General features: G+C 40.4%; 5 protein-coding genes and 1 long non-coding RNA gene across 6 annotated transcripts; 2 read left to right on the top strand and 4 right to left on the bottom strand.

Moving 5' to 3' along the window:
* Window positions 1-7338: 7338 nt before the first annotated feature.
* Window positions 7339-41480, bottom strand: cdh5 (cadherin 5). Its single transcript, XM_079362226.1, has 15 exons — window positions 40483-41480; window positions 31335-31580; window positions 30282-30561; window positions 29680-29796; window positions 29351-29518; window positions 29003-29184; window positions 27301-27414; window positions 26679-26821; window positions 26465-26598; window positions 25378-25487; window positions 24658-24760; window positions 19017-19147; window positions 18666-18780; window positions 13838-13970; window positions 7339-12501 (listed from the first exon to the last, which is right to left on the bottom strand). The coding sequence occupies exons 2-15, from the start codon at window positions 31578-31580 to the stop codon at window positions 12114-12116; spliced, it is 2364 nt and encodes a 787-aa protein (XP_079218352.1). The 5' UTR covers window positions 40483-41480; the 3' UTR covers window positions 7339-12113.
* A 43667-nt stretch (window positions 41481-85147) lies between these two features.
* On the top strand, window positions 85148-93727 carry LOC306836296 (follistatin-related protein 1-like). The gene is made up of 11 exons (XM_079363294.1): window positions 85148-85178; window positions 85419-85889; window positions 86326-86400; window positions 88970-89059; window positions 90747-90876; window positions 90982-91011; window positions 91654-91784; window positions 91961-92079; window positions 92607-92719; window positions 92827-92937; window positions 93058-93727. Exons 3-11 carry the CDS (start codon window positions 86326-86328, stop codon window positions 93174-93176), a joined length of 918 nt encoding a protein of 305 aa, XP_079219420.1. The 5' UTR covers window positions 85148-85178; window positions 85419-85889; the 3' UTR covers window positions 93177-93727.
* On the bottom strand, window positions 93647-96232 carry runx2a (RUNX family transcription factor 2a; the record flags this gene model as incomplete). Its single annotated transcript, XM_079362330.1, has 7 exons — window positions 93647-93719; window positions 93792-94309; window positions 94490-94558; window positions 94878-94982; window positions 95120-95279; window positions 95460-95650; window positions 96226-96232. 6 exons carry the CDS (start codon window positions 96230-96232, stop codon window positions 93960-93962), a joined length of 882 nt encoding a protein of 293 aa, XP_079218456.1. The 3' UTR covers window positions 93647-93719; window positions 93792-93959.
* Window positions 96233-96490: 258 nt separating this feature from the next.
* On the top strand, window positions 96491-104054 carry supt3h (SPT3 homolog, SAGA and STAGA complex component). Its single transcript, XM_079362166.1, has 12 exons — window positions 96491-96586; window positions 97287-97392; window positions 100405-100489; window positions 101116-101202; window positions 101425-101521; window positions 101621-101766; window positions 101874-101949; window positions 102718-102830; window positions 102939-103043; window positions 103122-103250; window positions 103571-103660; window positions 103953-104054. Exons 2-12 carry the CDS (start codon window positions 97313-97315, stop codon window positions 103992-103994), a joined length of 1050 nt encoding a protein of 349 aa, XP_079218292.1. The 5' UTR covers window positions 96491-96586; window positions 97287-97312; the 3' UTR covers window positions 103995-104054.
* Window positions 104055-104415: 361 nt separating this feature from the next.
* Window positions 104416-112756, bottom strand: cdc5l (CDC5 cell division cycle 5-like (S. pombe)). Its single transcript, XM_079362165.1, has 19 exons — window positions 112521-112756; window positions 112016-112119; window positions 111636-111797; window positions 111350-111477; window positions 110348-110447; window positions 110082-110208; window positions 109893-109984; window positions 109622-109766; window positions 109236-109427; window positions 108332-108480; window positions 108075-108246; window positions 107827-107991; window positions 107641-107721; window positions 107146-107397; window positions 106737-106844; window positions 106546-106635; window positions 106294-106425; window positions 106104-106184; window positions 104416-104777 (listed from the first exon to the last, which is right to left on the bottom strand). The coding sequence occupies exons 1-19, from the start codon at window positions 112563-112565 to the stop codon at window positions 104664-104666; spliced, it is 2439 nt and encodes an 812-aa protein (XP_079218291.1). The 5' UTR covers window positions 112566-112756; the 3' UTR covers window positions 104416-104663.
* A 6290-nt stretch (window positions 112757-119046) lies between these two features.
* On the bottom strand, window positions 119047-120359 carry LOC306836422. The gene is made up of 3 exons (XR_013780780.1): window positions 119929-120359; window positions 119551-119792; window positions 119047-119289 (listed from the first exon to the last, which is right to left on the bottom strand). It is a non-coding gene; the product is annotated as an uncharacterized lncRNA (long non-coding RNA).
* Between the last annotated feature and the right edge of the window lie 19579 nt (window positions 120360-139938).

Below are 139938 nucleotides of genomic sequence, written 5' to 3'. Positions count from 1 at the left end.
ACTTTAAAAAAAATCTAACTATCCCTTTTGCTTCTTTCTGGCAGCCTTAATTGCAGGAATATGCATTCCTGGATTGTAGCAATAGACCAAACAAAGCATCTTTTTGTCCCAATCTTACTTCATTGCACTACAATCCCCCATATCAATTTTCACAAAAAGCAGCAAAGGTCAAAGGTCCTCAGCATGCAACACATAGTAATACTAAACACTAAAGTTAGAATTATTGTTTTATATAAACAGAAGACTCCAAAAATAATTTTAGATCTAGATTACCCCACCATGCAACCATTTAGATGTATTTATTTATGAATGTATTGTGCGTATTTTATGTTGTACTCCTACGCTAGAAAAAAAAAAAAAACAGTAACACAAAAATAAATAAGATTTGAAAAATCCATTGATCAGCAGTATAGATGACAAAGCATATTGAGCAGTGGTGATCTACTGGAGCAATTAAAAAAACGATATGCAGCTATGTTTCTGGCAATTATTTTTATCATACATATTTTAAATAAGAAAATATTCAGTTTGTTTGTAAAAGTAATGAAAATCTTGCATTACTATACACATTTGGAAAGAAAGCAGTGTTAAGGTGGAACAAGTAGAAACTCAGTTGGATTGTTTCTTTGCAGAAGTCCAGGACTGGATGACACAGAAATGTTCAGTGCCACTGTAGCTTGGCCTCCATTTGTCCAATGAGGAGAAACCGTAATTGACAGAGACTTTTTCACAACTCTCTTCAGCTTTTGTAACAATTAAGGCCCGGTCCTTTGCTGTTTTAACATGTCAATAACCCCATGTACTGTACTGCGATAAAAATAAATTGTTCTTTTTTTCTCCACTTGATTGTGGAAAAAACCTGACAGGCTTTGACAGAGCCCTGAATTCACCCTTGGTGACCGACCTCACTCACGCTCTTGAGGCTTAACTGGAGCAAATCCCTGCAGCCAAGTTCCAAAATCTGGTTAAAGCCTAAAACCAGATGATAGAGGATGTTAGAGAAGATTATTAACAATAGTTTTGAAGTCACATGATTGACACTAACAGTAAACCTTTCATTTCAAATGTTTTGATATTCTTTGATTGCTATTTTTGATCCTGAAAAATAGGAAACAGGGTTTTTTACTTGCAACAAAAGCGTTTTTTTTTTTTTACTCCTCATGAAATGAATGAAGATGTGCTTTATGCTTTGTACCACAGTGTGGCGACAGAGTACTACCTTATTCTAGCCAGCTGCTGGCTCCCTGTGTATCTCGCCTGCACATTATGAGTATGAGTTACAATTACAGCTTTAAACTAACACACAGACCTGTTACACAGATTATAGGTGAATGTCGCTGATACTGTATGAGAAAGATTTTACATTTTAGATGAAAACTCTGCGTGGAAATCAAATGTATAACTCCTTAAGCATGGTTGGAAATGCCAATAATTGTGACCATACAATAACATGCTGTTCTTAAACTGCTTTAAAGTGTTGGGTTGTTCATGTACGACTTTGGATTTTCTATAAAACAAATTAAATTCGGGAATATTTTGATTCCCTTAAAAATAACACATAACCTCATTGTAGTTATACTGAAGTATAAAGAAACTTTACTGTACAACGGATATGTGCAACTTTCTACTTTTCTTTGAGCAAATGAAGCAAACAAAGAGGAAGAAAGGATGAGGAAACAGGGATATCCTCCTCCTCACATTGTTGTTAAGTATTTACCGTTCACAGACAGGACGTTGGTTAAACAGCGCTGACAGTCATTGTTGCAATCACCCTTTGAGTACATGTTTCACTTCACATTCACAGCAGCTGATAATTTCAGCTTCAGTGTTGTTGCACAAAACCACAACACGTCTCTCTCTTTCCAAACACGATCCAACAAACACAGCCAGATGTAGAACCTTGTCTCTGTCTGCAACAGCTCGGGCTTTTGTGCTGTTTTTTTTTTTTTTGTTTTTTTTCCATTCAGGTTTGTTTGTCAGTGTGTCAGTGGGATGTTAGATGCAGCTCTGCTTTTGTGATGGTTGACTGCAGTGCTTTTCAAACCAGGATGAGGACCAGGCCTGTTTCCAGTGGACATTCATACGGGAGGGGTAGCGGTATGTTTGAGTAATCCTGCTCTACCGTGACTTACACTCAGGGAGCTGAACCCCCCCACCACCCCAAATTCTGTCAATGCCATGTTCTACCTTCTTAGCTACATGCCACAGCTTTATGTCCGCCTCCGACAAAGACAAAACCACATCTGCTGTACAGACCAACAGAGGACACGAAACAAAAGAAACCCAAATCCTGATACATAGTGTGAAGCCAGAACCTGCCTGTGTGCCATGGTGTTTAGTCTGTGGATGCTTGTGTTACCCTGCAGTGAAATATTTGCACAGACAACCAAACCAAAATATCCTCCTGCAATAACAATAGAGACAGATTTTATTTATGAGATTTAATCAAAAAAGATGTAGGACAGGAGACAGTTGGCAGGTTTTAGAAACAAATTCTTACTCTGTCAAAAGGCGACGCTCCTTGTGTGTAAATAGATGGAAAGTCTGTGCGATTCGACTGGATTTAGTCTTTCCATGTTGCAATCCATTTCAGACATCCTGTTAAATCTCTTGAAATTCATTCTGACTTCTTGTTGGGTGTCAAACCCATCAAAAAAATCCAAGATGTGATGCAATATTAAGGAAATGTGCATGAAAATATGATACATGAAGTGTTGTGCATCGAAGCAGAGACTTCGGTTTTTAACTTTACCTTTTTTTTTAAATTACATCCATGAACAGTCTACAGAAGGTTGTGTTTCCTTGAAAAGGAAGTTTCCTCTAAATATATTTTTTGTATGTATCATAAACTTAAGATCTCCTCGTTTCATTTGCAGCATCAGATGTTAAGGGCGATTTGGGAAGCGTTCCTGTATTTGTATGACAGCAAAAACCACAGGGAGAGTCAATTCTTTCTTGAATATAATATGAAGGATTTCAGGGTTGGAAAATTGCATGGCTGCATATTGTGCATCTATACTTAACAAGACACATTTTGACATATGCAAGATGTTTTTACCTATTCAAATCATACAGAATACAAACTGGAGATACATGATGACGTTTAAAGTGCTTCAACCACCTGGCTGTTTTTAAAACCCATTTCCATCGTTAAATTATATGATCATGATATGAAGCAGCAATCAAAGAGAGCACCTTGAACAGTTCAGCTTTTAAAAAATAATCATGTGATGTGTGTAACATATTCGAAAATCTCTGCTGCAGTGTGCACAGGTATCCACGCTACTCTGTCACATTCATCTGTGCTTTTTTTCCACAGTGACAGAATCAAGACTGTAACTGGATTACATGCTGTAGTCATGTAAACAGCTACCCGTATAAACTCCTTTTGCATGTAAACACAAATGGCAAACCCCATTTCAAAATTCAGACTTTCTTTGATCAGGCTTCAAAGGATTATCCGTTCACAGTCTCCATGTAATCTTGTTCAAGGATAAAGCGCGCCTCACTTTAATAGTCTGGTTTTGTACTCTGACCATAACACAGTGTTTAGCATGTTGCCGCCAGCTGCTCCTGTCCCGTCCTCGCCACAAGTAGACCAAAGTTTAGCTGAGGTTTAGGAGGGAAGTGGAAATGGATGTACGCCTCTCTCTCTCTCTCTCTCTCTCTCTTTCTCTCTCTCTCTCTCTTTCTCTCTCTCTCTCTCCATCACTGTCTTTTTTCTCTCCTTTCAGTCTCATTCCTTCCTGTGCACATCCGTCTCATCTTCCAGCTATCTTCCTCGCCTGAATAAGTGATGACAGGGTAAATTTGGTGTCTGTGCAGTTGAAAAGACTCAGAATGTAAGCTTTTTTAGGGCATCCCTGTTCCTGATGAGGTGGTATTACAGAGTTTGATCAGAGGAAATATCAAAGAGTTAAATGTAGCACCGCAAAGAATCGTTGAGAGTCATGTAAAAGTGCTGCAGTCCGCAGAAACATGACATAGACAGCTGCTTGAAATGGGGTTTCATGGTTTCTGTATTATTTTAAAATGATGGGTGTTTCGAGGGCAGTTTTAGAAGGTCATATAAATCAATGTGATTTTACTCTGATGTTTTACAAAAAGAAAAGGCCATGTTATCGAAAACATTCGAAATTGGATACGTTTGGTGTAAAAGCCAAATAACATCGTCTTCCTGTGTTGTGCACAAGGGAGAAACTTGCCTTCAGGCTTTTCTGCCATGGAGATTTACTTTTCTGTAAGTTTAGTCATCAGAACTACACAGTGTCCTGGCTTAAAGAGAGACAGCTTTGTGGAAGAAAGGCCCGAAGGCAACATAATACACTCATCCAGACATGTCTTACCGTATATTGAGAGTGATATCAAACTGTAAACAGTCTACAAGGGTTTATACTGCACTTTGTAGTCTATTAGTGTAATATTGGACAGAGCAAACTTAAACCAAAATGTTTCTTTTTTCCAAACACTCATGACTCACAGTTCCTCTTGGAGACTTTGCAAATCAGTTTGTTTAAACTTAAACCAAAGACAGAAAGAACTTGAAACACATTAATATAATGCAGCTCTACCTCACTAAGTACATTATGTTCAAAAGCATTTTATTGTACTGTAGTGGAGGCAATACTTTCAGGTGGACTTCATAATCCTTGTGATGCACAAATACATACAACTTACATGCAAAGGAGACAAGTTTTGTTTTGAATGCTCTATTGGGATTTAAGGTTTTTAATATTCACAAGAAGCTTTTGTAATTAAATAAATGTCACATCAGCAGTTTATTTCTGTTGTTTGGATTCAACGTTTTGATAACGCTGAGATTGCTTTGTTAGGGTTGTTCATTCCCCAACCGCTTTCAGTCTCTTCACCAGGAAAAAAAAACAAAAAAAAACATTAATAGTTGTTGATTCAGAAACAGCTGGAGTCCTTTCTCGGAAGTCAAGTCAAGTCAAATCAAGCGGAGTTTATTTGTTCAGCACATTTGAAAACAGCTTTACAAGCAGCTGCAGAAGCAAGTAAGTCAACATGTCTTTTTGAAATAGTCGCATGGTTCTGACAAATTAGCTATAGGCATTTAAATTTGTTGAAAATTGAGCTTCCTGACACATTTAAGAGTTTATAAATATGGCCACATATTAACCGGATAAAAACCAAAGCCTAAAAGTGTATGCACACCTGACTCTGTTTAAGAGTCCCATTTGTCGGCAAGATCAAAATCCATGTTCAACTTCGAACATTCGAGTGTGCGTGTGTGTTGGTATTCCCAGCAGGATGTCAACACAAGACGTACTGGGAGATTGACGTCACTTTGGTATTTCCCTCTCATAGTCTCACTCTCTGGTTTTTTACCCTCGTGATCTCAAACACTCTGTCGTGCCTAGTGTTCCTGTCTCATATGGATTTGATCACATATATAGAGGGCTTACCCCTCGATCCAGGCCCCTCACAATAATAAAACCGCATGAACCTGTGCTGAATTTACACTTGGTTTGTAACAGGGTAAAACACTGCGATATCCCTTGACTCACATCTGATCACATGTCAAAGATGAAGGCCAAGGAGATCAGAGCTTTCCTCACTCCACCTCACAATATGTAACGTTTGCCATATTGGATTGTTTTAAACAGAGAGACAGAGTTGGTCTATAACACATAGACTCTTAAATATGAATACACTGACTATATAAACACCTGCTGGTAACATACACATTTTCTTGTTTTTGAAATGTACGTCAGCACGTTGAACCTTTGGTGTAACTTGATGAACTCTTCAAATCCTGATCTGACCTGACCTGGGTCGTGGTCAGCAAATTCCAGCTTCTCGTTTTATAGGCGTGGGGGGGATTTGTCATAAAAACACATGATTTCATTTCTCCTAATACCAGCCCAAACATCTAAACTCTCAGAACTCTAAAAACCTACTTTTGTAAGTCAAGATCACATCTGTTTTTCCTTTAATTTTTTTGTGTCCATACTTCCCTTTTTTTTAGAAACGTGGTCAGTGACCCTCCTATTAAGATATTACATGAAAGTGGAACAAAATGTGTTACACTAACACATTTTAACCTTTGAAACAATGACACTTAAAGGTCTCTTGGGATTATTGTCTTCTTGTTAACTCAGATCTTATTTTCCTTTTGGAGAAAGAAAAATAGTGACGCAAATACTGAAGTTTTCCCTCAGGACCTGGAGTTTTAAGTTTGACCAACAATCAACACACGTCTAAATTGAACATGAAGGGAAGATCAAGTATTTATTTATTTTTTGGTCCCCATTGGCTTCAACATAGCAAGAAGCTATTCTTGCTGGCGACAGTTTTTCACTGTCACAATATATGCTACACATTAATACTATATATTCTTTTCACACTACGCAAAACATTACACAACATATATCATATATGCGATAACTAAATAATAATAAAGACATTTTGCATAAATGGAAAAAAACAACAACAAACTAACACATCTTTACAGCATCTAAAAGATAAACTTACATGATTACACGAACAAGGCCCACAGTCCTATCAGTACTGGCTAAAGTTTCTCTGAAGATAATGTTATTTAAGTCCTTTTTCTAAAACTATATCCAGAGCTTTATTGTTTAACCTGACTTGGGAGGAAATCTATTCCGGCATTGTTCTCTATGTTTCTGAGTGTTGAGACGATAATGATCTTGATTTAGGAAGCATAAAACAACCTCCCACAGCATGCCTTGTTGGATAATGTTGTGTCAGTACTGAAGGATATCTTCTATACAAATTAAGATAATTTTGAGTTGTAAATACATTCCGTTAGAAAACCATCTGTGAATACAGTAATCTATTTTTAACTTCAAACCAACAGAGGCTTTAATGCATTTTACTGACATTTGATCCCCACATGAGAGAGCAACTCGTGCAGCTCTATTCTCTTATATACTTAAATACTTGACTGGACCAAAGAGCAGTAACCAAGTAAAGAAAAAACTAAGGTTTGAATGACTTGTTTAATTGTTTGTTGTGTCAAGTTTTTGCATAAACAAAGTATTTCCCATTTTTGTTTCAACTTTCTGTACATGCTTGTCTTGTCTTGGAAGTCTGTTGTCAATGATAACTCCTAACAGTTTGTTTTCTTCTACTTGTTTTATTACTGTCTGAGTTATACTGAGATCAAACCGGTCTACCACTGACTCTATTCAAATCACTGATGTTACCATCTGCTAAATAATGGTGGAGTCTGCTTTTGTCATTTTATATTCTATTTTTTATTTCATTTTGGTGGTTTGATGAATAAAAACGTTACAGTTTCCTTTACAAAAATGTGAAAGTGTAGATGAACTCTAAAACACAAAACACAAGTACATAGAACTTCAGTGTTTATTTTTTTATTCTACACTTACAAAAAATTTCAGGTAATAAAAAGTAGATGCTTTACACCATAAAAACAATATAGAAAACATAGTGTTTGCCATCAGAAAACAATTGAATTACAGTAGTTCTTTCTTTTTTTAAAGAATAAAGGCACATTTTTGCTCCAATCCAGAGCTTTCCTGTATTTACACAAGAGAAAAAAGTGTATTTCTACCTTGTTGCTAGTTTTATTGGTTTGACACCCATTTGTTTGTATGTACAAGACATGGGTACAATCACAAGGACACACACTGACACACACATGACTGAAAACAAAAAAAAAAAATCACATATTCACTCGGACAGTCACTCATGCATCAAAGATTAATCTTTGCCACTTGGAGAAAAATGAACTTATTCTTACTCTTTACAGCAATAAAAAAGAGATTGTGTCAACTTTAACATCTTCTAAATACAGAGATTGAGGCAAAACAAAAACAAGGTGAGGCAAGAAAATGTTTTAGGCACATTTTTTTCTATATACATGTCCCTTAAAGTAAACTCCTTAATTAACAGGTCACAGGAATGAACATACAGATGCAATTGGTTAAAAGCCTGAATTATGAAAAAAAAAAAAAAATCATAAAATAAAAAATTGGGATAGATGTTTTTTTCACATCAAGTTTAACACTTAATTTGTGCTTGGATCCCAACCTGAGAGTTATTTTTTCACTGTCTGGATCCAAACTGATTCCCCTTTGATGAAAGGAGATAATGCACTCACACAACCACTGATAACCATAGTGAAAAACAAAAACAAATAAACAAATTTGGCACTTTTAAGGAGTTAAAATAAAACAAAATTAATGTCACTGGTTTACACTGATTTAGCTAATGAACAGTAATGCTAAGATAATGCAGAAATCAAATGTAATGTTTTCATAATGTGCATATTAAAGTCACCATAGAGAAGTGAATAACCATCTCAGACAAGAAACAACTGAATGAACATGGCAGCTAGAAATCAATGTGTTTTGGATGTTGTTTTTCTTTGTGAATAAAATAAGTCTGGATATTCATTTTTTTGTACACCTTTAACATAAAAAAAAATTGGGACAGCTCATGTTAATAGTGAAACATTTTCAAATCCAGTCAGTATAATTTTAATTTTTATGAGCAACTTGTATAATGTGATGATCAAAAAAATGGCATACAATTCTGGCTGCCAGTTTTGTTTGGGTCAAGAATGGACACTCCTGATCATGATTCAAGTTACAAGAAATGACAGTTTTGAAAGAGGTATCTGACCAAAAATCTGTGTATTGTTGAAGCTGGCAGCCTGTAGCAGAAAGATCTGCTCCATCATACACTCTCCAAACAGCAATAAGTGTTCACATAGAGAGAGGAAAATGTGGGATGTTTATAGTGGTAATAGAGTAATTTGCCAACATCTTCAGCTGGCAGGGCTGGCAGTGATTTCCACCTGTTAAAACTCATTAGAGAATCTATTAAAAAAAAAACATGTATCTAAAGAAGCTATGAAAAAAATTAAATTAAACACGGGTCACCACCAGAATCATTTCTGCTTCCTTAAGATGCCAAGCTAACAGGATGTTAACACCACCTGGATGTGTGTCAGCGTTTCATCCCAAACATCTTTTGCTCTGAAGTGTTTCTGCCCAGCTGGAAAACTCATCATTGTCTTATATTGTTCTCTTCTTCTTTCTTTCTTGTTACCCCCAAACTCATTCAGTGTTTCTACTTGCCTAGCTCCCTTTTCCTCTTGAAGGTTGTTTCCCAGGGCGGGCTCACGGGAAGCGAGCACAATGTGTTAGCTCTCTTCAAGATAACACAGACAGGAAGGGGAGGGAACAAACCTCCCAGATGGACAGGAAGTGGATTGCAGTGTTTGGTTTAGCTGATTAGAGGACGGAGAGAGAGAGAGATATGGTCAAGCAAACAAGGAGCTCAGGAGATGCGGAATGAGAGTGAGGTGGAGGAGCTTGTTGCTCTAAGTATATATATGAACCCAACAGGAAGGCATTCATAGGGCTTCCAGCTATTGTATCCAGCGTTTTTCAAATGGCATTCCACAGAGACCGGGTTTTAAAGAAACAAGCTCCAGTCCAAACAAAACAGAATAAAACAGCAGAATAAATAAACTTCATTCTCTAAACTCGAATGATTTACATTTTTAAAAAAACAGTGGGACAGTCTAAAGGACACGTGGCAGTGTCTTCATCAGAATTAAGCCGGGCTCAACAATGTGTTTGAAAAACACAACAGCAACAATGCTCATAAATAGAAAAAGGGCTGCACTTTACAGTGACATAAACTGATTTATGAAGTGTCACTCACAACAATGAGTTGACCTTTATGAGCTTTCATACATTTTTTTCTTTCTGCAAGTCTTAATTGTTCTTAATTTGTGTTACTGAAGTGTTGGTTTAAAACTTTTAATTCAAGAGAGGGCCCAAGTTGAAAAGGTCACGAGAGATGACAAGTAGGTCCAAGGTTGTTTTCAAAACTGCCTACTGTACTAGTACGTACTGATTTGGCCAAAATGCAGTATACAGTAAGAGAACAAATGTGAGATCTGCAGTATGCCAAAAAAATATCCAAATATTGTCCTAATTCGGAAAAAATGTACAGTTTGCAACAGCCCAGTCTTCCTTGTGTACCTATTATTCATTTCAAAAGACAGCAACGGCTATGGTAACAGGGGAAATGATCACAATCAGACCAAACCACACATTGATCTTTTTTGATTATTAAAATCAGGACAATCAAAATGAATCACTTCTCAACTTTTTCAGAAGTCGAGTGATTGTTGTCCGCTTGGCTATTGTTTATTTCCACATTCCACAACAGGAAACCAGTTCAGCCGTGTCTGGTATACTGGAAAGTAACCACTGACATACTGGCACTCTGAAAATAAACAACAAACTGATAGTCATACTACATACAACTCATGAAAGTAGGAAATACGTAGTATGCGTTTCTGAAAACTGTCCAGGTCCATCAAAAGTTTCAAGCCTCCATTCTTCAACACAGTGCACCAGATTTTCTGAAGGCTATCGATATTTTGGATCGTAGAGTTTTTGCCCTGACAGTAGCCAAAAGGGATGAAAGGTTAAAGTTATTGAAGTCACCTCAGACCCATCACAACTGTCCGACGAGCTGCCTTTGCCACTCAGTGTTTCCGCAGCTGTCTGAATGACTTTTGTTCTAGTAGGCCTCTGAGAATTGAGCTTTCATCTGAACAATAACTGTGATGATGGCTCCTGTCAAATAAACCCTGGGAACACGCTGTAATTCAGTCTGAGCATCTGTAATGCCATTTCCTTTCAGTCCTTCCCTCCATCAGTCTGTTGTCTTTTTCCTCTCTCAGCAGAGCACAAGATAGCCAAGAAAATTGACAAATGACTCACTTAGAAAAAGACTCCTTGTTTGTTTTAGGGTTTTTACAAAAATAACAACCTCCCCTTGTGCCAAACAACCGGGACATTTGATGGACCTTATCTGAAGTTTTTTTTTTAATGTGTTCAGAATTGTTGTATCAATACAGCAACACATTTGTTAAGAAACCCAGTGAGAGCTTATCACAAAATAAAGTCCTGATGAGTTTTCCTCGGTTCAACTTTGTATTCCTGAAAGTCAATATGGACAGCATCTTGCTCGGGTCATACCTCGGGTCATGAGTCAAAACTCATTTTCGCATATCAATTTCACATCATCTAGAAATAGATTCTATCTTTCCTTGTTCTTGCTTTGAAATTGCCCTTTTGTTCGAATATTACAAAAAAAGATCAGAGCTCAAATAGATTAAAAGCCTCCGCTACAAAAGACAGAATAAGATGATACAAGTTTAAATTAAAAATGATTTGATTTAAAATGCACTATTTTGCATCCCCAGGAGATAGAAAAGATACATAAAAACAACTTTGTTCATAGGTGCAGATGTATATTGATATTTGTGCACATAAAGACAACTTTAAAAGAGAAACAAACCTTTACTGACAAACCCAGGTTTGTTACAGGGGGATGCAAAATAGGGCCTTATGAAATAAAAGCAATATAACATAAAGCAATGAAATAACTGAGTTACATGTTTGACCAGCATGTGAACGAATAAGCCAATAACATTTCAAAGCAAAATGTGATTAGCTGCGGTTCCAGTAGAGTTTCGTCTGACTAGAATTTTATATTTTGCTCATGTAGAATGAATTTTGCAAACGTTACACAAAGCTTCATGTGAAGGAAGAAAAGGCCTCCCAACAGGTGGATCCCATACTCATTAAAACACTTCCTTCTTTGGTGTGCTGTCCATATGTTTCTCTAAAATGATTCTAAAAAAATCATTGGAAAAGGGAAGGGCCACCAAAAAAAAAGTTCTTTAAGAACAAAAGCAGCTTGTTTCAAATGGAAGCTTCTTCCCGGAGTTTAATGATTCTCTTCTGTTCTGTTGGTGAATATGAGGGGGAGTTGGTCAAAACATAGGACACAGACTTACACATGATAACAAAATGTAGCTGTTTTTTTCACTATTCAAACAGAGCGCCCAGATTCTTTTTTTTAGAAGCGACAGAAGTCTTTGGAGAAAATGGTTGTCTGCTCGACTGAAGCTCCTTTTCCAGAAACAAAATGGAAAGCCTAAACGCCTGGTTTGTGTGTATATTTTCTGCATACGTTGGATTTAAGTGGGTGTATTTCTATGGCTGTTTTTGATCTGTATATGCATGTGTATTTTGGCATCACAGGTGCTCATTAATAGACAGTCTCCATCAGTATTGATGGTAGTACTCAGTTCCATCCACGCCATACAGCTCAGCCAGGGTCCTGAACCTTGGCCCCCATTCACTCAGGAAATCATAATCCACGTTTGAGCCAGTGGAGGAACTTTCCAGAGAGCTGAGGCTCCCGGCGAGAGACTCAGGCCCCTCATAGCCATAGATGTGCAGAGTGTCATATGGGAATCCGTCTCTGTCATGATCCGCTTCGTCTTTCTTGACCTCGATCATCGCGGCCATGTCTCCCTTACACGCCGTGGGTTGTGGGTGGTGGTGGGGGGCTTTCTGCACCATTGCGTAGAGGGAGGGGTGAGGGTGGCGGTCGGGGTGGCGAAGCAAAGAGCCGTCATTGCAAGCAGAAGAGAGGATTGAGACATCATAGCTGAAAAGTAGGAAGGCTGTATATTAGCTTACTAAATGATGGTACATCTTAACTTGATCATGAATGAATATGTTTTATTTTCTGAAGAAATAAATGTGTGTCTCCAGCAGACACATTGATGTTTCATGTGTGATTGAGAGGCTTTTTAAAACTATACAAGGAAAAGACAGTTCAACAATGCTGTCATAGAAAATAAAGAAATTGTATATGGTTTTAATCAGTAGTTTTGAATCCTATACTTACGGTTAAGCTGACGATTTTTGCTTTTTGCTCTGCTGTCTCTCCCTGTCCCCCCACTACCTCCTCTAAAATAAGCACTGGACACTTTACTGTCCCACCCTCCTTAGCAACTAGAAGCATCTGCATCACTTTAAGACAGAGGACTTTAAATAATACACTGGAGCGCCATCATTTCACGAGTTAGTACCTTAGATATATATACATAGTTGAAATCCATGCACATTTGTTGTTTTTGCTTTTGTTTTGAATAAACTTTTGTTGCGCATTACTTAAATATTTGTATATATCTTTTATTTGCTTTCATAATTGTTTATACTATAGTTGTTTGCATAGTGGTAAAGAGAGAAACAATGTTTCTCTATGTCCAGTAAGTATGGTATAACTGACAATAAAAAAGACCTAAATCTGAATCTCTATATTAATTATTATAGTACGGTAACAAAAACACAGTCCAGTTCACTGCTGCCTGTCATTGGTCAGTCTGCAGATGTTCACAGCCATTGTGACTTGTGTGGTGCAGAAAATCTCTAGTGTACAAGAGTATGGATAGATGTAATTCTCCTTAAATATGGATATGATTAGATTCAGATAAAATTTGACATTAATGATTCATTTCGAGTAAAGTGGGTCAGCAAATTGAAAGATGCAGCAAAGAAAACTCAATGCTGAGACTTCCATGTCTGAAATATGAAGCTGTAAATGTGTGAGGAACTTCATTAGTTTTGTTTTCATTATTACTGCTTTATTCACATATTAAAAATGTTCTTTACTTCCATCAGCTTCTGTGAGTCTATGAATTACTGAACTTGTTTATCAAATCAACGATAAGAATGACAATAATAAGAGCGTTCATGGCCTAAATGACAAAGCTGAAAAGATGACAAAACGTTTAAAAAAATATGTTTCAAGTTTAATTTTTTTTTTTTTTGCTCCATGAAAAGAGATAGTTTATAAATAATTGCTTATAGTTCGTTTTCGAAGGTTACTTTTTTATTTTATAAGTCCAAGAGGAAAGAAATCTGAGGATGTGAGCTCAGTCATTTAAAATTTTTTGAATAAAGGTCTTTAAGATTATTTTTTTTATTAATCTTCATACCCATTAGTGTCCATCTCTCCTCCTCCCTCCTCATCGTATGTAACGAGCTGCTCGTGAATCTCCCCACTGTTCTTCATACTGGCCAGAGAATCCTTCTGGTAGCGTTTCCTCATCACGAACAGGATCACTATGACTAAAAGGAGAGAAAAATAAGATTTTGTTGGTTAAATCATATTCATTCTGTTTAGGACTTGTAAGTAATAATCACTTTTAACAGCACGATCATCACCAAATTCATTTGAAGTTAGGACAAAGCAGAAATGATCTTCTTTTACACAGAACAAGTCAAGGGCTTTGACTTTATCTGATGAAGATGAAATCACTGGCTCTCCATTTGCACCATTTTTAGATCTGGTCTTGCAAGAATAATGTCTCTCTCTATATATGTCATATACAAATACTTTAACATTTGAAAAACCCTCAGATACACACATTGTCCTGCTATTTTTCCTGATGGAAAAACAGTGCTCAGACTTAAAAAAAAAAAAAATGAGAGAAGAATTAGGCCACAAAAACCACAACAGAATAAGAATGGGGGCAGGAAACAAGTGAGGAAAGTGGAACACTAATGAGGGAAAGCCACTAGAAAAAAGAACAGGAACGAGAGGAGTAAATGAGGAGTGGATGGTTTAAGGTGTCTGAGATGTTCGCCTAAAGCATTCAAACCTCAAATGAATCTGCTCCACGAGAGACAAACAGATCCAACAAAGAAACAGGAAGAGAGATTCAGTAAATACAGGATGGGAAGTGGAAATGAGCATACAGTAAGAAAACAAGACGAGTAAGAAAGGAAAGGATAGAAAATTTGGAAGACGAGAAACAGAGAAGAAGGGCTGAACATGGGGAAACAGAAGGAGTAAGAAAGCAAAGAAAGGAATGTAAACGTTAAAGACTTTAAGTGTTAAATCATTAAATGAGCAAACTGACATGTTTTTCCCAAGTTCAAGTAACAAAGACCTCGAGTGGCTGTAAACATTTCCACCATTGTTTGTTAGGAGCAAAGATGGAAGTAGCAGAGGAAAACGGTGATTGTAGTCGGATGGGTCAACAGAGACCACAACTGACTTCCCGTTTCCTTAAGACTGAGTCAATGCTGGTTTCTAACATAAAAGATTATCTTTGACCAACAGAAGTTAAGTGTTGAGGGATGTAGCGGTCCTGGGTTCAATATCTAGCATCTCCATATCCTACTTTAAACCGAAGTTGATATATACTGAATGATTTGTGGGCATTACCCACATTTCCCGACTCCAGGTTTATTTTAGTAGTAAACAAATAAATCTGCCTGTCCATCTGACACTGTTTCACTCAAATGCAATGTTTTTGTTTGTTTGTTTGCACATGATATAAAGTTGAGTTTTTGTATTGTCAGTGGGTCATTGTCCTCTGAAATAGCTCTGATTCTGCAGCATTTCCTGCTTCATGGTGTGATGAGTAAGAAAGTTGCCTTTCCTCCCTCCAAATGTGCTGTTACAGTGAAAACTTTTTCCCATCAGCACTCATAGTCCTGGAGCATTGTTGTTGTGATGACATTTGATTTTTTTGTGTAACTTTGCTTTTTTTTTTTTCCTGTTTCCTGTTAAATGCCTTTTTCCTTAATGCAGCAAGTTTTGTCTTTCATTTGTAAGCCATTTCTGCCACTTCATTTATTTTGGACTTGTCAGTGTGCTTTTTAATTGAAATTGTCTCTAAATTTGCAGCACATTTCTCCCTTTTTACATTTTTTAATCTCTCTCTGAGCTCATAAAAATGATTTCATTACATGAATTCTTTGGTGATGAATTTTTAAACAAAGTGATACTTAGGAAGCAACCATAGGACTGCATCATTTCATCTCCTGCTTGACAACATCAGAGTAAAAACTGGAATTTTATTAAAAAAACACAAATTCCACCTAAAACCAGGTCCTGCAATTAAGATGTTTTATCAGAGCTGACCTCTTAACCCTAACTGGGGAAAGTCCCCCATTACAGGTCCTCGAGTATGAAAGACTTTTGGTTGACAGAAGCAAAACGTATTTCCTATTCCAGTAAACCTGCAAATCATTTTCCACTTGTGGTTTTGCTTTTATTTCATTCTGTCCAAATTGGACAGAAAATGGGCCAAAAGAAACATGTTTTTATTTTCTTTTTCATGCAGCACTCAAAGGGATAACCAATAATCACGAAAAAGAAGGCGAATTAGAAGAAGAGAAACAAACAAGAAGAACCAACGACCGAAGAAAGGAGGAAGTGGAGGAATCAGGAGAAGTTAGGGCTGAGGAGACAGATGAGGAGAGGAGGGGATACATTTGACATTAGATTACGCCCCGAGCCTCGGTCCTGATATGAACCTCTTTCTCTCTCAGCGGACGGGCAACATTAGCCATGCCTTTTAGTCGAGGGCGAGCGGGACTAATTTAAGTTTGCCTGGGAAACCAACAGATTAATCTTTTACAACACATGCTCTGCAGTTTAATAAGCTCTGGAGATATCAGACTTAGAGGGACGAGAAAGGAGGGGAAAAAAAGGAAAGAAGCCCTTTCTTTGTACAAAAACGACTGAGAAAATTTTTCTTTTCTGTTTTTTTTTTCCCCTCCGCGTGTCAAACCAGACTACTTGTGAGAAAATGTGTCGGCGAATGGGGAGCGTGGTAAATTGCTTTGGGCCCTGGCAGATAATGACAAGTGCATTAAATAGTTAATCTGGCCTGTGTTGGGGGGGTGGGGGGGGGGGGTGGTGGGGGGGTGATAAAGAGAGAAAGACAGAGAGAAGGAGAGAAAGGGAGGCAGAGAGAGAGAGAGAGACAGAGAGACCCAGAGGGGGAGAGAGGGAGGAAGAGAGAGATGAAGGAAAAAAACAGAGGGGTAAAGACGTGATAGTGAAAGAGTGTATAAATAGTTAATAGGTCGAGTGTTTGGTAGTGTTTGATAAGCAGACGGCACCTTAAGAGCTGATAAACTCTCCTCATTACCACTACTATTCTTCTGCAGCTTTTTCCCACAATTCTCCTCTTCGGGGTCTCTCTTTAACCTCTTTCTGTCTTGCTCTGTCACTCACTCTGTCGCCCTCCACCACAGCTAACTGTCTCACTTGTCTCTTCACTGTGTCTGCTTTACCCCTCTCCACCTCCCATATCTAAGTCTAGATATAAGTTTTTCTCTCTCCCCCCCCCCCCCCCCCCCCCCGTCTGTCACTCCGCCTTCCCCCTCTTTTAATCTTCAAGTTCTTCATCTCTTTGCCTTTTTCTTCCTCAGCACTTCTCACCCCTCTGGTTTGGCCAACTATCTCCGGCATGCCTCTCATCCAACATGACAAGTGTCTCTTTTTCACCAGAAAAAAAAAAAAAAAAAAGAAGCAGGGGGCGAAGGTATCAAAGAGAATATTGAGCTCACAACCGCAGGCATTATTTCCACATCCGCCGCTGCATTATTCATAAAACCAACAACAAAGGGAGGGGAACTGTTCCCCACAAAACACAAACCTTATTTATCGCACAGCGAGGGCAAGTGAGTCTGTGTGCCCCAATCACTCAGTGCTGGCATTTTTCTATCTATCATTGATGTTGTCTTTGTCAAACCCTGCCAGAGAATACAACTCCTCAGGTTTAACACAGGTCTTTGACACCTGTTTGTAAACAGACTGTGATTCAACACTTAAAGGAAGACATTTAAAAATAAATAGTTTTACATTTCTCTTCTGTCTGTCCCTAAATCTAAGCGTGAAGATGTTACTAATGCCCATTCATTATCTTCCTATAAACTTCAAAACAAACAGGCAAGCGGGCCAGGCAGAGATGCATCTTACTTTTCTGCTTGTTAGGAATACACTTGTGTTTGATTATGATTCAGATTTGTTTACTTCCGACAAACTTTCATCTTTCATCTCCAAAAAAATAACTTCAAAGTCGGTTCTCTCAAACCCCGGTTTCAAAATTCAGGTTAATGAACAACACTGTTCACAAAACGAAAAAAGTTTACCACACACTTGATGGAAAACTTGTCACTGATATATTAAAAGTGTTTCCCTTTCCTTTTGACTGTTTATTGACGCTCACGACTTCTCGCCCCCTTTAGTCTCTGTTGCCAAGTCAGACAAGTTTGCAAAGCCACTTCCCTTTAAGCCAATCAATGCGATGTGTATTTGTTTTAAAATAGAAAAAGAGATGCAATAGACTGCAGAAAATATGTGGACTTTGTCCTAATGAAGGATTCTTAAATGAAGACCTCACCCTAAAACAACTATGTGACAGAAGAATTGAAGTGGAATGGAAATCTTTATCTCAATTAATGAATCACCTTAGTCCAAATAATTTGAATGAGTTAATGCTCTCGCCCAATTGCTTCAAGTTCACTTTAACGCAGTATGACTTCATTCTGTAAGATATAGTTTAAGAGTAGAGTCAGCAATAAAGCAGGGTATGCTTCAGGGCCTGGCTACCTGTGAATGACACTACAAGGGCCTGTCAGTCAGGATGGAAAAACTTCTTCCTCTCATTAAAAGTTGGCCTAAAAATTCAGGATGGCTCCATTGCCAAAAACCTATCAGTCCAAAGTTTGCACACACAACATTAACAGTATTATCCAATAACACATTGACATTGACTTCCAATCTTACCTGAGGACATAAATCAGACCCCCCCGCCCCCCCCTTTGACTTTGATGTTCAACATTATTCGAGTTCAGCTTTAAAATGAAAAGCCTGTCTCTAAAAGTGAGGTACTTGTGACACTGTTGTGAAAAACCTGACAAAATTGTTTTTGTAAAGTGCTTTGAAGAATTGCTCCCAATTACAAAAATTATCCATCAAACATGCAGACTTTAAAAGGAGAAAAAAAAACGAACACTTACCAAGTATGGTCAATATGCAGAGCAGAATTGCAATAAGGGCATGCACGCTCACTCCCATCCTCCGGGCACCAGCTTTACATTGAGTGGGAATTCTCCTGGCGTCACACCGACACGACTAAAACAGCACATAACAATAGCATGAACATCAGTGAAACTGGCTGATGTACTGTATAAAGCCACTGTGTGTCCATTCAATCTGTGCATTGTATATGACTGAATATTTAGAAGAAAAAATTATCAAGTGTTCACTTTGAACTTTAGAAATCAATCAATGCGCCTTCTTCAACTTTTCGATGTAGAAAACAAAATCTGAAATCTGGAAACACAAAGGAGCTGCAAAAACACACAGACCTTGATTGCCAGTTTTGTGATGCTAGTCTGAACTGGTCGTCCGCCGTCAGTCAGGCGCACATACACGCTGTAATCTTCGGGGTCATCCAGGCTGAAGGGCCCCTGTTTCACCATGATGTCTGCTGTGCCGTCTAAAAGAGGTAAGCACATGAATACACACATTCAGTGTAAAAAATATCCCAATTACCTACACCTTTTTTCCCATTCCTTTCGATTAAATCTGTGTCTAATCTGTCTGACTCATCATAACTGTTCCCCGTTAAGTGAATGAAATGTTCACCTGCTCGGTATATGGAGACTTTAAAGTCTATTTTTACAGCGAGTGTCTGCATCTCAGATAAAACAAGCAACAAGAATAAGAGGAGAGTCATTACATGAAGACAGACGGATCACTTGTGATTATCTGTCAGTTTGGCGCATCTCAGATTTCAGTCATTTGGGATTACAGACAATGGTAGCGCCTTTTAACATGAAATCATGACATCCTGCACAAGACCATTTTGGAAATGACAAAGATTAATACATCCAAGTACTATTTTTAAATTTTCAGATGAAAATGTCATGACTGGAAATGTCTGGCACAAGACAATGTATACCGTAATCCTTTTATTCAGGCCTGTTTTTAGCCAGACAAATCTAAAAGTCAAGAGTCAAAGTAGATAAAAAGCTGAAGGTCCAAGATCACCAAAAGGGATTGAAACAAATCAAACCAATAATAGACTAAAATAAATAGCTAAAACATGTTGACCAACAAAACAGACATTAGCACAAAACCCTGGTATTCGGTGCTTCCTGCTGAGATGATGGAGAGAGCTTTTCTACACAATCCCACTGCCGAACGACCATCAGAGAACACAATGGCAGGAAAGACCCTCGCAAACACTCAAACATACCTAGACACACTTTGTTAAACTCCCAGACAAAGAGACACGCAGCGAGCTCTGGTTTAAAGTCACGTTTAAATGGAAACAACATGAATGTTGCTGACATTTGCACTCTGAATCGTATTGGCCTTTGAAAAGTAGTGTTTTACGAAATGATATTGGACTCCACCCGACAGTATTATTCTTATGACTGAAGTAACTCATTGTTGGTCTATTTGAAAGTTCTTCCTATAAAAAGAATACCTCAAATATAGGAACAAAATCTGTTCTGAGACCGAATTTACTTCTGAATTAAATTGTTACACTTTGATTATCCATCTTTGTTGCACTGACATAAAATGTAACCTTTGCCACAAGCAATTTAGATATAGTTGTGCCCAGTTAGATCTGCCCCGGTCAACTGTAAGTGACCCTGAAGTGGAAGTGCCTCGAAACCCCAACAGCTCAGCCACACACACACACAAAAAAAGAAGACCATGCAAACATACACAGTGGAAACAACAAGGGCTTATGTAACATGTCACGCATGCCTATCATATCATATCTCTCATATAACATCTCTTTTTCAATGGAGACACAAACTGCCTCTTTTGGCAGCATCAGCAACAGACATTATCAGGAACTTTGTGAAATGGGTTTCAATAGCTCAGCAGCTGAACATGAGTTGAGTGGTGAAAAGTACAATGCTACAGTAATAAATGTGCTTTGGAGTGATGAAGCTCTTGTAGGGTTGGTAAAGGAGTGATATAGGTCTTGGCTGATTTTCAAGATTTCTGTGGTCTAACATTTGAGCAAAGAGTTTTCCAAATAGAGACACATCAACTTTGACATAAACTTCTTCAAATGTAAAAGTAAAGAGTTGTGAAGATAGCCGAGCACAGCTACTTTGCTGTCTTGTCGTAGCTGAGCTTTCCACTTTCCTCCTTCAATGTAGTAAAACTTAATTTTATTTCGAGAAACTATTTAGCGTCACTCAGAAGATGGAGTGGTTTGAGAAGTGGTTTTTAAGATGTCCGACATGCTCAAAGAGATACAAAGATCAGGGCCCCCTGACTTTTTTGCTTCTATGCTGAAGGCTTGCAAACTGCTGATTACAGTATAGTTCACACATTCAATGAAAGACACAGCAGTTTCTATTCACAAACTAATTACATAGAAAGAGACTCCTGAAACAATGTGGATGAAGTTGTATCTTGTGATTTGTGTTCAAAGTGTGTGACAACCAAATTTAGTATACACAACCGCCTCACTCAGATCAGGTTTCTGAAACATGTAGTGACTGAAGGTTTGTGTGTGTGTGTGTGTGTGTGTGTGTAGGTGTGTGTGTGTGGGAGGACATGGATACAGATGAAGTCTTAACTAACTGAATAAAAGATGAAAACAGTTTCTGTCCTTCCTTCATCTCCTGCTCTACCACCGTTTGAATTCATGTCTTTATTGTCTCTCTGGATTTCTGTCTCTTTGTCATTGTCCTCTCTCTGTTTCTTTTGTTCTCTCCATTTCTCTCTTCATGCATCTCATTTATCTTCCTCTCTCTCTCTCTCCCTTTCTCCTTTTGTCTTCCTCCGCCTTCTCTCTTGTCTGTCTGGTATTAATGCAGCGAGTTTCATGTAGCCGCCTGGTCTTGACATCTAGTCCTGTCACTTCTCTGTTCACCTACACTGACTGTTGAGGTGTGTGTGTGTGTGTGTGTTCGTTCATGAATGTGTGCATGCGTGTGTGTTTGTCTCAGGATCCCGTAATGAAAGCATGTTGTGTTTTTTTTTTTTGCAAGTTTTAAAGAGCTGGTAGTTGATGAATATTTTAAAAGCCCCCACTCTGCAGCTCCGGGTGTGTGTGTTAAGTGATGGGGATGTGAGGTGCTGTTGAAGGGGGGATTTTTTGGAGGGGGGAGGGGGGGCACAGTCCTGATCCACAGGGAAGAGCAGAGGTTTACATGGGCAAACAGCACTTATCACAAAACTCCTCATCTCTTTACTTTCGTCCCTGGTTCTCCTTCCCTCCTCTCGTCTGTTGATACAATCTGTCTTTTCGTCTCTTACCCCGTACTTCTGAATATTTCATTTAAGCATTTTTGTTTCTGATGACATCTTTCTGTCTTTTATTATGTCCTCGTCTTATCTCCTTCTCTTTCTCCATAGCCTTGTTTTTTTTTTTCTTTTATTCCCTTTTGCCATGTCCTCTCTTTCTTCTTCTCTTGTTCAACCTCCTCGGTTATTTCATGTCCTTGTTTAGCATATTTTGTGCCTCCCTTTCTTTCGTTTTCTTTCTCTCTTCTTTAGTTTTTCATTTGATTTGCTTTCTAGTCCCTCACCTTTCTTTCACCACTCAATCATATTGTCTCTCTTATTTTCATCAGCTCCAACCAAACCTCTTGTTGTTCTCTTGTTAAACACCCTATGTCTGTTCTCTTACTTTAACACTTCCTCCCTTTCTTACTTCAACTCCCTCTCACTTAAATTTACCCTGATTTCTGATCTTTTCCGCTCAACTCCTTTGTATCTTTTCTAACGCTTCTGGCTCATCTCTCGTTCCCTTTCTCTCTCCTACATCTTACTCTTCCTCCTCTCGATCAGTTCAACATGTCAACCCTGCAGGCACGAGTGGGAAAGAAAATGGATAAGGCAAGTTCATGCCTTTTTTCCCTCTGTTTATCTTCCGCTCAGTATGTTTCAGGTCTCACTTAAATTAAATAGTAACACCTCACCTAAATCTTTCATCTGACAACCTGAGGCTTTCATCTTTTCACTTTTAATATTTTACTGGAACAGTTGGTAAGATTTTCCGCTTGCTTTCATGTATTATAAGGGCATGTGATGATCAAAAATGATGACAACTGTTGTACTTGTGTCATTTTGTGTCCTATGTTGGATAACCAAAATAGGCATCAGTAATCTGACGTAACATTGCGACAACCTCTGCTTGGATATCAATGTGTGGATCAAAGAAAACACCTTTGTAGAGTACACACCATCATTTGTGTCACAGTCTGTTTATCGGAGCAGACTCTGTTAACTTGTACAGTTATATGTTCAACATTTATTCAGATCTTCTGACTGCAGATATAACTTTCAACTTTCAGCGATATGTTGGTAAAAATAAGCTCAGGATTGCACACTGTTCTTATTCCCAGGTGTTCAAATAGGGATTCTTTGGTACACCAATCTGCAACATCAAAAGTACAAGGTACCCTTAAGCGTCTGTATAAGCTTTTAAAGTTCTCCAATGTAAACCCAGCTGGGACAATGAGCAGTCAGGGAACGTTTTCAGAGACACAAAGGTATCGTTCACATACAGGATTTTTACCCAGGAGACTGCGACCCAAAGCATGGTCTTTTCTGAAACATAATTAAGTCATCAACTCCCTGAAAAATAAGATGACTGCAGTAGTTTCACAAAGTTTTCCAAATGTTTGATGAAATAAATGTCTGTTTTCAGCTGGTGTGACAAAGCATGCCTATTTGACTTTTAGGAAGGAGAATAGGTTATAATTGTCTACACAATAACTACCTTAAGTGATGTTTTAACAAGCCTATATTATTTATAATATTAAAAAAATGATGGGTTTTTTTAGGCTTACTCTCGATGAACCAAAAAGACTAAAATGTTCATTACGTTACATTATATCAGCACTCCACTGAAGAGTACGGAAAGCTCAACACCTGTAGTATGAAGACAGTCTAACCGCATCAGTCTAATCTAGTTGATAAATAAAGTTGATCTTCATACTCCAGTGTTGCTGGAGCTGGTTGACTCTCCAGCTTTTGGCTCTCAATGCACCGTGGAAGTTGGTGAAGTTGGGCCAGAAAACCCTCCTCTGCTTCCGTCAACACTCTGCTGACAGATTTTCACAATTTTTGTACAGACATTTATGGGTCTTATATTATGTATCTCACTGAAAAACACTTCCTCTAGTGCCACAATATTTTGGAAATGTACAACTTGACTTTTACTGCAATAACTTTTTATGAAACCTTTACCTGATACATCAGAATCAGCTTAAGCATCACGATTGGGTCAAATGTGCTAAATTTGGTATGACAAAGTATCGGCAAAACTAATGACATTCCTTTCACTTCTGTTGTTTTATTATAGCGCTATAAGAGCCACACAATACATTACCAAATAAAACATTAACGTAAAGAAGTTACATTTGTAAACATTTCGCTTCCTAACATCGTTTAAAGAGGATAAGGAAGCATCAAATAAAATATCATCTTTAAATTAAGATGAACTGAAACTGGTTGATGTTTTATCACTTAACAGTTTTGAAAAGGCTAAAACTAGAACATCAACCATGATTTAAGTGTGCATACATTCATGAAGTTGCCTTTGGTGTAGTTTTTCATGTAAAGAGTATTTACAGTTTTACTTTGAAAAGCAGCAGAGTAGTATTGTGTTTGACATGCCCCTTAAACACTTTCAGCTGGGATGAGTTTTGAATACATAGAGAGTCATTCTTAAGTCCACCGAGCCACTTTCCCTCATTATTTCCAACATTTGCTGTTGTGAATTCGAGACAGCACTTATGGTCTTAGACAGGCTCTCTAAATCCCCCGTCTGGCAGCAAGTACCAAGGCACGCTTTGAGAAGTTAAAATAATTTCAACTTGCAGCAACCAAGCACTGTGCCTCAAATGGAGTTTCACTTGTTGCATAGCAACAAGTGCCAGGGTGAGCACTTTCCTCTGAGCGCTATTTAGAGCAACAGGCAAGAAGAGAAAGGTAAGTATGTGCTTGGTGCACACACAGACTTACTGCTGTAGTCTTTGATCGTGAAGTTGGAGCTCTCAGTTACCAGGCTGAAGCTGAAGGAGGCTGGCTGGTCATCTTTGTCTGTGGCTCTCAATGTGCCTATCACCTGCAGGGGGGAAAAAATTACTCAATTGCATTCTAAATGATAAAAAAATAATATATATATATATATATATATATAAAATCAATCTGTTTCTTTATCATTCAAGTATCTCAAAAAGGAAACGACAGGTTAACAAAACTAACAGCTAACAGAATCTATTTTTCCTGAAAAAGAAAAACAACAAAAAACCATAGCATTGTACAAACACTGAACCACTTAACGGTATCTCAACAGGAGGTCACCTTGCGGAAGTTCCACGGATATGTGATATTTTATTTGTGTGTCTGTGGTTGTTGCAGCATTCTTGGGGTAAAGCCACTAAAACAGGGCGTGGTCAAAGCTCACTTGCATTTACAGCTACAGACACAGAAACGTCCTGTTCTGAGCAGGGCTAAAATAGAGGGGTTTATAGGCTTGCTAAAATGCAGGATCAAAGTGGATTATTGGCAAGAAAGAGCTGTGAGACTTATTTGAAGTTGTTGAAAAGAAGGATAATACTGTATGTGACCTTTAAAGGGCTAACGAAATGTTTAGGGATGCAAGTGGAACATTAGACTAACTCGATCCAAAACCATAACAATGAATAAGCAGTCTGCTGCGCATAACGTTTTTGTTCTTACCATATCAGGGAAGTCGTTCTCACATACAAAGATCTCATCCACAGCCAGCTCAGGTATGTTGTCATTCACATCCTCAACAATAATGTTCACTTTCACAAATGACTCCAAACCTACATAGGAGAGAAAAAAACATATAATTGACATTAAACATTAATACGTGTTTTTAATTAAGTACTGTTATATTGTATTAAACTATACCAGTTTATTTACAGAGGAAATAGTAAATAATACTCTTTGTTGTAACTCAAATGTACTTTTAAACTATATTTAAAGCACATTGGGTAGGGACTGTGGAGGAAAAAATAATAATTTAAAAGTTTAATTTGGAGGACGCATGTGTTTCAACAGAAAGAACAGTGACACTTTAAATGATGTCTTTTCACAGTTGTTTTTTTTTACTTTAATGATAATTTGAATGCTATTACCTTTATGCAAAGAATTATTTTCTATGACGCTGGTTAGGTGTGTGCATCTCTTCCTTAAATGAAACTGATTAAGGTCAAGTGACTCAAAAGATATCTATTCATTGGCTTTATATTTGGCAGTTGTTTTTGTCACACTAAAGCAGCTTTTACATTTATTTTAAATCACTGACATTCTTTTTGAATGCTAGTCTTTTGATGAATGTGTGAGTCTCTTTGCTGTCGCTTGCTCTGAGATTTTGAAACTATCTTTAGTTCAGTTCACGTACTGTATATCGAGGACCTTGTCAAGCTCAGGGGACCATTGTGTTCCTTAAACATCGTGACAAGCCACGAAAATAGATCTCTGGATTTTATTCACTGCTGCTCTAAAAATACGTAGTTTTGTTTCGAAAGCTGTGAGTGAACAAAGAGGCCCTCTAATGTGATTTTCCTGCTTACTCTCAGCTTTCCGTGTGGGTCGGCCAGGTGTTGTTTCAATATGTTAAACCTATAAAAATCCCCGTTAAGGTGTCAAATCCCCATCCTTCAATAAATCCAGATGAACAATGAGAGAACGCACTGTCTTTTTTAGAGCCTCCCAGTAATCATGTGTGAGAGAAAACACATGGTTTTGATTTTTCGTCTGAGGTTCTATTGTTGAAAGGATTAATTGTGTGACGTACCGCTCGGCTCCTCCTGCGCTCTAACTTGAAACATGTGTGTGGCCTCCAGTTCTCTGTCCAGCATCCTCAGGGTGGACAGCTGACCTGTGAGTGGGTTGATACCGATCGGACAGTCCTTATCCAAGATGGAGTACCTAAACAGGCAGAGAAAGATAGAGGTCACTGAAACATTGCAGGATTAATCACACTATTTGTTGATTTTAAAAGATTATACCTTATACTCTTGCTAGCCCTGTCAGGATCTCTGGCTGTGACTGTTCCTATGTTGTTCAAAATCCGCTCCTCCAGCACCTTGAACGTGTAGATGGGCTGCGAGAACACTGGCGGCTCGTCTACATCCAACACCCTTACATTCACCTGTCAATTTAAATCCATTCATAACAGTTAAGTGACAGCACTGGATGGAAATTGGGCTTATTTGGTTTTGCTTTAAAGATTTCATGGAACAGAATTGTTTCATTTCATTGTTCAACTTGTCTACAATGTCATTCTTCAGGCTCACTCTGACACTTACACCCACCTACTAGGCTGCCTGCTGGAGCTGAAGATTGAGCAACTGTATTACAGAGCTGAGATCTTATACAGCTGCTCAAGAAAATGTAGTGGTCAAAAACAGAAAAGGATAAAGGTTTAGAAAAGGAATACCTTTTTAAGGTGTTTGCCTCTAAGTTTTGATTCAAACTATTTCCATCTCATCGTTGTGGACATTGCTGTACATTTCTGTCAAAATAATCACTACATAATCTGCAGTTTTGACTGACAATAAATGTAAACTAGTAAGGTGTAATATTTGTTAAGGATTGATTATAGGCCGCAGATGTTTGTCCAATAATTACCTGGGCTGTGGTGACAGCACTGTTCACGTTGTCCGCGGGAAAACGCAGGTTATTTAGGTTTTCTCGCACCTGGACTGTGAAAGTGTAGCTGTTTGTTGTCTCATAATCCAGAGCCTGGGGGATTCAACACACAATGAAAAAATGAAAATACAGCAATAACTGGATCCAGATTTGATTAAAAATTGAGTTAAGATTCCTTAGATGAGAGCTTTCCATCTTTGCATTAGTCTTGTCTATCATCTGGTTTCAATAAGGATATTAATATGATGTACATTGGTACAGTAAGGACTTTATTGTTTGAAAAACATTTAAAAAATGGACTATGTCATTAACATGAGCCTTTTATCATTCTCCTCAATCTAATGTGGCTGATAATTTAATAATCTCTTTCAATTTCTATAATTCTATATCAAAAGTATACTTTTTGGGGTGACATTATATCGCATGGTCAAAGTGTTCAGTCTTCACAGAAGTATATATTCTACTCTCTAATGCACCTGCTTTTAGACTTGGGAGACATTCACACTCTCCTTTTTTTCTCTCCAAATGCATCTCCTGTCCTCTCCCTCAATGCATTAACACCTGAGTGTATTGACCAAGGACAGCGGTCGATGCCAGGTGTAAAAAGGCTCTAAATGTCACAACTCTGCTGGAACAACCTGGTTGAGCTTCAAAATCTGTGTTTTCGGGGCGCAATGACATACCAAGTTTTTCTCTTCATGTTAAACATGTTGCCACGTACAGAAAGAATTTCTTCGCAAACTGAGGCATGTCTATTTTTATGGATGCATCTAGCATACTGTAAACTATTATGTGGCAGCAGAGAGTTTTTATGGTCAGAATTTTGCAGGAATTATTTCTTTCCTCCCTTTTTAAACTCTAGTTTCAAGATATTTTTTTTCTGCAGCGCTGTTTTATCAGTGGATGGGATACCACAGGTAGACTTAATCTGTTAACTGGATTATTTATGCTAACAGGTATATTCAGTTGCAGGGTATCAAAGGCATGTGTAAACAGCTTAATAAGGTCTTAACCGCAGTGTGTCTGATAGCCGGCTTACTTACTGCACGTAAACACAGACACTGAGAAAGATGAGAGGGGCAGCAGAGCTGAGGGGCGAGTCGAGCAGAGAGAAGATTCCATTCATGGCTGGCTCTGGTTTCGGAGCTCATTTTATTAGAACCCATTTTCAGCTCTCTGATGTCCTAAATACTTAATCTGAAGAGCACAAACCAGCGAAGGAAACTATCTAGAATTTCGGCAAACGTAAAAAGCTACAGTTTATAATCTGTTATAAATCCTGTTGTGAAAAAATCTCACATATGAAATCAAACATTTCAAGTAATTGGTCATTTTTGGGGAAGTGTTATGCTCATGTAGTATTATGTGTAAGGAATCAAGAAAAAAGACACGCTTGAAATTTCTCATGGTCCCGGTAATCCTTCTGTCTCGGTAGTGTATAATGTTGGCAGAGCTTGCATGTAAATCTATTTTTGTGCTTCTTGAATATCTTATATTCAACTTTCAAAGCACTTTGAAAATAGTCTCTCATTTGTTTTGAGGCTAGAGTTCCTCAATTCAACGGGAGTATTTTCTACTTCTAAAGATTATTTATTTTCAAAATCATCAGTTAACAATGTTTACCAAGGTGTTAGCCTTGAGATGCGTTGTTTATTCACTCACTGTTACATGAACCCCTTACCTGTTTGAGCATGAGGTTGCCGTCCTTGTTGGGGCTGAGTTCCATGACAAACATTTTCTTGTTGTCATTGAGAATAGTGAAACTCGGCTCTTTGTTCTGAATTTGATCTCTGTCCTCCAACTCCAGAGTGCCGATCTTCTCGTTTAACTTGTGATTCTCTGGAACCTGCAGGTCGTAAACCTCTGCAGACAGAAAACAGTTTCATTTATAAAGAAGACATTTCAGGGTTATGTATAATTATTTGAAAGGCACATTTTCTTTGTCATGTGTGCAGAGGAGAGGAGTGACATCTAAAATATTAATCGTCACCCCTGGTTTTCACATCCCTCTTTGCGCTCTGTATCTTACTTCGGGTGAAAGAAGCGATGTTGTCGTTGGTGTCAGTGATGGTGATGGTGACAGAAGTGGTGGCTGTGCTGCCAGAGGCCATTCCTCTCATATCCTGAGCTTTAACCACCACCACGTACTGACTCTTGGTCTCCCGGTCCAGAGAGTTTATCTTGCAGCTGATCACACCTGCAGAGACACAGACAGAAAGAGAGAGGGTGTTATCTCTTTGAGGTCAGCACTGACTCATATTCAAGTGAAAATAGCTAGAACATTTACTTGTTCAGGATGAAAAACACAATGTTGCTGCAAGAGAACAATCAAGCTGTACGTCAGAGCCGTAAACGTACCTGTGATGCTGTCGATTTGGAAGGCAGATAGGTCGTGGGTCAAAGAGTACCTGAGCTCTCCGTTAGCTGTGGTGGGGTCATCGGCATCAGTCGCCCTCACTTCAACTACTTTAGTTCCTAGAAGAATATAAATTAAAAAGAAAATGTTCTGCATAAGAAATGCTATACGTTTTACATAAAAAGCCAACCTTAAATGTTCCAGTACTGAACACCATGGCTGTGTGATTAATGCTTGATGATTATGTACTAAGATTGTGTTATTTAAGTCAGCAATGGGGCTTTTTTCACAAGTGGAAGTGTTAATGAATGTGACAGGCGTTGACATTATTTTTGAATTTCTGCCGACATTTCACAGTTTCTATGTCTATTTTTATTCAAAATTATCACTGGATGGTAAATGTCAAATACACACTTGGAGCAAAAGAAAAGAGCTCCTGCAAGAATTGGATTCACACGGTCTACATTGCTGGAAACATTTTGCTTTACTCAGCATTCAAATAGTCAAATTAAAGGCACTGTTTGTAACATAGAGGTATAAAGGAACACACTTTGAATCCCAATGACCTTTTTGAAAAACTCTGTTAAAAAAACAACCCTCTTACCTATGGTGGACCTCTCCATTATGGATCCGTTATACATTCTGGGGAAAACAGGGCTGTTGTCATTGATGTCGGTCACCTGTACAACAAACTCTCCAGAATCTTCTATCAGCTTGTTGTTCCCGTCTAACATCTTGGCTGTCAAATGGTACAAGCTCTTCTCCTCTCTGTCCAGAGATCTGGTGACGAACAGGTCTCCTTTTTGATCTACAGTGAAGATGGTGTTTGCTCCTTCACCGTCAATTTTAAAGCTCTTGACTTCCACCGTCTTGCTCGACTTCAGCTGTGAAGGAATAGATGGTTTCAAATGAAAGTTTCAGCTGGTTTGACTTTTTTTCTCATTGGAAGAAGGATTCAAATAAACAACCAAACTTCAACAGTACACGCAAGTTATAAATGTGTAATTGCTTCTTATTTTCAATCTTAATTTAATTTAAATTTCTTTCTTTTTCTTTTTTTTTTGTTGGCTTTATTTCCTTTGCTAATTGTATTGCACCAAAATACCAGGTGAATTCCTGTAAATGAATCTTGTGTGCACTGAAGAGGTTTCTTGTATGGGCAAGACAATACCTTGTTTCCAAAAGATAAGTAAAATGTGATCATAAGTTATTGTCTTGTGATAAGATCCTATTTTAGATAGCTGTTAGCAACAAAGGACATTCTGCCAATGTTTCATTCATTATATTCATTTCATTTTTCATCTGATGGTGATTGTTTCCTCTCAACTAGCTAATTAGCAAAGTATTAGAGTTGAGAGACGAGCTCTAAAACAGGTATGTAGCTATTCATAATGTCTTTAGACTGAAAATCTCTCTAAAAATGCATCTAAGTCATCGTCAGAGTACTGCCAATGAGATCCAGGAATCCATTACAACAGAAGTGTTTTCCATCTTTCATACTTTACAATAACAGTTTTCCGACATAAAACAAATGGGACTAGACAAAACTTGGAACATAAAAAAATACACACTTCTTTGAAGCTCCCAAAATATCAACACTTGCCTGTGATTCTGTATTCATAAACAGTTCTCATTATTCAGATTTACATTGACCTACCTGTCCTATCTTGTAGGCGATGGGTGCGGGTTTCTCTTCCTCAACGTAGAGAGAGTTCCAGATCCACTCTCTCTTCTTTCTGAACAGGACAGGAAAGGTCTCCTTCTTTACAATCCCCATGGAGCTTGACTGCATCTTGCCTTCCACTACAGGAAGGCCAAAATCTTCAGCCACAGCAAGAGAGATCGACGAGACCACAGAGGCCATAAGCCCCATCATGGCACAGAGTTGAAGCCAAGCCATCATCTGTTTGACAGAAAAAAGGGGGAAGAATTATGGGGGAAGAGGGGTGAAAGAATGAAGAAAAGCGTGGGAAGGAAGAGGCAAGAGCGAAATAAGTGACGAGGAATATGGAGGGAGAAAGAAGAGAGAGGAGATCACATTAAAACCACTTATCAGCTGTGGACAGACCCCATCACTGTGCCAGGGTGAGACTCAGAGTGAAGGCCAAGGACTCCCTTTACCCTGACTGAGCTTGAGGTCTAGCATATCATTGGCGGCCAGGGCTCATAAACCTTTTCAGCCAGGGACCCAAATGAAACATTTAGCCTACCATGGGACCTGGGCTGAGGCGTATCACTGCTGTGGTCGTACTGGGATCTATTAAACATAGGCCCGTGACCCATTTTAGGTCCTGACCCACTGGTGAAGCATGAGAGACAGAAAGACACAGACAGACAGAGGGAGAAGGAGAACGGAACTGACATTAAAACCACTTAGGATGGCTGTCTTAATCAGCCATTAGAAAGATAATTTTCCAAAAAGTAGCTGTTTTGACATTTAGAATTTTTGATTGGTATTTTCCCCCTTGTACAGCATATAACATTTGGGAAAAAGGAAAGGATTTTGGCATAACACAAATGGATACAAGTTCTTACATATTTAGGATTATTAGGGAAAGAGGGGTCACATCCTCAAAGACATGCCTTTTCCTCGTGTTTTATTTAGACAGAATTGTAAGCATGTTAAGAATCCAGACCAGAGTGTTCCTACGAATTACTGTAAAAGCATGCTTGTGTTTTCATAAAGGTGTATGTGGTATACCATTTGCTCCCTACTTCGACAACAACAGATATGCAACCATTCTTCGTAGGTTTCCCCATCCACGTCAATGGCCTAATTCTACTGTTTACCTAGAGATTATCGAGGTTGAGGATAAAACCATTTTGTAGTAAATTAGTTATGAAATAGTATTACAATCTCATACTATTATAAAGTAGTGTGCTGTATTTTTTTTAATCAGATAAGCCTTCAAACTCATGGATTTATTTCCTTAGGATATTATCTTTACCAATAGCACCAAGACCAGACGTAAACAGAACACAGAATAAGAGTCTGCAGCAATTTCAGCTGCTCTGTGAAGAAATCATGTTCATTGTCAAGAAAAGTAGGGGACAGATAATTATATAATGACCTGATGATGGTACCAGGGAGATACCCAGATTTGACATATGTACCGTACTGTAACTGTCAGAAATCAAATATAATTTTAATATATATTCATGAAAGGTTATCAAGAATAAATCCTCAAAACCCCAAATGACAGATATAGAAAAACAGTTCACTTGTAATGCTTTTTTGAACATGTCTTAATCAGTGTTTTCATGGGGAAGCTCTACTTCTGATTTTCTCTTCTTCAGGTCTGAACGACAAAGCATGTATGATAAACAAAACTTGATATTTTGTTCAGAAGAACCAACTAACTCTGCACAACATCTTTACCCAAATAAAATACATGTTTCTCACTGAAAGGTAAACTACAATGTCGGTTCTTCCTCACATTTTGAACCTCACTGGCACCCCATCTGATTCACGGTTTTCTAAATGACTTTGACTTGGAGACATTTCTCTGTCTTGCATCACACCCGTGTTGCCTTCAAGCCTTTTTAGCACTATTTAACCAAAATGAAAATCTACAAGGAAAACAAACACCAGCTACCTTATAAACTTTACTCACGTTCCGTCTGACTCTCTCTCTCCCACATATCCCCCACCCCCCACCAGCAAGGGCTCTATCTAATAACTCAGAAATGCCAGAGAAATAATCTTCACAACATTTTAGACTATATGCGCTCCGCAGATATCTCAGCCCAGCCCTGGGCCATCCCCGTAGACAGATTAGAGCATTTTATTGTCTTCTAGCCATTAGTAGCAGGGAGGGAGGAAGAGAGATTACGATGAGGGGATTATACTCGCATAAAGTCTTCTCCCTCTAATGGCCTAATCTCGTATTCTGCTGACCTCCCCTGACCTCTTCACACGGCTCCCCACAAATCAGCTCAAACAAAGAGTCAACACTGTTTGTTTGGCTTTCACTCCACATCCTTTTGTTGGGGGTTTATATTTTTGCTCTTGTGTTTTTTGTTTGCTTCGAGTTGTTATTTATTCTTTTCAGGACTAAATTGGTAATTCACAAATGATACTCTATTATTGAATATTTACTGGGGACTTTCGATGGGGGTGTGAGAGATTAAGGATATTATTGTTGACTAAATATCTCTGTTAATAAATGACAAAAAACAAGATATTTGTTCTTCTAAACCGTCATCATATTTGCGGATATCCCTATTGTTTCCATATTTTGTCTTCTTAGTCATTAAACCATTATCTTTTAGAGATTTTGATGATTTTTGATGTCAGAGTTTTCATAGCTAATAGCCCTTAATTAACTCATCAGATAATTTATTTCCAAATGCATACATGTCCCAGTTTTACCATCACATTAGCACATCAGAAACACCAGCCTGAAACCACTGTGACATGCTACTTAAAACAGATTGTGGTGTGTTGCAGTAAGATTTATTTGCCTTTTTTTTCAACTTTCCCAATGCCTAGACTCTCTTTGCATAAGCCTGAGTCAGACCATTTGGGAAAACCAAAAAGAGTCTAAACCATCATGACCAAAGAGAAACCGTCATGTAAGGATAAAGAGGATACATGAAAAGAGCCTTTTAACTGTAATTCAACCAGTATCATATCATCAGTTTATTTAGCATAAACTGTATATTGTTTGCGTTGTTTAGAAGTAGCATTTTGTCAAACTACAAAAGGTGTAGCTTTCTTTAACGTCACTGCTCTCAGTAGACAGTAAAACAAAGACACTTCAAAGTAAGACAATGCCACTGTTTAAGGCCGAACATGTTTCCTGAGGCGATCCTGCAGTGTCCTTCAAACTCTGCTTAGTGGAACTGTGTGTCAGCCATATCCTTCCTCTTTACTTGTTCTGGGCAAACAAAGCACTCAAACCCTGTGCTTTATAGTACATGTGCTTTCTCACGCACAGACAGTCAAAAACACAGGCCAGAAAGTAGGAGACCTTTAGTAACTATAAAGGAAAAAACAATGAAATAAGAAAAAGTCTGTTGTGTCTTTTTTTAATTATATGATTGTCACCTGGTTACAGCTTTAAACGATTTGGATGCTAACTGCTGCAGGGAAACTACGAACACATTTCTTGTAGTTGTTATTATTATCATCCTTTAAAGTGGATAATGTAGATAATCAGATTTTTAAATCAGTTGATGGATGTAACTAAAGATCTCTGATAGGGATCATTATGAGACGTTGTTTACCCTATGTAAATCTTTATTAAGAAAATATTCCCTTAAAAAGATAATCTATGACTGTGTTCTAACATATTGCATTAATACTGAAATAAATGGGGCTTTAGCTTTATTGGATGTGAGCTAAGCCTACATTTAATTAAAAAAAAGATTTTCGAGATTTGTTCAGTTCTTTAAATTAAACACTAATCTGAGTTTATATCTTTTGTCTTGGTTTGGACTCCTGTTTGTTTTTGTTCTATTGCTAAACATGTTCTGTGGGTTGGTACTATCCACTGGAAGGTTTAAGAACATTTATGTCACCACAACAGTCAATGCTGATGAATATCTTCAGACATTCGACAAGGAACATTTGAGATTGTATAAACATATCTGATATATCATTTTGAATAAAGAATAAGAAATTTAAAGCCAGAATGTTACCAAAAATGTGTAATGGCCACATCCTGATTGGATTATGCAACACATTCAACTTAATTCTTGGAATATTTCTCTAAAAAGCATTTTAATCACGAAAACTGTTAACATCTCAAGATACTCCTTGACTCATAACTCAACTTAACTATCCCTTATCACCTTACATGCATATAACCTCTTACTCAAACACATTTCCAATCATATCCTATGACTCATAGTTTCGGTAATGATAAGTCCTTTGGCAACATCTAAAAATGGCATTTTTTAAAATCACATTTTCGTTAAGCAGGCCTTACTCCTCCCCTTTTATCAGCAACAGGAAGTATAAACACAATGTCTTTTGGGAAATAACATGGGGTCTGTTAATGAGGGGCCGTTATTAGTGAGTGGACACACCCTTCCTGGCATTCAGCTGCTGCTACTGACTTCATGTCTCCCTTTCTCTCGCCTCCTCATTTGTCTGCTGTCTTAATTTTTTTCTGTTTGTGTCACACTCCATCTTTATCCTCCGTGTCTCTGTTTCTTGATGTCTTGTACTTAAAGTCTGTCTCTTTATTTTGCTCATATTTTATTTTAGTCCCTTTCTTCAGAGTTCTCTCAGTCATTTCTTTTCTCTTAAATGTTTACCTCTTTGTCTGAAGTTGAATCCCTCGAGGTAAAAGATTGCATCTGGATGTTCGTACAGTCTATTTCTGTATCTGAAGTATCGTCCCTCCCTTTTCCCTTTTCTCACCTTTTCTTCTTCACCTCACTTCTTTTCTCATTCCTGTCACTCGCTCTACCTTTCACCTTAAACGCAGATTTAGCACTTTAATGGGTGTTGCAGGGCAGAAAAACAAAGCTACAACAGGCTCAATAAATCGCTCTGTTTAACTTCAGCTTTCTTTTAAACCCTTTACTGTCACTTTAGAATCAGAGCAGAGTAAACAGAGGCATTGATGGAAACTGGCATAGTGTTGAGTATGATCAAGAAGATGTAAAATGAAGTTTAGATTTTTTTTGTATCCACCCGTCATTTTGATTTACAATGATTGTTGTTAATCTTTTGATAATCACACTTATATTCCTCACGACTGCAAGCATCATGGTGGAAAGCTCACTTCAGGATTACTCAAAGTTATTTATGGAAGCATTTATCAAAGACATCTTTCAGAGGTAAGGAGAATAAATAACATCCAGGAATATCTGTAATTACATCTGTACATTGTCCGCAGGCTCGGGAGCATGTGAGAGTGTGATGGAGGAGTAGAGATACAGTTGTCATTCTGCGGGATGTTTTGTGACTGGCAGACAGGTCTGACCTAGTTTCACTCAACCAAAGGCTAAAGCACAGAAACGAGTCAACAAGACCTCATACTCCTGGAGCTCGCTGAAGGGACGACGAAGTTCCTGCACAAGTTTGTTTGTGTTGTCAGGGTTTTAACATACTCCTGTCCTTCATGATGAAATCTGAGTAGGGACAAAGCAGGTGTCAATTTTCTCTGCGTGTCACTCAACACAACTTTGGGAACTGGATAAACACAAAAAGTTCAATATTTAATATTGTATATTTTTGGTTATTTGAATGTAACACATTTAAATATAGTTGGCTGTGTCGTTCACATCATCACATGTCATCTGCTGACTTAAATTCCCCCTAGTTGCTTCACCCAACACCTGAGATTCACAGGAAAGAGGTGTCTTCCCTGAAGAGCTGGCAGCATCTCCAATTTTAATACCATGATAAAAAGTCATTCAAATGTGCTAAGTGTCTTGATGTTCCCCAGATTAAAATAAATTGACTACATTAGTGTTTCAGCAGCCATTTCCTAAAGCAGAAAACGCACATGTTGTTATCTGTTAATGCTGTTGTAAGTCGACACATAGAAACAAGCACCGTTTAAAGCATGTATTTCTGTGGTTGAAATAAAAAAAGGTGACGTGTTCCAATAGTCAGCTGAAAGTTGCATTGATTAGACAAATACAATACTCTCTACTGACTGAATGGAACAAAAAGACCTCCACCACGTGCCCCTTTTTTTGACAAAGGCTTGATAACTGCAAGGAGTGGTGGTGGGTAAATTAAAGACAGTTTTCCCACTGTGCCATCATGTCATGTCTGTGATTTGTTGTAGATTTATATGTCACCAATGACATTGTCCAAATTATGTAACCCTGTGTACTGAATGGACTACTAACAGCATGCTAAGACCACAGTTTAAAAATGTTCAGTTAAAATATCCTAACCTCAGTGGACAATGTGTTTCATGCAGGATGAAGGATTTCATTTTGAAGAAGCCTCAAGTTGCACTCTTTGGACAACTGGCTGGTTGGCCATGTAGTTTATTCGGGTCTTTCACCGTCACCCGAGAATGATCCTTTTTTTATCTTTTTAAAATCTATAGGTCGGACTCTTATACAATCAAATCAATCTTTAAAAGGAAACCAGGTTACCATTAAATTAATTAAGGCTATTCTTACTCCCTTGGTAATGAACCATGTTGATGTTAATGATTGATGACCCTGATGAAGGCCACAAGCCAAAACACATCCGTCTAATTTGTTAATAATGTTGATCTTCATACAAGTGTTGCTGGAGCTTTTTGATCCTCTTCATGCACCTTGGTAGTTGGTGAAGTTGTGCCAGAACATCCCACTCTGCTTCTTCATGACATTGATGACCATAATTGTGATCTCTACCATCTGCCCTTGATTAAATCTTTACCTGGACCCAAGATAGTCGACTGGAACAGATTAACATTAATAAATGTGTTTCAACAATATCTAAATTCAATGCTGCCATAAGCTCCAAAAGCACTCCACAGGTTAATGTAAGCAAGAGTTTAAGTGTGCAAGCTAATATACCATTCTTGATGCCTGGACCAAGATCATTTGTACAAGTTTTTTTTCTCTCTTTTTTTGGAGGTATTCTCTTCCATGAGAAGCCGGAGGGATACCAAACGGCCTCCTGTTGTCTCTATTTTTCCATTTTTCCATGTTTCTATTGTTGATCCTGTGCAAAACTTTCTCATCAACTAACAGGCCTCTTGTTGAGCTGTCTTGTTACACACAAATCTCTTTGCAAATAAAGTCTTTAAAAAAAAAAAAGTCCTTAAAGTTTAGTTTACCTAAGTATTTCTTAACTATCCTAAAATCTGGACTTTGTGTATTTAAATTTATGCTCCACAGTAACAGATTTCAAAGCTTCAAACTGTGTGTGGTGTCAAACTGCTGAATACTGTAGTGAGTGTCTGTGGTTGAGATTAAAATAAGTTTAATCACAGAGCAGCTTCTAACAATCTGTCTGTCAGCAAGTCACACAAGGACCCGCTACCAGACACACGAACACACACACGCGCACACACACACACACACACGCACACACACACACACACAGTGTGTACTCACTGACCCTGTCCTGTTATGGACTGTATTCCAACTCAGATTGGTTGTTCACTCTTTCTGGTTTATTCTGTTTTTTTACACAATCAGACTTATCTGTTTGATACAATTGAACCAGTAATAATTTGATTTAGGCCTGCTGTAAAACGGACAGTAATGACCAAAATCTAAAAATAACTTAAGTTATTTGGTTTTGGCTCAGCTGTCAGCCCCCATCTCTGCTTAAGGCTAAACATTTTCCAACTTCAGCAACCCAGCATTTTCCTGTCGTGTACTGAATATCCCCACTGATTCACTAGGGGATGGATGTTAAACCCATATAACTAGAATGTTTAGGGAAATCAAATCTCTTCCGAATACTTGTGCGATAGTCAGTAAAGTGCAGAATACAGGTCAGACACTGAAGATAAAACCCTAACTGGGTCTTTCACTTGTAATCAGGAATTTCAGCTGAGCTAACATCCCCACATCTGGACAGCTTGTCAACTACTCTGACATATATCTGAATGAACGAATGAATGGCTCTAATCAGGAATTTTATTTGTGCATGCATGTGTGTATGAGAACATTTGTGTGTGTGTGTGTGTGTGTGTGTGTGTGTGTGTGTGTGTGTGTGTGTGTGTGTGTGTGTGTGTGTGTGTGTGTGTGTGTGTGTGTGTGTGTGTGTGTGTGTGTGTGTGTGTGTGTGTGTGTGTGTGTGGCAGGGTGAAGTCTCCCAGATGGCACCCGAAGGATTTTCCCCCCTGGTTAGTTCCCTCTCCAGGAATTAAACCATTGGGTTTAGTTGCATAGACAGCTTTAAATGTTGTGACAGCATCAAGTCATCTCTGTCACTATGGCCTACTCATCCAGATCCACAGAAAAACGTAATTTCAAAGAAAGCATTAATGTGTGCATGGATAAAAAAAAAGGGGACAATTGCAATAGAGTTCTGGTAGTGTTTGATAATGCTGTACCAAACTCTAAAGCCTTAAAAATGGCCTGAATAACCTCTCAAATAGTCACTGGTTTAGCTTCGCTTGTTAAGTATAATTCAATGAAGCCTGTTCAAAATAAACTGCAGAAGAAGAAATAAGATTGAAAAAAAAAAAAGAATTTAGAGCAGGGATGTCCATAGCCGACAATTAACTGACCAAATCTGGCTACTCTGATATATTCATTAATACTTCATAGGTTTAAACTCTGACACCAAGTTGACAGATGCAGAAGAAAAGAGAGATTTTTTTTTTTGTGGAATTAAAAAAAAAATGAACAGCTGAACTCCTCCTGATGGATTTAGTTTGTTTGAGACTTTTTTTTTCTTCCCCCTGCTCTTTCTACAGATCATCCTGTATCGTCTTAATGGTCACAGCCGTCTGTGCTCAGGAATGACAGTCCACCCTCTGGGGAAAAGAGGAAGGGGAGGGAGGGAGGGAGGGGGGGGGGACAGCGCTCAATTACAGCATTCAAATCTACACCGAGCTGTCCGAGATCATTGGCGTACCATATGTGAACAGTGACGGTTGGCGACAGTCTGTCCTTACAGGGGTTATAACCATGGTATCAAGTTATTTCTGTGCCTTCCTCAGGACGCTTTCACTTGTATTGATGAGCGTTTCACCCTGGGGTGACTGAGACAGTAGCCTGGAGGGTTTTCAAAAGAGACTGGACTACATTTTCCAATAAAAACCTTTTCAAACACTTAGAAATATTACACTCCAATTTGATATAGGAAAGCACTGGATGTGCATTCAGACATAAAATACAGCAGAATTTTCAAAACACTGAGATAAAGAAAGATATCTTACCGCACAGGCTGCAATTCAAGCAGAAGTGTTCAGACCTCTGTTTTCGCTCAAACTGAAATCCTTAAACGTGCCTCCCTTCACACCCACTGGGTTTATTCTTATAATGTGGCAGGTTGTGGTAGAAATTAGAGGCTGGTAGGTGGTCGTGTGCTCAACAGGGAGTATAACCGCCTCCTGATTCAACTCTGTCTCTTCCTCGCTCTCGCTTCTTTTCTTTTTTGACTGTGGGCGCTTTCTGATGTTGAAAGAGAGCAGCAGGTGTTGTTGTACAGACAGGGATTTCTGTCTCCCTTGACTTGTTTTTAGAAAAAAAAAAACCCAACAACAACACAATTTTCTGTACAATTCCTGTTACTGGACTGTGGAGAAAATAATAAGAGAAGTCAGTGATGATGGAGTACAGGTGGATGCCTCTTGAAGGATAAAGTATTCCAGAGTTAGATTTTCAGAAAGTCGAAACAATCTCAGAGAGCGCCACCTATTTAGTCTCTTCTCACACATAAAACAAAAAAAAAAACCTCCAGTGGCTCCAGTTTGAAGTTGATTAATGGTCTTTCATTTTTTTCTTCCCAGGGAATCAAGGTTCCAGTCCAAGAGTCCAACAGGTTTTCAAGTGTCTCCTGCCTTTTTTTGTCCCTTCGTATTTGATGTGGTTTTCTCCCCAAGTAGCAAATAAGCGCAATGTGGAACCCCAGCTGTCTGACCACAGTCCTCTTTCTCTCACACAGGTCACTGCCCACTTCCTCTTCCTGTTATTGTCAATGTTCTTCGATGGTGCTCCCTGCTACCGCTCCTCTTCCTGACCTGGAAAGGGTGTGTGTGGGGGGGCCGATACACACGAGAGGTATATGCAGAAGTAAGGGATCAGCTGAAAAGCAGACAGAAAAGAAAAAAAAACAAAGACAGAGAAGCAGGGAGGGAGCGCATATGTCAGAACCGCTCAAAGACGCTTGGAGAGGCAGAGAAAGCAGCCGGCTCATGTTCGTGAAGCAGATGGAGTGAGTGTGTGAGAGGCAAGAAGAGGGGAGGAGGGAGGGTGATGAAGAGTAAGGTGAGAGAGGCGTTACTTCTCCTTGAAAAGCAAGAGGGAAAGAGAGAGAGATGAAGAGTGGGGGGGGGGGGATTTATTATTCATCTGTGTGAGATAAGGATTAAGTTAAACAGGTTATTGGGGATAATCCTCAGAGATTTCCCCACATGAGGCTAGTAAATATTTCAGAGGGCTGACTTTGCCAGAGATTTTGTGTGTGAGCGTGTGTGTGTGTGTGTGTGTGTGTGTGTGTGTGTGTGATAGAGAGAGAAAGAGCGAGAGAGAGAGAGAGAGAGAGAGAGAGAGAGAGCGTATCTGACAGAAAGATCTTGACTAAGCTGGTAAATGAGATGAGTTGGATGCCCCGCCACACACACATTTCACCCACCCCCTTCTCTTTAGGGGGAGAGCCGGTCGTCAGTAATTTGGCGAATTGGACAGGAAAGCCGACTGTGTGTTTTTACATGAAAGCTCTCCTGTGACAGCAGTAGCGGTCCTGTCGTTTCGGGTTTTTTTTCCACCTCCATCCTCTCTGTCTTTGTCCGTCTCTCTGGTTATTTGCATTTTCAGTTCCACACTACATACAATCTTTTCAATACAGCTGGGAAAAGAGCTGTCTGACATCAACATGACAAAAAATCAACGTTTACTTTGAGTCCTCTTCTCTCACTCGCAGTAGCTGTGTTTGTATCAGCGATACAGGGGAGTCATACAAAATTTATTTTTTTCAACAAGTTTTACAAAATGAAGGACAAAACAGTTGCTTGTAAGTCCCTTAGAAAAAAAAAAGTTATAACATTAACGTATGTTAAAGCTCCCAAACTAAAAAAGATCATCAGGGACGTGATTGACTTTTTTTCGTATGTGATTATCCATAATCACATACGGTGTGTTCACTGTGACAGTACTTTATAACTTCTTTATAATACTTCCTGTAGCATTGCCCAACTCTGCAGGAATTATTTTAACGCAGAAAGAAATCAGAGATATCAGATCCTCCTGTCATCCTGAGCGTCTGTAAGGTACCTCGATTCAGGAATTTGAGTTCATTGCTCTTGTAATCACTTTAGAACAACTTCTGAAAGTGCAGACCCCACCCATCCATCCGAAATCTTGACGCTGTGCGGGCTATATTCAAATGAGCAACTCATAAAGGTTTCAGTGGTTGGATTTCTCAAAAAATGTGAAACATTTTCAGGACTTTATTTTTTTTTTAAAACGCTGATGTGTAAGTGTTTAAACCTGCAGCTGGCTTTAAGCTTTTCTTCGTGTAGACAATTTGCAGTGGTAATATGACAAATGTAGCAGTGTGAACAATTTAAACGAGGAAGGAACTCAACACATTTGTGGCAGTCATCAGTCGGTTTCATGAGAAGGGATTTGAGCTAAAAGGCCTCCTTGTCACCGAGTCGGTGTTTATCATCTATTGTTAAAGTGGATCATCCAACAGTTTTACACAATGGCTACTTCTACTGGCTGTTATTATTATCATGAGAGCAAAGCAGAGAAGGAAGTCAGGTCGATGTAAAAAAGCTAACAAAATCAGATCTTGAAGTAGACAGGGTGGATAGATGGGTCAAACTTATGCATTTTATTTCCACCAGTATTCCCAAACACAATGAACTATAATCACAAGTGTATTATACACACAAATATTCAATGCCATGCACATAATAAAACTCTTTACGCACAACCCAACCCAAGATGTCCATTAAAGAATGGTAAAAAAAAAAACCTTGAAAACCTTGTCAGAAAAAGCTTATTTTGGTGGTTCTGATCATTTCTAAGGACTGCTCGAGCATGGCAGGTCACATGTGCCAATCAAATTTCTCCCCCAATTACTACGCATTGCAACCATCCGATTCGCTGTCCTCATCATTCTAAAATATCTAGCCACACTAATGGAGCAGGCAGACATATTTGGTTTTACAGCTTTACTCTCTCCTTATGTCAAAATCCTCCATAAACTGTCTGTAGAGGATGTGGATGTGGATTGCTGGTTTGTTGGAAACTAACTTTAAATTCAAAATAACAAGTGACCAGTGGAGATGGAAGGCCCAAACTTTTGGCTTCCAGCAGGGGAAGTTACTGGGAGGCTTTAACGTTTCTTGAGGTTCTTTATCTTAACTTAAACTTAATTGTGTTTTCGAAATGTAACCAAGTTTAGGTCCACTAGTGAGGATGCCAGTGGCTGAGAACAGATGTTTATACACGTTCTGTCAGCTGTTGGTCCCATCTAAAGAATAGAAGCGATAACAACTGATAACACACCAATTAATGTTATGATAACATCTGCAGTGGGTGTGTATGCTATATGAACCAACAAGCTGCCATCACAGCAGGACAACATACTATATGTATCGTATGCATGGTGTGCATTTCTTTATTTTTCTATTTTTTTTAATATTATATTGTCCCTTTTTTTCTTACGTTTCCCAGCTGAAATATAACGATTTTCAGCATCTGAATTTCTTTGTAAAAAAAACAAAAAACATGCAACTTCCGGGAATATATCTCACTCTCTACACTCTTTGTCCAGGAGTGTGTGTGTGCATGTGTAGGTGTGTGTCTGTGTCAAACTGTCATTTCAGAGGGATAAGTGAAAGACTAGAGACATTTATGACAGTTTCACACCAGAGAGAAAGAAAGGCATGAAGGACAGCCAAAGGATTTTCACGTCATAGTTTTATGTTTCTGTGCATTCTCTTATTTTATTTTTTTTGGCTGTGAGAGTATTCGTAATGATTGGAAACTGTACCTTTAAATTACCTATAGTTGGGTTAAATCAGGCCGAATGTGGCATAAAGACAGTGATTTATGTATGTGCAGGAAACGAACAAGGAGAGGAAGTGACAAATAGAAAGAGTTTGTCTACATGTCGGCTGTCTGTTTTCTTTCGGTAAAAGAGGCGACATGTGCGAGAGTGATGGATGTCCCACAAACAAATAACAAAACGTCACAAATATGATGGAAAATCTCTTGTTTACACATTTCATTTCCTCTCCCCCTGTGTCTCTCTGTCATTCTGTCTTTTCAAAAATCCTCATGCTCCTGGCCTACTTTTTCTTCAACGAGGAAAAAAAAAACACTTTGGCACTAAAAATTGCATCCTCGCTCCAATCATGACATGTAAGGAAACGGGTGATATTCCCCCACTGGTGGTTTGACTGGAAGAATACCAGTGGGAGATGAAACATCAAGAACTGGAGGACTGAGAGAGAGAGAAAGGGCCAACACAGAGAGAGAGAGAGGCAAATGTCTGACATGACAGCTCTTTTTTAACAGTTCTAGATCTGCCTGAAGGGGCCGCTTTCATCATTAACACCTACAATGCTTTTGTATAAGCAGAGAGGAGACAGAATAACATGAAGTACAGAAATCTCCACTAAAAATACTGCAGCAAAGGTGGGTCATATCAGGGGGAAGAGATGTTAGATGTCTCAGGTTCCTTCAAAGTCAACACACAAAAGAGTTATATATAAATAATATAATATCTACTTACTTGCAATATTAAATCAGTATGAATTTACAGTGACCATAGTTTCGCTAAACTGTTAAATCGCATGTGAAATATAGGTTCTCATTACTTTTGCCCACAAATTAAACTTGAAGAGCTCTGTAACATGTGCAAAAGAGGTGAACATATCATGATCTTGTCTCCCTCTAACACCACCTTTCAGAACAAATATATTCAGTTTGGGGTCAGGTAACCTTAGCCGTTTTCACATAAACACTACGGATAATATCCAGAGGCCTGCTCCGGAGATTCTCCCGACCTAGCAATTCACATATGCATCTCACAACTCTAGGCTCTTCCTGTCAGATGGGAGGGGCGGCTGGGGGTCCTCTGAGGTGTAGATGTGTTGTAAAAAAAACGACCCGAGAGCAGCAGACAAAGTACTAGCTGTCACGGTATAGAAACGTCACTCGAGATGAACTCTGCGGAGAATATGCTGCAGCATTCACAAATCAGTCCACTCGGACATGCTGAAGAAAAAAATACTAGCGGTCTGGTAGTAGAAACTCTGAGTGAAGTCCGGGCGAAAAATTCAGCTGTTTGCATTCACATATACAGCCCCTCCAGGTAATCTCCAAGGTTTTTCAGGAGCTTTCTATATGTGTGAAAAGGGTTATAGCAGACAAGTTTAGATCTTAGACAATCCACTTGTGAGGTGGGGGGTGACAGTATAGGTGCACCGGTGCACCACACTGTCACTGATTAAATTTTTGATGGAACATATCCCCGTGTGGCCTCGAGCGATTATATATATCCATGTGTGCATTCAAAAGAAACACCAACAAGGATGTCAACATATTATATACAAATGAAGATGGCGGGCAACTTCCCTGCATGTAGGAGATCTTGCAAGAACTGCCGAATCTCTGAGGCCATAAAAGCCCTCCATCTGTGATCATCGAATGCCCTCGTCAATGAAGCTTAAGTTTCAATTAACCCAAACACCAAACCAATCTCATGGATTCAAAATGATCAGGTTGTCAACACAAAGTTGTGCTTCATTGCCAAGATAGCAAGATATTTGTGTATACCAAATAGTTACAGTTTTTTGCCTGGTTTCATTGGCAGAGTTAATTGAATTGGCCTGCATGTTACATGTTGGTCTTTTCCTCCTCCTGTTTCCCAAACTTTGGTAACATGAAGATTACTTTTTTTTTTCTCACAATAATAAGAAATAATGTTTAAAATCTCACTTTAGGTTGTTTTTTTCTCCTCTAAATCTCATAGTCCTTTCTAGGATTATAAGTGGTCTTAGGGCTAAAATGAATCTTTCTTGCTGCCGTTTGGCCAGTGCTTGCATCATCAGGTGTAGGACTTTGGTTAGTGAAGAGAGCCTGCAAGCCACAGAGAGTATTGACAAGTGCAGTAGAGTATAAAGGCATGTCATAATATGACAAAAGCATGGGATAAGGTTGAAGAACTGTGAAGTGGTTTCTTAAAAGCTGAGAGGAGGCGTCAGAACCCCCCTTCTGACCTTAGTAAATCATTGGCTCAAAGCCCCTTTCTAGCATGCTGTATAATGCAAAATGTTTCTGTTTAAAATTGTAACTACACAAATTTACTCAAACTCAAAACATCTGAACACACGCTAAAGCTGGACTAATCATATTAAAGAATCTATTTGGAACTTTTTAATGAATGTGCTGCGCTGTTGTACACTGCATTTTATTTTGACTGAGTTTTTGTCTGTGATTTGAACGTTTATGTTGGCGTTATCCAGCACAGCAAACTTGAAAAACTATGTTTCCACGAATCACTTTGGACTGATTCAGCTTGTGAATACTAGACACGATGTGGTCTTAATCATCTCTAAAGGCCTTGCCATTAAAGATTACAGTGACTGATGTTGCATTTCTCACCCCTTGCTGTGTTTTCTTTGCCATCTCAGAGCACACATGCCTTCATAGACAGGTAATCCAAAAAGAAACCTGAAAAAAATCAGTGATTTCCTCTGGATCCCTTTTCTATTCCAGCATTATATTCTGTCTCAGCCATGTACAAAATATAATTTCTTTGTTTTCTTTGTCTTTGCTTGAGTAAAGGTAGTGGTCGGTGTGAAAAGAGCACAATAAAGATATGCTTCAAGTCTCCTGGTTGATCGTTTTTAATATGGAAATGAACTGCCAGGCAGTTGTTCCTCATCCTTTCCCAAAACAAACGCAAACGAAGTCCAGCAATGATCTAAAATATCAACAAAATAACTAAAGATGTTTTGAGCCAGGATTCACCATTATCAGGGGGTAAACATCTCTAAGAATTTTTTTTTTTTTAAAAACAGTCTAACCAAAGACTTAGGCATTTTTGCTCAGCTGCCTCAGGCAAACTGTTAGTGCCCTGCTACATCACAACAAACAATTAAGAACAATTTTACTGAGTTGCATATGCATGAGTTAATGTTTGCTTGCTTAGCTTTAAAAGCAGAGCTATCCAGATTTCTCTTAATCTGCAAGTCAGCTCTATCTGGAAGTTTACTAAGCTCTCCATCTGCCTTTAGCTGCTAATGCTTGTGAATAGCTGTTATTGATGATAATTACTTGAAATAAATCAAGTCTCTTGCCTTGTTTTGTTGAAATTTGTTTGCCATACATTGGGAAATGTCGGGTTTGCAGCTTAAAATATGAATAAAGGGAAGTCTGCATAGCTTTCTTCTTTTTCATGTTTATACTTGTTGTTTGTCTTCAGTGTTAGATTACATTATATGTGGGTCGCTTTATAATAAACTTATTAATGAATAACCTGGAGACAGATGTAGAGCAATTATCTGCTCAGGTCGGGAGTCTTATTACTATTAATAACCAGTAATAATAAATTATCTCAAGGTTTAGATGCTTATGTTTCGTGGGAGTAAATTGGCGTTTATTTTATCGACTGAAGCATTTTAAATTTGAAGTAAAAATGTGACTCATTAATAACACTTTGCACTCTGAAACTGTTGTTAAAATGCAGGCATAGCGGCCAAAGAAAAGTGCCTAAGTCTCCTGTGACCTGTGCAAAAAAAAGTCATTTCAGTTTTTACCAGCTGAATTGTGATGACACAAAGATCCGGGAGATGGGAAATTAACCCCTACTGCGTTCATGTGTGTGTTAATGCTTCTTTGTGCCTTTACAATACATGCTTATGTGCGTGTATTTGTGTGTGCGTAAATAGACAGAGATCCCTGAGGACAAATGATGAGGAGATGATATCTTGTGAAGTGTGCCCTTTAAAAATAGCGGGGTCGCTGTCAACATTACTCTGCTCTCGTTGAGCTCTTTGTTTCTGTTTGTGTGTTTTCATGTGTGTATGCCACCATGATCTTTTAGTGCACTACTGGGTCTGTGTGTGTTGGACTCTTCTGTGTGTGTGTGTGTGTGTGTGTGTGTGTGTGTGTGTGTGTGTGTGTGTGTGTGTGTGTGTGTGTGTGTGTGTGTCTTTTTGCGTGCGTGTGGACAAGTAACAGCTATTAGGAACTGTCATCACGCATGACTAAGCGCTACATGGACTTTGTCTTTGTGTGTATGTGTTTGTGCTTATAAACGTGTGTGTCCGTACAGAGGTATGAGGTGCATTTAAGTAGAGGTTCTGTGACTGATGTACATTGTAATGTGAAATACAGCCTGAGGGTGACACAGACAGAGAGGAGGATAAAAGGACTGGGGCAGGTATATAGATGGAACAAAAGTGTAGTATGAAGAAAACAATACGAGCATCTTCATTTAAAGTATACAACATTTTATTTTATGCACCAACTCTGCTTTTCTTTCACATGAGCTGTTAAACATGTTTTCAGCTAAATTTCAATCTCTATATTAAACATGTATTAACTCTTATTGTTTTATTTGATCTACTGACTAAAGTATTTAATCTATGAACTACTGACATTTTCATAATCTTATATCATTTGAACTTGTGTTTTTATTAACCAAATGTTGTGAATATGATTAAACTGACACTATTTTGTTCAGGAAGACCCCCAAGAGCAAACACACAAAGTTAAAGGAGCAACAAAATAACAAGTTCAGTACAGAATGTGTTTTAAATTAACAACCTTTATTTCTAACAACAAATTATAACTTTGAAAGCTGGTTATGTTTAGGATGTTGTGTTTGTACCTATACAACTGCTGTGTGACCTGAAAACCTGCTGGTAAAGGGCCCTGGTAAAGTGTTGGTTGCTGCCTCTGTCCCTGCTTATGCCTCTTCTGCATCTCCCATGATCACACATTTTAGCATTGACCCTGTTATGACTAGAAATCCAAACACTAAAATCCTCATAAAGCAGTATGTTTGGTGTCAATGTTAAACTACATAAAAATAATTATGAAAGTACTAGCTTTAGAAGTTTATGCTATTACTACTTATAATAATAATAATAATAATTACAATCATTTATATAAAATAATACAATAACTTCAATGTTTATTATTCTGCTCTTAATCATTCACCATAAAAATGAAAGAGCAGAAACAAAATACTTCTATAAATAATGGACACAACATCTATCTCTGTCTATTTATCTATCATGTCCAACTGTCTATCATTATATGCACAAATCATAACATGCTAGTTTGTTTTTTGGTTACGTTTATCTGGAAAAAAAAGAAAAAAAAACATGAGCTGAGACGATTTCTTAGCCTACTAAACACCCCAGTAGATGGCGAGAACATAGCTCCCAAAAACAGCCAAAAACTTTGATTAATATAGGTTTTAAAACTTTTGTCAGCACAAAGACTAGACATACAGTGTTTTTCTTGTTATGCAGAAGAGGTTTTTGTGCTGACAAGGCTTTGCAAATGTATTCAAAATACCCACCTTCAAGTAAAGCACGAGTTTCTTTGTGTTTGTTTTCCTCTACTGGCACACCATCTACTTTACTCTTTTTACTAACTCTGCAGCAATCTGCAGGCCTCTATGATTGGTTAGAAGTTAATTGATCATGTCAGTGATGCAAGGCTGCAGTGTCAAATGACATGGAGGACAACAAAGGTCTCTTCTCTCTACTCCAGTTGATACATTATGGATACATAAGATATATATTATTGAGTGCAAACATGAGGGCCCTCAGTACCTATGAGTGTCTCCGCACTGTCTCTGAATCTGCATTCTCAACCCTAACATTATGCAGTGAGAAAGCCCATACTACCCAAGGCCTCCCAGAGGGGCGTGGTCAGACTCAGCTCATTTGCATTTAAAGCTACAGACACAGAAACAGCTTATTCTGTTCAGGGGTGAAATAGAGCGGTGTATAGGCATGATAAAATACTGTATAGGATCAGAGTTGAACTGCATGAAACCTCACATACATCTTTTAGGGAGATCTGAGACTCATTTGAACTTGCTGAAAGGAAGGATAGCATGCAACCTTTAAGGGTCCATGTATTTCCGGGGTGCTGCTCAGAGCACTTTTTTATTCTCATTTTCTTTTAGTAGTGTTGTTACGTAGTTGTCTGCTTTGAGGATTTACTTATTTTTACGATTTTTTCATGCCTATTTTTTTGGTCGTAGAGTAGTACATGGGAAGCTTTGAGGCACTTAACCACTTGTATCCAATGCTCACATCACAAGCCATATTAGTCTCTGCCTTCGCTCAACCTTAGTTTTTCTTTAAAAAAAGAGGGACACAACTACAAACAGGACAATAATTGGATCCCAAAATAAAACTGCAGAACAGAAAAAAATTTGGTTAAAAAAATCTTAGCTGTCTTAACCCTGTAACACCCCTTGTTGTAAAATTACAACGTCACCTTTAACCATCCTAAAAAACAATCTGTTATATTTTATCTTATTTTTTACCACATTTACATAGTCATTGGGTCCTATTGTTCAGTCTCACAATGCTATTGGATCTTACATTTGTTTACAAGTCACGCCTTCTGGCCATGAACTCACACAACCTCTCAAGGTTTCCTTCGAACTATTTGTTTCATTGGACTGGATTCATCAGATTCAAGTAAGTAATATGTCTTTTATATTTTTTTTGGTTGTTATTACAATGTCTAGAGCATGTACATATGTAGTTATTGTGGAATAGATGCATCAAATTTCATTTAGAGCTTGTTATATAATTGTTGCAATTATACAACACTGGGTGAATGTGGTAGTCAAAATAGCTGGCTTGTTGCAGTGGGCTCAAACAGGTTGTATTCCCTCCACTACACCACTGCCTGAAAGAGAGTATTTTCTTTATACATGGATATTATACATTCTACCCTTCTGTTGTGTTATGGTCAAGTTTGACTGATTTAAAAGTTTTATTTCTAAAAAATGTAGTTAATTTGATCAGCCTGACCTAAAATTCCATGACTTCGTCCACAAAGAGGATATCAACAGACAATTCAGTTCTGGGGAAAGGAATGTTCCTGAATGTGGGGTGTGGATGTAAGTGGGGGTATGCATGTTTTCCTTTTAGTATGATAATTGGAGCCATTAACCCATTTACATTCACATTTACATTCAGGGTATTTAGCAGACGCTTTTGTCCAAAGTGACTTACCAGGCAGACAGTATTGTCTGCCTCGAAAACATTTCTACCCTGAACACCTAGTCCACCACCCTATTCTATTCCTTCAGGTTATGTACTACACTATATAAAACATATATATATATACACATGTTAATTAATTTATATTTTATTCCATTGTTCCATTATTAGTGAAGCTCCTTGATCGGGGAATTCATTACGTGGGAACAGCCAGGCAGGTGCGCCTACCCAACTGTAACCTTGAAGACGAGAAGAGCTTGAAGAAAAAGGGGAGAGGAAGCTATGACGTCAGAGTGGAGGGGAATCACAACATCTGTGCTGTCAAATGGTATGACAGCAGGGCCGTCACACTTGTGTCATCCTTTGCTGGACCTGAACCTGTGCAGAAGATTCAACGCTGGGAAAAAGCCAACAGAACCTACGTTGAAGTTGAGAGGCCTTACATTGTTGGTGCCTACAACAAGTGCATGGGAGGTGTGGATTTGTTGGACTCATTTACAGCCAAATATAAGTTCCCCATCAAATCCCGTCGCTGGTACATGTACATCTTCTGGCACACCATCATCCTCGCTGTGGTCAATGCCTGGCTGCTCTACAAGCGGGACTGTAAAGCGCTCAAGATGTCTAGCAAAGAGACAATGAACAGGAGACAGTTTCAGGCACAGCTAGCATCCTCTCTCATCCTGGTAAACGCAACATTTCAAACTCCAAAGAGAGGACGGCCATCTTCAGGCAAAGGGAGCCCAGCAACACAGACAGTGACATCAGGAAGCCCTCTGAATGCTCAGAAGAGGCCATCCAAGAGATGTGCACACCTCCCATTGGATGTACGCAACGATCTAGTTGCCCATTTCCCAAGGAAGACAGGGAGAGGACGCTGCAGACACTGCAAGGATACACCAACACACAATGCAGAAAGTGTGATGTTCGCCTTTGCTTTACAGACGACAGGGACTGTTTTTGGGACTTTCACCACCAATGAAAGTCTTCATGAGTCAAAAAGAGTTTTTCGTTTTTCCCCCCTCAAAAAGGGGGGAAAAACGTTTTTAAAGAGTTTTATTTTGTTTAATATTTTTTATATTTTTATTGTTTTTAATAAATGACTTCATAAAAATATGACTAATGTGTGATTATTATTAATGTTATACTGTTAGGGGGCAAAGGAAGCAACCATGCAAATGAACCCTTAGTTGTTCTGAATTGTTCAGACAACAGAAATTCTGCTCCCAACTAAGCCCAATGTTGCAATATTACAACATTTCTCTAAAAACGTACATAAACATTTTTTTTAAAAAAACTCTTTAATTTCTGCATCAAATACCTCCTAAAACAACATCTGAAAGGTCAAATAATTTTTTTCTATATTTGGGTCTTACAGGGTTAACTGTTGCTTCAATAACATGCACTAGGTTATAAACACACCCTCTAACAAGTACACATTTCAAATAGATTATTTGTGTGACAATTGCTTTTTGAAAAGGAAAATAGTAATTTAAAATTGTTTTGTCCTGATAGATTTTATTACCCACTTAATGAAATAGTTCTGCTATATTTAATCATCTCACCAGTGCCTGATGCAACGCAATCCCATAAAGACATCTAAATGCATCTTTTGAAGTGAGGGCTGCTTTTAGAAAACACATCAGGAGAAAACAGTATCATCCATAACAAGGTGTTTTGGTATAATAAACTTGGAGAAAAGGTGATGTCAAAGATAAATATGTCTGGGCATGTGTTAAACAATATTATGGATTTTTTTAACAGCAACTTTTGTTTACTCTTACAGCAGATGTAATTGATTGTAATTAACACTCACTCTTAGGTGATCCAATTCTAGAGTTTGAATGAACTTACAAACTTCTCCTGTGCTTTAGATGCACAGGTAAGAATATGTGAACCTTATCATCATGCTGTATACGTCAAATAAGCCCCCCCAGAAGAAACCCTCCTACTTCTGTGACTAAGAAGAAGAAGGGGTTACTTACTGGAAAATCTGCGGTATGACATAATTTACTGCAAGAAGCCGAGATAACAGTGTGCTAGTGTGAGACACTGAATCTGTAGTTGTTCCTCAACATGTGTCCATGGATGTATGAATGACGGAGGGTGAATGTGTGCAGCACTTGAAGAGCTGAGATGCCAAATAAGTACAGACCATTTAACTTTTACTGTTTACAGCCATATTACTTTATTTTCTTTTTGACACAGCAACTGAATTGCTGCAGTTTTTGGCTATGATTGTATTTATTGATATTAATCTGAAAACATGCTGTTTAATCTCAAAGTGTCAATCCAAGCAGCAGCTTGGAAGAGTCCAAAGGTCTGAGCCTTCACGATGGGATCGTCTGGATAGTTGTTGTTTCCAATCATGAAAAAGAAAATTACTAAAATCTCCTGTGTTTATCAAAGTGACGGTTAGGAAACCGTCTAAGTAAACATCTGTTAGAAATATACAGTATTACAAATATATCAGTAGTAGTTCAATCTGGACCCAAATGATGGACTGCCAGAACAACATTAACCCTCTGTTTTGTTGGCATGGATTAAAGAAGCGCTTGTATTTCACTACGTTATAATGGATGAAGTTTTAAAGTATGATTAGGAAAGGGTGTAGAAATTTCCAGAAATAATAAGATAAGAGAAGGAGGGGAGATAACAAGAGGAGAACGAGAATCAAGGTCTATCTTTCTTTCTGAAAGCTCTTGCTCACACACACTCACAATTCATATGTAACATTCCCATTAAAATCCAGAGATAATGACCTACAAATTTCTCTCAAATGGACTCTCCGCCCTGCTGCCTCGTCCTGTTCCACTCCCCCGTATCTCCTTGTGTCTCCCACCTGTCTGACTCTTATTGCTCATGTCTTTCATCACTCCCTCCCTCTGTGGCCGAAACCTATCAGAGGTTGAATCAATGGCGAGATGGCTGAGGGTATCTTTGTGTCTTTGGGTGTGTAACTGAGTTCTGAGTAAGATGTCTCTGCATATGCTTTTATACACATTATGAAAATAAGTCTGTATGTATGCGTATTTTTTCCTCATTATGGAGAGATTTTGTGATTGTGTGGTTTGATATGCTCTGCCTCGCACTCATCTCTGCATTTCATGTATCAAGAAATGCACCAAAAACACATTCATAAGTGTGCGCTTGTTGGTGTGTGTTTTCCTGAGGATGCTAACTAGTAGATGCTAAATAATGCAGCGCTCTGACGAATGCCTCTCCTCCCCAACAACATCCCCATTAGTGATTCGGGGTTTGAAAATGTTAATGCTTTTAACACAGTCAGTGCTCATTCACATCAAACTGAAGGAAATCGCAGGACTGAAGCAGCTCGCACATACAGTATATGCAATCAGGGATGGAGGCTAAACCAGAGAGACAGACTTGTACCAAACCAGAGTACAGGACGAGAACATGCAAAGACACTCACTGAAACACAGACACTGACTCATACATAGGTTCATATGACAGACATACAACTGAAAAAGACAACTTTAAACATTGCTTTTTTCCCTTTTTAATTATTTAGCCGTCTCTATACCATCTTTAATGCAACTTGAGCTGCAATAATTGTCTGGAGCCTCACAACAACATACACAAAACACTCAGTATTTTCCTATTAAATAAATACAGTACAATGACCACCAAAGTTAGAAGACCTGTATACTGTATATATACTGTAAAGTGGAAGATGTTTGAGTAAGCTTTAAGCTTTTTGCTAATTTCCTTGATGTAACATTACTGTCTGTAGGTGGGGTGAGACAACCTTCCTCTGAAACATGCAGTGTTATCAGCCACGTGTCCAGTTTCCAAAGAGGACATGATGTCTGACCTTTAGTGGACAATCGAGGGGTTAGAAAGATGTGATCACACACTGGCTTCACACTCTTAACTTCCAACAAATTTAACGTTGTTCTAAATCAGCTGTAAGACTTAACAATTACTAGACAAGGAGAGGGAGCTGTTCTTTTTATACACATTAAGGCCCACTAAAAATCGATATTTTGCTAATTTCAACCTCCTTGTCTAATTTCCGAATTAAAAAATATCACACCCATCCATTCATTACCCACCAGCCTCACACATACGTGTCAATTTTGACAGAAATTTGGTTCTTCTGTTTGTCAAATCTGATCAACTCGTCTTTCTGGGGAAATATCCTCTGTAATGTTGGAAGTAATCAGTGTATTGCCTCCAAAAGATGATCAGAGTTACATGGGTGGTAATCCCTACTATGATCTACTACTACTATCCCTACTACTTTCTTTTTAATGTAAGTAGATAGTGTGAAAGGAGAATCATTGCATTTTCTCTGCAAACAATGCAAACACTGAGAAACGTATTTTATGTATTTCATTTTCTACATTTTACCATCAAGTCAGTCAGTCTTGTTTGTATTTTGGTCCCAGTTGCACACGTTTGTAAAACAGGACACTTATAATGGCTAACAAGGCATATTAATTTACTCTGTCTGAAATCTTATTTCAACTGTAAAGGTAAGTCATGTGAGTCCTAAAATCAAAAAGTTCAAAAGTCTGAAAAGACAGTTTCAGGGACACTAATCCACATGCAATGTTTGCTTTTCAGTTCATTATCAGTTGACCACATCAGTCAGAGAGAATATTAGGGTTTTTTTGGCACACATACTGTATGAGTAATATTCCTTGGAATAAAAAGTTCCCTCCTTGGATTTCAGTATCAACTCCCATAATTCATCCAGAGCCTTTGTCTATGTTTTTCTTAGTGAAACTGTGTAATAGAAAATGTCTTTTGGGCAATGCTGTTGTAGTTTTTGAAATCTAAAATAATAACAATGGTTTGCCATACCAATCATTGCATCCACCAATGGTGGCATTTGTTTACAATGATCCTATCAGTGTACCTTTTAAATCCAATGAACAGATGTTTAAAATGTCTTGCAACATCTTACAGCTGCAGCAGCAAGCGGCTCAGCTCCACACTTTGTTTACAGGCAGAGCGTGTGATGCTCCACTTTTAAAATGAGGCAATAGAAAACCAACTCACATTGCAGCATAAAGCATTAAAATTCAGAACCGTGAAACTGGCATGTGTTTTATTCCCCCTTGTTGGAAATTTTTGGATAGCGTTCAGAAAACAAGGTGAAAAGAACGAGCTCCCCATTTTAAATTTTAAAGGAAAGTGACAGAGAAAGACTTTATCTTTTCAAATGACTGAATTCAAATGAACTTGCAGCACAACAGAAAATGTGTTCAGTTTAAACTGCCTGAGGCAGAACGGGAGAAATAAACATGCTCTGCACGCTGCCTTTTGTTATTCCTACCTCTTTTGGTTAAAAAAATGGAGCCTCTTTAGAGGAATTCATTATTCAGTGTGACATTATAAATGTATAGAGAAAACAATGTACTTTAATAATGAACATCTGCACACTATTATAACAATTCTGAATCTTATTTTATATTTATCTTTTCTCTTTTTAGTAATTTGTCTACAGGCACAGAAGTAGTATACTGCAGCTATCCAGGAACATTTTTTGTGCATATACGTCTCTGTATTAGAAAAGTAAAAATGTAAATCATTTCATTTTCAAGGTTACAGTTCTTTAGGATTTTCTTTGACACCCCGTGTGATCCGGACAGCATCAAGGTTAAACTGTTCTGATGTTTTCAGTAGGTGATCTCCCTCTTTCTTTCTCTCTGATGATGCAACCTCTCCTCACTCCTTGCCAAATGGTGCTAACTAGTGCCCAGACTCCAGGACTGTCTCCAGCTTGCCTTTTCTTGCTTATTCTTTCCTTTTATTGGTTCTCTCACCCTACCGTCCCGAAATCTGTTTCAAATGCCCTCCATAGAGCGCCAAGCGGGCCAAAACAAATCTGACTGAGTTGTTTATCACAAGCGCTCAAATGTCAACTTGGCAAAACCTGCAGCTAAAGCTGTTGTGTGGAGAGGAATGAGAGTAATTACACAGACTGACAGACATAAACACACACAAAAAGCTTGCGAGAGACGCAACAGTGCTATCAGAGACGCAAACACACTGTTTTTTTTTTGTAATAAACAGACTGAGGCGATACTTTCATGTTGTCTCTTAGTTGATGCATCCATTAATTGCACTTCTCTCTCTACCTCTCTCAACCTTCTCTCTTTTTGATGTATCAACTATTTTTATCAACCCCCTTTCTCATCTATCTCTCCATCTTTCTACCTATTTCTCCTTTTCCACCCCTCTCCTTTCCCCCTGTTTTCCCTCTTTTCTTACTCTCTGCTTCAATGATTGGAGACTTCAAATTGCCACTGAATTTCATCATAAAACCCCACTCTGCTCTTACTGCCCTTGTTGCCTCCTGACAAACACACAATGCTGTGCAAGCACACACACGCAACACTCGTGCTAACATGCCACCAGAACCTATTATTCAGGCTAACCATCAACAAATCCATGTCAAAAGCAATTAGAGAAAAAGGGGGCTCAGAAAGAAAAATCCACAGAAAGAAAATTGGAAGTTTCTTGTTTGCAAAGAGGGGAGGAAATATTTATTGAAGCGTCTGATGCACACAAATCAACAGCAGTATGCAGAGCAGAGGAGGGAGATAAGAATGGCTGGAACATAACATGCAAATAGGCGATGTGTTTTGAGCTCAGTGCTCTCCCCAGGCTGCAACTAACCACTTTTCCCATAAATATGCATATACAAAAACAAATAATTGACATGCAGGTACAGTCCCTAAATGCTCTAATTTCCAAATTAAAAAATATCACACCCATCCATTCATTCCCCACCAGCCTCATGCAAGTGGAAGAGTAAATGTTTCTCTCTTTTGTGTCTATTTTGACAGAAATTTGGTTCTTCTGTTTGTCAAATCTGATCAACTCGTCTTTCTGGGGAAATATCCTCTGTAATGTTGGAAGTAATCAGTGTATTACCTCCAAAAGATGATCAGAGTTACATGGGTGGTAATCCCTACTATTTTTGCAAAAATTAATTATTTTGGTTTACCTAAAACGACTTATATTTTTTTTACATCATTAAACTTAATACAGGCTATGTTTGTGTCCCTTTAACCTTTAACCATTTATTTTTATAACCCTAAATATTTAATAAGGAATAAGGTCTAAGGCAAAGAAACTGTTAACTTCTTAAGGTGAGAGGCTCAGCCAAAATGTATGTGTATGTGCTCTAAAATCTGTCAAAATATGAAATGAACATCCACAACAGCTTTGGGGTTAATTTGTATGACTAACTGACTGACAAGAAATCCTCCACTTTGTTAGTTCAAATGACGCTTTGATGTTTTAAGTGAGGTCACTGCATTGTTTCTCTGTGTACAAAAGGAAATTGGTCATTTTGGTGACGCACACCTGAAAGTTTTGTGAATGTACTGCTGTCCCGTTCACTGTCACACATCAGTGAGCTGGCTATCTTAAATGCAAAATTTGAGATTTCCACTGAGTCATACATCAGAAGTCACTTCCATAAAAGGATTTCCCCCCCTCCCTGCCATTTTGGAAGATGAGTTGTGCGTGCGTGTGTGTGTGTGTGTGTGTGTGTGTGTGTGTGTGTGTGTGTGTGTGTGTGTGTGTGTGTGTGTGTGTGTAGGTGTGTGTGTAGGTGTGTGTGTGTGTGTGTGTGTGTGTGTGTGTGTGTGTGTGTAGGTGTGTGTGTGTGTGTGTGTGTGTGTGTGTGTGTGTGTGTGTGTGTGTGTGTGTGTGTGTGTGTGTGTGTGTGTGTGTGCGCGCGCGCGCGCGCGCCAAGGGAGAAAAAGACTTAATCTCGTATAGCCAATCCTAATCAGTCCTCTACAGTCCTATCCCTAGTTGCCCTAGCAACAACCCTTCGCTTCTTCCAAGTATCCTCTAATCTGGGGATTGATGCTACAGACATACACATGTTTATGTGTTGTCACCATTTTAATATTTACTTCTTTTTATTTATGTTTAATATTTATATAATATTATATATAATATTTTCTTTTACAGGGAAGTATAATGCGTGTTCTAGAAAATGCCTGCCTTTGTAGTTTAATTATTGTTTACATTTTATATAGTCACAAATAAGTTTTATTCTTATTATTCTTGTTTTAATCTAAATTCAGTTGACACTGTTGATTACATAGCACAACAATCAAGTGTTTTAATTTATATTTTTTCTATAAAGTTCGGCACGAAAAATAAAGCAATTTTATTAATCCAGTCATGTTAATATAAGTCTCTGGTTCAGACAGAGTTGATATTTTACATGTATTTTATTTTTTAAGTGGTTTATTACGTATCATTTTCTCATAAAAGAGACTGTTGGCATCTTCTAGAGATCATATGATAAAAGGGTTTTCAATTAGAAAGTTATATTTAGATTTATTGTGTTTGAACATGAAGTTTTGGTATCACAATAACACAACGGGAGATGTCAAGGGATTTCCAAAAAAAAAAGATAGAAAAGGTTTCATCCGCTTTGGATCCCAAACATCTGCAGCTGATTTTATAACATTATAACTGGTGCAGTGAAGAGGACTGAATTCTAAAGCTAAATAAAAAAAAGTTTATAAAAACAGAAAATCTGACTAAGAAAGATTAACTTTGGCAAACTAAAGTGTTCTAAAGTGAGATAAGTACAGTTTTGTATCACTGCTGCTTCTACTGCACAACTGTCAGAGAACATGAGAGAATAGTTGCCGAACTTTTACACTAAAGTTTAAACTATTGCTGTTCAGCTGTGGTATGTTCAGAAGTTTCCATTGGTTCAATAGGAAGTTGGAGGTTTTACATGTGTGTGTGTGTGTGTGTGTGTGTGTGTGTGTGTGTGTGTGTGTGTGTGTGTGTGTGTGTGTGTGTGTGTGTGTGTGTGTGTGTGTGTGTGTGTGTGTGTGTGTGTGTGTGTGTGTGTGTGTGTGTGTGTGTGAAACATACTGCTACTGTTTCAATAGGAGGAAGTCAGCATGACCCTGCACAGTAGAAGAATTCCTCGGTCAACAGCTGCAGAAAAAAACATCCCTGATAGCCACTGTTGTCCATGTACTACATTTCAGCCAGCTCACATCACTTTGTTGATTATACTCACCCTTACTGTCCTGTCGGTCACGGTCCATGACTCATTAAAGAACAATGCACTAGTGACTTCATCTCATTGGATCCTAGGTGAGAATTGTGTGGCTGCCTTGATCAAAAAACAGTCTTTGCATGCTGCCTGAAGCAGCAGCGTTGCAAGAAAAGAGAAAAACTGGGTGCTACGCCACTGGCCTAAAGTGTTTTGGAACTTTTAAAACCACAAAGCCAGCAAAGAGGAAAACTAACAACAGAATGAACTAAAATAACTACTAACTTGCTATAATTAGCAAACTAACAGTTTGTGGATTCTGGGTTTATCATCCCATTTGTCCTTAATCAGTTTTCATAAGTTTTTTTTTCTCCATTAAGTAAACCAGCATCAGTTAGTAATCTGTATGTAATGTTACATTAAAGAAGTGACATCTAGCGGTACTATTTAAAATGGCAAAAATCAAAAGAGGAAGTCATCGAAAAAGATCTGCCTCAGGTCTGCCTCAGGTGGTGAAGGTGAGAGGATTGACGTACATGACGTCAGCAAGCAGGAAGTACATTTTTTTCTGGATGGAGCACAAAGCTTAAAAGCTGCAGCCTTGTGCCCTAATCTTCAGCTTCAATGTTGAGAAAATGTCAAGCTCATGTTTTATTTTACATATAAATCTGGGTATCAGTAACTCAAACACAAAATTGCATTTTCATTATAGGTGAGATTTGTGGCCTGTCTTTGACCACAGGTAAAAATGTATTTAAATTTTCCCTGTGGTAGTTTACGAGGAAAGAAAATTAATTATTTATTTAGTTATCTTAAAGATGTGGGGTTTTTTTTACTAAATTCAAGTCTTTTTTTTAACTCTTACCAAGTTCTTTTGGTCTCTAAACCAGGCCAAACTATGACGGGGAGTCATAAATTGATATACAGTAATCTGTTGATTATGGACCCCTGGCCAATGTGTTGGTGCAGACTGCCATGTTTTAAGCGTTACATAATGATGAAAACAGCTGATTACTGGCTGTGCAATGTTCTGATAGCATTCAAACCTGTGTTTTTCAAGGCAAAATGTCCAGAATAATAGCTAATTATCTGGCCATACGTGTCCTGACTGACAGTATCAATTAAGGTTGACTGACTGAAATAACTCTAATAGGGATTGATTGATATACAGTCTGACAATGCGACTAATTTGCCTTACTGTCAAAAAGCATGAAATGTGTGTCTGATAATTTAAAGTTAAAAATGAATTAAGTAGAAATGGTACAAATTTAAAAGGGAATGCCCAAGATGGTTTCCAGCAGTGAAATTACTTTATGATTAAATAAAGTTACAATGGAAGTGATGGAGCTGTCTGAACAAAGCGAATTTCTTATCTAATTTTTTCTCTATCTCTCTCCTTCATGCGAGTCCTTATTTCACCCTTGTGACATACAGAAGCCCTTTTGTTAATCTCTTTCTCCTGCTTGCCGGTTTCCCATCGCTTGCAGTTTCTCTCATTGATTCTATGAACTTGATGAATTTTACCAGAAATTCTGAGTCAACTGTATTCCCACAAAAATCATTAAAAACAAAACAGAATAAAATAGACTTGGATGTCACGGAATATAACAGAATACAATACGTGGACTACTCTTTAATTGATAAGACCAAAACCCGTTAGGAGGATGACGTTTCCTCTAATAAAATCTTTTTCAATATCATTTGGTTATCCCATAATGTCATTCAGTGTATTGTGTGAAAGGAGGAGGAACAGAGACTGGATCCAGTCATGCACAGCTGACAGGTAGACCAACAGGATTACACAGACAGAAGCTCCTTTCAGTTTCACACTGCAATAAATCTCTGGAGAACACCTCTAATCTGTCTGGTGTAAGATACATATTTCTCTTTTAATCCCTTTTTTTTTCGGCATCGAATGTTTATTTATAGCCTATTGGTGGCTTAGCTGCATGGCCACAGATTCAGACAAACAAACAGTTCAGACATTTTCTGTTACAATTCTGTGTCCACAGAGAACAGTGCAACTACTACTAAAACTAAAATATAACATAATGGTGGAATCACCATTATGTTATATTTTAGTTTTAGTAGTAAAACAGCCTTTTGGATGAATTGATATCGATTTGTCATCTCAATTTGTCAAAAATGGTATTGGGGAAATCTTTAAACTAATAAAATTATCTGTACTTTTTCACAACTCAGTTTTACTTTTGGGAAGTGTTACTTTGCAAGCTTTAAATTGTTTGTTACTCTGAGACAAAACATGTTGGTATTGCCAGTAAACACATATAAGCATGCTATTTTTTACACCTCGCTAGTATAACTTAAAGCACTGCTAAATACAACTTCGCAGAGCTGCGAGTTAGCTGTGAACTTCTATTCCAGTACAGTATACTCAAAAGGTAAGTCTTCCACCCGTCCATTTTCTAAATCGCTTTTCCCGTTCAGGCAGCGAGGGGCTGGAGCTGATCCCAGCTGTCATTGGGCGAGAGTACACCCAGGACTGTTCACCAGTCAATAACAAGGCTGATATAGATACACAGACAAGCAGCAACACTCACATTCACACATACAGGCAATGTAGAGTCACAAATCAACCTAACACATATTTATTTGGACTATGGAGGGAAGCCGGAGTACCCAGAGAGAACCCAAACATGCAAACTCTAGACAGAGAGGCTCTGTCCGACAGGTCCATTATTCTTATAAATAACACCATTAGCTGTGATTACAAGCAGAAGGGCACAATGCCATTTTATTTGACTGATATTTTCTTTCCTCTTTTGCATACACACCCTGCTTCCTTTTGTGCTGTAAATACTTTTTTATGTTCATCATTTTCCTTTCAGCTCTCCCTCACGCTAACTATCCGCTTAGCTCAGAAAGTTGCAGCGGTATCAGCGGATCAATGTTTTTGGCATAACTTTATGATTTACTAAAACTAATTAAGAAATTGTGGACACAGCCCACACATCCAGATATCTGGGTGTGTTTCTAAAACTCCTCTGCTTTCTTTCCTCTTGTGATATTTATCTTTCAAAATAGATTCTCTATAGGCTTAGAGGAGTGGTACAGCTTTGAAGCCAAACATTTAGTATGCTACAAATCCCCCCCCCCCCCCCCTCCCTTCTCCCCATTTAAACAAATCATTGTCTTCATCACCTTTTATCTCTTTCTCAACAGTTAATACTTTCAAATTTATAAATTTGTTTTTATGCAACTGAGGTACATAACAATGTTAATATAAAACAAACAATTAAAAAACTAGAGAGTGTAAAGCTGTCTGAGTTCTTCCTGTGGTTAGGGTCAGTTCAGTATGTTTTTCAGTTTTGTTTGCTGTTATGTAAAGTGGTACCAAAAAATAGGACAGTCTAAGGATCTTAAAATACTCAAATCTATCACACAAAAAGGACCGCTTCATTAGAAAAAGAAAAATATCATTAAAAAAAAACCTTGTTTGTACAAAGTTCAAAAGAACTCAACACAGCTCCAGTGAGTAACCCTTCCACCTCCTTATAACGTGTGTGTAAAAACAAAGCAGCACAACCACACGAGAGTTCCATTCCCAACAGCAGAGGTACAACTACGCACATGTGCTGCTGGAGCAGGCACCACCTCCATCTGGATGCATTCAGAGAAGGTGTGAGAGGGGAAAGGTTGTCCTGAGTCCAGATGTTAAAAATGAAAAAGGATCTTGCAAAACCTGCATGCCTTTTTGAAACACATTTTCTGATTTGAACCTTTTTCCTCTTAACTCATCCAAACTTTGGTCATGTTTGTCATGAAATGGTCTACTACAAAAATATAAAGGAAGTAATGTAATTTTAATATTTCTATAAACAACAGTATTGACAAAAAAAAGTCAGCATTATTACTTGTTGAGTTGGGGATATCAAGTCATCCTCATCCTCACAGAGAGAACATTCTATCTTCATAAATCCAACAATTTACTGACTCTGTTTTTTTGGGGGGTTTTTTTCCAATATTTTCTCCCACATTTTTTGTCTCGTTGTATGTTTGGGGGCTTAAGTTGGTTCCAAAAGGTATTTAGCAAGTAACTGGCATAGGTTGAAGGTCACTTCTGAATCACCCGACCTGCTATAGTGGTTCACATTCACAAAGAAAATAAACATCAGAGGGTTGGCAAAGAATCAAATATGTAGGCTTACTCTTGGTCATTTATTTTTCTTGCCTGGTGTCCCTTTTAATTGATGTTTTCAACATAAACTTTGCTTATTTAGGTCAAACATTTTCTGTTCCTCTTTGACAATCTCTGCTTGTAAACTACAACATTTAACAGCCATGTTAAATGTTGGTTGGTATTATGCCCCATGTATTTGATTAGGCAAATGTGTTGTGTAAAGAGTTTGTTGTAAAAATAATGTAATCTAAAGAAAAAAAACCTTAACAGAAAAACTACTTGTACATTTATCAGAGTGAAGAGTAAAACATCTCAATTGATACTCTGGATTGGAAATTGGAAATTTGGTAAATCGCACACAGAGGATTTAAGATTTTAAGTCTTTGCTCATTACTCTTACCTTTCCTCTCGTGCTTTATTTTATATATCTTATGTTAGGTAACAGTTTGAAAAGCTTTCACTGAGACAGTTTAGCAGATGGCTGTTCCGTCATGAGCCCGGGTCTGCTGAAGATTTCTGCCTGTTAAAAGGAAGTTTTTTCTTGCCACGCTATGACGGATTAAGCTGGGCTCTTGTAATATAGCCATCAGTAAGGTCCTTTACCTGCTTTTTGTAAACATAACAATGAGCATGGTCTTGTTACCTGCTCTTTTGTTAATGCTAACAGACAAACAGTAAGGTCCTTTACCTGCTTTTGTAAAGTGTCTTGAGATAACGCCTGTTATGAATTGACGCTATATAAATAAAGATTGATTGATTGATTGATTGATTGATTGATTGAGACAGCGAAACCTAGCAAAGACCTTTAATTATTCTCAAAAGGACACTGAGGTTTCCTTCATTTCCAATACAGTTGAGATTACAAGCACAGTAAAATAAACAAAACAAAACAAAAAACACTTTAAGCAACTGTAATGAACCAATAATTATATTGGTTATCTTCAAAACTTAATTTATGTATGGCTTCATTGGTCCCTGACATAACTGTTGCAAACTTTTGCTCGTCTTTATCTGATAATTATGTTAAGTAAACGTGACACAGACCAAGGCTGTTCTGAATATTATACTTGCCAACCATCACCATGTTGGCATTCTTAATGTAAGAATTCTTATATATACTGTAACTGACTGTATTATGTTCATATATAGAGCTGCTAGCATAGCTGTTGACTTTTACTGTTTGGTTTTGTATAGTTTTCAAACTTTCAAACCTCACATACTGTATTTTCTGAAGTTTCTCTGATGGGTGTTATGCTTTGCAAAACCGTGCCATAAATCTTGCTTTGTGTAATCTATGTCCCAGCATTGTCCTTTTGCAGAGTGGCACCGTCCCCCATCATGAAGAGGTCAGTAAAGGCCTGCAGGTATAAGACAATTATGTCCAGTCAACAACAGAGATGGCGGGGGGTCTGATATTGGCTTTACCCCGGGCCAACTACAGCATGTGAGTGAGTGTGTGTTTTAATCTGTGTAGAATGTGTGTTTAAAGCACAGTGGGATGTTCTGCCCTCATATTCAACCAACAGGGAAATGAAGAGGAGAAGGAGGAGGGCGCTTTAAGCTTGTTATTAGGAACTCCAGCCAGATTCTGTAGAATGGGATGGGAAATCCCTCTCTGTCTCAGTGATGCTCTCTCTATATCTCCCTCTGGATTTGAGAGTCTGTTTTCCACCCGCCAACCCCCGTCTATCTCCCTACAGCCCTCCTACTACTGGATCATGAGAAGTGTTTCCCAGAAAGCAACAGAAAATTTATTATTTTCTGCCAATTCTAATGTCCAAACCAAAACAACACTCCCCTTCCAAAGAAATTATTTTATAGTGCTTACCAATGCCGTAAGACCTGTGTTATGTTTTTAATCATCTATAGACGGCGGATTTATATAAGAGTAAAGGGATTTTTTTATGACTTTCAATTCATTTCATTTATTTTACAAAAAACAATTCAACCATATCACAAGAGACACATAATAGAAACCTTTACAGATCACCCCCCTCCCCCCAACACACACACAAAACCGTTACCAAGAAGAGTCAGCTGTCACATCCCTGGGTTAAGTGTTCTCTTTATTTCTGGTTATCCTCATGTTTCATGTCTTGTGTTTGTGTTTTACTTTGTTACTTACCCTGTGTCAGGTCTGTTGGCTACATGCCCTTCCCCAGTGTTTCACGCTCTGCTGATTACCTGACGTGTCTCACCTGTGTCTCGTTAACTCCACCCCCCCTTTCAGTATATAGTCTCTGTGTTTCCCTAATTCTGCGCCAGTTTGTATCGTCTTGTGACCTTCGTTCCAGCTCTGAGTTCTTCTTGTTATATATCCCGACCAGTTTCTGTTTTTTCGACCTGCCTTTAGCCTGACACTTTTTAGATACCTTTGCCTGTTTTTGGATTCCGTGTACCGAACCTGGTTTTATTTAAATAAATGGACTTACCTCCTGCTCCCGAGTGTTAAAAGAGTTGTGCATTTGGGTTCCTTCTCATGGTTCAGTGTGACATCAGCAGGCTCTTTCGTAGGTTGACTTTGCATAAATATATACACACACTCACAAAAAAGGATCAGATTGACATAAAAGCAAAAATATGATAGCTCTTATTAAAACCACCCATTTATCAACCTCAAATACACAACCCACTTCAGAAGATATTGTTCTGTCCTCCATCCTGTCTATATGACATTCTTTTGTATGCAGCTACGGTGCCCAATTCAGCCAACCAGTTCAGAAAAGGAGGTTCTCCTGATGTTTTCGAACTCCTGAGGATGAACTGTCGTCCAGCCATAATGGCAGTCTGTATCTCTTGGATCAGTGGTTTTCAAAAGACAGATAACACTGAACGGTCTCCTGAAATGTAGAACTTAGGACATCGAAAAAATTGCGTTTTTACAACATTGACAATGCAACCATGGATCTTCATCCAATATTTATGGGGCATGATCAGAGTACAGGTAGTGTACCATCTGTGTCATCTACGCCACACTTCCAGCAGGTCATTGAATCCCTTAAGCCAAGTCTGAAAGCCCAATGAAATCTATGCAGGATTTTAAATTGAATAAGCGACACCCTTGACATTGTCCAGAAGTTGCCAACAATCAAACCCACTATTGCTCATTATATGAAACCCCTAAATCTATTTCCCTAGAAACTCTAAGAGCTGTGACAACACCACCTCCTCCACATTCCATGAGTATCCTATAATATTTAGCGGCTTCATGTACTTCCCCCAATACTTGTATGATTTTATTTAACTTATCGGCTGACTTTGGAGATTTCATACTTGACCTTTTGCAACAAATGGGGTATTTTTCAAAGTTATCTCCAGAATTGGGTTTGCGGTAAATCATATTCTTGTTTTAGCTCATCAAATCATTTAAGTGTATATATATTTTCTAATATGAGGATGACCTTTTTCTACCCATTCCTTCAAAATAAATGCCTTCTTATCAATATTTAGCTTGGGATTGAGCCAAATACTGGAGGCCTTTATCGAAGAAAGGATCAAACTCTTTCAGCTCTGAGACCTTCCTCCATATGTGTTGAAGGTGAGATATAATTGGATGACTTTTCCTTTGTTTATTTGATTTAGTAGACAAACAGTGAAACAGAGGGAGAGGAGATGATACCGACAGGTCTGTAAAGTACCATGTGGGAGCTCTCTCTGGAGGCCATGCCCAATGTGTCAGATTCAAGGAAGAATCCTTACACTCCAACAAGGTCCTACTTTAAACACTTCATAACAAACATTGATTTCTTATACTATGAAAGAGTATCTTTCTCGATAAGACATGATTGCACCGTGTCCCTGGACATGTTTAAAGTCACAAGTCGGTCTCCCATTTTGATTCCTGTCTGCCTGTCTAGTGTTATCAACTCTGCCTGAAAGGACAAGTAAACATATTAAAACAAACCAAAAAAAAAAAAGACTTTGACTATTATATAACAGATCCCACTCAATCCCCTATAGGCAGACTGTGCAGTGCTGGATTTTTTATATGCTTAAGCAAAACTTTTTGTTTTCTGTTTTAGACCAAGTTAACTCTTTTAGATACAAAACAATGCTTGACATTTTAATACTGATAAAAAACAATACTATTGAGGAGGTTTTTTGCCATTGTAAGTGGACAAAAGGGTGCTGGTCGGTCACATAATTGAAAGGTTAGCGACAAATACATCTACGTTACTGGAGTGTTGAAAAACCATCACGGCACAAAGGCAATCACAAATTTACCTGGCAAAGCAGCTCACAACTGAGACTACAGAGCAGAAGGTGTAGATTTCTGGTGCACCCAAGTGCTCGCAGTAATACATACACACACATATACCGCCTGAGGGATAAGAGTTTAGTCAGTGGCCGGGGGCAGCAGTCCTATTTGATGCGTGTTTAACAAATTAATCTCCAGTCCTACTCAATATGGATTAATGAGCTAAAAATAGTTGCCATTAATCTTCCATAGAAATAATGACATTAACATCATTAAGAGGATCTGGTTAGTTAGCATTACAGACCACTGCCCACTTTGTGTTTGTGCATGTTTGTGTGTGTTAATCCATGAGAGAGAAGTTTCTCAGATTAGCCACAAAGCACTTGCACAGTATAGAAAAATACTTAAGTAGTTCAAGTCGATTAAAAAGTGAAGAGTGCCTGGGTTGAGTGTTTGAATCACGTATTGGTTAGAAAGAGGAAAGAACTTCCTGAATGTATATATAAAAATGATTGCCAGTTCGCTAACTCATATGTTATTAGAGTTACAGTGTTAGTTCCACTGTGTCCTCGCTGCTCCAACTGGTGGTAGACGTTAGCTACTGTATGCCTTTGTTTACAACATCGAGGCTTGATTTTCCTCCAGTCGAATATCACCCCTCCTTCTTCAGCAAGGTAAAGGTATCTAGTGAGGGGACACTCTGGCAAACCCAGAGCACATTGGGTCTTGATTGAATGGTCAAAAGCAAGGTCAAATCTAGCTTCACCATTGACTGATACTAAAGAGTGAAAAGTCTCTGTGGATGTAGGCTGTTAAGTACATAAGTACATTAAGCTGATGTACATGTTGAAGTGGATGGTTTCTGATTATCTTTCTGGTCTCTGGTTTCTGACGGTTTTCTGCTATCAGATAACGGCCTACATATACACATGAGCATTTACTTATTCGTGCACAAAACAGGCTTTGTTCGTGTCTTTGCTTTTGTTGGGGGAGTTTGCATTTGCTTTTGAATGTGCAGCATTTCTGAATATGCTGTGTGTATTTGTAAGTGTATCAGCAGTTGCAGGGCGTTTGACCCCTACCGGCCACTGTAGTTATTGAATGTGGAAAGTAACTGATTTGTTACTATTTACTTTATAACAGAATCACAATGTGCAGAAAGAAGAGAGCAGAAAACAACATCACAAACATAACACACAATACAGCTATTTAATTCCATGCACAGAGAGCGTAGGCGTCACATGCCTGCACTGTACAGCAGTCATAGCATATACACATCACTCCCCCTCCCTTTGCTTTCAGGTGGATTCTCCGGATAATATCCTGCTGTGCGCTCACATCAGCTCACTTGGACTCACTACAGAAGTCTAAACAAAGAATTCTGCTGTTTGCGTTCAAAAAGACAGCTTCTCAATTGAAATTTAGAGTTTTTAAGGAGTTTACTGCATATGTAGAGTCTGTAGGACTTTGTAAAAGCGAGGTAAAACGCTCTTTGAGAATCTTCTCTGTTTGTGAATATGGTCCTGATGCACAGCCAAGTGGGTTTAAAATGCTTTTTAAACAAACATTTGCACGAGTTAATCCAGACCTCCAAAGAATGACAGGTTGAATGTCTGGCTTTGAGAGATTTATGAATGTCTGAGAATTAATACCAAATACACATATCTTTATAGGTGACTTTCTTGACTTAAGATCCTTACAAACCAGCCTTGAGACTTTTCAAAAACTTCTAACATCTCAACAGATTTCTCACTTAGCCTATGAACATAAAATACATGCATTCTTGTTTGTTTTTTTATTGGACAACAAAAGACTCTTTGTTCAGAAAGAGAGAGAGAAAAATAAAATAAAGTTTACAGACCCCATTACAACATGCATACAAAATTAAAAAAAAACATGATGCTTGACAACAAAATGTAAGCCTTACCATGCTTGATGTCATGGTGCCATCTTTGTCCCTCTGTAAGCCTCCGTCAATTTGACTCTTCTCTACTGCACTTCTTTCATCAGAATCACATCAGTTAAAAACATCAGCTCTAGAAAAGGCACTCTTCTCTTTGATATTCAGCGGCTTTAATCTGACATTTGTTACTCTTCTTTTAGATGTATGAATAAAGAAAACTTTGAACTCAAGTGGAGCTGCACTGAAATCATTTCAAACACATTACGTCATTATCAATTATGTACTGGTCATTTATGGTAATAATAGCAAATAAACAAAAAATGACATCCCTTTCCATTGCATTGTACATGGTGAGATAGAAGAAGGGATGAGAGATGTGAAACAGAGAAGAAAGCAGTTACACACACACATACACACTGTTGTTCCAGCTGTGCAGACACAGCAAGTCATACAATAGCATAAGGAAATAAACACACACATACCAGCAAAGCACACAGAAGGCACAGAATCCATGTCCTCTGAAGTACCACATAATACAGTTGTGGATGATTAACATTTTTATATTTCTGTGTTATCCAAAAACCAGAGAGCAGAATTCAGACAAGAGCAGATAAAGTCTGTGATGTTATCCGAGTGTAAAATGAACCTTTGAGTGAAAAAAACAAACAAACAAAGACAAACACATAACGGAAATCCAAATCTTCACACAAAAAACCTCTTTGGAAAAATAGGGCAGACCATTAGTCTCAGAGTTCTTTGCCTTGAAATACTTGAATATACTTTTTTTTGCTGAAAAAAGGATGCAAAAACATAAGAGTGTTTTCTATTGCTTGTGCAGGCAAGATCTGACATATAACTGTGTGTGTGTGTGTGTTTGACGAGTGTCTACAGGCTTGGGAGTTTAAGGTCTGATGTTAATAGCTCTCATTATGATCAACCTCTAATCAGTAGAAATAGCAATGTGGGTCAGTGTTTAGTCTGCACATACATGCATGTCGTATGACACACAGACATTCTGGGTGTTTCGCATGATCATTCAATTTCAGCGCACATATGTGTATGTGTGTGATTACATGGTGCTGGGGTCTCTGAAGCCACTTAAGCCCTTTGGTCATAGAGGGCCTCCACACACAAACGCACACACTGAGTGAGGTCATTGGAGGGAGAGTGACAGCTACAGGAAATGAAACACACCTCAGATTACGTTTAAACAACATGAACTAACATTTAAAACAGCTGCTGTCACACCACTCGCCCAATCACAGCAGTGTGTTTCGTGATTGAAACCTTTCCGTCCCCTGTCGCTCACTTTAAACACAAACACACAAGAAAGTGTGAAAAAGTCACTCGAAGAACACCCAGGACTTTCTCTGTATTCTCTCTGTTTTTGCTTCTCAATCTTGTATTTCGTCTCTGCTTTTTTTTTTCCTGTGGGTGTCTGCGCTGCACACACTCACTGCACAGAAGTAAATATCAAGGCTTATTTCTTCCTTCACTTCATAAGAAGCCATCTGCTGCTGTTTAATATTAAAATGGAGTTTCAGAGTAAAGTAAACCATCACAGTAAACACACATGCATCTAGTAACTCTTCGCTCACTGTCACTCACACAACATCACAAGAGCAGTTCTCCACCAGGAAATCATCTTTAAAAGTCTTGCGTTGCCTCACAAACTTCACTGTTACATGCAGGGCCTTGCAGTGAGAGATAAAAGGAGTTTCCATGCTAAAAAAAGCAGCTGCACAGCCAACAGCCTGTATGAGAAATCACTGTTAATGGCCTTTTTACTGTGTGGACTATTGAAAATGGATTTTTAGTTTCTAGGTTATCTCCTGACAGACAAACATTAAACCCCTTAAAAATGATTTTGCTGTCTTTTGAACAATTGTGATGGTGTGTTGTCTGTGAATTTTTAAAGCTTGATCCAAAGGCAAGTGGACTGGTTTGAAGTCATAAAGGCCTATGTGTTAAAGAGGACATATTTTGAAAATCCACTTTTACATTGTTTTTGAACATTTATTTGGGTAACCTGAGTGTCCATTGATCCACAAAATGTAAAATAAATCCATCCAGTGCTTTGTTTGTGGTCTGCATAAGTCTTACCATACACAGAAAAGTAGTCTGTTTCAAATGTTCTCAGTTTGTGACATCACATCTTGAATTCTGGTAAGAAATTGCTCTTCCCTCCCCTGGTATCTCCACCCATGTACTCCACCTCTGAGAGAGCTGGTTTATCAGAGTCACACATCTCGTCTGGTGCTTGATTCACATTTTTAGATTTGTCCCCTGACATATCTATATTTCAGGGGACATACTGTATATGTCCCCTTTATCATCAGCCAATTTATCCGTGTCTACAGTTCTGATTTTTTTTGAGTGGTTAACACATCTCATTTAAAAAAGACAAACACTGAAAGAATAATGTGAGAACAGTGCTTGGATGGATAAGATATGATAACTGATATCAAACAGAATAAAGTGGAGTAGTGCATGAAGACCAATATAAGCATAATGAACAGAATAAATAGCATTAGGGAGCAAAGATGCAACTAAAAGGAGGTAGATGAGACAGTTCACAGCTTTGAAAGTCTGGGGTGGTTGTTTTTGATTGTTTGCAGGGGTAAGGGGGGCCCTTCACCTCTGTGTCCTGCAGCAGGGAAAACGAAGCTGGCGTCCTAAGGGGAGCCACTCAAACGCTGGGAAGAGAGCGTGTGAGGGGTCCTGCATGATCCGACCTTCTAACCTGATTGTCTGCTGCTCGTAGATGGTAGACAGAGTCCTTACAGGAAGTCCAATGATCTTAGAGCAGACTGTGACCGTGCTCTGCAGGCGGTTTCTGTTCTGTTTCTGATCGGTGTAGGGGATGAAGAGCAGAGGTGAGAGCACACAGCCCTGAGGGGAGCCAGTTGAGGTGTGTTGGAGGTCGGAGAAAGTACTTTTGGACCAGAACTCTCTGTGATCTGTTGGTCAGAAAGTCCAGTATCCACAGGATTAACTGGTCGTCCAGATGAAAGAGGACTGAGAGTTTGTCAGCCAGGATGTTTGGCTGCAGGGTTGTTGAATGCAGAGAGGTCTGTAAACAGGAGTCTGGCTGAGGTGTTGGGCTGCTCCAGGTGTTTGTGGACATTGTCTATTATAAATGTTTTTTGGATCATCGTCGCTCGCACAGTGCCTCAGGATGCGGTCACTGATGTTGTCGAGACCAGGTGAGCTGTTCTCCCTTGTCCTCCTGAGGACTCTCACCACATCCTCTGTGCTGAGAGCTACAGAGTCACTGGGCTTGAGCATGGACACTGCTTGGTGTTGTCCTTCTCGAGTCTTGTGTTCAATAAGTTGAGGTTGTTAGGAAGAGATGAGGAACTGCAACCTGGATGATTTTGTTGTTGCTGGCAGCAGTGTTCACAGCAGCCATGTTTTTAAGGCCAAGCTGAGCGGAGGTTGCCCTTCGTGAATTTCTCCTCCACTTTGTTCTTGTACTTTAGCTTGGCAGTCTTTATGGCATGTTTGACTTCACAAGGATGACCCTTTTCTTCTTCTTGAGGATGTCCTTGAGCTCTATGGCGATCCATATTTTGTTGTGGGGAAGATTGTGACTGGAGGAAAAGATGTTGCCCACACAGTACGATGAAACACATGTTCATTTATGTCATCAGAGGGGGCCAGGAGGTTATCCCAGACAGTGGATTCAAAGCATCCTTGAAGTGTAAGGACGCTTTTGTTGAGGTTCTTGACAACTTTTTTTGACCTCCTTACAACAGGAGTGTATGTTGGAGTAAGCAGGATGGCATGGTGATCAGCAGAGACAAGGGGGTAGACGACAGATCTGTATGCATTGGGAACTGACCCATAGCATTTATCTTCTCCAGGCGTGTGCTGCATGTGATGTACTGATGATAGACTTTTAAATGATTTATCCGGAGAGCAGTGGTTGAAATAGCCCAAGATGAATTTGAAAGACTCTGGTGATATGTGATCCAGTTTATTGAATGAGTCTGTGATATGCTTAGTGGCTACGGCTTCATTAGCTCTGGGCTGGATGTAAACCAGGATGAGAAAGAGCTAAGGAAACTCTCTGGGGAGATAGAAAGGGCGATGGGAGACAGCTCGAGGCAGTCCTGTACTTATGCATGTGGTTAATGCTTGTAGCTTGTCCGTTTTATTACAGAGGGAGCAAACATTAGATAGGATGATATACTCAACAAAAATATAAACGCAACACTTTTGTTTTTGCTCCCATTTGTCATGAGATGGACTCAAAGATCTAAAATTCATTCCAGATACACAATATTACCATTTCTCTCAAACATTGTTCATAAATCTGTCTAAATGTGTGATAGTGAGCACTTTTGCTTTGCTGAGACAATCCATCCCACCTCACAGGTGTGCCACATCAAGATGCTCATCAGACACCATGATTAGTGCATAGGTGTACCTTAGACTGTCCACAATAAAAGGCCACCCTGAAATGTGCAGTTTTTGCTTTATTGAGGGTCTGGGGACTCAGAACCAGTCAGTATCTGGTGTGACCACCATTTGCCTCATGCAGTGCAACACATCTTCTTCGCATAGAGTTTATCAGATTGTCAATTGTGGCCTGTGGAATGTTGGTCCACTCCTCTTCAATGGCTGTGCGAAGTTGCTGGATATTAGTGGGAACTGGTACGCGCTGTCGTATACGCCGGTCAAGCACATCCCAAACATGCTCAATGGGTGACATGTCCGGTGAGTATGCTGGCCATGCAAGAACTGGGACATTTTCAGCTTCCAAGAATTGTGTACAGATCCTTGCAACATGGGGCCGTGCATTATCTTGCTGAAACATGAGGTGATGTTCATGGATGTATGGCACAACAATGGGCCTCAGGATCTCATCACGGTATCTCTGTGCATTCAAAATGCCATCAATAAAATGCACCTGTGTTCTTCGTCCATAACAGATGCCTGCCCATACCATAACCCCACCACCACCATGGGCCACTCGATCCACAACATTGACATCAGCAAAGCGCTCACCCACACGACGCCACACACGCTGTCTGCCATCTGCCCTGAACAATGTAAACCGAGATTCATCCGTGAAGAGAACACCTCTCCAACGTGCCAGACGCCATCGAATGTGAGCATTTGCCCACTCAAGTCTGTTACGGCGACGATCTGGAGTCAGGTTAAGACCCCGATGAGGACGACGAGCATGCAGTTGAGCTTCCCTGAGACGGTTTCTGACAGTTTGCGCAGAAATTCTTTGGTTATGCAAACCAATTGTTTCAGCAGCTGTCTGAGTAGCTGGTCTCAGACGATCTTGGAGGTGAACCTGCTGGATGTGGAGGTCCTGGGCTGGTGTGGTTACACGTGGTCTGCGGTTGTGAGGCCGGTTGGATGTACTGCCATATTCTCTGAAACGCCTTTGGAGACGGCTTATGGTGGAGAAATGAACATTCAATGCCCGAGCAACAGATCTGGTTGACATTCCTGCTGTCAGCATGCCAATTGCACGCTCCCTCAATGCTTGCGCCATCTGTGGCATTTTGCTGTGAGACAAAACTGCACATTTCAGAGTGGCCTTTTATTGTGGGCAGTATAAGGTACACCTGTGCACTAATCATGGTGTCTGATGAGCATCTTGATGTGGCACACCTGTGAGGTGGGATGGATTGTCTCAGCAAAGCAAAAGTGCTCACTATCACACATTTAGACAGATTTATGAACAATGTTTGAGAGAAATGGTAATATTGTGTATCTGGAATGAATTTTAGATCTTTGAGTCCATCTCATGACAAATGGGAGCAAAAACAAAAGTGTTGCGTTTATATTTTTGTTGAGTGTAGATGGAAGCGGCCATTGTTTTCTTGTCTCCCGTTTGAGACTGGATCTGATTCTTTTCCCCCTCCTGGTTACCTTGTTTTTCTTGTGAGCAGATTTGTCTTGGTTGGTTGAGTTATACTGTAGTATATCCTCGGGAAGCGTATCTGTCGAGATGGCGTGATGTGTTTGGAGTCCGAGCTGCAGCAGAGTCTCTCTAGTATATAGCAATAGTGCATGGGCTGCCGGGGTCGTTGTTTCTGCTTGCAATCACAAACTTCCAGAGAAGCCAAACTTGCACAAATAGCCAAAAAAGTATCTGGATATCCATGTTCACCCTGTACACCTCGGACTTCCAGTATAACTCTGAGCTCTGCCACATGCAGAAATACTCGGACGACACTGCGATAGTTGCTTGTGTCAGGGATGGACAGGAGGAGGAGTACAGGAGCCTGATCGAGGACTTTGTGACGTGGTGCAGTGCCAACCATCTGCAGCTAAACACCTCCAAGACCAAGGAGATGGTGGTGGACTTCCGAAGGAAGAAACCACATCTTGAACCTGTTTCCATCGGCGGGGTCGACGTGGAGGTGGTCAGGACCTACGGGTACCTGGGGCTGCAGCTGGATGACAAGCTGGACTGGTCGCCTAACATGGACACTACCTGCAGGAAGGGACAGAGCCGTCTGTACTTCCTGAGAAGGCTGGGGTCCTTCAACATCTGCAAAAAGCTGCTGCAGATGTTCTACCAGTCTGTGGTGTCCAGCGTCCTCTTCTACGCAGTGGTGTGCTGGGGAGGAAGCTGCAAGAAGAGGGACGCAGCACGCCTGGACAGACTGGTGAGGAGGGCCGGCTCTGTGGTGGGTACAAAGCTGGACTCTCTGGTGTCAGTGGTAGAGAGGAGGTCTCTGGACAAAATGCTCTCCATCATGGACAACACACACCACCCTCTGCACAGCACCTTCACCGGGCAGAGGAGCATGTTCAGCGAAAGACTGCTGTCACAGTCGTGCTCCACGGACAGACTCAAGAACTCTTTCGTCCCCCTGGCAATAAGACTGTATAACACTTCACTGTCACGGCAGGGAAGAAGCGCACGGTGATCCCTGGAATCTTTTTTCACTTTTTTCTCACTCCTCATCTGCACTGCTGACCTCAGAGTCAGCCTCCAGTTGGACACTGTAATGCATATTGATAGTCACCTTACTGAGCACTGGTCACTTTAACGATAATCACCCTAATCATGTCTGGTTTCATCCTACTGTTGTGTTATGCTACATCTGTAAGGGTTGACATGATCACCCTAATTAGGTCAAGTTTCACTCTATTGTCTCCAACACTGAATGCTAATCTGCCCCCCAATAGTTGGGTACTTAACGATAATTACCCTAACCACTCCTGGTTTCACCATATTGTCTAGGACACTTAATGCAAATCACTGCTCCTTTAAGTGGGTGAGCCAATTTACATTCCTGCATTGACTGTTTAACGACTGTTTAACGACTGTACTCACACCTCTGGCACTACCTCCAACACCTCTGTACATGCACATGTAACTAGTTTCTAAAGGTCAGCACTTTGTTTCTAAGGCTCTTTAACTGTTTACAGGTCTCTTTTAACCAACACATGTTTTTCTCTCCTCACAGGTTATGTACATTATGCTATATTAGTTTTAAGTCTAACTGCTAATGCTAACTGCACAGGTTTAACATATAATTATATTTATTCTTAGTCACATAGGGGCTGCTAAATCTGTTTGGGGGATTATTGTATAGAGAGGGGAGTGGGGACAGCGGGTGTGTATTGTAACTAATGTCTTGTGTCCTGCCTGTCTGTATACTGCTACTGGATGCCTTGAATTTCCCTCGGGATCAATAAAGTATCTATCTATCTATCTATCTATGTCGATGGTTAAAAATGCCAAAAGGGAAAGAAAAAAGAGAAAAAGAGACAGGTATCGTAGTGCTGTAGTCACAGGGCTAACAGTAAAAGTAAACAGAGAGCGCTACTAGAGGATGAGCGAGTGAAAACAAAGTCTGCTTTTTCTGTAGCGATAGTTTAGAAGTTAAAAACACACTTGACACGTGTAACACAAAGAGAGAGAACTAAAAACAACAAAATATATAAATTTAAAAACTGTAGATAAATGTAATACATGCTAAAAAAAGAAAACTTTAAATGCTGCTCAGTGAGCCGGCCGGTCAACTGCACGAGGAGCAACACAGAACCAGATAATGTTCTGAATCATCCAGATAGCAGTTACAAATTGATTCGGTACTCATTGTCATGTTTTTTTTGTTTTGTTTCTGTATTTCATCTTGTTTTAGTTTTCATTCTTTCCCTCGTGTTCTGTGTATGTAGGATTCCTAGTGGGGTTTACTTTAGTCTTTAGTGTGTTTCCCTGTATCCTTGTGTTGTTGTGTCGAAATCTATGTCGTCTGTAAGCTTGTTTCCTGTGTTACTTGTGTTTTAAGGTTCTTAGTTTGGGGTTTAATGTTTCTTAGTCTAGTCTTTAGTGTTTCTTTTTTTTATTTTGTATTATCTGCTTTAGGTTGTGTTTTCAGTGTCAGGTTTTATTTTGTAGTTGTCATCAGTGTTCTGGTCTTGTGTTCTTTGTTCCGTTTCCCTCCTGTCTTGATTGCCCTGATTTTCCTCACCTGTCTGATTAGTCTCACCTGCGTTTGATTACCCCATGTCTATTTAGTCCCTCAGTCTCTTGTCAGTTCATTGTCTATGGTAGTTGTTTCTGGTAGTCTGTCTGTCTTTTGTCTCCTATAGTTTGCTGTTTGTCGCTTGTGCCTTTGCTGTTTAGTTCCTTTGGATTTACTTTTTTTTTTCTCATCATGTATTTTAGATTATTGTTTGAGTAAGTTTTTGTTTGTTGTCCTGGTATTTTAGTGTAAATAAATCACTTCTTTTTTCTGCACATGGGTCCTCCTCCCTGTTTTCTGCCTGCAGTCGTGACACTCATTCTGTTTAGAGACAAATTATAGCTGAACACACAATGAGCTTTTTCAGTCTTCTGAAACATTAACTAAGAAATAACTTGTTCAGATATGTCACTGAATCCAACAATTGTATGAGGACCAACCTTCAAAACAAGTTGGCTAAGACCACGTTTGTTAAACTGATCATGTATGCAGATGTCTATTCATAGTTTTTCTCCAGTGTCAGCATGGCTCCACTTTGAGTAATTCAATCATTACTTCATATAAATCAATGGGAGAGGCATTTGCTCTGTTTATAATAAAAAGAAACATCTGAATCTGATCACCTAAAAATGTATTTTACTTTGAAACACTAAACCTCTGTAGTGCTGCGAGATGTGGGTAGAGCACTCAGTTTTAGTTGAGAGTGGTAATAATTGATTCCATATTCTTTCATGGTGGAAAGATGATCAAAAAACCTCAGACAGCATAATCTCTTCCACAGTTGATCTGTATACCCAGTACTTGTAAACATATAGTATTGCCAGAATTTGTCTAAATACGCCTCTTCCATCTCAGGTTCCATACTGACCCTGCAGCACTCACAGATTACTGTGAACTACACACAGACAGATGTAAATTGGCCATTCTGTCTATAAATTACTCTGAGATTTTTCTTTAAACAAGGAAAATAACTGCTGTCTCGACCACAAACCTCATCATAAATCATCACTGGCATTACTGACTGACTCACAAAACAGCAACGCTATAGTTTTTCAAACACTGGCACACAATCATCAGATAGCTCACTTACAAATTGGATTTAAAGGATTTTGAAGCCCCATAAGCTTTGGTGGAAGATCTCCAACACAGACTCTGGGCTGAAAGCCAACATCTTTGTATTTTTTAATGCCAAAATTTGTAGACGGACATTTATACATGGTTAATTGAGAGCTGGCACATGCAGCCTGGATTGGTTTACCATCTGATTATTTTGAAATGAATATCTAAATACGTTACTCTATCTCGTCAATCAGTATGGAGCCTTTCTTTACCTGACGGAAGAGCATTGAGGTGCTTGGGGGTTTTCGATTTCATTACAAATTGTGAGGGAGGATTTTGTATTCATTCTACACCAGGACAACAATAAAGCACCACGGGATCTGTATGCAAAAACTGTGTTCTAAACAAAGTAAGAAAAGATGAGACTCTGAAACCTTTCAATCTTTAAGCCTTTTAGAGTCAAAAACAACCTTTCCTGAGACGAATCAGACTTGAATTTTTTCAAAATGCAAATTCTGACTTAAAGGCTGCTTTATCAGCGTAAACTGTGAAGGAACACAGTCTTTTTCGAAAATACATTAAATCGTGCAGGAAGGAAGTAGAAAAATGTTTTGTTTTCATGTGTGTGTACGTGAGTGCATGCATGTCAGTATTTAGCGGACGGCCCGTGAGAAGAGGAGAGGATTATCGTCACACAGCTAATCTCTTTATTCCACTCAAATCTACATTGCCTCAAAAGAAAAACACACTAAGACCAACTTCACACACAACCACACACTCACAAAAACGTACAAGTATAATCAACATCATGATCAAATCAGGAAAAAGTCAGAGGAAACTTTTGCTTATAGGTTTAGATGGCTACTTACAAACATACAAATGACAAATATACATGATATAATACAAACTTCTAATCATGTTATAATTCCATAATGGTCGATGGTGATCGTTCTTGGCAAACTTATAATATAAAATACCTAAAGTATCAGGAGGCTTTTTCAAATAGCTGAATTTTCTAATGTTTGGGCCAATTACGCTTGTTTTATTTTTAAGATGTGCTTAAGACACACATTTCTCTGCTTGGTAAGAAAAAAAAGTGGAGGCTGCCTTGTTTTTGATTAAACTGTCTCATTTTAACTCAGCTCAGCTTCTTTTTTTTAATTTAATGCATGCTGATTAATTAACTGCAGCATTAATTGGTTGCCTAAGACTCCCAGGGCCAAGACAACACGTGTAACACAAGCAAGACAAGTTGTTGCCACCTTAGAACAAATAAAAATAAGATAAGATAATCCTTTATTAATCTCACAGACAGAGAAATTTACAAAGTATGGGTTGTTATAAACTTAAAGTACAGACGACAATATGACAGGATGTTCTTATTTGATTGACCACATCATGAGGTAACTACTTTTAAATGATGTTACTGACACATTTGTCTTGTTATAGATGATTGAATGACATTTAGCAAGCATTCAGAAACCTTGGCTTTATTCAATGATGGGAACAGATTGAAATATTTTTTTTTTCTTCATGCCATCAGTGGTGTGAGGCAGAGAAGGGCAGGGTTTCCTGAAGTGTTGTTACTGCACTAAGCCTCAACTGGATTGTGTTATGTCATATTTTGTGAAATCAGCAGAGCAAACCTCGATGAAATCACTTTTTCTAGGTAGATTTTGCTATGTAATATGTTTATGTTTTTTTTTCTCTATCTATCTTGTACAAGTATCTCAAATACACCCACACATAAAAAGGGTCCAAAAAGCTTCGTCTCTGCCTCCCTTGGGCCTCTACATCACAAACACCTGAGACGTCATATTGATCCTATCTATGTGAATGAGATCAGAGATGTTCTAGTTCACAGCAGACCAAATGACTTCTTGCATTGGATTAAAAAAAAAAGCAAAAAGACAGTTACACCATTGGCAGTTACATTCACACTCTCATGCTCACTCAGTCTCACATAAAATCCAGATTTTGGATTATTTACTCTGATCTATAAAGATATGTAGCTTCCAGTCTTGTTGAATCTGATACATACAGTATAAACGTACAACACATGTAAACTCTCCTATAGGCGACACTAAAATCTGCCTGACATTATCATATTCCTCTCAGAATCTATGGCTAAAATTAAAAATGTTTCTTAGAATTAATTGGAACCCAATTTGTACAAATCATGTCCTTACCACACACGGATTTTCCATTTATTAGAAAACAATGTTGTTCGTGCTCGATGGCGCAGTATTTGTGCTGTTAGGTTTTTTTTATTTCTTTTATTTCACCACATTAAATACATGTCAGAAGAAGTGAAATAATTGTTTTCAGTGAAAGTCATCTACTTTTTCTTCCTTCTTTTGCATTTTATTCCATCATGGCACCAAGAAATGTAATGATGCAACCAGCAGTGTAGCCAGCAGGGCTATGAACTGGTCAGCAGTACAATGAAAAAGAAGTGAAATCAGCAGACATCCCTCCTGTGGTAAACATTTACCCTTACAGGACAAATGAGTGATGTCCACAACTGCATAGCAATTCATAACAAACTCATTAAGTTAACAAAAAAAAATGTTTTTCTTTTTTCAATCGGTGGAAATTATTTTGAAAGGGTGTTTTTGCCAATTATCATCATGCCTCTAAAAGTCTCATCAGCAACAGCCGAATTACTTTCTGTTCTCATGCTGCCCCCTGCTGGAGAAGAGCTTGTCATTACAAATTGCGTGCTCACACTGCAGTTTGTCACTGCAGTGTTTCCAAAGGTTATTTTGAGACGCATGTTTATCACTCTTATCTCCTCCTTGTTATCTATATTTTCGTAAAAAGTCTATTGTGAGTTACATATAAGCACAGATACGTTTTTGTAAAAGTAGTAACTCTTTACAGTGACATAATAAAGTCCTTAAAACATTTATTTTTCTTGAGAGCCCTAAGACAGGGTCTCAAAATAATGTAACAGTTTTATAGTCCTTCAAATTCAGATCCAGTATTCAGAGAGATTTCTGAAGTATTGAACAAAAGGTCACTTGCTGGTCTGAGGCCTATCAGCACTGGGCTTTGCCCTGAAGATGGTCAAACCATAATAAAAAAAAGTTCTACAGGGAAGAAAAATAAATGAGAAAGTTAACTTTATGCTACGCACAATTTTAATCTGTACTGTAATTGAGTATAATAATTTTATGTTTGATCCTCTTGACTTATTTGATAACTTAATTTGTAAATAATTGACATTTAATTGAACTAATTATAGATGCTAAATAGATTCAAGAGGTAACTTTATGTCCTCTGGTAAAGATTTCTGAGCTACTGGGAAAAAGTATTTGAAAATTACACCATCTTCACCACCAATAACAATTAAAAAAATGCTTACAAGTGAATGCATGCACTCTTCTAATTTGATAATTTAATAAGCATTTCTGTAAAATGAGTTGTTCTGCATAATGAATACTTTGCCTTCTGACACTCTAAGAATATAATGATCTTTCATTTTGTATAGTTTGAAACAAATGTAATTGTGAACACAGGGCTTTTGCTTGTAACAGGGTATTTGAGTTGTTCAGGTGAATCATTTTTTAAACATCTCAGTAAAGTAGATCTCGATAAAATCCTAATAAATAATTGTACTAGTTGTGTTGATTTAAGACATATTATAAAGTTGTCTGTTTTTCTGAAATATGAACATACAGACAAACATTTTGCGTGAAACACAAATAGCTGTTAAAGCGAACTGACAGCTTAGCATTGATCATCTGATGTTGTCAACACAAATGAACATTGCTTTACGGGCTGCTTCAGAGGAAAGGACATCTCATGTCCCTTATGCTGACATTTCTGTAGACCACAGTGATTGTTGTGGAAAAGGTATATAATATGTCCTCTTTAAAGAAGCAGAAGAAAAGCTCCAGCTGCATGCCCGTTGTATGTGATAGACAGGGTGGGTTTCTGGGTTCATTGCATCCATGCATCCTTCATTGGCATGCACCAGATAATAATGGAGAGGAGCAATGCAAAAAATTGGCCCTGGTACTGACACCACCCAGTTTCTGTCATAGAGGGACAAAAACACTTGTAAAAAACAGAGAGAGAGAAAGGGGCATGCCATTATAATCCACGAGAGTCCCCTTTAAAAGAAGCAAAGCCAGCCCCAAAAACCCAAAGCTCAGCAGTCAGAGGTAATAGTCTCATTTAGTCAAACTAGAGCTGTCCCAAACACTTATTTTTTAAACAATTAATCTGATAATGAATCTTTCAATTAATCTAATGATTAATTTTTCAGTTATCAATTATTTCACATTACGTGATCAACGTAATTATTCACACAATAGGTTTTGCTGCCATCCTGACACAGAGCTCCTTGATGTTTTCCCTTCAAATATTCGTTCATTGCTGCCGTACTTGTGTGGTACGCCAGATGAATTTTGCAGTCTGCAAACTACCACATCACATTTCTATTTTTGCTGAATGCCAGATCATGACGTATTAAAATAGCAGTGAAAACAATAAACGGGAAGGGAAGTCTCGCTTGTTTTTTTTCTGAACAAGGTAAATCGTAGATAATCAAGTATGTGTTTATATTTTTGTATACAAAATCCACTGCCGTATTAAAATCACAAACACTTGATAAATCTGGGGGACGATAAATATGGTGAGTGTGTAAGTGCTTTTGATCTAATTTCTATTTTTCATGGGAAAAAAAACTATTCAGGCTTGAAAACAACAAAACAACATCCTGTTTATTTTCAGAATAAACCACTGTTTTTGATAGTTCAGAAAATAACTTTGTTTATGTGTAGATAAAGATTAGATAGAGTTTTATACCATAGATATAGACTCATCATAACTAATGTTACTTAGAAACACATCTAACTTTTTTCTTTTTCTTTTTAGGCCTACATGTCGAAAATTTTCATGTAAAGATGCTGTCCGTGGACCTTTTCTAAATTGTCATAAAAAATTTTTTACCATGGACCTGTTAAAAATTTCCATTAACAAATGTTGACAGTGGAACTGTCGAAAATGTTCATGAAAAAATCTTGGCCCCGATAGGCATGTCTTACCTTGTGTTGATTGAAAACAAATCTTGCAATTACTTATTTCTCATTCAGATCTAGCAGTACATTTTAAATACTGTAGCCAGAACAATGTTGTGAGGTTTGGTGCTGCAGTTGTTCAAAATGCTGTGTAACTCTGTCTGAACCTGCAAGCCGGTAATGTGCCTTCATCTACTCATTCTTCATGAAGACAGCTCATTCTTTTTTTTTTTAATGGTGCTGTGTTTTTTAGAGGCGTGTCGGGGGTTGGTGAAAAGGGGTGCGTTACTTTGGACAGCTGGTCTCCTTTCTCTCCCAGCATCCCTGCTCCTTGTCCCCTCCCTCTCTGTTGCCCTCTCTACTTTTTCAGACGTTGTTTCACAGCGGAGCAGAGAAGCCCAGATTAATATCAACTACTCCTATAAATGGACACATATTGAGATTTCTAGATATATGGATATGAATTTAAGTCCTGCTTGACTACATTTTTTACACTGTCTTTTCTGACCGGACGCTGATAAAGCACTGAGGAGTGACTGATTATACAGGCTGTTTTAAGGCTGTCTGGAAGATAACAGAGCTACATTTTCCGGACAGACTGGCACGGTATGACTTCTTTAATATTACTGTCATAAGTAGTGGAATTAATTGACTCAATAGCACAGGTGTACTGTCAAAATGAAATACAAATTTCATTTGTATGATAAATGATATTATGATAATCAAATGATTATTTTCCTTCTTTTTCTTCCCCCCTCTTCTCTTTCTTCCTTCATATTTTCTTCTATTTTTTTCCTCTTCCCCTCTCCCCCTGTCTCCATCACTTTATTTGTCACTCTTTTGTTCTCCTTTTCTCATCACTTTCTTCTTCTCCCCTCTACTCTATCCTCCACTCCACTTATACTCTCTTCTCTGTGAGCCTTAACTTTCCTCTCCCTTTTCTAACCCTATCCTCATTATTCTTTTATCTTCTTCTCTCTGCTCTTACTTCCTCTAATCCTTTCCCTCTCTTCTTATCCTTTCTCCTCATCTCTTCTCCCAGATGTGGACCATCGCTGTGCTTTTGCTACCGATGTTCCTTTACCCCTCTCTCATCTCCTCCTCTCCTCTGAACAAGGTAAATTGTTGATAATCAAGTATGTGCTTATATTTTTGTATACAAAACTCCAAACTGCTGTATTAAAATCACAAATACTTGAGATATCTGAGGGATGATAAACATGGTGAGTGTGTAGGTGTTTTTGATCAAATTTCTATTTTTCATGGGGAAAAAATGATTATTCAGGCTTGAAAACAACAAAACAAGCATGTTTCTATCTTCACCTGGCAGAGTTATGGTTTTTACCTCAGGCTTAGAACATAGTGTACAGGATGATATTTCAAGTTGTCCTTTTCCTTTGAACTTTTATTCATCAACAGACTGCTGTTGCTGTAAATCCTTCACCTGTTGTCACTCTGAGAAGACGAATGTTGACCTCTGACAGCAGAGAAAAAGTTAATTATGGAAAATCCCCAAGAGTGTTAAGGGCTACACGTTTTGGTACTGGCACGTGCAGGGGAAATTTCAGACATGGTTTTATCTGAAGTTTTTCCCATACACACACATGCACGCGCTTACAAACACACACACGCACGCACACAGGCACAGACAGTGAGCATTCCGGTATGTGTGTGATTATGGTTGTCAGCAGCTCATCTCTAATCTCAGACCCTCCAGCTGTCTTTGAACACTCTGCCTTTGGTTCTTCTGCAGCTGTTTTACAACCATATAGGCCTAAAGCCAAAACTACAATCGGAGGAAAAAAAGGTAAATATTTTTCTTAGAATTCAGCTTGTTTAAACTTCAAAAGCGTGGCAGAAAAAGTTGGGACGAATAACCAAATTGAAAATAAACAGTTCAACACTTTGGTCCAAAAAATTACTTGTGGTGAATTTATAGTACCTGTACTCAGGGGTACAGGTGACATATTTTGAAGACCATGTGTGTTAGAAGTAAACGATTGAATGTTTAACTTTTTTATTTTTTTTTGTGAGTTTAGTGAGATTAAAATAACAGAGATAAGAACACAACACAAATATATTAATAGAAGGGATAGAGAGTAAGGACAAAGTGTTTCTACAGCCAAAACTGGGCGAGACAGGAACTTGTAATTACATCAACACACCACTGCAGTGTGTGCATGTGAGTCAGCTGAATGCCAACAGCCAGTTTGAAGAGCAGCAGATGTCAGCTGGAGGCGACAGATGTATCTATTGTGTGCGTGTGTTTTGCTGACCTGTAAGAACAAAGGAATTTGTGGAATTTAAATTTAAAGATTGGTTTCTGAGAATGTATGTTTTTTTTAATCTTGAGTGTTTTAAAGTGTGTGTTGTACACATAGTCCTCAGTTTTACAACATATACCTGAAAAACAAAGAACATTGGGTTTAATGTTGGTTTTTTTTTATCAGTTTATTTAACATTGTTAAGAATGTTTTTTGTTTTGTGTGACCGTATCACCTGACAAGGATCTGTGTTTATGAGTGTATATGAAACTTTGGGTAAGGGATGGTACTTTTTTGTTGGACTTGTTTTGTTTTTTTTGTTTACGTCTACATGAATCAGATTGAACAGGCTTTTGATTCTTAGCAGGAAAACAACGTATGTGGAAAGCATAGAAGGCTAAGGTTTAGGTCGATGATCAAATAAAAACGCTGTGGGAGTGTACCTCAGAGTTCTCTTGTGTATTTCAGATATTGAAGTCTCAATTTTAGACCAGGTACCAGGCATCATTCACAATTTTTGAATATAGAACTTAATAAACAACATGGAAATTAGGCAAATAGAGAAAAATGAATAAATTAATGTCACATTTTGTAGTTTCTAAAAACTGGAAAGCTGAAAGTTGTGTTAATTGTTATCTTTAACAGTCACCCAAAGACACTAACACTTCTTTATCATACTACAATCTTTTTTTTAGTGGCTTTATTTTCACAGTTTTTGGCAGTGTGCATACTTGATAACGTTTAACTTTGTCATTTCATTGAGGTCATTTAAAACAACAAACAAATCTGTGGTTTTGTAAGTCAAGAAAGCCATTGGGCCAGATCAAACTAAATATTTGTTGTTGAAGCTTGAGAGAGATCAGAGTGCACACAGCTTTCATCCTAATATACTTATACAGTTGTTATCTTTGCATTTTGTATATTTTAAACATGTAATTTAATTTTAAAAACATATATAACAACAGTGAGATCTTAAAGGAAGACAGCTTTATGGGCCTATCGTTGCCCAGCTGCCTCTATTGTGTGTGTGTGTGTGTGTGTGTGTGTGTGTGTGTGTGTGTGTGTGTGTGTGTGTGTGTGTGTGTGTGTGTGTGTGTGTGTGTGTGTGTGTGTGTGTGTGTGTGTGTGTGTGTGTGTGTGTGTGTGTGTGTGTGTGTGTGTGTGTGTGTAGGTGTGCGCACGTGGGTGTGTGTGTGTTGAGATACTCATTGTCATTCAAATGACATGTGTCTCTCCCAGTGCGATGTCAAAGGTCACCATCTGGAGTCTGAGCACACACATACACATTTACACACACTTCTCAATCTATACCCCACTGAACAAAAATACCAAGAAAATGTGATACATCTCTTTTTTCTTCCTGTTTGCCTGTGTGTTTGTGTGTGTTTGTGTGTGTTTGTGTTTATGTGTGGGGGATGTTAGGATGAGTCGGTGTGTGCCAGGACGTCCTGTGGTGCTGGTCGAGAGTGTGTGTCCACAGATCGAGGAGAACCAGTGTGTCAATGTGCACAGGTAAAGTTGATGTTCTTGTTTTGGTTAATTAACAAAGTTTAGTTTCTCGCTTTTTGCACCATAACACAGACTGACATTGCTATTTATGTAGAATCTTGTACGTTAAAGGCGTCTTTCAAAACACTTAACAGACATTAAAAGACAAATTTACAGGATGTATAGCATTCATGAGATGGGATGGAACATGATCAGACTTAACATGCCAGTTTAAAAAGATGTGTTTTGAAATTAGACTTTGAAAATGGAGAGAGAGTCAATATTACAGATGTTTGGCGGGAGGGTGGACAGGCGTGAAGGTGGTACGGTGAGTTGGAGGAAAGAGGAAGACCTGAGAGTGGGTGTGATGATGTGCAGGAGTTCAGAGAGGTACAGCAGGGTGAGGTTATGGATGACCTTAAAGGTGAGGAGCCAAATTTTGAAGTTATTGCGAAATTTAACTGGTAGCCAATGAGCTGCTTGAAGGACAGGAGTGATGTGATTAACAAAGCGGGTCCTGGAGATGATGCAAGCTGTGTCAGCAGATGAGGAGAAGCTCAATTTTGTCACAGTTTAATTTGAGGAAGTTGCAGAAAAAACAAGGATTTCATTTCTTGTAGGCAATCATTCAGTTAAGTAGGCGGGAGGGAAGAGGTGGGTTTGGTGTACAAGTAGAGCTGCATGTCATCTGCATAGCAAAAGGTTACTGGATGTTGTATTTTTGGAAGATATGGCCAAGAGGAAGGAGATAGATAATGAACAGAAGGGGCCCCAGGACAGAACCCTGAGGAAGGGACACCAGTAGTAACTGGAAATTTCTGGGATTTGAAGGTGTTAAGTTGAATGAACTAAGTGCGACCAGGAGCCCGTTTCTGAAAGATGGTTAAACAAACTCTGTCTAACTTTGAGCTCTGAGTTCAGCTCAGGTAAGAATAAAAAGCCAACATTAATGGAGCCCCGATACTACAATTCACCATGGCAACTGGGGACAAAAAATAGCTTGTTGTACTTTAACCCTCTCGAAATATAGCCTACATCTTCTGTAATATGAAAAGGTTTTAATAAGAAAAGAAGTAATACTGCTGCAGTGCAAAGGAGAGAGAGAAGTGAAGTAGGAGAAAGCAGCTGCTCGTCTCAGCGCATAACAAAATCTATTGATTTGTATTAAATTAGAATTATAATATCGCAATTCCAAACTCAATCACTGTCTATTTGATTGTGCATTATCTTTATCCTCAACACAATACTGCATTCACACTCATAGGCTAAACGTCCTCTCACCTTTATCCTCTTTAGTTTACTCATTAAACTTTATTAAATTAACATCTCCTGACAATAAATGTAGCCTTGTTCCCTGTGGAGTAATGTGATGTAATGTTTATCTTGAGGCTCCTCGACTAAAATGCACTCCATATTCGAAAACTATGATATGCATAGAAATGGTTCAACTGTAGTTTCCAGCAGGTGTCGAACATGATACTAAACAGCAGAATACTACTTTCTTAATACCCACAGGATGCTAACTGGTGTTATTATAAACTTTTTTTTAATGTTATTATTATCTGTACACAATGGATGATGTGCATTTTTATCCTACACTGAAAATATTCTACTATTTTTAACAATAAGACCACTTCTACATGTAAACACAAACGTAACATTTTTTAGAAGAATATAAACAGAATATAAAATATGATGTCTTCCTCTTTAGAGCTGTAGTGGCACAGAGCACTGGGTGTGTGGAAGTAATGGCAGATCTTACAGAAATCACTGTGAGCTGCACAGAGATGCCTGCGTCACGCACACCAAGATACACGTGGAGCACAGAGGACACTGTGTGGGTCGGTATACATACACATATGCAAGAACAGCAACACTAAACAAACCACTGAAAGATAACTTGTACAATGTGTGACTTGTGTCCCTGTTGTTTTCTTTTCTTCCAGAGAGACCACCTAAGACGGATGTGAGCCCCAGTAAGTTTGCAGCTAATTACAGAATTGTAAACTAAAAACATTAAATACAATTAAATGATCAGTTTATGACTATGTGTTTCAACATTTGATGTAGTGACTATCTAATGCCCCAATGTTCAGATCCAACTCTAGTCACAAGCATAGTTAGTATGGAAAGGTCTTGACGTGTATCCAAATGAAACAAATTGTCCAAAATAAAATAACTCTTAAAGATGTTCCTGTTTATTGCAAATAATGAAGCAGATAAACCCTGGTGATGAAATAAAATGTTGATGAATTCACATAGTTCAGTGATATTGCTCAGAAATATATAACTCTTTGTTTACAAGTATGATTACAAGTACGAAAACGAACACTTAGCGCCGTGTGTTCCAACAACTTATGCCACTATCTTCCAGTTCCTCTTTGACTTATAAATACCCGACTGACCAATTATCCGCAAAAACCTATTACTAACATCTAGTGTCCAATTAAGTAAACATGTAAACCAAGCCTTTACAGAAATGTGTAACAATGACACACAACAAAATTAGCTCCGACATTCATTTTCTGACTTTAAGAACTTTAAGGACTAGTCATAAAGTGTCCTATTAGGTCTTTTTTTTAACAATAACATTTGATGGTGTTTGTTTATTTGTTTAGTTGTGTGTTTCCTGTCTGATCGTGATTGGCTCAGAGAGAGAGCGATCCAGTGGATTCATGAAGAAGTGCAATCTGACAGCCCCGCCTCTAATGTGTCCACAGCCATTGGGCTCCTGCAAACGTACTTCAAGGTTAAAAACATTTTTTTTCCCTCTCCATTCATCATCACAACCACCATATCTATCGATCTTTTTTATTAACTATCTTTTTTTTAAATCATTAAAAATACTACGAAACAAGTTGAAAAATTAACAATGTGTCCTGTGCTTTTATATTTAAGCTTTGCTTAATTGTGTTTTTGGTACAGATGTATGATGATGGGGATTCAGAGCTCGATTCCAAAGAGTTCCTGAGCTTCCTGAAACACAATGAGACGGCTCTCAACCTCACCTACTCCAACACTGTGGAGACGAACATGCTGCTAAGGTACGCTTATAACAAACACTGTACCTGTATGTGAGCCCCATATAGCAGTCAAATCACCTAATCTGAGGTTTTACATTATAAAGGTACAGGTTTTAAAAATAAAAAAAATATTTTAAATAAAGTTCTTGATCTGTGAGCTTTTTACAACAATTATTGATATTTAATGGTGAGAGAAGTTCTCAGTTTACATGTAGAAATCTCAGCATCAATACTCTGATGCAAATAATCGTAATCAGTCAGTTATGTTTCAGAATCAGAGAGAATTTATTAAACTATGTGAGGATTGATGGATTTATGTTTATTCAAAAGGTCTGTATCAGAACTTGAGGAAATGTTCTTCTCAACTTTTCATCAAAGGGTCTTATTTTTTATCAAAGGCAAGACTTTAATTTTATATTTGATGTATTAGGCGTCCCACAAAACAAATAATGTAATGTTTTATTGTGAGAAAAGCAACAGAAAAAAAGTTTCATAAATGTTGAGAAGACGCAACGTACTAAAGACTTTGGTGTACTCCTTATTTGTAGGTCTCTGTGTGTTGATGCTTTGATCGAGCTGTCAGATGAAAATGCCGACTGGAAACTGAGTTTAATGGAGTTCGTCAACTGTCTGACACCCACCTACCATCCCTACGAGAGAAGTAATGTCACACTAAAAACAAGAGTATTATGAGTGTCCCTTAAGATGACAATTGGTCAGGCTTTTAAGAAGAGCATTTGCCTGTGTTTTTCTTCTGCGTGCATTTAGAGTGCGCTCTGGAGGATGAAGTGTTCGAGGATGGAGCTGAAACTCGGATGGAGTGCAACAAGTGTGTGTGTGCGTGTGGAAATTGGGTCTGCACTGCTCTGACCTGCACGGGTGAGGAAACACTAAAGAAACGTTATCCAACATGATGATGTCTTTATTTTCTGTAAAAATGTATAGGCTTTACATCCATTGTTTTTCCATCTTTGTAAAATGTGATCGTTCTTATTTCAGGAGAGCTTCAGGTAGAGGAAGATGTAAAGGAGGGAGCTGAAGAAGAAGAAATTACAGAGGAAGAGTGGAGCAGGAGAGTGGCTGAGCTCAACGCTTTACAGGTGGATGGTGGACTCTGAAAAGATTTATTGGGACAATAATACATTATGAGTTATTCTCTTTAATTGTAATTACTTACTGACAGTGACAGCTTTGCACAAAAAGACACAAACTGGGACAAGACATCTACAAAAAGAGGTTCTACACAACAATGGAGTTTTACCTTGGGGCAAACAGCAGCTGTACAGGCTCCATTCCTCATAAGAGCTTCAGATTGGTATAGTCCCATTTAATTTATTAAGTAACAAAACTGTCAATTTAATTTATCTCAGGATCAGCGAGTGCAGCAGATATTTTCTTACATAATCCAAAGATTGCTTCAGTCTTGGCAGATCACTTTTTTGATATTTTTTTAAAGGAACTTTGTCTTGAACCAAAAAAGATTCAAACAGATACCTGTCATTAATTGATTTTCTTTTCAAGTTTTCAGAGTCTGTTTGAATACTCAGGATGTTTATACACTGCTTCATTGTTTCATTGTCAAAGAGATGTTAGTTTTTTGTACCCCTGTTGTAAAATAAAAGTTGCTTTTTCTAACTATCTAAAACTGGTGCTCTTATAAACTCTTTTATTGTTGTAAAGCACTTTGTGATCTTTTATCTGTGAAAGGTGCTCTATAAATAAACATTACTTACTTACTTATAAATAAAAGTATAAAATTAGAGTAAGTAATAAGAGTAATAAATAAAAACAAACTCACTGAATTACCAAGAACTAAAGTTCCTGACAAACAACGAGGTCGAGGTTAAAGCTACATTATTTAGATTTGCAACAAAGCAAACTCAATACAACACCTTCAATCATTAATATGGCCTCCATACAGGCTCCTCCCCTCTCATGGAGAGACAAGCCCCATCTATGTAATTGGACAATGCTGTGACAACGCTTCGGTCCTCCCCTGTGGTTTGGTGAGTGTGGGTCGGTCCATAGTAGAAAGTGCTCTGTGGAAACGGACCACTGTGGCTCAGTGGAGGTGGGGGAGGAGCATGAGGAGAAGACAAGTAGGAACTGTATTGTGTGGGCTGGTTCTGGTAGGAGAGGACCGGCAGGTGATGCATTCTGGGACTTGGAGAAAAGGTGGACGTCAGAGAGGTCACCTGACCCATGAAGGATGGTTCACTGGTCCACAGAGAGGAGGGAAAGGATCTACAGTCTGAAGAGTAAATACATCATCTTGTTCACAAAAGCATTTGAAGACTGATTTGTTTACTTTTTTTCACGTTTTGGTTGGTTTAAATCTTGAGTCAAAAGTGTGCCCCTCTCAAATAATTGTTTTTACGAGCACAACAATATAATTAAATAAGACAAATTAAACATATCCCTGCTCTCATACCTGCTGATGAAGTGTTGCTGCTGTTGGACGATCTGTACACACTTGACTTAAGCTCCTTCTGTCTCTGTCCTGAGACAGAGAGAGAGAGACAGAGACAGAGACAGAGACAGAGACAGAGAGAGAGAGAGAGAGAGAGAGAGAGAGAGAGAGAGAGAGAGAGAGAGAGAGAGAGAGAGAGAGAGAGAGAGAGAGAGAGACAGACAGACAGACAGACAGACAGACAGACAGACAGACAGACAGACAGACAGACAGACAGACAGACAGACAGACAGACAGACAGACAGACAGACAGACAGACAGACAGACAGAGAGAGAAGGAGAAGTGAGCAACTCTGACTGAAAGCCTTGATCAAAACCCTTCACACTATACTCTCGGTGGTCTACTTACTTCTTGGCAGCCGCTGTCCATCCACAGTAACTTTGATTGCTCTGTGTAAGGTGGCTATCTGAGGAGGTGAGGTCAGCACATTGATGGAAATCGTGAAACTCTTGCCTGGAAGACAAATAACACATACAGTGTTGAGGTTTAAGGTAAAAGTATTTATATTCACAGATAAATAATTAAATCACATTTAAGTGACTGCTAAAATAGGATCTCATAGCGTATCAGTTAAGATTTTGTATATTTACCTCTGCCACTGCGACCTATGAAGCGAAGGTCATTGAAGTGGGCGTAACCTTGTTTCATCGTTGCTGTGGCATTGCGAAGCTCAGCGCTGCTGTTATCTTCATTGCCAGCCATCACTGTGACAACCACACCATCTGGTATGTCATTACCAAGGGCAACCACCTGCAGAATGGAAAACGGTGAGTACTGGTCCTTTAACCTAGTCAAAGTGTACTGTGTTTATATTCAACCTGGAAGACAAAACTCTGGGGGAAATATCCAAATAAAATCTTGGGAATTTTGATGACATGACTGAAAAAACAGCCTTGATTTGACTTGACAGACAGACAGTTAGTTTCTCACAGTGAAGGCTCTGGGCAGGGTTTTGTTACACCTCCAGTGCTGTGGCAGGCTGCTGCAGAGAAAGTTTGGGCTGTCAGTCTGTACCAGACCTCTGTGTGGTGCTGTGCTGCGCTGTTGAACAGATCTCACTTCCTGCTCTTCTAGTTGGCGGTTGGTTGGTGATGGCATAGACCTCCTCTTCACCACAGGTTCTGAGAGGGTGCAACAGAGAGAAAGTTGTACATGTGTTTTGTTATCTCTAAAACTCTCAGCCATACAAGACTTTCATATTTTATTAAATATGTGAAGAGTTACAAATAAAAAGGTAAAAATAAATATGTGCCTTGAGATCAGTATTCACTTTAAAGTGATATGCCAAGAAATCATAAAAAGAAACTAGGAGCGGTAACAGCCCTGATTTTCAGGAGCACAGTAAATACGGTGTGAGAAATTGGGTCTTTTTTTGTTGAACAAATTTTAATTTGTTTTTTTTCTACGATACTTATGTAATGGGATTAATGAGCAATAAATAGAGTAGGCCTGAGAGCAATCGTTGCACCATCACTTTACCAAATTTTGGAAAAATCAAAGAAGTTAAACTACCTGTTACAATCAGTAATTTCAAATCCTGTGTAAAAGACTGGTTACACTTATTTTTAATGTTAACTTTGCTCAGGTTCTGTTGTCTATACTACACAGATGGAAACATTAGTCAAAGGAGTTCATCTTTCTTTGAACTGTTAATGTTTGCTTAAAAAAACATTCAAAGTTAGTGAGTCGTTTATACCTGTCATCGAAATGCGTGTAAATTCAGCTCATAATTGTTCTGGGTTATATGGTTGGATGTAGATAAAATAATCTTTAAGACTGGTTAGCCTTTCTTCATCACTAACAAAAGCTGCTATATCCATTTATTTTTCTTTATTAATGTCGTAATCCTGAGTTGATTTCTGAAGTCCTCCCTTTACCACGTAATGTAAAAAAAAAACACGATTGTAGTCAAATGATTAAAAAGCGTAGAAAACTACAGATACCAGGACAAACCCAACACTTCCTCAGTAAAAAATGCGTCATCAAACCGCGTCGACTATTAAAGAAAACGAAAGACTCGTCAAGCACAGCTGCAGCAGCTCATCTTAATGGTTTTGGTGCGTAGTGTTTCTTTAATGATTTTAGGAGCCTTTTACTTGTCCCTGTTCCTCCTCCTCCTCTCTCCAGCATTGTATTAAACTAACCTCAGAGTTTGAATAGGAGGGATCTTTATTATTATTCAGATTGGACTGCCGGAGGGGAAGTTACTGCGGTCACACCACCTGTCCCCTTTGTTGGTCGCGATTTGCCTTAAATCTGTTCTGCTACGTTGTTTTTTTAGGTTCTTGGCTCAACTTCTGTTCTGAACTGAGTAGCTGACTTGTTTTGGTTAAATGATCTTAAATGCCAGAGATTACATGTGTGAAGAACAGTGAAGAACATTGAATGATCGTGTTTGTTGTTACTTAGATAAACTGATGCAGTCTTTGCAGTAAAGGTTGTAACGTTGCCCTGTCTCTAGACGTATCATTTAAATACACTTCTGACAACAAACAGTCTGCACAAACACTTAAATAATTATTAAACCATAGTGCAGTGAAAGGTAGGCCACAACGTTTGATTTAAGATGCATTAGGATGTAAAGGCTTAGTGCTGGATACTCGCACCTTGTACAGCAACAACATATTAACAAAAGGCATGTCCATTGAGACATTTTACATGATCTGTTATTTAGAATCTAATTCTAAATATAACCAATAAACTTTTGAGTTTGTTGTTTTATTAGTTAAATTGTGAATTACTTCTTTGTTTGCTCAGGTGTGTGTTGTTATTTGAGCAGTCCCATGGCTGGCTCCACCGCCTCCAGTTCTAAAGACCGTCCACTTTCCAGGACCAGTTTCATTCCAGAGCTACAGAGCATGATGTGAGAGACACACACACACACACACACACACACACACACACACACACACACACACACACACACACACACACACACACACACACACTCACACTCACACTCACACTCACACTCACTCGAAAAAAGGTGACTCACCCCAGTACAGCATCGGGCTGGTGCTGCTGAACAGACTGTTTGAAGCCATAACTACCTGTTAAACAAATTAATAATTATACTTGGAAATATTTTGGTTAAGGTTTTTTTTTTTTTTTTTTTTTTGCAAGAACCAAACTGCCAGGTTGACAATGTATTATTTAATCCTAGTTCTTAGTTGCTGTCATGGTTTGTAGAAAAGCTGACTTTGTTTTAAATTATAATGTACATTTGCTGGAACTTGAATTAAATATTGTTTATACAAGTTTAAGTTTATATAATGACAAAAGGTAAAAAGGAACAAACACGTGTGTGCTTTTTCAATTAAAATACTGAAAATGACAGATCTTGATATAGGTATTTGTGTTACATTCATACTGAGCTACACTAAGATTATTCTTCATATTGATTCAGAATATTTTTTTTTATCATAAGTCACTTTACAGAAGAGCAGGTAAAAGAATTTACTCATTGCTATATTTTCTACAAAGTACCAACATGAATCCATCACGAGCACTAAGCAACATTTAGCAAACATACAAAAGATATATTTCAGTGGATAACTTTGGTTTGACGCAGTGCATCAAAACATTAGTCCTTGGCATCTTTATTAAACTTGTCTGAGGGAGAACGTGAGCTCCAATCCTTTCTTTGGATCCTGACTGAAAAAATGCATCCACTGAATTTCATCTTTTGTACATCTATCAGTTCTTCTCTCAGAGCCTCGACTTCCATTTGTGGAGTGGCTGAAGTGCCAGTTTCCTTCTATAACATTTGGCAAAGTAAAAGTGACAATGAAAAAAACGTCCTTTGAGAGGTAGAAACCTCGAACAAAACCAGACTGGTGTTAAACAAACATCTGAGGAAACTGTGTTGTTATTGGAAAGTAGTATAGAGGGAGATGCTGGAAGAAGGAGAAGGCTAGAGACCAACTGAGCAACAACAACAATGAACCAGATAGATTTGTAGCTACATTGTGAGTAATAATAGTAAAAGTATGTAGTAAGTATTAGCAGCAACAGCTAAGTGTGATAATAGTCTGATCTGTCTAATATGAGCATTAGCAAGTGTAATGATGATGATACAGGGAGGACTGATTATGTAGATAGTTACGGTTGAAGTTGAGCAGCTTCACTTCAATATTTAGAATAATTTATTTACTGTTAATTGTTGTTGAAGAAGCCATGCATTTGCTGGCCTTTTAATAGTTTGAGTGGTGTGTGTGTGTGTGTGTGTGTGTGTGTGTATGTTTTGGGGTACTCACCTTGTGTTGTGTGAGCGTTGCAGAGAGCGTTGGTGGTCAGAGAGGATGAAACCCAACTAAACCCCAAAACCTAAAACCAACATTCTGTCTGAAGCCAACCTGCCCACAAGCCTCCCAACCTAAGCCAAGCTCACCTGTGTGATGGATGTCTGCAACCAGCCAATCACAGTTCATAGGGAGAAGTGGGGATGGGGTGGGAGTTTGTCTAGAGAAAGAATAGATGGAGAGATGGAGGTTAAAAAAAAAGAAAAAATGAGAAAAGGAACGAGCTTCGGGATGTGGTTTAGCCTGCCATCGTGGAAGTGGCTTCTCTGGATGCAAATTGAGGTTTGACCAAAAGTGTGTGTGTGGCCTGTTGACCTCAACGTGTGTGTGTGTGTGTGTGTGTGTGTGTGTGTGTGTGTGTGTGTGTGTGTGTGTGTGTGTGTGTGGGGGGGGGGGGGGGGGGGGGGGGCGGAGAGAGACAGAAAAGAAAGATGACTTGTACAAATGTAACCGTGTGCAAGTTAGTTAATTAGATTTTTATTTAACATTTGATTGCAGTTGTGTACAAGCCGTTTTTGTCGACGTAAGCGTGCGTGAAATAAAATCAGAAAAAGTTAATAAATGAAAATAAAGATGATAGAAATCCTCATCAAGCAAGTGACAAAGAAAGTTGACAAACTCAAGAACTTGTATGAGGTCTTTTAATGGGTGCTGAAAAATTATCCCAAGCAAGAGCAGGAAAAAAGAAGGTCCCTCCAGATTTACACAATAATGTTGTCTAGCAACAATTACTCTAAAACAGTTATAATGTTCATTAACACTGTAACTGTATGGCTGACTTTAACTTTACATTTATCGCCCCTGACAGGAACTTGGAAAATATAAACATGAAAACACAGGCGCCTTGACTTAGACAATAATAATAATACATTTTATTTGGCAGAGTAAGATGTTACATTTAAAAGAAAATCTCGAGGTTCTACAAGTAGGCCTACCATAAAACCATTAAACACAAAAGCAAGCGTCAAACAAAGTGAAAACCAGTGTCAGTCATCAGAAGTGAATTTAAAAAAGGCTTATCGACTTGGTCATCATTAGAGTGCAGTAGTTTGATGGCCTGAGTTAAAGGGAGACTTCATTAAACTTTATATGATTAAAAACATGGTAGTAGTGTTGAATGGTCGTGAATCCAGCCCTCATTTCGCCCTGAGACGAGAAAAAAACTGAAAGTTTTGTTTATGTGACGCAAAAATCGTCACATTGTATCATGTAAAGAAAACTTTTCAGGCAAAGATCTTTCTCGTCTCAGGGCAAAATGAGGGCTGGATTCACGACCATTCAACACTACTACCATGTTTCTAATGATAAAAAGTTTCATGCAAATGGGTGAACCCTTTAATGATGTTTTCTTCCTGCTGGACTCAACCTTTGGTAATGGGTTTTTACTGCCTGAGGGCAGAAACTCAAACTCGCCAAAGAGAGTGTCAAGGTCTCGAGATTTAGTTGTTGCTCCCTTACTAAAGATGAGATACAAATTTAATTACACTGAAATGATCTACTCATAACTCTGCTCGGGTCATTATGGCTCTGAAACATCTGTGGCATACTAATGTGAGTTTTTTTGTGTGCGTTAGGTTTGCTCTGGGAGACGCTCGCAGGCCTCTGCATGAGACAGCAGCTCTAGTGGAGGACATTGTGCACACACAGCTCATTACTATGGTAACTTGTTCAAAAATAGCACAACACATATCTTAAACACATCTTCAATCATAACACCCACCTCGTCCAGGAGTCCTGGGTGGTCACCACTTCAAATTCCCCAAATCCAATCTCTCATTAAAAGTGAGGAAGACGATGAATTTGAACAACCTTTGTTCCTTCAGACTCGGATTTAATTACAACATATAGAACAAGAAAACAAATCCTTACTTTTAATTAAATGGGAATACGTCTTTGCCATCACTCTGCATGCTGAATGATTGCTCAAAGACAACAGAAGAAAAGGATCCGTTTTTACGTTAATTTCAAGTTTGAAACGCCTGAATCAGCAGAAGTGTAACTTTTTTTAATGTAGTTCACTTACCTAGTTATTTTTTTTATAATTATGCCTTTAAGATGCATTCATTACAGAGTCATGGATTTGTACTTATACTTCTGGACTAATTTTCTACAGCATGAATCAAAAAATGTATAGTCGAGTATTCAGGACTGATAACTCTGCCTCCTGTCCTATTGTTATTGTTGTGATTTAAATGACTGATTATTTGACTATAAACAGCCACCATTTCTTAGAGCTCTTATTATATTCCACTCAGTGGATTGATTGGGTGTGATTGGTTTATCAGCTTCATCAGGCCTGTGAGGGCGCAGCTCTTCGAGGCTCAAGAGTCATCTCGGCTGAGGACATTCTGTTTCTAATGAGGAGGGATAAGGTAAACAAAACCAAAAAAAACAAAACATGATTAAAATGTAAAACTTTAAAATAAATTAAAGTTGTTTATTATAAAATCTTGTAATGTTAGCTTCGACTCACCGTTTGTTCACAGCTTTAATAATTAAGATACTTTTAGTATTGATTCTCGTCACCCTTTTTTTTTTCCTGATCTTTGCTCTCTCTCTCTGATGCTGTTTTTTCTTTGATGCTTCTCGAACAGAAAAAGGTTGGGAGATTACTGAAATATCTCCAGTTCAGAGATTATAAATCTAAACTACTTAAAGGCCTAGAGGATGAAGATCCACCGCAAGAAACAAGTATATGCAAACACTCGCACAGACGATTTCAACGTATACCAGACCAAACATGAGAAAATATCAGACTTATTCTCTTTTCTTGTGTTTTTGTACCTGCAGCTGCTGGTGCTGGTGGTGTTGCCGGTGGTAACCAGCGGAGAAAGCGATTGGCCCAGGATTTCCTGGTGTGGATGGATCAAACCGGTGACCTCTTGTCACTGGCTGAGCGACAGGAAGTAGACCCGGTCAAACAGGAGCGGATGGAGGTCAGAAGTCATCCCTGTGTTGACCAGTGGAATGCATGACAGTCTTATTAAGATTGATGATGATTATTATAGTTTGTATCGACGTTTTTGTCCCCCTGTTTCTTCAGCGATTAGAGCGTCAGACTCGAATGATGGACCAGACTCAATACACAGAGTTCTGTGAGAGTCGACAGCTCAGCTTTGGTAAGACTCCAATTCTACAAAGGTGCAATCTGAATATCTAAACCGTCCTTTCCCACACTACAGGAGTGTCCGTGACTTGTTTAGTTTCATCATCAGTATTCCTCTTGAATGTTTTTAATACATTCATGTTGTTAGTTCATGGCAATTAAATCAAAGTTCTGTAAATATGAAAGCCCTGTTCTAACTGCTTTTTCAATTCAGATCGCCAAAAGTAATGAATTTATTATTTATACAAGATGATGAGCTTGCCTCTTTTAAGATCAGTAAAGGAGGCCGTCCTGTCTGTCACAACACGTAGACAGACGAGACGATCTGTATTTAAAATGAAAAATACTGACCCATCAAACATTTAAAGAGGAGCATTTTCATTATGGTGTAATCTGTTGATATTTATATTTTAGCTCAATAAAAATTGTGAAAAACATCTTATACATAAACATATTTTATCATTATCATTCTGGGCCTTGTTTTGGTCTACTGTACTTCAGTTTATTGTTATGTATGCTTATAATGTTGACAAGTCAATGTAGGTGGACACCTTCAAATATTTCAACTCATTTTGTATTCTAATTTCTTTAAATCCAAATGTGGTTTAAAATATTACAGCAATATTACTACAGCATTTAAATTGTTTAACATCTTGCTGTATGAAATCACTTTTAAAGTGATTGGGATGGATGTTCTTAGCATTGAAAACAAACAAACACCAGAATTACACAGATCATTCACGTTTCTTTCTTGTGTTTTCTTCTGTATGAATATTTGCAGCTAAGAAAGCGTCTAAGTTTCGGGACTGGCTGGACTGCAGCACTTTAGAGCTTAAACCAAACAGCGTCGCGATGGAGATCCTGTCATACCTGGCATATGAGACTGTTGCCCAGGTAACGTCTTGAAACGTGATGTCACACTTAAACTTTGTACATATGGTTAATAAAAAAAAATCTTCCAGTGTTATTGTGAATCACCCCCCCCCCCCTCCTTTTTTTCAGATTGTGGATTTGTCTCTGTTAGTAAAGCAGGAAATGACAGCGAATACAAATCCTATCAGTCATGTGATCTCTGCCAGCTACATCCACTACAACACTCACACAGAGGTAAATACACACAGCTAATCCCAGGCCCAGGGTCATGTTCACATTACTGAAGGTCTGTATTCTGTTTCTGTCCACCAGGTCAAAAAGGATCCAGATTCACCTGAAGCCACTCCCCCTTCCACTCCAGGCTCCTCCCATTCAACAAAGCCCCTCCTACAGGGTAACGGCAGTGTGGACAGTCGGGTGAGACAGAGGAAACGCAAAAAGGTATTCCGTACAGGTGTCTGTTTACACCGCTCTGTATTTTATTAGTCTTTTCTTCCTGTTGATATTTAATGTAACATTTTGTATAAAGGGCTCAGTTCATTATAAGTCACAATCCTTGCGTTTGAGAAAGCATAAACGGCCAATAGTTAGTTCCGTTTGTCCAAAACTGCAACAAATAATTTAAAACAAATGGAGAAAACCATTAACGCTTAAAACGATGAAGCTTCTACTTACAAGTATTTGTTTTTTCCCCCCCAATAAAAATCAAGTCAAATGATCAATTTGCAAATTATAAGACGGGGTTGTACCTTTTCTCTTAGAGCTGTCCTGCTACAGTGGAGCCTCCGAGTGGAGCCATCCAGCCCTGTCACATAAGAGAGGCTATCAGAAGATACAGCTACAGACACACAGTATGTATACGCACACTGAATAAAATCACGTTTCATTCACAATCCATGTTTCTTACTGGTGTAGTTTCACTTTAAGTTATTGCTCCTGTGGACTGAAACCAGTTGACTTAATGCTAAAATATGTTTCAGTTTACATACTCAAGTTTTTGTCTCAGAGCTTTCTCACTGATTTGAGTTATAAAAAAAAAAAAAAAAAAAAAAAAAAGAGACTTATTTGGCTACCTCGCAATTCAGATTTGTATATTTTTCAGTGAAGCTACACATTTCAAATCACATCCTCTCTCTTTCACAGGGCACCTATAGGAAAAGTGGGATGATTTTCCTTGCCTGCTGAAGACTGTCATACCCATCGTCTTATTTTGTTCCCTTTTGTAATAAAGATTTTTTTGGTGTACTTACATTTGACAAATTAATTTTTCACACATTTTGAGATTTCCATTTATATAAAAGATTGAATGATAGAACTACATTAACAATGATCCGAAATGTGCATTGTATCACAGTGACAAAAAAATTCAGAGGCCTTCAACCTGCTCCGGGATTGATCTTTATGAGGAAAAAAAAAAACAATGAGGTCTTACCTCATTAAGACGCAGGACCTTGTATCTCCGGTCAGGATCAGAGGCCGTGCTGTAGGCTGACCTTACCATGCTTTTATTAAAGGTCGATTTATCTTACATTGGTTAGCCTCAAATCTTTGAGCAGATGTTTAACAGTTGGCAGTAGACAAACACTTACTGTAAAAAGTCATTATTGAAAAAAAAAACTTTATTGGTCACTAATACAGAAACACGGGACGTATGAGCATGCTCAACTCCGTGAGATCATAGCAACATTAGAACATGTAGGCGGGGATTATCTGAGGGGATTGCTGCAAATATGGATACATGACTGATGACTTGGACTGCTGAAGAGGGGAAACTCTTGTTTTGTCAGAGCTTCTTTCTGGCTTAGATTTAGTTTCTCGATGAGTTTGTGTAGCGTGTGTATAGAGGAGGGTGGTTCAAAATTTCTGAGCACTGTTGATCAGTGCCTCCCTCTCCATCAGCAGCTCGCCATATCTCTGCTGAAGTTCTCTCTCTCTCTCCATCTGCCTCTCCACGTCCTCCCGCAGAGCCTGAACACACAAACAGAATAGATCAGTTTACTGTCAAAGGCTACTGAGTAGAGTACACACACACACGACTTTACTGAAGGGTTTTATGATACTTTCGTTACACAACCTTCCACATGCACTACTCACAGTAAGTTAAAGATATTGTTCTTTTCCTATTTGGTCCTAATTTTAATGACAGTTCCCTACAACGGTCATCTGGCATCAAGCCAAAGCAGTGGAGTCAGTTGTGAATGGTTTGTCTGCAAACCCTCGTACCACTGACTTCTGGTAAACCGGCCTGCAGCTGTGTGGCAGTAGCATAACTGGGTCGACCCCAAGGCCTCCTCCTGGACGGACATGCCCGGAACACCTCCCTAGGGAGGCGTCCAGGGGGCATCTCAACTGACTCCTCTCGATGTGAAGGAGTAGCGGCTCTACTCCGAGCTCCTCCCTGGTGACCGAGCTCCTCATCCTGTCTCTAAGGGTGCGCCCAGCCACCCTACGGAGGAAGCCCATTTCGGCCGCTTGTATCCGGGATCTCGTTCTTTTGGTTATGACCCAGAGCTCATGACCATATGTGAGGGTAGGAACGAAGATTGACCGGTAAATCGAGAGCTTCGCCTTTCGGCTTAGCTCATTCTTCACCACGACAAACCGATACAGCGACCGCATGACTGCAGACGCCGCACCGATCCGTCTGTCGGTCTCACGCTCCATCTTCCCCCCACTCGTGAACAAGACCCAGAGATACTTAAACTCCTCCACCTGGGGCAAAGACTCTCCACCGCCCCCACCTTTTTCCGGTCGAGAACCATGGCCTCAGATTTAGAGGTGCTGATCCTCATCCCAGCCGCCTCACACTAGGTAGCGAACCGCCCCAGTGTGTGCTTAAGGTGGAGCACAACAAGACCAGGCCAACAAGGCCAACGTGCACCGGGAACAGGTCTGACTTACTGCCGGCAATGCGAATCAGACTCCTGGACCGGTCGTACAGGGGCCGGGCCGCCCTTGGCAAAGGGCCCCGAACCCCATACTCTTGCTTCACATTAATGTGTTGCTCTGACAAGGTAAGACAGTTTATGGAGCTCGTAGCTAAATGAGGCCTGAACAAAGACCAGACGATAAATCGTAATTTTATAGGATCTAGCTCACGATAAAAAAAAAGTTAATAGTCTTTCCTATGTGGTCATTGGATGTTGCATTTACTGATCGAGTAATACAGTCTGAAAGACAATACAGTCTTTTGATATTTCCATTTTTTCGTTGTTAACTATCGATTGTTTGATACGGCCATCTGATTTACGGGTGTTTTAAAATTGATCATGTTTGTGTCATAAATGTATTTACTGCTTGTCTCCTGGGAATGGCTGTGTCCTCTTGTTTCTTCAGCTGCTTGAAGGTCTCGAGCTCTGTAGCTGACTGCTCCACCTGGTGGACACCATGAGGAATAACATCATAAATAATAATACGACAATCATTAATTGTTTTAAGAAGAACTGGATGTTTAATTTACAGTGTGCAGGGTGAGGTTCAGTACCTGTTCCCACAGCTCATTGTGCTGCTTCAGGAGCCCCAGCGCTCTTGACTGGAACCCTCCCAGCAGGATTTTCAGTTTCTTCTCCAGTTTGGCTGCTTTCCGAGCCTCGGCTGTCATGTGACCACGGTTCACCTGAGGGACACACGTGCACAGCAATCTCAGTATATCATTTTTTTTTTTTTTTATTGCTTTTATTAAAGTTCACTAAATTGTAGAATGAACTCTTAACAATGTTTACGTGTGCTCTCTCACATCTAATTTTTTCTCCAGGCTTTCAATACGGTCTTTCTTTGACGCCAGGTTAGCTCTGGTGTACCTGTTCTGAGTGGGGAGATACAAGACCTGCAGAGAGAAGGAGAGGCAGACCAATTAACAGTTAGATAAAATACTGGAGATTCACCAGGATGGAAACTTTTGACTTTTTCCAACAGCAGAGTGCTCACCTGTCCGTAGCACTCCTCCCACACCTGGGTGTAAGCCTCCATACTGAGATCACCGTGACCCATACCGCCCTTCACCACCTCCATTTCTGCTGCCAGAATCTCTTTTGCCTGTTTACGAGCATGTCGCAAAGACACAAAACATCATTCGTCATACAAGCAGAGACAGCACACATCAGAATTTGACGACGTTCTAAATGAGGCAGTGATGTCTCCAATTTTTGAATGCAGGGAAAATCATTTCAAAGGTTCTTCAGTCGTCAGCACCTGGCAGAATGAAGTCAGACGCACTTCTGCTAAAAAATAGTTTCTTTTTGGAGCTTTTATACCGAGATGAGGACAGTAGTCCAGTCACACGTACTAACGGCGCTGGAAGTGTAACTCGACTTGAGTGCTGATGTGCGTTCGTTACCTGCTCCATGTCCTCGGTGCTGATTGTCTTGTAAGGGTGACTTTCCAGATACGCAATATGTGATGCATTGTTCGATGTGGAGGCGGGGCCTCTGCCTTTGGTGCGCTGTAGCTGACTGGCCATCATGGACGACGGGTGGTGCAAACAGTCGAAGTGCAGCATGGTGATCATTTCCTGTTTGATCAGCTCCTCCGCCAGCTGGGGGTCCAACATGGGGTCCATGGAGACGGGACGGAGGACGGACTCGTTTACCTGCAGAGGCGAACGGGAATGAGCTGCTATCGGCCATAATAAAAAAATCCTTCATATGAATCATCTCTTAGATTGTGCAAACATTAACAAGATCTACACAACAAACCAGAAGCTCGGAATGAGGTCTTTAAAACATTTTTTGGGGGTTTTGTGAAACATTTGTGATGAGCTTGCTTAAGATAAAAGCAACATTGGTTTAGTTATTATTCAGTGTTAGATTGTCTTCATCTTGGACGGCCTTACCTCGGTGGGTCGGGGTAAATTCCTCTGAACAGACGTGTGTCGCAGCTTCAGCTCCTTCTCCTTCTCTGCTGCCCTTACAGCCTGACACCAAAAAGTAACTGTTTATTTGGACTACCGGTTCACAAAACTACATATACATGTTTTATTGAGATGACATCATGTGTGATTTCATGCTTGTGTGCTTACCAGCTTGCGTGCTTCTACTTCTGAAGAGTCCTCTATGAAGCCTATCTCTGTCTCTGTCTCTTCCAGTTCTTTCTCTGCGTTTTCAGGCAGAACGATCTCAAAGTCGTTCTTGGGCACAGGAAGTGACATCAGTCCCTGCCTCAGCTGCTGAAGGCTTTCTCGTTGCTGTGAGAGAGGCGGGAGATGACAGTTCAATCAAATGACCCCGAATCCTCACAAGTCAGCTGTGCTCTGAAGTGTGCATTTACCATATGTTTAGAGAACGCCGGGTCAGCCAGTTGTTCCTCGCTGTTAATGTTTAGTTTGTCTCTGAGAGGCGTGCGAGCAGGGGTCAAACCCGGCGTCACCGCCCCGCGTGGGGTCATCTCTCCTCCAGCCTGAGGTGTCATGCCTTCTTGCCCCTGACCCTGTCCTGGAGTTCTGTTAGAGAGAACCATGAATGTTAACGTGTATAGTGACGGCCGGTCTGTTTTATAAGAAGAAGAAGAGATGAAGGAGCGGTCACCTGAACGGTGTGCTGAGAACCGTGTTTGGCGTTTGTATCTGTTGCCGCTGAGGAGTCACGCCGCTGAAGTCGCTCTCGTGCAGCGGGGTGTTGAGGCCGCCCTTCAGAGGCGTGTCAATGTTGGTCAGAGCCATCAGGTTCTGGGCTTCCTGCGAACACAGAAATAATAATCATGTTTAAATATGTAATCCAGAAAGTTCTGTTAGCTTACAAACATCTCATGTTACAGCAGCTGTGTAAAAGAAAGACACGAATATCAACAACAAAAAGATTGTCCATACAACACAAAAACAAAGTGAGAAATACTCATTAATTAATTTTGGTTTAAACACCTTCAGGAGTATATGCTTCAAACTGTTTATTTGTATGAAAGCCAACACATATTGTGAATACAAGTACTACCATGTACTGTTTGGGCAAAATACATTTCTCAGCAGTAACTTTGTTTGAAGTCATTTACATCATGTAGTAATTGTAAAACAAATATACAGCAGAAATATTCCTGTCCAGAATACTCGGGTATTTGGTTCTGTTGAGTTCCCTGCTTTCTATAATTAGCACCAAGGTCTCCAAAAAATGCTGCTGAGATTTGCTCGTGTCCTATTACCACCGCTGTTCTTCAGTTTATTGCAAGATTTTGATAACTGAGAAAAGCAGCAGCTCCAAACATGTCATGTAGACGTTTTGAGCATAGATTTTGGCGATGTTGGAGAAAGTGCTTAGAAAAAAAAGAAGCTATATAACATGCCGGTTTGGGTTTCTTCTGCATTTCGAATGGTAACGGTAGAGTTATGTATTACAGGGAAAACTTGTTTGCAATCTTGTCTTATGTGTAGCATTTTGTGTCTTTAAATAACTGTTGATATCTTCACTGGAGGTGTTTGAAGTGTTGTCACGCCGTTACCTGCAGTATCCTGTCCTGCACGGCAGGAGTGCGTGGAGTACGTAGCCCCGTGGACATGGCGTTGGTCACGCTGTACTCTGACAGGAGGGCAGAGGAAGCCGAGTTCCCGCTTTCGCTTTCCTCGGCAGCTTGACGGGCGACCTCACTGGCAACACCCAATTTGACAACCTCCTCCAGTTCAGCATCGCTGATCTGTGAAGAACATTCATTTAATATGAAATATTTCAATCAGGGTTACTAATTTATCTCCACCAGAAAACACAGAGGAATTAAAAATATCTTGAAGAGGCAGTACACTGTGTGCACTTTACTTCAATTTTAAATTCCAACAACCAAACGTGTTGTCCGGAAGAATCCATGGGAATGTGTTGGTGTGCAGCAGTTACCTGTGGGGTAGGTAACACCAGCTTGGAACGCTTCTTGGTGAACTCTGCGACTCCACTTGTCTGCAGGATGGCAGATGGAAGATCGCTCTCTTTCTTCTTCTTGATCTTACTTTTATCTTTCTTCCTCTCCTTCTCCTCTTGCTCACTAATTATACACAAAAACAGTTAAAGATTAAAGACAATTCGTCCATTCTGTGTTTGTTCGTGTGTTCACGACGACTACACACGTGTGTGTAATAAAAAATTAAAAACGAGCTATAATGTCACTGACTTGCGTAGTTCTCCATCCAGGTGCTGCTGCCTGAGTCTTTTAAAGTTCGGCTCCAGAGGGACGTACTGCTCCATGCTGGTGTCGTAGAAACCCTTCAAGCAAACAGAAGCGCGTTTAAAAAGGAGTCCAAATGCTTTGATAGAGTTGTGGGTTCTTATAAACTAGATGAAAATAATCGATGGTGTTTACCTGTGCCGGTTTCTTTTGAAAGGGGATTTCAGCATTGTAGTCCACTCCTCTCTTCTTCTTCCTCTTCTTCTGGACATCGATTCCTGCTGCTCTCAGCTCTCTGCGTTTCTGAAGAGCAGCCAACCGTCTGAAACAGAGAGGAAGGGAAACGGAATTATCTCAGCAGCATTCTTGAGGCCTACACCGTCACTTAAGTTTAATTAAAAGGAAAAATATAAATAAATAAGTGCAACAATGCATTGTTTGTGTGTGTGCATATATCGAACCTGGCTTCCTCCAGCTGTTTCTCTCTCGCCTTCCTCTTGGCCTTCTTGCCCTGGGTGTTGGCCAGTCGAGCCCTGGCCTCTGACAGCATCTCCAACTCATCTACAGAGCATAACAAAGACAGATAAAATTAACCTTTTTTGTGAGGGCGCGTATGAAAGAGGTCCAACAGGCACAAACAGGAAACGGCTGCTTCTTTTTCATGTGCACGATGACGACCTCCGACGTGATGACTGCACACTGAAATTATCTGAAGAGAAAGAAGCAAACTATTCGAAATCCCTTCTCGAAAAAAAGTACATATTCAAAGCACCAGGTTAAATTATGAACCTTGGATTAGTTGTTGAGTAGGCCCCATTCAAGGTGTCCCTGCAAAAATGTATTTCTTCCAATGCTGATCGAATAGCAGGTTAGGCAGCAGGTGAAGCCACCTCCCCCCAACTGCACTGGTACCTAACCTGAAAGCAATGTCACTACTTTGGCTACATTTGAATAAAGGGGAACCAGCTCATTTAGACGGGGATATCTGTAAACAGCGCCTGGTGCTGAAACAAAGCACGGTCACGACAGCAACAGTTACCACCAGAATGACTTCCCCTTTACTTACAGAAAAAAGTGCTTTGACGTTTGCAAGTCAGTACACACTGCACTGATTTGCATTGGAAATCCGTGCAAACAGTTTACAAAATCGGCTTGCTCGTTTAATTGTCTGGACATTGTCAATGTTCCTGCAGTGAATTGGCTCTCTGCATTCTGCAGCCAAACTGTACTGTGCAGGTTTAAAAAATATACACATACACTATGTTGTGATTTTTTTGGAGACAAAAGGCTGAAGAGGAGATGATTCTGGAAGGACATGGGTAAATGAGGGATGGCGCTATCATTCCAAAAACTGCGTAATCGAGCCACCCTAAATCACAGCCGGGGGAATTCCTTGACCTTAACAGCCCTAGTCACTGCAACAGTTTTATCTCTTCATCATGCTCTGACGTGTATTCACCGACCTTCGTCCATGTCAACAGGGTCAGGTCTGGCAGGTTTAGTTTCAGGATTCGGGTCAATCTCTCCTGGTTTCAACTTCCTGGGGTCGTCTCCTACTTCTTCCTCATTATCTCTTTGTGCTGCCTTGTCTCTAAACACACATGAACAACAATTAATACGGTGAATAAACACAAATAGTTATAATCTTGAATCGATTCGTTAAAGTTGGATTTTGGATTGTGTTTCAAATTAACCAACAATTCTTCCAGGGTTTAATCGTTTGTCAAATTAAAGGAGGAGGACTCTCACAGCAGGTATTCGTAGTGCTCCAGACACTGGGCAGCTGTGCGTCCAATGATCGGGGCAATGGTCCTCCACTGAGTGGGCATGAGCTTGGCCAAGTGAAGCAGCTTCTCCTCCTCTTCTCTGGACCACTCTGTCTTCTTGATACTGGGGTCCAGCCACTCGTACCTGAGCACACACACAAAGGCTGCTTGTAAAAAGTGTTTTATAACCAGTAAAGATTGAAGAAGACACAAACACACATATACATACACAAGCCCACACATCACATAAACACTACAGACGTGGAAACAAATAAAAAGGTTCAGCTCTTTCAAAAAGGGAGCTTCACAGTCTGCCTTCAGAGGCCATTCAAGGAGATAAAGTACAGTTGTATGAGGACTCACCATCTGGCTTTGCATTGTTTGGCTGACTTGCGATGAAGCAGGGAGGCGATTCTAGACCACTGGTTTTTACCATATTTCATCACAGCTGCCTTCAGGATCTCATCCTGCACAAGTGTTTTTAGAATAAACAGTCAAGACAAGATTTTGTTTTCTTATTTAGTGTCATGCCACGTCTTTGCTAATATAAAGTACATCTGTTGATAAGGCTTTACTGGAGTAAATACAAACGTGCTTTTTAACATATCCAGGAGACATGTCTAGTTGTTTTAATACTAGTAATAAAATATTACAATGATATTTTAAATTGCGAGGTAGCGACCTTTACTATGTAAATGCTTTGCATGTAATGCAAAAAATAACACAAGAAGTAAAGCTAATTAATACATGCACTTGTAAAGCGGGTTAAACTCCGTAAGTTAGCGGCTAGCTTATTTCTCGAGCAGACCCATCCACTACTGTCTGTGATTAGCTTAATGCTAACGCAGCTAGCCATGTAAACACGTACCTCCGTGTTGCGCCAAACACCTCCTTTTATCATAATTCTCGGCATCTTGACTGCTTGCTGTTCTCTCCTCTTCTATGAATTATTATAATTGAATTCTCCACCAGTTATAAAGATAACCAGCGGTCAAAATATACACTCCAACTTAATTCAACACGAAGAGAAGCGCGAGGGAGCAACGGACGTGCACCAAACCGGAAACTAGTGTCGCGAAAATCTTCTTCTTCTTCTGTTATTTTCCGGCAGGCTATACAATGTAGAGGGTAGTGCTGCCCTCCACAGTCTAGGAGTGTATAATTATTTCATTTTCATATCCTTGGATACAGGCCAGTAGCATGCAAGAAACGAAGAATTGCGCCTGCAACACATTGGCAATTTATTTCCACAGAAAATATGGTCTTAAATGAGAAGGATGAGAGTCCAAGTCAGATAACTCCCTGAATAACTGACTTCTTTCAGTCTTATAACAGGGCTGCCAAGTTTCAGAAAATGACAAGAGTGAGACTTTATTGTCACGATACGTTCGGAAAAAAAATTGCCTTTTTTAACATCGATTTATACCTTAAGACTTATGTCCTCACCTCCATGCCAGCAGCTCTCCCTGCACTGTGGCCTCTTAATTAACCAGAAATTAGAAATGAAAATTGTAAAAAAAAAAAAAAATCACAGGGGTAATAGTTAGGGTGCTTGGGTACCAGGGTCCATTGAAAGATCTTTGTCACCTCTTTTAGATTTTTCAAAAATAAAACACTGAATGTGACCAATATGTCTCATCTCTCAATGAAAAATTGGCAGAATTCACCTTTAATTTTCCCAAAAACTATACAGTAAAATCTGCTGAAGATCACAGGGGTAATCGTCAGGGCCCTTGGGTACCAGCATCCATTGAAAGATCTTTGTCACCTATTTCAGATTTTTCAAAATAAAACACTGAATGTGACCAAAATTTCACGTCTTATTGAAAATTTAGCAGAATTCACCTTTAATTTTCTTTAAAAATTATACAGTAAAATCTGCTGAAAACTAGAGAGAATAGAGAGAATAATCAGGTCCATCAGGTACAATGATCCATTGAAAGATCTGTGTCACCTTTCACAGATTTTATATAAAAACATTTCAATATGACCAAAATATCATATCTCTCCTTGTAATTCACGTTTTTATTTTATTGTCATGTCATATTTTGAAAATACACGGCCGTTCTCCTGCTTTTTGGGTTCTCCAAGCACCCATACCGTAAGTCCCTGAATAGACGCGCATCGCATTTCGATCGGGCGGCTGGCTTGACCGACGTTTTGCAAATGACGGCTCACTTGACCCGAGTGTATTGCATGGGGAAATATAAGCGTGCGAAATGTCAAGTGTGGCGTGTGGTGTGAGAATGGGTCAAATTGCGTGACTGTCACACTCAGAGTGTGACAATCCATTTCTTCATGTCCACATTGACACGGGCCATCAGGATGTTCACCTATTGACTTTAAGTAATAGGTAGTATCCTAACCTCAGCCTAGTTAAAACCACATTGTCCTTTCTGCTAAATTTCAGCAGAAGCCCTTTCTTTTTAACCGATGGTTACAGAGAGAAACAATGCCTGCCCTTTCGCTCTTCATCCCATTCTCTCTGCCATTGACACTCTAACTTTTCTTTACACATACTATAACATTCACTCTTCCCAAGAGGAACATTCATGTCAATACTCAGTTTAATCCGAGACTCCTTTGCAAGTTTGTCAGAGATTTCATTGCCCTCAATCCCTGAATGACCCGGTACCTATAAAAACCCAATTCTCAACTTCAAGTAAACAGCACAGGATCTCCTGAACTAAATCAGGACGAGATGTTGATGACCCCTCTCTTAATGCCACCAGGGCAGCTGCTGAGTCAGAACAAATTAAAGACTGAAGGCTAGGTGTCCCTAACCCACCATACGGCCCATAAAATTGTAACAGACGGGGCGGGGGGGGGGGGACGTATGTAACAGACGTTAAGTCAGACTATGCTGCTGTTAAAGAGAGACTGGGCTTGGCTTTTGGACAGAGACAATATATGGACCGCTTCAGAGCTAACCTGTCGGCCTGGGCATAAGCTCCCGGAGAGAGCTTGGAGGTGTATGCAGCTGATGTGAGCCGGCTCGTCACTGAGGTTTTCCTGGATTATGGCACCATTGCACAGAGAGAACAGAAGTTTCATAATTTCCTCGCTGGACTGGATCCAGTGCTGAAAGCCAAGTGTCTTAAGCAGGGTGCTACTGATTTGGAGGAGGCTTTGACCATTGCAGAGCATTGTGAAAATGCCAGAGAAGCTCTGCAGAGGGAATGTGTGGGTACATATCCAGTTACAGCTACCTGGAGGTTCTTTAACTGTGCAGTCTGTTTCAGTGACCGATAATCTGCAGAGGGCTGTGAATAAATTAACGGAGGAGATGTGCTCCATGAGAATGGAAATGAAAGAGATTTGTGAGGAAAACCAAAGACTGAGAGCTGGGACAAGTGATAGACATGAGTGATTGTTCCGCTTGCCCTCAGGATTCAGGGATGTATCCGGGCCCTAGACATCTTGGGGCCCGGAGCCCTAGCCCTGGGTGGCGCGCGCCAGACCTGATAAGAAAACAAGGAGGTCTGGCATGCGCTTCTTGCCTTAGCAGAAGAATGCTGATAGGGGACCACAGGGAAACAGACAGTAACTGGTGTTGAGGCCCTGACATCAGCTCTTCTTCCTCCTGAGGGCCCTGTGCAATGTGACATTTCTCATGATTTCCCTGTTACTGACATGTTAGACTGTCCCACATCTTATGTAAGGGGGGTAGTTGAAGGGACTGAGGTGGCTGTGCTGGTGGACTCAGGGGCCACTGTGTCTTTGATCAGTGAGAGTTTTTGCATGTCTGTCCCTGCTCTGCGGACCAGAACCATAAAGAATAATTACATAGACTCTCGTGCAGTGAATGGACAGATGCTGGATACGCTTGGTTCTGTCATTGACATTTTAGCCAGGCCCCTCCTGTTGGAAGCACACCTTCTTTGTGTTGAGAGAATCTAGACAGGATGTTTTACTTGGCCTGGACTTCCTGGGGAAGAACTGTGCACTACTGGATCTGGGGCGGAGAGTGTTACAGTTGTGGGATATTACGGTACCTCTGCTCCAGGGTGAAGAATTGTTACCTGGCTGCTGTAATGTGTCTTTAGCTGATGTTGTGACCATTCCTCACTTAAGTGAAGCATTAGTGCCAGCCAATGTCCGTTCCCCCACAGGTTCCAGTTTTCAGGCTGCAGGCTTCGATGGCTATTTGGAGCCCAACATTCCTGAGACGACTGGACTGGTGGTAGCTCACACAGTAACCAGGGTGAAAGATGGCATGACTGTGGCTCGTGTCCTCAATCCCACTGGTAGAGCCGTTGAGCTTAAACAAGATCTTCATTTGGGTAAGTTCTACCCTGTTCACGAGAATGACGTGACACCGCTTGCCCCTCCCTCTGTCACTGAGACCGACCAGCCATCAGCTTCAGCTCTTCCTGTCACACTGGATGGGTCTCCTGTCACCGAGAAGTAGAGGGCAGAGCTGTCTGCACTGTTGCAGAGGTTTAGTGGTGTGTTCAGTCTGTCAGACAGGAATAAGGGCAGATGCACACTTGTCAAGCATCATATAAGGACTGGTAACCATCCACCTGTGAAACAGCACGCCTATCGGGCATCACCTGAGAAAAGAGCTGAGATCGACCGTCAGGTAGCGGCGCTTCTGGCTGATGGTGTGGTGGAGGAGAGTTGCAGTCCTTGGGCCTCTCCTGTAGTGCTTGTTAAAAAGAAAGGGGGTCAGTGGAGATTCTGCATTGACTATCATCACCTCAACTCAGTAACAATCAGAGACTCTCATCCCCTCCCACGGGTTGATGACAGCTTGGACGCCCTTTCTGGCTCTTCCTGATTTAGTACTCTGGACTTCTCTAACGGCTACTGGCAGGCGGAGGTGGCTGATGAGGATCGTGAAAAAAACGCTTTCACAACTGGACGTGGCTTCTACCAGCTTCAGCTTCTACCACCTTCTATCTCATCTCATCTCAATCTCAGTGCAGGGCCATGTCGATGGGCCTGACAAATTCACCGACCACCTTCCAGCGCATGATGGAACTGATCCTCAGAGGTTTGTCATGTCACGTTTGCATGGTGTATCTGTCACACTCGCAGCTCCCCTGTCCCCAAGCAGAAAGCTCCAATGGGGGGGGGGTTTGAACAGGCATGTGAACTTGCAATGGCTTACTCTCTCTGATGTCTGTTGTCAGCAAAAAGTTATGTTCCACAGGTAGTGTCAGCCAGCTCAAGCTCCACAGTTCAACAAAAGTTCACTTCAGAAACGTTGTAAAGAAGGAAAAGATGTCCGTTTTATTACTCGGTTTCAAAGTTATAATTCCAATGATATGAACGTGCCTGACTAATACACTTGTTGTAACTAAGTACTCATCAATAAAAAACAGGTAAGAAAACCATTTGCTTCCAATGTTCAAACAACAGAATATCTCGCACACATACGCGATCTTAAAGGGAAAGTACACCTTTTTATCAACATGTACCAAATCACTCAAAAACATGAATTCTACTATGCTTTTAACAATTTTAACATTTTTAACTGTATTTATCATTATGAACCGTTCTTTTGCCTCCACACAGTTGATTGCCCATTGCAACAGGTGGCCGCAGATATTCTGGAACTGCTGATGACATCTCGGGGGAATAGATATGTTTTACTCGTGGAGGATTACTTTACTAAGTTTGTTAATGTGTACGCCCTTCGCAACCAGACTGCCCACGCGGTTGCTCACTGTCTTTTTGAGGACTATGTTTTGGTGCATGGGGTTCCCGAGGTGCTGCACACGGACCAAGGCCGTCAGTTTGAGGCGGACGTGATTAAGGGTCTCTGTCAGATGTTGGGGATCAAGAAGATGCGCACCACGGCCTATAATCCGAAGTCAGATGGGATGGAAGTGAGGCTGCACTGTCCTATCGCATCATCAGTCATTTTAAGTCTGTTTGGATCTTGACAGTTACAGGTTTAGGGCTTTCAGGAACTGTTTTGGGGTGTTTCCTGTTGTTTTATGTATATCTGCACTGTTTAGAGATGTTTCTAGTTGGGGGGGGGGGGGATATCTGAGGATATTAATTACTTTCTCACATTTACAATTTTTTCGACATGAGTTTTCCAAGTTAGTCTTTTATTCATCCAACCGCCAAGAAATTTGTCGAAAAAATCTACCAGTGGATCTTTTTTTTTTTGGATTGGTAGAACAGCCGCAGCATTGCTGCCCTCTACTGACTAAAGTCATTAAATCAGTATCAGAATCAGATTTATTGGCCAGGTATTTTAACACACAAGGAATTAAACCTCGATATGTTGTGCTCTCTCTGTACAATGTAAACATTAAATAATGACAATTAACTAAAAATATAAAGGTAATTAAAGATGAATATCTACAAGACTAAATCAGATAATACTGCAGTGGTTAGTAGTGCAATAGGATGATGAAGTAAACATGATCACGTCTTTTGCAGTATTTACAATATAGTGGGAATAGATCATTTAAATTATACATGTGCATTCACAGTGACTGTTTGGTTCGAGAGTTATTTCACAGCGACAGGTCACACTGCACCTCCAAATCTGATTTTTAGTACATTCAGATTGCATGTGGTTTGTCAGTCTGAACACAAAAAGCCACATGAGATCAGATTTTTCCAAATATGATTCAAACCTATGTGCTGTGGTTTCAAATCCGAGCACAAACATGTCTGAGAGCCACTTCAAGGTCCAGATTTGTCCTCTCAGTTTGCCCATTGGTTTGAGGATGGTGACCAGATTACAAAGTACAAAATTCCACCAGTTAGACCTGCTCAATTGAAAACAGGTAAAATACCTGCCTATGTCCAAGCACAGGTTGTACAGCGTAAAGGGATTTAAAAACAACTCTACGACAGTAATTAGCGGAGTTTCAAATTTAGAATCCTGCAACTTACTGCCAAATATAAATGAATATATTGCTATGTTGACAATTGTGATAACATCTAAATAGTTATCACACTTGACTGAAAAGATGGCCCTGTTCAAACATAGTGGTGAGAATGGATGCCTTTGTACACTTGAATATTTTTCCAAATCCTAATGAACGTGTTTCAGTTAACGCTATCTGTTCTCCCTTTCTCTTTTAAATATCACACAGGGCCCCGGAGGACAGGCGCCAGGCGTGGGGTCATGAGAGGTGTCACCTTGCCATCCTAGAGCATGACAAAACTGTGAAAAGGAAGCAAGTCACAGCACTGAAAGATGTGTTACCATTTGCTCTTAAAATAGTATAATAGCCAAAATGACTTGATCTTCACAGGTAACTAAATTGGCATATTTTGCAAAAATATGCCAAATATATGATGCAGGTAGGACCATTAGTGCACTGTATTTTATCGTATCAGGCAAGAGTAATTTAGTAACTCAAATATTTATCTAATACAGTATATATTTGTATCAACCACAAAATGAACTACAACCAACATGAATTTAAACTTTTAATCAAAGATAAATATACAAAATATATTTATATAAATAAAGCAAATGATAGTTCCTCCTGAGCATCCAAAGTCTCTTGGTATCCGCTGTACTGGCCACCTTGAGCTGGATATTGTCTTCTGATGGCCTGCAGGAAACGGGTGGGAAGAACAACGCAATGGTCTTTGCTAAGTCTCTCTCCTTGCAGGATTCATTCCAGATAGTGACTGAAGGCTGTCAGGCAACTTGTCTACAAAACATTCAAATTCAAAAAACTATTAGTCCCCGGGGGGCAAATCAAGGGCACACAGAGCAGTACAGTGCAACGATGCTAAAACATTTAACCAAGATAAGAGTCAACAAAGAATAAAGTGTCAAAGAAGAATAAGTATCAAGAGTGTTAGTACAAAGTTAGAATACAAAATTACAAAGTTAGATAGATGGAACAGCAGAGAGTAAGTGTCTAGATATTAGTACAAGTAATAGTAACAGAAAGAAAATAAAAACACACTTCACAGACAGACGTCCATTAAATCCTGCAGGCTTTGGCTGACGTTTCCAGTTCAATTCAGGGATTTTAAAGTATGTTTCGAGGTGTCCCCACAGCTGCCGACAATAGAGGCCCTCCATCAAAACTGCAGCCGCCGCCTCTCCCCCTCACAATGGCCGACATGCAGGCTCTGTCTCTGAGGTGCAGCAGTCGCAGCAGCTGCCTCTCATTGCCCCTTCAGCCTCAATGGCTTGTCATCGCGGCTTGTAGAGAGAGTAATGAACATTTGATTGGAGTACAACACCTTCAAAATCCCCTTCATCATAAATTTGAAGTTGAAACATCCTTTTTCACTGTTGCTTTATACACAACACAAGTTAGCATATAGTTGATTCCTACCAATATGGTTGACGTTGAGTTTCGATTCTGGCTGTGAGGTCCCGCCCACGGATCTGTGATTGGTCTGTAGCCTCTGTGAATGAAAACATGAGAACTAGGTGACTATGACGCTTTTTTCATCACGAAAAAGACTACGTTCTGGCAAGAAAATCATATTTCTCTCGTCTCAGGGAAAAATGAGGGCTGGATTCACAACCATTACACACTACTAGCATGTTTCTAATGATATAAAGCTTAATGCAACTGGGTGAAGTATCCCTTTAATTGAACACATACCCGGCCATTCTTACAGTGGTTTTCCTTCCAGTACAATAAAGAGTATTCCTGGCTCTCCACAGAAATCATGTATCCATGAGGCTGATGTACATTTTCTGCCAGCTGGTATATCTCAATGCCCTCTGCCTGCTGTTGATGCTGAAGCAGAGATGTTCGATGGACATCCATCTGGAAAAACAAAAACATTTCAGAACGCAACTGTCAAGTAAACATTACCTGATCATTTACTTCATTCAATCTCTGGTTTATATGCTTGATTGGAAAAAAAAGAACACTACATAATGTACACATGTACAGAACATGTATGATTTTTACTTGTGAAATGAAGGAAACCTATATCCTCCAATAGTGTGTATAACAAAAGTACTGAAAGCATAATTGAATACATACCCGGCCATTCGTACAGTGGTTTTCCTTCCAGTACAGTTGAGAGCATTCCTGGCTCTCCACAGGAATCATGTATCCATGAGGCTGATGTACATTTTCTGCCAGCTGGTATATCTCAATGCCCTCTGCCTGCTGTTGATGCTGGAGAAGAGGAGGTAGCTGGAGATCCATCTGGAAACACAAAAACACTTCTGAACGCAACTGTCAAGTAAATATTGCCTGATCATTTACTTCATCCGAACTCTGGTCTATATGCTTGATTGGGAAAAAAAACACTACATACTGTACACATGTACAGAACATGTAGGATTAATACTTGTGAAATGAAGGAAACATATATCCTCCAATAGTGTGTCGACCTATCTGTGAGACCTTCCCGTGACGTCCAACGTCCTTGCTGGCCCTGGAACACCGCTTTGATGTTCAGGCGTTCCTGCTCAGTTCTTGCCACTTCCGCCACCACCGTGGCTTTCCCATCTTCTTTGGAAGCCTTTGACCAGAACAAGGGAGTATCGCCCCTCCCAAGGCCTGCTCGACCCTCCTGGACTCTGCCGACCACCTCGCGGTGCTTCAGCCTGCCGATTGCCATGTCGACCTCTTCTTGGGCTTTCCACTTTTTTCCCGTTCTTATCTGGGTGCCCGCTGCTCACACCAGCTGGTCAGTGGATTCCCTCAGCTCCAGCACCAGCCGAGCCTTCTCTTGCTTGTATCCCAAGCTGATGCATCGCAGTGGTAGTTGTAGTGTGTTCCTACCAAAGAGGCCTACCTCCGAGAGGCATCTTGGTAGTCCCAGCCACTTCCTGATGAACGAGTTTGCCAGCCCGTCCATCTCGCTAACCACTGAGGAGGGGATTTCGCTCATCTTCAGTGGCCACACCACCCTTTGGTACAGTATGAACTGGTAACACCAAACTTTGCACTTTCCGGGGAGTTGGCTTTCATTGATCTTGGTCAGGCCATCTGCGAGCTGCTTCCTCACCGTCTCCCCCATCTGCCTGTCAGAGAGCTTTGCTGTGTAGGTGCGACCCAGGCTACGGACAGGTTGATCTGCCAGCAATGCTATATTCTCACCGCCTGCGACAAAGATGGTGTTGTCGTTTCTGACTCCTTTCCTGATCGACAGGCTGCGTGACTTGGGGGTTTGATCTTCATACTCGCCCAGCCCACAAGCTCTTCGATCCTCTTCAGCAGTCTTGTTGTACATGCTGCTGTCTGGAGTATGGTGGTGAAATCGTCCATGTAGCCTCTCACTGCTGATAGCCGTTGTCCTGACGGCAGTTTGCCTCCCCCGACCATCTTCCTAGCCCCTATGAGGATGATCTCAAAGGCTGCGACAGGTAGATGGAGATCCATCTGGAAACACGAAAACACTTCTGAACGCAACTGTCAAGTAAATATTGCCTGATCATTTACTTCATCCAAACTCTGGTCTAAATGCTTGATTGGTTAAAAAAATAAAATAACACTACATATTGTGCACATGTACAGAACATGTATGATTAGTACTTGAGAAATGAAGGAAACCTATATCCTCCAATAGTGCGTACAACAACAGTACTGAAAGCATAATTGAATACATACCCGGCCATTCGTACGGTGGTTTTCCTTCCAGTACAGTTGAGAGCATTCCTGGCTCCCACAGGAATCATGTATCCATGAGGCTAATGTACATTTTCTGCCAGCTGGTATATCTCAATGCCCTCTGCCTGCTGTTCATGCTGGAGCAGAGATGTTCGATGGACATCCATCTGGAAAAACAAAAACATTTCAGAACGCAACTGTCAAGTAAACATTACCTGATCATTTACTTCATTCAATCTCTGGTTTATATGCTTGATTGGAAAAAAAAGAACACTACATAATGTACACATGTACAGAACATGTATGATTTTTACTTGTGAAATGAAGGAAACCTATATCCTCCAATAGTGTGTATAACAAAGGCACTGAAAGCATAATTGAATACATACCCGGCCATTCGTACAGTGGTTTTCCTTCCAGTACAGTTGAGAGCATTCCTGGCTCTCCACAGGAATCATGTATCCATGAGGCTGATGTACATTTTCTGCCAGCTGGTATATCTCAATGCCCTCTGCCTGCTGTTGATGCTGGAGAAGAGGAGGTAGCTGGAGATCCATCTGGAAACACAAAAACACTTCTGAACGCAACTGTCAAGTAAATATTGCCTGATCATTTACTTCATCCGAACTCTGGTCTATATGCTTGATTGGGAAAAAAAACACTACATACTGTACACATGTACAGAACATGTAGGATTAATACTTGTGAAATGAAGGAAACATATATCCTCCAATAGTGTGTCGACCTATCTGTGAGACCTTCCCGTGACGTCCAACGTCCTTGCTGGCCCTGGAACACCGCTTTGATGTTCAGGCGTTCCTGCTCAGTTCTTGCCACTTCCGCCACCACCGTGGCTTTCCCATCTTCTTTGGAAGCCTTTGACCAGAACAAGGGAGTATCGCCCCTCCCAAGGCCTGCTCGACCCTCCTGGACTCTGCCGACCACCTCGCGGTGCTTCAGCCTGCCGATTGCCATGTCGACCTCTTCTTGGGCTTTCCACTTTTTTCCCGTTCTTATCTGGGTGCCCGCTGCTCACACCAGCTGGTCAGTGGATTCCCTCAGCTCCAGCACCAGCCGAGCCTTCTCTTGCTTGTATCCCAAGCTGATGCATCGCAGTGGTAGTTGTAGTGTGTTCCTACCAAAGAGGCCTACCTCCGAGAGGCATCTTGGTAGTCCCAGCCACTTCCTGATGAACGAGTTTGCCAGCCCGTCCATCTCGCTTACCACTGAGGAGGGGATTTCGCTCATCTTCAGTGGCCACACCACCCTTTGGTACAGTATGAACTGGTAACACCAAACTTTGCACTTTCCGGGGAGTTGGCTTTCATTGATCTTGGTCAGGCCATCTGCGAGCTGCTTCCTCACCGTCTCCCCCATCTGCCTGTCAGAGAGCTTTGCTGTGTAGGTGCGACCCAGGCTACGGACAGGTTGATCTGCCAGCAATGCTATATTCTCACCGCCTGCGACAAAGATGGTGTTGTCGTTTCTGACTCCTTTCCTGATCGACAGGCTGCGTGACTTGGGGGTTTGATCTTCATACTCGCCCAGCCCACAAGCTCTTCGATCCTCTTCAGCAGTCTTGTTGTACATGCTGCTGTCTGGAGTATGGTGGTGAAATCGTCCATGTAGCCTCTCACTGCTGATAGCCGTTGTCCTGACGGCAGTTTCCCTCCCCCGACCATCTTCCTAGCCCCTATGAGGATGATCTCAAAGGCTGCGACAGGTAGATGGAGATCCATCTGGAAACACGAAAACACTTCTGAACACAACTGTCAAGTAAATATTGCCTGATCATTTACTTCATCCAAACTCTGGTCTAAATGCTTGATTGGTTAAAAAAATAAAATAACACTACATATTGTGCACATGTACAGAACATGTATGATTAGTACTTGAGAAATGAAGGAAACCTATATCCTCCAATAGTGCGTACAACAACAGTACTGAAAGCATAATTGAATACATACCCGGCCATTCGTACAGTGGTTTTCCTTCCAGTACAGTTGAGAGCATTCCTGGCTCCCACAGGAATCATGTATCCATGAGGCTAATGTACATTTTCTGCCAGCTGGTATATCTCAATGCCCTCTGCCTGCTGTTCATGCTGGAGCAGAGATGTTCGATGGACATCCATCTGGAAAAACAAAAACATTTCAGAACGCAACTGTCAAGTAAACATTACCTGATCATTTACTTCATTCAATCTCTGGTTTATATGCTTGATTGGAAAAAAAAGAACACTACATAATGTACACATGTACAGAACATGTATGATTTTTACTTGTGAAATGAAGGAAACCTATATCCTCTAATAGTGTGTATAACAAAGGCACTGAAAGCATAATTGAATACATACCCGGCCATTCGTACAGTGGTTTTCCTTCCAGTACAGTTGAGAGCATTCCTGGCTCTCCACAGGAATCATGTATCCATGAGGCTGATGTACATTTTCTGCCAGCTGGTATATCTCAATGCCCTCTGCCTGCTGTTGATGCTGGAGAAGAGGAGGTAGCTGGAGATCCATCTGGAAACACAAAAACACTTCTGAACGCAACTGTCAAGTAAATATTGCCTGATCATTTACTTCATCCGAACTCTGGTCTATATGCTTGATTGGGGAAAAAACACTACATACTGTACACATGTACAGAACATGTAGGATTAATACTTGTGAAATGAAGGAAACATATATCCTCCAATAGTGTGTCGACCTATCTGTGAGACCTTCCCGTGACGTCCAACGTCCTTGCTGGCCCTGGAACACCGCTTTGATGTTCAGGCGTTCCTGCTCAGTTCTTGCCACTTCCGCCACCACCGTGGCTTTCCCATCTTCTTTGGAAGCCTTTGACCAGAACAAGGGAGTATCGCCCCTCCCAAGGCCTGCTCGACCCTCCTGGACTCTGCCGACCACCTCGCGGTGCTTCAGCCTGCCGATTGCCATGTCGACCTCTTCTTGGGCTTTCCACTTTTTTCCCGTTCTTATCTGGGTGCCCGCTGCTCACACCAGCTGGTCAGTGGATTCCCTCAGCTCCAGCACCAGCCGAGCCTTCTCTTGCTTGTATCCCAAGCTGATGCATCGCAGTGGTAGTTGTAGTGTGTTCCTACCAAAGAGGCCTACCTCCGAGAGGCATCTTGGTAGTCCCAGCCACTTCCTGATGAACGAGTTTGCCAGCCCGTCCATCTCGCTTACCACTGAGGAGGGGATTTCGCTCATCTTCAGTGGCCACACCACCCTTTGGTACAGTATGAACTGGTAACACCAAACTTTGCACTTTCCGGGGAGTTGGCTTTCATTGATCTTGGTCAGGCCATCTGCGAGCTGCTTCCTCACCGTCTCCCCCATCTGCCTGTCAGAGAGCTTTGCTGTGTAGGTGCGACCCAGGCTACGGACAGGTTGATCTGCCAGCAATGCTATATTCTCACCGCCTGCGACAAAGATGGTGTTGTCGTTTCTGACTCCTTTCCTGATCGACAGGCTGCGTGACTTGGGGGTTTGATCTTCATACTCGCCCAGCCCACAAGCTCTTCGATACTCTTCAGCAGTCTTGTTGTACATGCTGCTGTCTGGAGTATGGTGGTGAAATCGTCCATGTAGCCTCTCACTGCTGATAGCCGTTGTCCTGACGGCAGTTTCCCTCCCCCGACCATCTTCCTAGCCCCTATGAGGATGATCTCAAAGGCTGCGACAGGTAGATGGAGATCCATCTGGAAACACGAAAACACTTCTGAACACAACTGTCAAGTAAATATTGCCTGATCATTTACTTCATCCAAACTCTGGTCTAAATGCTTGATTGGTTAAAAAAATAAAATAACACTACATATTGTGCACATGTACAGAACATGTATGATTAGTACTTGAGAAATGAAGGAAACCTATATCCTCCAATAGTGCGTACAACAACAGTACTGAAAGCATAATTGAATACATACCCGGCCATTCGTACAGTGGTTTTCCTTCCAGTACAGTTGAGAGCATTCCTGGCTCCCACAGGAATCATGTATCCATGAGGCTAATGTACATTTTCTGCCAGCTGGTATATCTCAATGCCCTCTGCCTGCTGTTCATGCTGGAGCAGAGATGTTCGATGGACATCCATCTGGAAAAACAAAAACATTTCAGAACGCAACTGTCAAGTAAACATTACCTGATCATTTACTTCATTCAATCTCTGGTTTATATGCTTGATTGGAAAAAAAAGAACACTACATAATGTACACATGTACAGAACATGTATGATTTTTACTTGTGAAATGAAGGAAACCTATATCCTCTAATAGTGTGTATAACAAAGGCACTGAAAGCATAATTGAATACATACCCGGCCATTCGTACAGTGGTTTTCCTTCCAGTACAGTTGAGAGCATTCCTGGCTCTCCACAGGAATCATGTATCCATGAGGCTGATGTACATTTTCTGCCAGCTGGTATATCTCAATGCCCTCTGCCTGCTGTTGATGCTGGAGAAGAGGAGGTAGCTGGAGATCCATCTGGAAACACAAAAACACTTCTGAACGCAACTGTCAAGTAAATATTGCCTGATCATTTACTTCATCCGAACTCTGGTCTATATGCTTGATTGGGGAAAAAAACACTACATACTGTACACATGTACAGAACATGTAGGATTAATACTTGTGAAATGAAGGAAACATATATCCTCCAATAGTGTGTCGACCTATCTGTGAGACCTTCCCGTGACGTCCAACGTCCTTGCTGGCCCTGGAACACCGCTTTGATGTTCAGGCGTTCCTGCTCAGTTCTTGCCACTTCCGCCACCACCGTGGCTTTCCCATCTTCTTTGGAAGCCTTTGACCAGAACAAGGGAGTATCGCCCCTCCCAAGGCCTGCTCGACCCTCCTGGACTCTGCCGACCACCTCGCGGTGCTTCAGCCTGCCGATTGCCATGTCGACCTCTTCTTGGGCTTTCCACTTTTTTCCCGTTCTTATCTGGGTGCCCGCTGCTCACACCAGCTGGTCAGTGGATTCCCTCAGCTCCAGCACCAGCCGAGCCTTCTCTTGCTTGTATCCCAAGCTGATGCATCGCAGTGGTAGTTGTAGTGTGTTCCTACCAAAGAGGCCTACCTCCGAGAGGCATCTTGGTAGTCCCAGCCACTTCCTGATGAACGAGTTTGCCAGCCCGTCCATCTCGCTTACCACTGAGGAGGGGATTTCGCTCATCTTCAGTGGCCACACCACCCTTTGGTACAGTATGAACTGGTAACACCAAACTTTGCACTTTCCGGGGAGTTGGCTTTCATTGATCTTGGTCAGGCCATCTGCGAGCTGCTTCCTCACCGTCTCCCCCATCTGCCTGTCAGAGAGCTTTGCTGTGTAGGTGCGACCCAGGCTACGGACAGGTTGATCTGCCAGCAATGCTATATTCTCACCGCCTGCGACAAAGATGGTGTTGTCGTTTCTGACTCCTTTCCTGATCGACAGGCTGCGTGACTTGGGGGTTTGATCTTCATACTCGCCCAGCCCACAAGCTCTTCGATCCTCTTCAGCAGTCTTGTTGTACATGCTGCTGTCTGGAGTATGGTGGTGAAATCGTCCATGTAGCCTCTCACTGCTGATAGCCGTTGTCCTGACGGCAGTTTCCCTCCCCCGACCATCTTCCTAGCCCCTATGAGGATGATCTCAAAGGCTGCGACAGGTAGATGGAGATCCATCTGGAAACACGAAAACACTTCTGAACACAACTGTCAAGTAAATATTGCCTGATCATTTACTTCATCCAAACTCTGGTCTAAATGCTTGATTGGTTAAAAAAATAAAATAACACTACATATTGTGCACATGTACAGAACATGTATGATTAGTACTTGAGAAATGAAGGAAACCTATATCCTCCAATAGTGCGTACAACAACAGTACTGAAAGCATAATTGAATACATACCCGGCCATTCGTACAGTGGTTTTCCTTCCAGTACAGTTGAGAGCATTCCTGGCTCCCACAGGAATCATGTATCCATGAGGCTAATGTACATTTTCTGCCAGCTGGTATATCTCAATGCCCTCTGCCTGCTGTTCATGCTGGAGCAGAGATGTTCGATGGACATCCATCTGGAAAAACAAAAACATTTCAGAACGCAACTGTCAAGTAAACATTACCTGATCATTTACTTCATTCAATCTCTGGTTTATATGCTTGATTGGAAAAAAAAGAACACTACATAATGTACACATGTACAGAACATGTATGATTTTTACTTGTGAAATGAAGGAAACCTATATCCTCTAATAGTGTGTATAACAAAGGCACTGAAAGCATAATTGAATACATACCCGGCCATTCGTACAGTGGTTTTCCTTCCAGTACAGTTGAGAGCATTCCTGGCTCTCCACAGGAATCATGTATCCATGAGGCTGATGTACATTTTCTGCCAGCTGGTATATCTCAATGCCCTCTGCCTGCTGTTGATGCTGGAGAAGAGGAGGTAGCTGGAGATCCATCTGGAAACACAAAAACACTTCTGAACGCAACTGTCAAGTAAATATTGCCTGATCATTTACTTCATCCGAACTCTGGTCTATATGCTTGATTGGGGAAAAAAACACTACATACTGTACACATGTACAGAACATGTAGGATTAATACTTGTGAAATGAAGGAAACATATATCCTCCAATAGTGTGTCGACCTATCTGTGAGACCTTCCCGTGACGTCCAACGTCCTTGCTGGCCCTGGAACACCGCTTTGATGTTCAGGCGTTCCTGCTCAGTTCTTGCCACTTCCGCCACCACCGTGGCTTTCCCATCTTCTTTGGAAGCCTTTGACCAGAACAAGGGAGTATCGCCCCTCCCAAGGCCTGCTCGACCCTCCTGGACTCTGCCGACCACCTCGCGGTGCTTCAGCCTGCCGATTGCCATGTCGACCTCTTCTTGGGCTTTCCACTTTTTTCCCGTTCTTATCTGGGTGCCCGCTGCTCACACCAGCTGGTCAGTGGATTCCCTCAGCTCCAGCACCAGCCGAGCCTTCTCTTGCTTGTATCCCAAGCTGATGCATCGCAGTGGTAGTTGTAGTGTGTTCCTACCAAAGAGGCCTACCTCCGAGAGGCATCTTGGTAGTCCCAGCCACTTCCTGATGAACGAGTTTGCCAGCCCGTCCATCTCGCTTACCACTGAGGAGGGGATTTCGCTCATCTTCAGTGGCCACACCACCCTTTGGTACAGTATGAACTGGTAACACCAAACTTTGCACTTTCCGGGGAGTTGGCTTTCATTGATCTTGGTCAGGCCATCTGCGAGCTGCTTCCTCACCGTCTCCCCCATCTGCCTGTCAGAGAGCTTTGCTGTGTAGGTGCGACCCAGGCTACGGACAGGTTGATCTGCCAGCAATGCTATATTCTCACCGCCTGCGACAAAGATGGTGTTGTCGTTTCTGACTCCTTTCCTGATCGACAGGCTGCGTGACTTGGGGGTTTGATCTTCATACTCGCCCAGCCCACAAGCTCTTCGATCCTCTTCAGCAGTCTTGTTGTACATGCTGCTGTCTGGAGTATGGTGGTGAAATCGTCCATGTAGCCTCTCACTGCTGATAGCCGTTGTCCTGACGGCAGTTTCCCTCCCCCGACCATCTTCCTAGCCCCTATGAGGATGATCTCAAAGGCTGCGACAGGTAGATGGAGATCCATCTGGAAACACGAAAACACTTCTGAACACAACTGTCAAGTAAATATTGCCTGATCATTTACTTCATCCAAACTCTGGTCTAAATGCTTGATTGGTTAAAAAAATAAAATAACACTACATATTGTGCACATGTACAGAACATGTATGATTAGTACTTGAGAAATGAAGGAAACCTATATCCTCCAATAGTGCGTACAACAACAGTACTGAAAGCATAATTGAATACATACCCGGCCATTCGTACAGTGGTTTTCCTTCCAGTACAGTTGAGAGCATTCCTGGCTCCCACAGGAATCATGTATCCATGAGGCTAATGTACATTTTCTGCCAGCTGGTATATCTCAATGCCCTCTGCCTGCTGTTCATGCTGGAGCAGAGATGTTCGATGGACATCCATCTGGAAAAACAAAAACATTTCAGAACGCAACTGTCAAGTAAACATTACCTGATCATTTACTTCATTCAATCTCTGGTTTATATGCTTGATTGGAAAAAAAAGAACACTACATAATGTACACATGTACAGAACATGTATGATTTTTACTTGTGAAATGAAGGAAACCTATATCCTCTAATAGTGTGTATAACAAAGGCACTGAAAGCATAATTGAATACATACCCGGCCATTCGTACAGTGGTTTTCCTTCCAGTACAGTTGAGAGCATTCCTGGCTCTCCACAGGAATCATGTATCCATGAGGCTGATGTACATTTTCTGCCAGCTGGTATATCTCAATGCCCTCTGCCTGCTGTTGATGCTGGAGAAGAGGAGGTAGCTGGAGATCCATCTGGAAACACAAAAACACTTCTGAACGCAACTGTCAAGTAAATATTGCCTGATCATTTACTTCATCCGAACTCTGGTCTATATGCTTGATTGGGGAAAAAAACACTACATACTGTACACATGTACAGAACATGTAGGATTAATACTTGTGAAATGAAGGAAACATATATCCTCCAATAGTGTGTCGACCTATCTGTGAGACCTTCCCGTGACGTCCAACGTCCTTGCTGGCCCTGGAACACCGCTTTGATGTTCAGGCGTTCCTGCTCAGTTCTTGCCACTTCCGCCACCACCGTGGCTTTCCCATCTTCTTTGGAAGCCTTTGACCAGAACAAGGGAGTATCGCCCCTCCCAAGGCCTGCTCGACCCTCCTGGACTCTGCCGACCACCTCGCGGTGCTTCAGCCTGCCGATTGCCATGTCGACCTCTTCTTGGGCTTTCCACTTTTTTCCCGTTCTTATCTGGGTGCCCGCTGCTCACACCAGCTGGTCAGTGGATTCCCTCAGCTCCAGCACCAGCCGAGCCTTCTCTTGCTTGTATCCCAAGCTGATGCATCGCAGTGGTAGTTGTAGTGTGTTCCTACCAAAGAGGCCTACCTCCGAGAGGCATCTTGGTAGTCCCAGCCACTTCCTGATGAACGAGTTTGCCAGCCCGTCCATCTCGCTTACCACTGAGGAGGGGATTTCGCTCATCTTCAGTGGCCACACCACCCTTTGGTACAGTATGAACTGGTAACACCAAACTTTGCACTTTCCGGGGAGTTGGCTTTCATTGATCTTGGTCAGGCCATCTGCGAGCTGCTTCCTCACCGTCTCCCCCATCTGCCTGTCAGAGAGCTTTGCTGTGTAGGTGCGACCCAGGCTACGGACAGGTTGATCTGCCAGCAATGCTATATTCTCACCGCCTGCGACAAAGATGGTGTTGTCGTTTCTGACTCCTTTCCTGATCGACAGGCTGCGTGACTTGGGGGTTTGATCTTCATACTCGCCCAGCCCACAAGCTCTTCGATCCTCTTCAGCAGTCTTGTTGTACATGCTGCTGTCTGGAGTATGGTGGTGAAATCGTCCATGTAGCCTCTCACTGCTGATAGCCGTTGTCCTGACGGCAGTTTCCCTCCCCCGACCATCTTCCTAGCCCCTATGAGGATGATCTCAAAGGCTGCGACAGGTAGATGGAGATCCATCTGGAAACACGAAAACACTTCTGAACACAACTGTCAAGTAAATATTGCCTGATCATTTACTTCATCCAAACTCTGGTCTAAATGCTTGATTGGTTAAAAAAATAAAATAACACTACATATTGTGCACATGTACAGAACATGTATGATTAGTACTTGAGAAATGAAGGAAACCTATATCCTCCAATAGTGCGTACAACAACAGTACTGAAAGCATAATTGAATACATACCCGGCCATTCGTACAGTAGTTTTCCTTCCAGTACAGTTGAGAGCATTCCTGGCTCCCACAGGAATCATGTATCCATGAGGCTAATGTACATTTTCTGCCAGCTGGTATATCTCAATGCCCTCTGCCTGCTGTTCATGCTGGAGCAGAGATGTTCGATGGACATCCATCTGGAAAAACAAAAACATTTCAGAACGCAACTGTCAAGTAAACATTACCTGATCATTTACTTCATTCAATCTCTGGTTTATATGCTTGATTGGAAAAAAAAGAACACTACATAATGTACACATGTACAGAACATGTATGATTTTTACTTGTGAAATGAAGGAAACCTATATCCTCTAATAGTGTGTATAACAAAGGCACTGAAAGCATAATTGAATACATACCCGGCCATTCGTACAGTGGTTTTCCTTCCAGTACAGTTGAGAGCATTCCTGGCTCTCCACAGGAATCATGTATCCATGAGGCTGATGTACATTTTCTGCCAGCTGGTATATCTCAATGCCCTCTGCCTGCTGTTGATGCTGGAGAAGAGGAGGTAGCTGGAGATCCATCTGGAAACACAAAAACACTTCTGAACGCAACTGTCAAGTAAATATTGCCTGATCATTTACTTCATCCGAACTCTGGTCTATATGCTTGATTGGGGAAAAAAACACTACATACTGTACACATGTACAGAACATGTAGGATTAATACTTGTGAAATGAAGGAAACATATATCCTCCAATAGTGTGTCGACCTATCTGTGAGACCTTCCCGTGACGTCCAACGTCCTTGCTGGCCCTGGAACACCGCTTTGATGTTCAGGCGTTCCTGCTCAGTTCTTGCCACTTCCGCCACCACCGTGGCTTTCCCATCTTCTTTGGAAGCCTTTGACCAGAACAAGGGAGTATCGCCCCTCCCAAGGCCTGCTCGACCCTCCTGGACTCTGCCGACCACCTCGCGGTGCTTCAGCCTGCCGATTGCCATGTCGACCTCTTCTTGGGCTTTCCACTTTTTTCCCGTTCTTATCTGGGTGCCCGCTGCTCACACCAGCTGGTCAGTGGATTCCCTCAGCTCCAGCACCAGCCGAGCCTTCTCTTGCTTGTATCCCAAGCTGATGCATCGCAGTGGTAGTTGTAGTGTGTTCCTACCAAAGAGGCCTACCTCCGAGAGGCATCTTGGTAGTCCCAGCCACTTCCTGATGAACGAGTTTGCCAGCCCGTCCATCTCGCTTACCACTGAGGAGGGGATTTCGCTCATCTTCAGTGGCCACACCACCCTTTGGTACAGTATGAACTGGTAACACCAAACTTTGCACTTTCCGGGGAGTTGGCTTTCATTGATCTTGGTCAGGCCATCTGCGAGCTGCTTCCTCACCGTCTCCCCCATCTGCCTGTCAGAGAGCTTTGCTGTGTAGGTGCGACCCAGGCTACGGACAGGTTGATCTGCCAGCAATGCTATATTCTCACCGCCTGCGACAAAGATGGTGTTGTCGTTTCTGACTCCTTTCCTGATCGACAGGCTGCGTGACTTGGGGGTTTGATCTTCATACTCGCCCAGCCCACAAGCTCTTCGATCCTCTTCAGCAGTCTTGTTGTACATGCTGCTGTCTGGAGTATGGTGGTGAAATCGTCCATGTAGCCTCTCACTGCTGATAGCCGTTGTCCTGACGGCAGTTTCCCTCCCCCGACCATCTTCCTAGCCCCTATGAGGATGATCTCAAAGGCTGCGACAGGTAGATGGAGATCCATCTGGAAACACAAAAACACTTCTGAACGCAACTGTCAAGTAAATATTGCCTGATCATTTACTTCATCCAAACTCTGGTCTAAATGCTTGATTGGTTAAAAAAATAAAATAACACTACATATTGTGCACATGTACAGAACATGTATGATTAGTACTTGAGAAATGAAGGAAACCTATATCCTCCAATAGTGTGTACAACAACAGTACTGAAAGCATAATTGAATACATACCCGGCCATTCGTACAGTGGTTTTCCTTCCAGTACAGTTGAGAGCATTCCTGGCTCTCCACAGGAATCATGTATCCATGAGGCTAATGTACATTTTCTGCCAGCTGGTATATCTCAATGCCCTCTGCCTGCTGTTCATGCTGGAGCAGAGATGTTCGATGGACATCCATCTGGAAAAACAAAAACATTTCAGAACGCAACTGTCAAGTAAACATTACCTGATCATTTACTTCATTCAATCTCTGGTTTATATGCTTGATTGGAAAAAAAAGAACACTACATAATGTACACATGTACAGAACATGTATGATTTTTACTTGTGAAATGAAGGCAACCTATATCCTCCAATAGTGTGTATAACAAAAGTACTTAAAGCATAATTGAATACATACCCGGCCATTCGTACAGTGGTTTTCCTTCCAGTACAGTTGAGAGCATTCCTGGCTCTCCACAGGAATCATGTATCCATGAGGCTGATGTACATTTTCTGCCAGCTGGTATATCTCAATGCCCTCTGCCTGCTGTTGATGCTGGAGAAGAGGAGGTAGCTGGAGATCCATCTGGAAACACAAAAACACTTCTGAACGCAACTGTCAAGTAAATATTGCCTGATCATTTACTTCATCCGAACTCTGGTCTATATGCTTGATTGGGAAAAAAAACACTACATACTGTACACATGTACAGAACATGTAGGATTAATACTTGTGAAATGAAGGAAACATATATCCTCCAATAGTGTGTCGACCTATCTGTGAGACCTTCCCGTGACGTCCAACGTCCTTGCTGGCCCTGGAACACCGCTTTGATGTTCAGGCGTTCCTGCTCAGTTCTTGCCACTTCCGCCACCACCGTGGCTTTCCCATCTTCTTTGGAAGCCTTTGACCAGAACAAGGGAGTATCGCCCCTCCCAAGGCCTGCTCGACCCTCCTGGACTCTGCCGACCACCTCGCGGTGCTTCAGCCTGCCGATTGCCATGTCGACCTCTTCTTGGGCTTTCCACTTTTTTCCCGTTCTTATCTGGGTGCCCGCTGCTCACACCAGCTGGTCAGTGGATTCCCTCAGCTCCAGCACCAGCCGAGCCTTCTCTTGCTTGTATCCCAAGCTGATGCATCGCAGTGGTAGTTGTAGTGTGTTCCTACCAAAGAGGCCTACCTCCGAGAGGCATCTTGGTAGTCCCAGCCACTTCCTGATGAACGAGTTTGCCAGCCCGTCCATCTCGCTTACCACTGAGGAGGGGATTTCGCTCATCTTCAGTGGCCACACCACCCTTTGGTACAGTATGAACTGGTAACACCAAACTTTGCACTTTCCGGGGAGTTGGCTTTCATTGATCTTGGTCAGGCCATCTGCGAGCTGCTTCCTCACCGTCTCCCCCATCTGCCTGTCAGAGAGCTTTGCTGTGTAGGTGCGACCCAGGCTACGGACAGGTTGATCTGCCAGCAATGCTATATTCTCACCGCCTGCGACAAAGATGGTGTTGTCGTTTCTGACTCCTTTCCTGATCGACAGGCTGCGTGACTTGGGGGTTTGATCTTCATACTCGCCCAGCCCACAAGCTCTTCGATCCTCTTCAGCAGTCTTGTTGTACATGCTGCTGTCTGGAGTATGGTGGTGAAATCGTCCATGTAGCCTCTCACTGCTGATAGCCGTTGTCCTGACGGCAGTTTCCCTCCCCCGACCATCTTCCTAGCCCCTATGAGGATGATCTCAAAGGCTGCGACAGGTAGATGGAGATCCATCTGGAAACACAAAAACACTTCTGAACGCAACTGTCAAGTAAATATTGCCTGATCATTTACTTCATCCAAACTCTGGTCTAAATGCTTGATTGGTTAAAAAAATAAAATAACACTACATATTGTGCACATGTACAGAACATGTATGATTAGTACTTGAGAAATGAAGGAAACCTATATCCTCCAATAGTGTGTACAACAACAGTACTGAAAGCATAATTGAATACATACCCGGCCATTCGTACAGTGGTTTTCCTTCCAGTACAGTTGAGAGCATTCCTGGCTCTCCACAGGAATCATGTATCCATGAGGCTAATGTACATTTTCTGCCAGCTGGTATATCTCAATGCCCTCTGCCTGCTGTTGATGCTGGAGAAGAGGAGGTAGCTGGAGATCCATCTGGAAACACAAAAACACTTCTGAACGCAACTGTCAAGTAAATATTGCCTGATCATTTACTTCATCCGAACTCTGGTCTATATGCTTGATTGGGAAAAAAAACACTACATACTGTACACATGTACAGAACATGTAGGATTAATACTTGTGAAATGAAGGAAACATATATCCTCCAATAGTGTGTCGACCTATCTGTGAGACCTTCCCGTGACGTCCAACGTCCTTGCTGGCCCTGGAACACCGCTTTGATGTTCAGGCGTTCCTGCTCAGTTCTTGCCACTTCCGCGGCTTTCCCATCTTCTTTGGAAGCCTTTGACCAGAACAAGGGAGTATCGCCCCTCCCAAGGCCTGCTCGACCCTCCTGGACTCTGCCGACCACCTCGCGGTGCTTCAGCCTGCCGATTGCCATGTCGACCTCTTCTTGGGCTTTCCACTTTTCTCCCGTTCTTATCTGGGTGCCCGCTGCTCACACCAGCTGGTCAGTGGATTCCCTCAGCTCCAGCACCAGCCGAGCCTTCTCTTGCTTGTATCCCAAGCTGATGCATCGCAGTGGTAGTTGTAGTGTGTTCCTACCAAAGAGGCCTACCTCCGAGAGGCATCTTGGTAGTCCCAGCCACTTCCTGATGAACGAGTTTGCCAGCCCGTCCATCTCGCTTACCACTGAGGAGGGGATTTCGCTCATCTTCAGTGGCCACACCACCCTTTGGTACAGTATGAACTGGTAACACCAAACTTTGCACTTTCCGGGGAGTTGGCTTTCATTGATCTTGGTCAGGCCATCTGCGAGCTGCTTCCTCACCATCTCCCCCATCTGCCTGTCAGAGAGCTTTGCTGTGTAGGTGCGACCCAGGCTACGGACAGGTTGATCTGCCAGCAATGCTATATTCTCACCGCCTGCGACAAAGATGGTGTTGTCGTTTCTGACTCCTTTCCTGATCGACAGGCTGCGTGACTTGGGGGTTTGATCTTCATACTCGCCCAGCCCACAAGCTCTTCGATCCTCTTCAGCAGTCTTGTTGTACATGCTGCTGTCTGGAGTATGGTGGTGAAATCGTCCATGTAGCCTCTCACTGCTGATAGCCGTTGTCCTGACGGCAGTTTCCCTCCCCCGACCATCTTCCTAGCCCCTATGAGGATGATCTCAAAGGCTGCGACAGGTAGCTGGAGATCCATCTGGAAACACGAAAACACTTCTGAACACAACTGTCAAGTAAATATTGCCTGATCATTTACTTCATCCAAACTCTGGTCTAAATGCTTGATTGGTTAAAAAAATAAAATAACACTACATATTGTGCACATGTACAGAACATGTATGATTAGTACTTGAGAAATGAAGGAAACCTATATCCTCCAATAGTGCGTACAACAACAGTACTGAAAGCATAATTGAATACATACCCGGCCATTCGTACAGTGGTTTTCCTTCCAGTACAGTTGAGAGCATTCCTGGCTCCCACAGGAATCATGTATCCATGAGGCTAATGTACATTTTCTGCCAGCTGGTATATCTCAATGCCCTCTGCCTGCTGTTCATGCTGGAGCAGAGATGTTCGATGGACATCCATCTGGAAAAACAAAAACATTTCAGAACGCAACTGTCAAGTAAACATTACCTGATCATTTACTTCATTCAATCTCTGGTTTATATGCTTGATTGGAAAAAAAAGAACACTACATAATGTACACATGTACAGAACATGTATGATTTTTACTTGTGAAATGAAGGAAACCTATATCCTCTAATAGTGTGTATAACAAAGGCACTGAAAGCATAATTGAATACATACCCGGCCATTCGTACAGTGGTTTTCCTTCCAGTACAGTTGAGAGCATTCCTGGCTCTCCACAGGAATCATGTATCCATGAGGCTGATGTACATTTTCTGCCAGCTGGTATATCTCAATGCCCTCTGCCTGCTGTTGATGCTGGAGAAGAGGAGGTAGCTGGAGATCCATCTGGAAACACAAAAACACTTCTGAACGCAACTGTCAAGTAAATATTGCCTGATCATTTACTTCATCCGAACTCTGGTCTATATGCTTGATTGGGGAAAAAAACACTACATACTGTACACATGTACAGAACATGTAGGATTAATACTTGTGAAATGAAGGAAACATATATCCTCCAATAGTGTGTCGACCTATCTGTGAGACCTTCCCGTGACGTCCAACGTCCTTGCTGGCCCTGGAACACCGCTTTGATGTTCAGGCGTTCCTGCTCAGTTCTTGCCACTTCCGCCACCACCGTGGCTTTCCCATCTTCTTTGGAAGCCTTTGACCAGAACAAGGGAGTATCGCCCCTCCCAAGGCCTGCTCGACCCTCCTGGACTCTGCCGACCACCTCGCGGTGCTTCAGCCTGCCGATTGCCATGTCGACCTCTTCTTGGGCTTTCCACTTTTTTCCCGTTCTTATCTGGGTGCCCGCTGCTCACACCAGCTGGTCAGTGGATTCCCTCAGCTCCAGCACCAGCCGAGCCTTCTCTTGCTTGTATCCCAAGCTGATGCATCGCAGTGGTAGTTGTAGTGTGTTCCTACCAAAGAGGCCTACCTCCGAGAGGCATCTTGGTAGTCCCAGCCACTTCCTGATGAACGAGTTTGCCAGCCCGTCCATCTCGCTTACCACTGAGGAGGGGATTTCGCTCATCTTCAGTGGCCACACCACCCTTTGGTACAGTATGAACTGGTAACACCAAACTTTGCACTTTCCGGGGAGTTGGCTTTCATTGATCTTGGTCAGGCCATCTGCGAGCTGCTTCCTCACCGTCTCCCCCATCTGCCTGTCAGAGAGCTTTGCTGTGTAGGTGCGACCCAGGCTACGGACAGGTTGATCTGCCAGCAATGCTATATTCTCACCGCCTGCGACAAAGATGGTGTTGTCGTTTCTGACTCCTTTCCTGATCGACAGGCTGCGTGACTTGGGGGTTTGATCTTCATACTCGCCCAGCCCACAAGCTCTTCGATCCTCTTCAGCAGTCTTGTTGTACATGCTGCTGTCTGGAGTATGGTGGTGAAATCGTCCATGTAGCCTCTCACTGCTGATAGCCGTTGTCCTGACGGCAGTTTCCCTCCCCCGACCATCTTCCTAGCCCCTATGAGGATGATCTCAAAGGCTGCGACAGGTAGATGGAGATCCATCTGGAAACACAAAAACACTTCTGAACGCAACTGTCAAGTAAATATTGCCTGATCATTTACTTCATCCAAACTCTGGTCTAAATGCTTGATTGGTTAAAAAAATAAAATAACACTACATATTGTGCACATGTACAGAACATGTATGATTAGTACTTGAGAAATGAAGGAAACCTATATCCTCCAATAGTGTGTACAACAACAGTACTGAAAGCATAATTGAATACATACCCGGCCATTCGTACAGTGGTTTTCCTTCCAGTACAGTTGAGAGCATTCCTGGCTCTCCACAGGAATCATGTATCCATGAGGCTAATGTACATTTTCTGCCAGCTGGTATATCTCAATGCCCTCTGCCTGCTGTTCATGCTGGAGCAGAGATGTTCGATGGACATCCATCTGGAAAAACAAAAACATTTCAGAACGCAACTGTCAAGTAAACATTACCTGATCATTTACTTCATTCAATCTCTGGTTTATATGCTTGATTGGAAAAAAAAGAACACTACATAATGTACACATGTACAGAACATGTATGATTTTTACTTGTGAAATGAAGGCAACCTATATCCTCCAATAGTGTGTATAACAAAAGTACTGAAAGCATAATTGAATACATACCCGGCCATTCGTACAGTGGTTTTCCTTCCAGTACAGTTGAGAGCATTCCTGGCTCTCCACAGGAATCATGT

This window comes from Symphodus melops (assembly GCF_947650265.1).
Source record: "Symphodus melops genome assembly, chromosome: 15".
Taxonomy (NCBI): domain Eukaryota; kingdom Metazoa; phylum Chordata; class Actinopteri; order Labriformes; family Labridae; genus Symphodus; species Symphodus melops.
Note: the sequence above shows the minus strand (reverse complement) of the source record. Positions and strands in the feature narration are given on the sequence as shown.

Bases quoted from the DNA above. Each gene is read 5' to 3' on its own strand.
- cdh5 (XM_079362226.1), bottom strand. From the start codon at position 31,580: ATGATGGCTTGGCTTCAACTCTGTGCCATGATGGGGCTTATGGCCTCT. The intron at 26,822-27,300 runs GTAATTATTGGA...TTAAATTGACAG, and splicing joins GTGCTGTCACCACAGCCCAG to GTGAATGTAAGGGTGTTGGA. The intron at 18,781-19,016 runs GTCTGTGTGTTT...GTGCTGTTTTAG, and splicing joins TCACAAAACTGGCAATCAAG to TCGTGTCGGTGTGACGCCAG.
- LOC306836296 (XM_079363294.1), top strand. From the start codon at position 86,326: ATGTGGACCATCGCTGTGCTTTTGCTACCGATGTTCCTTTACCCCTCT. The intron at 90,877-90,981 runs GTCGGTATACAT...CTTTTCTTCCAG, and splicing joins GCACAGAGGACACTGTGTGG to AGAGACCACCTAAGACGGAT. The intron at 91,785-91,960 runs GTTAAAAACATT...TTTTTGGTACAG, and splicing joins TCCTGCAAACGTACTTCAAG to ATGTATGATGATGGGGATTC.
- supt3h (XM_079362166.1), top strand. From the start codon at position 97,313: ATGGCTGGCTCCACCGCCTCCAGTTCTAAAGACCGTCCACTTTCCAGG. The intron at 100,490-101,115 runs GTAACTTGTTCA...TTGGTTTATCAG, and splicing joins ACACACAGCTCATTACTATG to CTTCATCAGGCCTGTGAGGG. The intron at 102,831-102,938 runs GTAACGTCTTGA...CCTTTTTTTCAG, and splicing joins CATATGAGACTGTTGCCCAG to ATTGTGGATTTGTCTCTGTT.
- cdc5l (XM_079362165.1), bottom strand. From the start codon at position 112,565: ATGCCGAGAATTATGATAAAAGGAGGTGTTTGGCGCAACACGGAG. The intron at 109,428-109,621 runs GTAACTGCTGCA...TGTTCTTCACAG, and splicing joins TGGTGTTACCTACCCCACAG to ATCAGCGATGCTGAACTGGA. The intron at 108,481-109,235 runs GTAACGGCGTGA...CTGTGTTCGCAG, and splicing joins TGCAGGACAGGATACTGCAG to GAAGCCCAGAACCTGATGGC.